Here is a 144,179-nt window from a genome sequence, read left to right as displayed (position 1 = left end):
CCGAGTATTTGGCAAATTCAAATAAAGTGGCTTGATGTTCACATGACATCTCATAAACGTATTCCAACTACAGTACAATAATTCGAACGCAGAATAATGTGTATAAAAGGCCACTAACTATTGTTTATTAGGGCCCGCAATGGCCCATTGCAAAAGGACTCCCACAGGGAGTCCTTTTGCAATGGGACATAAGGACCTATTGTTCTTCTAAGGTTTTATTATTAGGGCCCGCAATGGCCCATTGCAAAAGGACTCCCACAGGGAGTCCTTATGCAATGGGACATAAGGACCTATTGTTCTTCTAAGGTTTTATTATTATTATTATTATTATTATTATTATTCCGCCGCCTCTTCGAGCACTAATTTGACCCACTTAACATGCTTCAAAACTCACCATATTTGACCCACACATCAGGACCTGCGAAAATTGTCTTTTAATAAAAAAAACAAACTGCAAAAATCAAAATTGCGCTCTAGCGCCCCCTAGGAAAAAAAAAACTAGACTGCCTATAACTCCCACTAGGAAGGTCGGAGAGACATGAAACAAAAACCTCTATGTAGGTCTGACTCAGACCTAACTTTCATAATGGTACATTCTCGGGCTAAAATCAACAGGAAGTTGGCAATTCCTCCTTCAAGACAAAAAAGTACTAAAAACAGTCACTTTTGCCTCTTTGAGCTGTAATTTGACCCCCTTAACATGCTTCAAAACTCACCAAACTGAACACACACATCAGGACTGGCTAAAACTGTGATCTAATGAAAAAACCTAACCCCAAATCTAAAAATTGTGCTCTACAGCAATTTTTGAATAAAACTGATAAAAACTGCTCCTCGGAAGAAAAATATTACAAAACTGCCTGTAACTCCCACTGGGAAGGTCGGAGAGACATGAAACAAAAACCTCTATGTAGGTCTTACTTAGACCTACATTTCATAAATTGACAACCCCCAGCAAAAATCAACAGGAAGTTTGCTATTCCCCCTTCAAAACAAATTTTTTGTAAAAACCGGTCACCTTCCTTCAAAAACTATCTCCTCTGAGCGCGTTTGTCGTTTCGGCTTCAAACTCACACAGGTGAGAGATAAAACCCTTGTGATTAAAAGTTTAGATGGGATTTTTAATACCTGCTCCGGTTTTGATTTTATGACCCTTCAAAGACCCGCTGCGCTGATGCTGCTGCACTGCTATTTTTTTAAGATGGCTGCTTAAAAGCAGGAAGCACCAACGTGCCCACACAATGCAGACAAGGTAGGTACACTAGACAAAAGTCTTGGGACACTTCAGACTAAAAGTAGACAAAAGTATTGGGACACTTAGGACTAGCACCTGCCAAATACGCGGGCCCGACCAACGCTGCTTGCAGCTTTAATTGTTTATATTGTTTATCAGCTCACCCCAAAGCTTCCACAAGCTGCAAAACGGTAAAGTCTCCATTTTTCACCCCTGACAAAAAAAACACACACACAAAAAAACAGGACAATTGGTACAAAAACGTGACAGTACGTACAATATTTTCAAATGATCACTGATGGTTACAAAAATATTGGGTAGAGGTATGCAGCTCAAAGTTCATGTGTACATGCTGCTAGCAAGAAACATGCGGTTAAAATTTAGCCACGCTACGCATTAACTATAAGGTAAAAACATTACTCCATGACAGTAGGAATACACGACTGAGTTATAATGATGTTATATGTGAGTGTGTTTATGTGTAAGGGTAACTAAAGAGTGGTGAGAACATGCTAGCAAACAGGATGCTGTAGCGCTAACTAAGTTAGCTAGTTCAACAGCCTGTGGTATGTTTGCTGGCACTTAAAGACACAGTAACCATGAATTATTATAGAAAAGTGTTAAGTCATCAAGACAAAAATGTGTTCACCTGCGGCTGTGTCTTTGGCTTTGCTGTCCTGCAGTCCGGAGACAAATTCCTCCACCAGAGACTTCAGCACGATACTTCCATCAGCCATCGTGCCAGTCCCGCAATGACTGCAGCACAACTGCGCATGCGCAGAAAGTTGGATGGCGATACTACATGTTACATTTAAACGAATACATTTATGGTTCCGGTTTTCATTTATTTCGAGTTACAATATAATATGTCACATATTCCCAGTTTCTCATTACAACATGTCCTAAAAGGAGTAGGAAGAAGCAGAGTTCATTTAATTCTACCCCTTTTCATTTCAAAACACATTTGCTCACTTGCTGCTCTAAATTTATAACACAAATTAAATAAATAAATAATCAATATAATTTTCATGAATACGGAGTTGTTAATAAGTTGTGATTAATACAATGAGATGAATACAATTATGACATTTTTGGGTAAGGTTCAAGATGTTTATCAGGAGTCTTTTTCATTATACTTTGTAAACATTTTCCTAAACACTTTCTTAAACTGCATCATCCATCCATCCATCCATTTTCTACCGCTTATTCCCTTTTGGGGTCGCGGGGGGCGCTGGAGCCTATCTCAGCTACAATCGGGCGGAAGGTTTTAGAATTTAATTTAATTTCTTAATTTAATCTCACAAACTCATATACTAAAAGTTTTAAGTGTTGTACGTGCATACAAAATGTTTTAAGTTAATCTTTTTTTGTTGGGAAGAGTTGTTGAACTTATGGGGTAGCAGGTTATAATTTGCTTTGTCATCATTTTGGCTTCTTGTAAATTCACAAATTAATTTCATTTAAATATTTTTGATTCAATACATAAAGGGTTTGAATGTTATCTATAACCAACATTATGAATATCTACTGACTTTGTTTGTAACACGAATGAAGTGTACTTTTGTAATTATTTCCCCATATTTGTACAAAATTATTTAGATATGTTAACACTAGCGAGCAATAGAGAATATGGAATGATTATTGGTCCAGAACATATTTTGCATTGTTCATTGTTGAAGTGTTTCTCGCTACCTTATATTGTATATTTTTATATTAAATTTCCAGTTTATGTTATAATCTATTATTCCACCTACAAATGTGATTGTTTGGGTTTTTTTTACCTTGTAAATGTCTACTCCACCTATTTGTATTTGTGTTTGATATTCTCTACTACTGTTACTGAATAACATTATTTTAGTTTTACTGAGATTATAAGATAGTCTGTTTTTGTCAAACCATCTCTTTAATTTGTTAATTTATTTTGTAAATATTTGTATTAGCTTCTATGTGTTCTCTCCTGAAGAAAACATAGTTGCGTGTCTGCAAATAAGAATAACTTTAAGTCCTTTGTAACTTTGTATCTTTACAGATGTCGTTTATATAAAAATGGAACAATTTTGGTCACAGGATTGATCTCTGGGGTACGTTGCAGGATATGTTTAGTGTTGTACATGTGTTTGCCAAGCTTTGCGTATTGCTCCATGCTGGTTAAGTAGCTTCTTATCCAGTTCACGACCAACTCTCTGATGTCATACCATTCTATTTTTTTCATTAGGATATTATGATTAATTGTGTCAAATGCTTTAATTAAATCCATAAACACTGCAGCCGAACACTGTTTACCATCTATTGTGTTGGTAAACTCTTCTGTTATTTCGGTTAATGCCATTGATGTTAATGTTAGCTCTCTATTGTATTGGTTGTCCATGAGTGTTCCACTTTTATTCATGAATATGTTCAATCTGTTGTTGAATATTGTTATATATTTTTAATTGTGAAAGTAGGGAAACAGCTATAGTGTTTTTAAATTGGTGCTTATCTCCAGTCTTATAAATCGGTATAACTTTCCTCACGTTCATTTTGTTTGGGAATTTGCTTATTTGAAACAATATACAGTAAATCTTTTGAAATCTGCTTAATAACCTTTTTTTTTACCATTCCTATATTAATTCAGTTGAGGTCTTGGATTTACATAAGTTCTTAATTAACATGGGATCTGGAATCTATTCTTCCAAAATTTGGGCCATTATTTACAAAGTACAGTAGCTATTGAAGCGTATTGTCATTTTTTACCTTTCCTTCTGAGAAATGTTGAGGGTAATCCTTCTTAGCACCATTAACAAAACCCAAAACTAGTGAAGTTGGCACGTTGTGTAAGTCGTAAATAAAAACAGATTACAATGATTTGCAAATCCTTTTTAACCTATATTCAATTGAATACACAGCAAAGACAAGAAACTTAACGTTTGAACTGGTAACAATTTTTTTTTGCAAATATTAGCTCATTTGTACATCAAGCGAGAATGGGAAAGAATTCCACCTGAAAAGTTTAAAAAATTAGTCTCCTCAGTTCCCAAACGTTTACTGAGTGTTGTTAAAAGGAAAGGCCATGTAACACAGTGGTAAAAATGCCCCTGTGCCAACTTTTTTGCAATGTGTTGCTGCCATTAAATTTCTAGTTAATGATTATTTGCAAAAAAAATTAAGTTTCTCAGTTTGAACATTAAATAAATTGTCTTTGCAGTGTATTCAATTTAATATAAGTTGTAAAGGCTTTGCAAATCATTGTATTCTGTTTTTATTTACGATTTACACAACGTACCAACTTCACTTGTTTTGGGTTTTGTACAATGACGCTATTTAGGATGCCCCATGTTGCTCTCTTGTTGTTTTTGTTCCTTGTTCCTGTCCAAACATACATCATTTCACTGTACACATTGTCCCAACTTTGTTCTCTCAGATCATTCCTCAAAGCATTCGTACTTTTCTCCATCAGAAATGTATTTTTGTCTTCCACGTATCTCCTCTGTAATTTTCGTCATAAATTGCGAAAACTGGTGGATGGTCACTGATGATCGGTGATTAACAGACCATTTGTAGTATTATTGTCAAAATCAGTAATAAATATAATATCAATGAGCGTGGCACAGTGGCATGTAATTCTGCCTGGTCTTGTAATTATACCAAAAGGGACAAGCGGTAGAAAATGGATGGATGGATGGAACTCATGCTACACTTTGTATCTATGACGTCAGCAATGGTCTTTATTTTGTTTATTGGGGTTGAAAAAGTCAATTTCGAGGTCTCCACATAGGATTTTTTTTTAATTCAGTAAAATATATGTATATATTTTTTAATGTGTGTATGCGTGAAATACATTTTAAATAATCAACTCATGACATTATTAGACAATTGCCTATGCATTTGATATTTTTTTAACGTACAAAATTAATTTGCTTTGAAATTATAAGTCCAGGTGACTAGCAGATATTAAAACAAACCAAAAAATGTTTTTAACAATATCAATATAATGTTTTTGGCATGATCAGATAATTTAAAAGACATACAGTTGCATGCAGTACATGCACATTTTCTGTCAATATTGAAATAAAACGATTCTTTAGAACAGTGTTTTTCAACCACTGTGCCTCAGTGGTTGAAAATAGTGGTTGAAAAAGCCAGATACAGTCTGGTGTGCCGTGGGAGATTATGTAATTTCACCTAATTGGGTTAAAAATATTTTTTGCAAACCAGTCATTATAATCCGCAAATGTGCCGTTGTTGAGTGTCTGCGCTGTCTAGAGCTCGGCAGAGTAATTGTGTAATACTCTTACGTATCAGTAGGTGGCAGCAGGTAGCTAATTGCTTTGTAGATGTCGGGAACATGGTTTGTCGTGATCACAATATGCGGGGGGCAGCGTGTAGGTAAAAAGGTATCTAACACTTAAACCAAAAATAAACAAAAGGCGAGTGCCGCTAAGAAAAGGCATTGAAGCTTAGGTATGGCTCTGCAAAACGAAACGAAAAATGAACTGGCTACAAAGTAAACAAAAACAGAATGCTGGACGACAGCAAAGACTTACAGTGTGTGGAGCAGACGGCGTCCACAAAGTACATCCGAATATGACATGACAATCAACAATGTCCCCACAAAGAAGGATAAAAACAACTGAAATATTCTTGATTTCTAAAACAAAGTAGATGTGGGAAATATCGCTCAAAGAAAGACATGAAACTGCTACACGAAAATACCAACAAAAGAGGAAAAGCCACCAAAATAGGAGCGCAAGACGATAACTAAAACACTACACATAGGAAAACAGCAAAAAAAACTCAAAATAAATCATGGCGTGATATGACAGGTCGTAACAGTACACCTACTTTGAGACAAGAGCTATTGCGATGCATTGTTAGTTTTGGTTTAAAGTCATATCAAACAATTGCGACAACAACTTTTTACTGTCAACTGAGTTTCGTTTTTTAATGATTTTTGTTGGTGGTGTGCCTCTAGATTTTTTCAACACGAAAAATGTGCCTTGGTTCAAAAAAGGTTGAAAAACACTGGTTTAGAAGATGGAATTTCTTTATTGATGCACATAATTTCTGGGCCTTCGCAGGCCACATACAATGATGTGGCGAGCGAGCTTTGGCCCCCGGGCCTTGAGTTTTAGACAGTTACCCTGTCTAAAACTTTTTCTTTTTCTCAAACATTTCAATAATTTACTTGTGTTCTAGATATACAGTTGACCAGTGGCCAGTAGGCCTAAGTTTTTGCTTTTTTTCACACCATACTTCAATGGTTATACATATCCAAATATTACATAAAACACGTATACATATACAGGTAAAAGCCAGTAAATTAGAATATTTTGAAAAACTTGATTTATTTCAGTAATTGCATTCAAAAGGTGTAACTTGTACATTATATTTATTCATTGCACACAGACTGATGCATTCAAATGTTTATTTCATTTAATTTTGATGATTTGAAGTGGCAACAAATGAAAATCCAAAATTCCGTGTGTCACAAAATTAGAATATTACTTAAGGCTAATACAAAAAAGGGATTTTTAGAAATGTTGGCCAACTGAAAAGTATGAAAATGAAAAATATGAGCATGTACAATACTCAATACTTGGTTGGAGCTCCTTTTGCCTCAATTACTGCGTTAATGCGGCGTGGCATGGAGTCGATGAGTTTCTGGCACTGCTCAGGTGTTATGAGAGCCCAGGTTGCTCTGATAGTGGCCTTCAACTCTTCTGCGTTTTTGGGTCTGGCATTCTGCATCTTCCTTTTCACAATACCCCACAGATTTTCTATGGGGCTAAGGTCAGGGGAGTTGGCGGGCCAATTTAGAACAGAAATACCATGGTCCGTAAACCAGACACGGGTAGATTTTGCGCTGTGTGCAGGCGCCAAGTCCTGTTGGAACTTGAAATCTCCATCTCCATAGAGCAGGTCAGCAGCAGGAAGCATGAAGTGCTATAAAACTTGCTGGTAGACAGCTGCGTTGACCCTGGATCTCAGGAAACAGAGTGGACCGAATGCATCAGTCTGTGTGCAATGAATAAATATAATGTACAAGTTACACCTTTTGAATGCAATTACTGAAATAAATCAAGTTTTTCAAAATATTCTAATTTACTGGCTTTTACCTGTATAAAACTCTTATTTTATGGCATTTCAACAGGAATTAATCGCCAGACAGGAACAGTGATTGAGTATCTCCTGTGTCTGTTCTGAAACGCTGGCATTTTGTGACGCCTTCACGAATAAAACGCAATCGACCTGACATCATTAGACATGTTTCTCCTTCTATTGAAATAGAACATTTACTGTACAGGTTATTGAAAACGAATACAATCCTATGTGTATGGATTACATCGAAATTTAGTTTGGATCCCCATATATTGTCGTCTATTCAAAGTTGGCTTTAATTCCGATTTAAGTGAACTCAACACCTGCGTGTACTCGAATGCGCAGGCGCAAAAAAAAAGTTCAGTGGCGTCTGTAGAGCTCCTCCGTCAGTAACATTTCACAGACAGAGGGCCGATATGTAAGTGTTTAAATTCGGAATTTACAGGAGAAACCGCTTTGGTGTGTCGTGAGAAAACCCACGTCCGCCTCCAAGCTTGAAAGAAACTCGGGATTGTTTGGACAACACTGGCGCGCCGAAGTTTCGTGTTCCTTGACGCGGAAGCTAACTGGCTAACCTGACTAGCTTGGAAAATTGCTTTGGCGACTTGACATCACAAGCAGGCTAACTTTTACTAAGCAGCCAAAAAGAACTAATGCGGTCAAAGATGTCCTGAAACGGAAGAAAACGATTTGCTAGGTGGGCTGTCAAACTCTTTGAAACACAGTTCCTGTGGACCACGAGTTTTGACGCTTGTTTGATCGTGTTTTAACACAACACTTGATCCAGGTAACACGCAGTCGTTCATAACCTGGGGCTTGCAACATTGGATCCGCCGCCCATTCTCCTCCTTGGGCCAGAGTCTGTGATGGGCGCCCTGCTGAGCTCGTAGGGCGGGTGGAAGCACACTAGATCCCCATTAACCATGGGAGGATGTGTGGGGAGATACTGGCAACGATGGGACGACACACAGAGCAGGGGTTCCTCCAGGAACGGTGGCCGGGGAGGTAAGGAGTGACGCATTAACACACACACTTGATGACAAAATTGTATTTCTTCTTAAACGTGATTATTCATCTCATGTGATTGGTTAGCGTCAAGTTACTGAGTCTATTTAGTGTTTGGTGTAGCTAAGGCACTGGTCCCCAACCACCGGTCCGGGGACCGGTACCGGTCCGTGACGCATTTGCTACATGGCCGCAGGGAAACATGAAATAATTTATAAACGACTGCATTTTCTCCGACTTTACTTTCGCCTGTCCCACTAGACACACCAATAAAACTACTGATGTACAATAAAACTACTGATAGGAAGTTGCCATTTGTTATAACTTTGTGACATGATACAATGCACATCAATGAACATATAAAATCTAAATGTGACCGATTGTAGCCAAAGGCTGATTTCCATCTGCATTTCATTGAAAAGAAACAAGCCCAGGGCTCCCACTAATTCAGTGTTATAGTGAGTTGTATTTTTCATGCACTTATTTTTGCTGTATTTATCTGACACTAGTGGAAAGCCGGTCCCTGAAAATAATGCCGGCATTAAACCGGTCCGTGGTGCAAAAAAGGTTGGGGACCACTGCGCTGAGGGATATCCAAACTTTTTTCCACTGCGGGTTCCAATTTGGTACATTTTGTGCATTGAAGATTCAGGTATTTAGGAAGTGCTGGAGCCTACCCCAGCTGACAAGAGGCAAGGTACACCCTTGACTTGTTCCCAGCCAATCACAGGACAGTGGACACATAGGCAAGTATACATACACACCTACATTTAGGTGAGAGCGGCCGTGCCAGAAACCTGAGGGTTGCAGGTTCGCTCCCCGTCTCTTACCATCCAAATCGCTGCCGTTGTGTCCTTGGGCAGGACACTTCACCCTTGCCCCCCAGTGCCGCTCACACTGATGAATGAATGATGAATGATGGTGGTCTGAGGGGCCGTAAGCGCAAACTGGCAGCCACGCTTCTGTCAGTCTACCCCAGGGCAGCTGTGGCTACAAATGTAGCTTACCACCACCAGGTGTGAATGAATGATGGGTTCTCACTTCTCTGTGAAGCGCTTTGAGTGTCTAGAAAAGCGCTATATAAATCTAACCCATCCATCCATCCACCCATTTTCTACCGCTTATTCCTTTTGGGGTAGCAGGGGGCGCTGGAGCCTATCTCAGCTACAATCGGACGGAAGGCGGTGTACACCCTGGACAAGTCGCGACCTCATCGCAGGGCCAACACAGATAGACTGACAACATTCACACTCACATTCACACACTAGGGCCAATTTAGTGTTGCCAATCAACCTATCCCCAGGTGCATGTCTTTGGAGGTGGGAGGAAGCCAGAGTACCCGGAGGGATCCCACGCAGTCACGGGGAGAACATGCAAACTCCACACAGAAAGATCCCGAGCTCGGGATTAAACTCAGGACTTCTCAGGACCTTCGTATTGTGAGGCAGACGCACTAACCCATTATTATTATTTTTATTACATTCACACCTTTGGACATATTAGCACAGTGTTATTCAACTGGGGCCAAATCAGACCCGATAAGGGCGCCTGAGTTCAGTTCAAAAGATTAGGAGGGACTAACGTCTTTGCAGCAGATTACCTAAAACACTAGGAGTTGTCCTCAAACTTGTTTCACCAACTACCACCTCAGAAAACACTTTGCTTTCCAAGTACCACCATAATGACCAACGTTAAGATACAGTAGCATAGTAGGGCTAAGTATTCATCAAAAACAATCTAACCTAATATTTTTGGCCACTGTAACATAACACAGTTTGGACAGTAATACTGTGTTTATAGGAAAATAAAAGACTGTACTTTAATCAAGTGATTCTTTGGCGTACCATTAGATGGCGCCCACATACCACTAGTTTGAGAATCAGTGCACTGGACCACTGTCACACAGAATATATTTGACAGGTTTTTTTGGATAGGTTGATTGGCACACTAAATTGGCCCTAGTGTGTGAATGTGAGTGTGAATGTTGTCTGTCTATCTGTGTTGGCCCTACAATGATGTGGCGACTTGTCCAGGGTGTACCCCGCCTTCCGCCCGAATGCAGCTGAGATAGGCTCCAGCACTCCCCACAAGCCCCAAACGGGACAAGCGGTAGAAAATGGATGGATGGAAGGTTTTTTTGCATAACAGTGCTATTTCTGTTTCAGAATTTGTAAGTCAGACAAAGTAATAGACCAAAAAAAAATGTCCACTACTACTGGTATTCTAGAATATACGAAATAAGAATAATAGTGAAAGGAGAAGTCCGGCCCTTAGCTTTCTGGTAATGTGCCCCCCAGAACAATTTCGTTGCATAAACTTGATTAACAGTCTCTTATCAACCGAACATGGTTTTTTTGGGCGCATGTGGTGAATAGCCGTAGTACCTAGAGAAAAGTCACCCACATGAAGAACATGCAAACTCCACTCAGACTGAAACATTCTAACCAGTCAACCACCGTGCGTTTATTAATGACAGACTAAATTATTGCCAAAATATGCACCGGGCTATCAAAGAAATGAGTTGCCTGCCAAAAATGGCTGTCTGGCTGTCCTTTTTTTTATAGGTATTTTCGTAAGGGCTGCACAACTGTGGAACAAATGTGAATCACGATTTCTTACTAATTAGGATCGTGATTCTCTGGCACAGTATACAGGTGCAACTTCTCAATGCATTTGCATATCTTGTGAAAAAGTCATCGAGTTCACTACAAACCCCGTTTCCATATGAGTTGGGAAATTGTGTTAGATGTAAATATAAACGGAATACAATGATTTGCAAATCATTTTCAACCCATATTCAGTTGAATATGCTACAAAGACAACATATTTGATGTTCAAACTGATAAACATTTTTTTTTTTGCAAATAATCACTAACTTTAGAATTTGATGCCAGCAACACATGACAAAGAAGTTGGGAAAGGTGGCAATAAATACTGATAAAGTTGAGGAATGCTCATCAAACACTTATTTGGAACATCCCACAGGTGAACAGGCAAATTGGGAACAGGTGGGTTCCATGATTGGGTATGAAATTAGATTCCATGAAATGCTCAGTCATTCACAAACAAGGATGGGGCGAGGGTCACCACTTTGTCAACAAATGCGTGAGCAAATTGTTGAACAGTTTAAGAAAAACCTTTCTCAACCAGCTATTGCAAGGAATTTAGGGATTTCACCATCTACGGTCCGTAATATCATCAAATGGTTCAGAGAATCTGGAGAAATCACTGCACGTAAGCAGCTAAGCCTGTGACTTTTGATCCCTCAGGCTGTACTGCATCAACAAGCGACATCAGTGTGTAGAGGATATCACCACATGGGTTCAGGAACACTTCAGAAACCCACTGTCAGTAACTACAGTTGGTCGCTACATCTGTAAGTGCAAGTTAAAACTCTCCTATGCAAGGCGAAAACCGTTTATCAACAACACCCAGAAACGCCGTCGGCTTCGCTGGGCCTGAGCTCATCTAAGATGGACTGATACAAAGTGGAAAAGTGTTCTGTGGTCTGACGAGTCCACATTTCAAATTGTTTTTGGAAACTGTGGACGTCGTGTCCTGTGGACCAAAGAGGAAAAGAACCATCCGGATTGTTATAGGCGCAAAGTTGAAAAGCCAGCATCTGTGATGGTATGGGGGTGTATTAGTGCCAAGACATGGGTAACTTACACATCTGTGAAGGCGCCATTAATGCTGAAAGGTACATACAGGTTTTGGAGCAAAATATGTTGCCATCCAAGCAACGTTACCATGGACGCCCCTGCTTATTTCAGCAAGACAATGCCAAGCCACGTGTTACATCAACGTGGCTTCATAGTAAAAGAGTGTGGGTACTAGACTGGCCTGCCTGTAGTCCAGACCTGTCTCCCATTGAAAATGTGTGGCGCATTATGAAGCCTAAAATACCACAACGGAGACCCCCGGACTGTTGAACAACTTAAGCTGTACATCAAGCAAGAATGGGAAAGAATTCCACCTGAGAAGCTTAAAAAAATGTGTCTCCTCAGTTCCCAAACATTGAGTGTTGTTAAAAGGAAAGACCATGTAACACACTGGTGAACATGCCGTTTCCCAACTACTTTGGCACATGTTGCAGCCATGAAATTCTAAGTTAATTATTATTTGCAAAAAACAAGTTTGAGTTTGAACATCAAATATCTTGTCTTTGTAGTGCATTCAATTGAATATGGGTTGAAAATGATTTGCAAATCAGAGTATTCCGTTTATATTTACATCTAACACAATTTCCCAACTCATATGGAAACGGGGTTTGTAGTTCCAAGTCATAAAAATGAAAGTATCGAGCGCTTCATAAAGCAACAACAGCTGTACAAGGTGCTGTATACCAGGGCAGCTAGACAACTAAAAACTTGACAAACAGGCAGCATTATGCTAAAACATGAATAGGATTAACAAAATAAATAGAAACATTCAACATTCATTAAAAACAATACAAGCAAAATAAAATATTTAGTCTTAATAAAACCAGACACAAATCCAAAAGTAATTTTCTTCTGTGAAGACTTCATTTTTTAACCCTAATAAGTAATATACCCATAGGTATATTGTATAGCTTGAGATTATATTCTACAATTACAAGACCAAGCAGAAGTACACGGCCACTGTGCCATGCTCATTGATATTATATTTACTAATCATTTTGATGATAATACTGTAAGTGGTTTGCTAATAACCAACATCAGTGATCATCTACCAGTTTTCACAATCTCTGGCGGAAACTACAGGAGGAGAGACAGATGACAAAAAGACAATCCGAAGACTGCATTGAGAAAGTTATGAATACTTTGAAGAATGATCTGAGAGAACAAAGTTGGGACAATGTGTACAGTGTAAATAATGTGAATAAAGCATGATTTTTTAAAAAACACTTTCATGATGCTCTATGACAAACATTGTCCATGGAAACATCTTAGTAAGAAGCAAAATAAGAACAATGGATGACAAGGGATTAAAAATGCTTGTAACAGTAAAATACATTACATAGAACATTTATAACACAAAAATCAATAGACGCAAAAACCATGTAGGAAAGAATATTATATGTAACTATTAGACAGGAACAAAAACAACATAAGGGCTACGTGGGGCATCCCAAATAGCATCATTAAAAAGACGCTGAAAAGGCTTACACTCAATACTTCCCAGATGTAAACGTTAAAAATGTAGTAATGAAGTAGTTGAAAGCTTCAATAACAACTTTGTATATAGTGGACCAAATCTGAAAGAAAATGTTCTAGATCCCGTGTCAATTGAGGACTTGAATGATAACATACACCGAAATCGATGTTCCTCACAGACTTGACAGAACAAAAGCGCATCACATTTTTAATAAATGTAAATTCAAGACCTCAACTGACTGTAATGGAACTGATATGGAACCAATAACAAAGTTCCAAACTAAATTTCAGACAGGTGAATTCCCACACAAAATTAAAATACCAAAAGTTGTATCAATTTAAAGGACTAGAGACAAACACCAGTTCACGAAATATAGAACGGTTTCCTTACTTTTACAATTTTCTAAAACCATTGAAAATTATTTACAAAAAATTATTGAAATTTATTTAACAGATTGGACAAATTCATAAATAAAAATGGAAGGTTCACAGACAACATCGATGGCATTGGTCAAAATAACGGAAAAGATTACTAATGCAATAGATGGTCAACAGTGTGCAGCTGCAGTGTTTGTAGACTTAACAAAAGCATTTTGACATAATTAATCATATTAACAATTTAGAATGGCATAGCATCAGAGGGAAAAAAACTGGATAAGAAGTTACTTATCCAGAAAGCAAAACGTGAAGCTAGGCGAACACGGATCATTTCTGGATCATTTCTGGGACCAAAATTGTTTAATCTCTGTACAAACGACATTTGTAAAGCTACAAAAGACTGAAAGCTAGTACTATTAGCTGATGACGCAACTGTGTTTTGTTCAGGAGAGAACAAGCAAAACCTAATGTAATAATAACAGAATAAATTAACACATTAAATAGATGGTTTGACAAAAATGTAATCATCTAATAAAATATAAAAAAAGCCTGAAAAATACTTTTGGTTTGTGAACCCATACAAAAATTCAGTTATTGGTGACATTAGCGAGAATGCCTTTGATACCGTAAGTATTGGGCCGTTCATTATGTCTATTATAACATTCTGGATTGAAGCGCTGCCATGTTTTGGTCTTGTTTGAGGAATTTGGATGGCTGCACCAGCACTTAACAAGAGTAAATATTATATTAGCAACCAGACTAAACAGTGGCACCACAGAAATAGCAGCATTCTGAATGGCTGCACAGTTTCTGCCCCAGACGACAATGTCCCTGAAATTTGGCTCAGTATGAGACAGAGGAGACATTCCTTTTGATTATTTAGTGGCTTGGAGGACTTTGAAGACTTGGTGCTGTTTGCTGTTCAACCAAAACACAGCAGTGCTTGCTATTTTTAGCCCTTATGTTTTAAAAGAAAATCTTCTCAATTACTTATTTTGTGCATTTAGAACAACAAATCTCTGTTTGCTAAACAGGGCTAAACAAACATTTTTAAAACAAATTACAATTCAACATTATAATGGTGTGCGATATTACAATATATATTGTAGTGCAACATAGAATAGAATAGAATGGACTTTATTGTCATTATATTTGCATATAACGAGATTAAGGACTCCAACTTAAGGTGCGGTAGTGGGAACAAATACGGGGTAAAAATAAATTACAAAAGAGGTAATAAAGAAAAAACTAACAATTGAAATAAACAGACTACTATCCAATAAAAAATAATAAGCAATCCTGTACAATATACAAAACACTATAGAAATAAAATACAAAATACTGTACAATATACAGAACAAGACAAGAGTACCGGAGTAATAAATAACAATCAGTGTCGGACGTATTTCACTCGAAGGGTAATATTGCACAGTAGGGTATTAGGGTAGGATATTGTATAGGGGTGAATTATTATTATAAGTTAGACTTCAAGATGGTGACAGCTCTGGGAAAGAAGCTGTCTCTGAGCCTGTTTGTTCTGGCTCTGATGCACCTGTAGCGCCTGCCTGATGGTAGCAGGTTGAATAGGTGGAAGCCAGGGTGTGTGCTGTCCTTGGTGATGCTTTTTGCTCTGTTGAGGCAACGGGAGTTGTGTAAATCCTTCAGGGAGGGGAGGGGGCAGCCGATGATTTTTTGTGCAGACTTTATGACCCTCTGAATCGCCTGTTTGTCTGCTTCAGTGCAGCTGGCGTACCACACTGTTATGCAGTACATCAGCAGGCTCTCGACAGCTGAGTGATAGCTGCCTCTCCAGTCTGTTCTTCCTCAGCACCCTCAGGAAATGGAGTCTCCGCTGGGCCTTCCGGATGACCGCAGTTGTATTTTGGGTCCAGGAGAGGTCAGCAGATATGAGGGTGCCGAGGAACTTGAAGGAGCTGACACTCTCCACCTCCTCGCCGTTGATGTAGAGGGGGGTGGGGTCTGCAGTGTTTTTTTCCTGAAGTCAAAGATGAGTTCCTTGGTTTTTGTTGTGTTCAGTGCCAGGCTATACACTGAACACCGCACTGATAGTTTCAGGACCTCATCTCTGTATGCAGACTCATTCCCCCCTGTAATGGGACCCACCACCGTTGTGTCATCGGCAAATTTGATTATGGTGTTCTCCGGGTGGGCTGGACTACAGTCATGGGTGTAGAGGGAATACAGCAAAGGGCTCAGCACACAGCCCTGTGGAGAGCCGATGATGAGTGTGTGGGAGGAGGAGAGATAGGGGGCAGAGTTTCACAATCTGATGTCGGTTGGTCAGGAAGTCCTTAATCCAAAGACAGGTGGGTGTGGGGAGGCCTAAGTCCAGCAGTTTGGTGACCAGGATGTCTGGAATGATGGTATTGAAGGCGGAGCTATAGTCGATGAAAAGCATCCTGACATAGCTCCCCCGGTGTTCCAGGTGGCTCTGTGCAGAGTGGAGAGCCATGGTTATGGCGTCGTCCGTGGATCTGTTTGCCTGGTAGGCAAACTGCTGTGGGTCTAGGGTGGGGAGGGAGGCAGGCTTGGATGTGGTGTAGGACTAGCCTCTCGAAGCACTTCATGATGATATAAAAATGTCCCGTGCGATATAATTCTCTATTGTTTATGTCGTAATTTCAATGTCTCGGCTGAGGTTCATGTAATTGCAGCAAAGCAGGATTGTGGTACCGTTTTAAGTCACATGAAAGATCTTAACGGCACTAATACATCCATGTGTTCTTCGGTACACTATGGGTCAACTACACGCATGCGCTAAGTTAAAGTTAAAGTACCAATAATTGTCACACACACACTAGGTGTGGCGAAATTATTCTCTGCATTTGACCCATCACCCTTGATCACCTCCTGGGAGGTGAGGGGAGCAGTGGGCAGCAGCGGTGGCCGCGCCCGGGAATCGACTACGTCACTTCCTATCTACTTATTTCATGGCAGTCATACGGTAGTTACTTTCATGCACGCTGTCAGCGTTACACATGGTTTTTATTTGTTTTTATCATCTTTATTTAAATCCCAGTATAATATGAAACATTACATACAAAACAACCATATCAAGGATATAGTCTTTCAAAACAATTAAAGAAATTGACTGTCACTACCTACCCGATCTTTCGGGAAACTGGAAGGCCTCTACATATGCTCGGCAGCCTTAAGTTCAACAAATGACAAAGTGATCGATCTTTTAAAACTTTATTTACATCAAATTCATCATTTCACAATACTGCCAATTGCAAAGTGTATTTTTGTGTTAAAGGGGAACTGAACTTTTTAAAATTTTTGCCTATCGTTCACAATCATTATGAAAGACATGACGACGGATGATTTTTTTATGCATTCTGACTTGAAAATAAAATCAATGGGATGTCCTCTATTCTGCCCATGAGATCCAATAAATAACCATTCAAAAACCGCCAACAATACTCCATTTACATTTTGTGATTTGAATATTAACCAAGTATTAGTGATGTTATAGGCGCCAACGCAGATTATTTGTAGTGGCGCTGTGATCACAAGCTTGTGTACTATTTCGACATAATCGACTGGCGATATGTTTCCTCGCTTCCTTGCTCCCTGGAAGTTTATTGTAGGTCATAAATCATGCATCTCACCTAGACAGAAGAAGTCTGAGCACTTATTTCGACAAGTTGCTACACTTTGATAGCCATTTAGGACCGGAAAATGGCGAGAACGACACTAAAAGACGCTTGGTCCCCCCGCGCCCCAACCCATTTCTTTGTGAGGGTCCATCCATCCATCCATTTTCTACCGCTTGTCCCTTATGGTCATTATTCGTCTAAATAGGAATATACGAACATCTTAGCAGTCGGCGTCCTAATGACAGCAGACATTGCACAGTAAGTGATGTTTTATTATGGTTGTTGGCTCTCATCATAGTAAGAGACGAAAAGCACAATAGAAGCTAAACCAACAGAGTCTAAAGAGGAATAAATGCTAAAAAGAGGGAAGAGGAACACCTTTGTTTGGCTTTGGTTTGTATTGAAAAAGTCAGACACTGACTTATCAGCGGTAGGCTATTCTGTAAAACATGCCGACAACAGGTGTCATCTTTTCTATCACCGCATGAAGGACAGTACAGAGACAGTGTTAAAATGCGACAAAGTACTACAAACCACAAAATATAGAAAATAAAAAAAACATAACATGAGCTTGACATAGATGTTGTCCTTAAGCACAGTCTATGATAAGCAGACATTCCTAAATTCACGTGTTGTCCTTAGTATACACGGTTTAAAAGAAAGCCTGGCAATAAAAATACTTTTTATTGTTTTTTAATAATCTTGTCCTTTTATGTATAAAATGTGTTATAAATAAAAACAGAAAATATAAGCGACATTGACATTCTTTTCATGTGTGTAAATATAATTTTAACAAAAATACTGGAGCGTGATATACAAAACCCAAAACCAGTGAAGTTGGCACGTTGTGTAAATTGCAAATAAAAACAGAATACAATGATTTCAACAATTTATTTAACTCATCCATTCTTTCATTTTTTCACTCACAAAATAATCTTACTTATCTCAACATATGAAATGTAACTTACTTCACCAATTATTATTTATTTACTTATTTTTATTGTGATTACTTATGGAGTATATTGTGAATAAATTGAGAACAGGAAGTGAACAAAAGTTTTAGCAACTGTTATGTAAAAGAAAAGGGGTAGGATTAAATAAGCTCTGCTTCTTCCTACTCCTTTTCGAACATGTTGAAAAGAGAAACTGGAGATTGTGATGTATCATGTTGTATGCTTGCATGTTCGAAATAAACTCAAACTCAACTCAACTCAACCCATATTCAATTGAATACACTGCAAAGACAAGATACTTAACGTTTGAACTGGTAAACTTTGTCATTTTTAGCAAATATTAGCTCTTTTGGAATTTGATGCCTGCAACATGTTTAAAGAAACCTGGCACAAGTGGCATAAATCACTGCACGCTAGCAGCAAGGCTGAAAACCAACATTGAATGCCCGTGACCTTCGATCCCTCAGGCGATACTGCATCAAAAAGCGACATCAGTGTGTAAAGGATATCACCACATGGGCTCAGGAACACTTCAGACTGTCACTGTCAGTAACTACAGTTTGTCACTACATCTGTAGGTGCAAGTTAAAACTGTACTATGCAAAGCGAAAGCCATTTATCAACAACACCCAGAAACGCCGCCAGCTTCACTGGGCCCCAAGTTCATCTCAGATGGGCTGATGCAAAGTGAAAAAGGGTTCTGTGGTCTGACGAGTCCACATTTCAAATTTGTTTTTGGAAACTGTAGACGTTGTGCCCTACGAACCAAAGAGGAAAAGAACCAGCCAGAATGTTATAGGCGCAAACTTTAAAAGCCAGCATCTGTGATGGTATGGGGATGTATTAGTGCCCAAGGCATGAGCAACTTACACATCTGTGAAGGCACCATTAATGCTGAAAGGTACATACAGGTTTTGGAGCAACATATGTTGTCATCCAAGCAACGTCTTTTTCATGGACGCCCCTGCTTATTTCAGCAAGACAATGCCAAGTCACATTCTGCACGTGTTACAACAGTGTGGCTTCGTAGTAAAAGAGTGTAGATACTAGACTGGCCTGCCTGTAGTCCAGACCTGTCTCCCATTGAAAATGTGTGGTGCATTATGAAGCGTAAAACACGACAACAAAGACCCCGGACTGTTGAACAACTTAAGATGTACATCAAGCAAGAATGGGAATTAATTCCACCTGAAAAGCTTCAAAAATTGGTATCCGCAGTTCCCAAACGTTTACTGAGTGTTGTTAAGAGGAAAGGACATGTAACACAGTGGTAAAACTGCCCCTGTGCCAACTTTTTTGCAATGTGTTGCTGCCATTAAATTCTAAGAATCAGAATCAGAAGTACTTTATTAATCCCCGAGGGCAAATTAAGAATTTCAGCACAATCCCATTCAAGAGCAGACAAACATTACAGGGAGACAGAACAGGATTGCTAATGGGCTTGCCAACTTCCGGCACCCCTTACAAAAAGGGTGAGAAACAGGTAAACGCTAACTTAATGATTATTTGCAAAACAAATTCTGTTTCTCAGTTCAAACATTAAATATTTTGTCTTTGCAGTCTATTCAATTGAATATAGGTTGAAAAGGATTTGCAAATCATTGTATTCTGTTTTTATTTACGGTTTACACAATGTGCCAATTTCACTGGTTTTGGGTTTTGTATATCGTAATCAAGACATAAAATTACCGACAGTCTGTGTATTGGGATATATATTTTTGTCCATATTGCACAGCAGTACACAAGAATATCAAAATACAAGAATGAAAACAAAATAATACATTTATGCCCCATATTCCAATCAATGTATTGCGTACAATTGGTTAAGCAAGATAAAGTAAACAGTGCAAAATAGGTTTAAAAAAAAAAAAGAAGCAAAAACCTTTTGCTTTCATTTAAATCCTTTTGGCTTTTTGACCCCAAAATTCCTCTTGTGTTCAAAGACTGCTTCCATGAGTTTGTAAACAATATATACAATTTATTTGAACAACACAACAAAAAACGCAAATATTTGTTTACTTAAACATAGAAAGAATTGAAAAATATCGATATCATGCTAGTCTCAAACTATTGATTTTTGGCTCAATCTGCCCTCTTGTTAATTAAAACATACTTTTTGTCCTAACTATTTGCACGTGTTTCACTGGAGGCCTGCATCAGACTATATATATTATATATGAAGAATGATCATCGAGTGCTTGCAAGGAAGCTATGTCCACTAATCCTACACCGTGACACTACCCACCTTAAGCTGCCTGCCCCATAAATAATTAGTTTAAAAGAAAGGTGACCTTTTCAATGCGACTTTTTTTCACTCCTCATTTTCCATGGCTCCACCTCTGAGTCACCGGGCACCTGATTATTACCTCCGCGAGGAGGTATATACAATCGCCAGGGTTCGTTGTCAGTTCGTTAATTAGCATAGCAACATACAGCAACTCAAAAAGTTATGGGTGGATTTTGATGACACCTTCAGGAAATGTAAGAAATGGGATATAGAACAAGTGATTCTATTTTGGGGCTATTCTGGATTATTTCTACTTCAATACCTTATGTTTACTTCACAAGGCTGAACCACTGCATGTGTGTACGCCTCCACCCACAGAGACAAAGAGAGTGGTTGACTGACAAGAGGGTTTACTCCGTTGAATTAATTCCGCTACAAAACTAAAGCATCCAAATGCTGAGACCTCAAAAAGTGAACCATCTTACATGCTGTTTGGAAGCAACAGATGAATACAACAATTGTGCACTGACTTTTTTTTACTTTTGGGAGATAGTTTGGCGCAGGTCTGTGCTCTCCGAGTGCTTTTTTGGTTTTAGTATATAAATGCAAAATGCTAATGAGATTGCCATTGCTTGATTGTAAGCAAAAATGTGTGTCTGCGAGCGTGTGCCACATTCCCCCAACGTAGATAAGAGTCCTTGAGTTAATATTCAATGATGGGAAACGCAAGTAAAGTTTCATAGATAACACGTGCTTGCACGCATGCTGCACACTCTGAATGATGTCCTGCATTGTTTGTTTGACTTGCCCGGGTGTTCTCTCTGCCGATGACAGCTTTGTGTGTCAGAGTTGACAAAGCAAATGCTGGTGTGTACTTAGAGAGAGCATCTTATTCGGAAATAACCTTCACCCTGTTTACAAGGACGTCACATTATGTTAATTAGGGTCAGGCTTATTTCCTAAAAGTTTGCAACTATTACCAATAGTAATTGCTTTGCTCCATGCAAAACACTCAATTCAACAAGTTTGCTTTTCAATAGAATCATCACCCTGGAGGAGGGGTCCCTACATCAGCGGTCCCTTCTCAAGATTTCTTCTTTTTCGGCAGTTTTGTCTCGTTGGCCTTTTCATCAATTAGGGTTGAATCATTTCGAGTGCAAATGTAGCATCAAATAGTGCTAAATTTACATTAAATTATTGTATGAACACATGCAACATATTTTTTTAAATTACTTATAATTCATAATACTTTATATACAACTTGGAGAAGGCTTGGACTTGGAGAAGGCATTCGACCGTGTACCCCGGGAAGTCCTGTGGGGAGTGCTCAGAGAGTATGGGGTATCGGACTGTCTTATTGTGGCAGTTCGCTCCCTATATAATCAGTGCCAGAGCTTGGTCCGCATTGCCGGCAGTAAGTCGGACACGTTTCCAGTGAGGGTTGGACTCCGCCAAGGCTGCCCTTTGTCACCGATTCTGTTCATAACCTTTATGGACAGAATTTCTAGGCGCAGTCTGGGCGTTGAGGGGATCTGGTTTGGTGGCTGCAGGATTAGGTCTCTGCTATTTGCAGATGATGTGGTCCTGATGGCTTCTTCTGGCCAAGATCTTCAGCTCTCGCTGGATCGGTTCGCAGCCGAGTGTGAAGCGACTGGGATGGGAATCAGCACCTCCAAGTCCGAGTCCATGGTTCTCTCCCGGAAAAGGGTGGAGTGCCATCTCCGGGTTGGGGAGGAGATCTTGCCCCAAGTGGAGGAGTTCAAGTACCTCGGAGTCTTGTTCACGAGTGGGGGAAGAGTGGATCGTGAGATCGACAGGCGGATCGGTGCGGCATCTTCAGTAATGCGGACGCTGTATCGATCCGTTGTGGTGAAGAAGGAGCTGAGCCGGAAGGCAAAGCTCTCGATTTACCGGTCGATCTACGTTCCCATCCTCACCTATGGTCATGAGCTTTGGGTCATGACCGAAAGGACAAGATCACGGGTACAAGCGGCCGAAATGAGTTTCCTCCGCCGAGTGGCGGGGCTCTCCCTTAGAGATAGGGTGAGAAGCTCTGTCATTCGGGGGGAGCTCAAAGTAAAGCCGCTGCTCCTCCACATCGAGAGGAGCCAGATGAGGTGGTTCGGGCATCTGGTCAGAATGCCACCCGAACGCCTCCCTAGGAAGGTGTTTCGGGCACGTCCGACCGGTAGGAGGCCACGGGAAGACCCAGGACACGCTGGGAAGACTATCTCTCCCGGCTGGCCTGGGAACGCCTCGGGATCCCCCGGGAGGAGCTGGACGAAGTGGCTGGGGAGAGGGAAGTCTGGGCTTCCCTGCTTAAGCTGCTGCCCCCGCGACCCGACCTCGGATAAGCGGAAGAAGATGGATGGATGGATGGACTTTATATACATATGTATATTTATTATTACACTTTCGTGCAGCTGGGATAGGCTCCAGCACCCCCGCGATCCCGTAAGGGACAGGCGGTAGAAAATGGATGGATGGATGGACTATTAGTATAGTCCAAAATACTGTGGAACCTAAACTTTAGAATTTAATTGGTTCTTGAACATGGTTCGTAAACCGAAAAGTTGGTATAGTGAAGCAGAGTTACCCGTAAGAATCATTGGGTGAATGCTCCAAAGCATTCACACACATGGTTTTTAATAATTGTTTTTTTCCTTGACAAATGATCCCATTTTAGTAAAAAAGTGCACACTTTGAAGGTGTGTGTGTGTTTATACATATTTATATAATATATTAATATCTATAATATTTAATCATATTTAATAATTATAATTAAATATGATGTATATATATTATGTGTATACCTGTGTATATATGCTGTATGTGTATAAGTGTGTATATATGCTGTATGTGTATATACTTGTGTATATATGTATTTATATATATAAGTGTATATATATATGTGTGTATGTATGTATGTATATATGTATTTATATATATAAGTGTATATATATATGTGTGTATGTATGTATGTATGTATGTATGTATGTATATATATATATATATATATATATATATATATATATATATATGTATGTATGTATGTATGTATGTATGTGTGTATATATATATGTGTATGTATGTGTGTGTGTATAGATATATATATATATATATACACACATGTACATATATATACATATACATAAACATATATATATATATATATATATATATATATATATATATATATATACATACATATTTACGCATGTAAATACACATATACATATATACTTTTTGATGCAGTACCGCCTGAGGGATCGAAGGTCTGTAATATCATCGCTTACGTGCAGTGATTTCTCCAGATTCTCTGAACCTTTTGATGATATTACAGACCGTAGATGGGGAAATCCCTAAATTCCTTGCAATAGCTCCTTGAGAAATGTTGTTCTTAAACAATTTGCTCATGCATTTGTTCACAAAGTGGTGACCCTCGCCCCATCTTTGTTTGTGAATGACTGGGCATTTCATGGAAGCTGCTTTTACACCCAATCATGGCACCCACCTGTTCCCAATGAGCCTGTTTACCTGTGGGATGTCCCAAAATAAGTGTTTGATGAGCATTCCTCAACTTTCTCAGTCTTTTTTGCCACTTGCGCCAGCTTTTTTGACCCATCTTGCAGGCATCAAATTCCAAAAGAGCTAATATTTGCAAAAAATAACAAAAGTTTTCCAGTTCGACTGTTAAGTATCTTGTCTTTGCATCGGCTTGTGTCCCGGTAGTAGCTTCTCCTTCGCTGTAATATAGGTCCGTTGTGGCATCGTTTTTGATCTCATCTCAATTAAAGACTTGCTGCAGAACCAAGTCCCCTTCACTGTTAAAATTCTCAAACTGAAGGACCATAAGCCGTAGGCTACCTAGCTAAAACGCTAGCTCAAAGCCCAAACCCAAAGCTATACATCGACACTGTGAGAGTTTGGACACATTTAAAGCATTTCTGATTACACAAAGTGATCACTAAGACAGGCTGATACAGTTCTGACCGGCGCAAGGTATGACAGATGTGGAAATAAACATGTCAGAAGGGGCAATCACTTTGAAGCTCTTTGTAATGGCTGTGCCCGTGTGTACAGGATGTAAAAAGGATGTGACATAGGGGGCCCCGCCTCTTCAAAGTGGGTGTGCCCGAGTGTACAGGAAGCGATGTCATCAAAATGGCAGCACCCGATGATTTCAGGCAAAATGAATGAATGAAACATTCGTACGCCGAGATGTGTGTGTGTGTATATTTGTTATTTTTTTGTTTAATTATGTATATATTTGTTGTTGGCAGGACGTAATGAGCCGCTAAAAAAAGATCGACCCAAGTGGAAGTGCGACTATCCCATGACCGAGGGCCAGCTGCGGAGCAAGCGGGATGAATTCTGGGACACGGCGCCCGCTTTTGATGGCCGCAGAGAGATCTGGGATGCCTTGAAAGCCGCCGCTGTGGCTCTGGAGTGTAACGACCATGAGCTGGCCCAAGCGATAGTAGATGGTGCCAGTATCACCCTACCACACGGTGGGCACCACAGAGCATAATGCAATGAAAACCTGTCAATGCAGTTGAAACAATCTGACAACTCATTTTTCCAGGTACTCTGAGGGAGTGTTATGACGAACTTGGCAACCGCTACCAGCTGCCCGTCTACTGCCTCGCTCCGCCGGTCAACCTGATCTCAGAGCGCAGCGACGAGGACAACAGCGACAGTCCCCAGCTTCCTGCAGCACATAAGAAAGAATTTCAGCTGAAGGTACAGAAGCAAATTCCTAAATGACAGACTACTCCCAATGTATTATTTTCATTTCAATAAAAGTTATTACCTCTATTAAGGAGAAGCAGGCTGCATGTGGTGTCCTGTCTTGCAAGGGCCGCACCTCTCCCTGCATGTTCTCTTGTTTATTGTGGCAGTTTAGAACATTCATTCAGCATGACAGCTGACACAGCTGTTGGAAGAGTTGCATAAAAACTTGTTCAGATTATCTCCCAGGTGTAATTTTAAATGTAAGTAACGCTGAAAGTCTTTTTTTTTTTTTTTTTTAATATTCAGGTTATTTTGAAATCCACTGATACAGCCTGATTTAAACATGACTTCCACCTCCATTTTGTATTTTACGGTTTTCTGTTATGCAAAATTGAATTTTTTTATGAAGTTCTAACAGAAATATATATATATATATATATATATATATATATATATATATATATATATATATAGCCATAATTTTGCCATTGTCTTGGTACGTTATTTATTTTGAACTGTCATAATTCCAGCAACAAGGCTAGCTTTTAGGCAACATACTTCTAATACACTCCTGTGGAGCCTCCTAAGTAGAGGGGTGCAACGATTTTTAGACAGATATCGCCGATAAAATTTGTTGGTGACGTAATTTCTCGTGTTCTTCTGCAAAGGAGCTAGTCAGCACGGCCACTCGCAACAACATCGCAAGTGAAAACATATAATGTGTGAAAACGTTTCTTGCTCATTTTGCAAAGCGGACCTTGTTTTTTTATGGCAGTATATCTGTGATACGGGAGCATTTAAAGCAGAGGCATGATGTTGGACATCTCGAGCACCGCTTCTCAAACTTTTTTCCCCAAGTACCACCTCAGAAAACACTTGGCTCTCCAAGTACCACCATAATGACCAACATTAAAATACAGTAGCGTAGTAGGTCTAAATATGAAATAAAAAGAGGTCGGAGGTTTTATTTAACAAGTATATTTCATATTTTTGGACACCGTGACATTGCACAGAGTTTGAACAGTAGATGGAGCCCACGTTACACTACAGTCAAGAGTCGTGTATAAAGAGTACGGTTAACTCGGGGTCAGGCAATCTCCTCAATGATTGGTCAAAAGGCACTCACATGACTACAGGGTGCCATGACTGCTACCAACTTGGAGCTGGTACTGTGTGTTTGCGGCGCTTCCACGTTAGTTTTTCGACGTGTATAAATGCCCTGTTGTGCAGCATGGGGCTACTCCATTCCTAAGAATTGTGGTAAGCTTTTACATCGCTTTCCCCACAACCCGGATTGAAGACAAGTATGGGAAGTGAAGGTTCGAGAACAACACTGGAGAGCCACCGATTACAGCGTCTTTTGTGAGGAAAACCACTCGACACGTCTGCGTTTGGTTAAGGAGAGAACACACAGAAGTTAATACAAATAATAACAGAGGAAATTAATTCGTTTAAGAGTTGTTTTGAAAAAAAACAGACTATTTTTAAATCTCAATGAAACTAAAATAATGCACTACGGTAACAATAAAAGAGAAAGTCAAACACAAATACAAATTGAAAGTAAAATAAGCCAAATTTTGGGTGTAATAATAGATGAGAAAATTAAAATAAAATCTCATTAAAAATATACAACATAAAGCGGCAAGAAACACGTCAATAAATATTTACAGGACTAAAAATCGCTCCATATTCTATACTGCTCACTATTTTCCCCATATCTGAGTTGTGCAGGTATGGGGAAATGATTACAAAAGTACACCTATTCACTTAGCATATTACAAAAAAGAAAGATCAGTTGGAATAATAAATAATGAGTGATACATACAGTGATTACAAATACATTGGAGGCAGCCACCACAGTTGACATACTTCACACAAAAGTCACAATTTCTCTGTGATTGTTGGTCCAAAGCCAAAGAAGATTTTGGCAAAATGAGGGTAACAAGTAAATTTTTGGTTCTGTGTATTTTTTTAATGCTTACTGCATTGTCTGGTGCGTGTTTAAAGCCTGCTGGTCATGAAACATTGCAGTAATGCAGCAGCAGAGTGTGTCAAATACGACCGGAAAATTATACTTTCACGAAATAAAAGCATGTTTTATTGTAACTTTATGAGCTGGAGTATGTTTAGAACTATACGTAGTTGTTTTATTTTGGTTTATTTCGTCTGAAAATATAACGTCAAAACAGAAATTGCATGCATCCAAGCACAACCGCACATGTCCTTGGTAGCAGTCATGGCGCCTGTTTAGTTGGCCATACTCTTTGTACACGACTCGGATTACTGTTTAAGAATCACTGATCTCGGGGATGCAATCTCAATTCTCTTAAGATAGTTAGCTTGTTACATTGCTGGTCTCTTCATCTCACTAGCTAAGTGAGATGAAGTTATGTGAAAAATATATTCAACTGTCATTTTACCCAAAGTTTGCCAGCTAAACTTTGTCTATATCAATTCAAGTACTTTTTTTATTTGTCAGAAACTTCAGTTGTGAAGCATTGTCAATATGCAGTGCAAAGAAGAAAGGTCAATAAACGTAAATAACACACTCACACGTACACGCACGGATATTTAAATCTATAAAACCTATTTAGATAGCTAAACTGTTCAGACTTAATCATGTCTATTAGATTGCTAAAAATGCCAGGACCTAATCAATAATCAATATTATATCTGTGTGCAGATTTTTAAACACATCACCACAAAATGCTGGTTCCTTTTTGAGCAAGTTTTAGCTTTGGTGTTTTTTATTGCTGCTATTTTTACTGTCCTTTGTTTTCATAAAAAATGATACTTTGTTTTTGTCAGCATGGAGACTCTTTGCTTTTCTATAGACAGGGTTAATAGTTATTTTGTTTTTGAAACATCCAAATGAGCAGCACAGTTACAGTCTAAATAAATATTTTTGAATTAGTCATTTTTCTCAGGTAGCACATGCCAAGAATATATTTTAAAATGTAAAATCAGATGGCTAAATTAGAGCCACTAAATCAGTTTATTCTTCATAATCCGAGTAGTTGACTAATCATTAAGATAATCGATGACTAGTCAACTATCAAAATAGTCGTTAGTTCCGAGGCTGGAAAATACAGTCATAACAATGTTTTAAAATGCCATCATCACGTTTCTGCCATAACCAGATTTGCCATTGCGTATGTATTTTCATCCCAAAGTATGTTGGTACAATTTGAAGCGAGTGTGAACAATGTTGTTAGCATATTGTTACATATTTAGCAAGCTAACTCTGCTAATTTAAGTTTTAAGTTTTTAATTGAAGTATCGACACCGCAATGTGTGAGTGCACAATATTCCCATTGCAAGGTCCTGCAATATTGGAGACAAATTAACTCGACGTGTGCACCTTTTAACACACATGGGCAGATAATAAAAACTTTTGTTTTCTTAATTCCATTTCAAGATAAAGTACACGTCACTATATATGGAATAACTCACTAGTATTTGCTGCAGCGATCCGGCGGAGATGTACTGTTTTGCTGTTCCCTGTATCTGCATGGTGTCTTTTGCAAGTGACCACACGCGCTCTGTGTGACCTGCAATGTGACTCCACGCACCTCATTGCGGATTCCGGCAGGCGATAGCAATCGGGGTAATCAATCGCAGCTACTGGCAGACAAAGACTGTTTAAAAGCAGCGCAGCAGTTATTTTGGCTGTTGAGCAACAAAACTGGATGAAGAGGACATATACTCTGAAGCCACGAAACAAAAAGTTATAATTAATGTTAGACTGCCTCTTCACCATTCTTTTAAGGGCCGGGCAATAACTCCAGTATTTTATATGAACTTTAAATATCGTTACATCCCTACCGTGTATCAAAAGTAATGCTCGACTGTCCGGTTTGTTGAGTCAGGACTCGACCAAACACATACAAACACGTCAAACAGCGTCTGCAACATCTCAATGTTTTAATGGACATTCTGAGGGTTGAAGGATTGGCTTGTCAATCTCTGAGCGGCGCTTAAACATGTACTTCAACTTTCTAATCAAAACGTCTGTTTGTTTCTTATGTAGAAGCAGGAACAACAACGTGTAACAATATATCAACTCTTTGGCACAACCCTATTACAAATATTACTTCAACCGGCAGTAAAAAGGCTTGTAATTCAAGGTATGCTTACAACTAAAAGAATAACAAAAAGCTGAGAGACAGCTCGTATATAAAAATTGCTCCTTAGTTGGGGTACTCACAAATTGAGGTACCACCGTATCATTTTTTTCCAATATCGTGCAGCTCGACCGTGTGTCTCAGAGCAGTCCTTGTGGTTTTTCATAGTGCTTCATGAGACTTCGGCAACAAAGCACGCTCTCGTGCCATTGTGGAGAAGTTTTAGTGTATAGTAACTCATTTACCTCTCCCTCTTTGCTGCAGGTTCGCCTTTCCACGGGTAAAGACCTTCGCCTCAGCGCCAGCATGACGGACACTATTGGTCAGCTGAAGAAGCAGTTGCAGGCCCAGGAGGACATAGACACCGTCCACCAGCGCTGGTTCTTCTCAGGCAAACTTCTCACGGACAAGACGCGGCTGCAAGACACAAAGATCCAGAAGGACTTTGTGATTCAGGTCATTGTCAATCCTCAGGCTCTCCCCAAGATGTCTTCCGCCAGCAGCAGCCAGCAGCAGCCCTGCATCGGAATAGCTGAGGTCAGAGAGGAGGTAGAAGCTGACTGTGGAGGTATGACGCCACATTAGGGAAACATTTGATTCTATCATGGATCCAGACTACCACAACTACACATGCATCTGCCTTTTTATCTGATCTAAAGCCTACCAGGTGCCAATGGAAAACACAAGGAAGTGTTTTTGTGGACATATTGACACCACAATCTTCCTTTGCAAGGGAACAGCAACAATATCTTTATCCTTTTCTTTCATTGTCGTGGAAATAATGTTAATGGCGCTTTTTTTTTTTTTTTTTTTTTTTTTTTTTTTTGCACATTTGAAAATGTTTTACTTGTTGACGTCGCTACTTCTACTGGACAAGACAACAAAATATAGTCCCTCCAGGAATTTGCGATGTCGCAATTGCACCAATTCACGCAAATTATGTGCAGCTTGTGAATTACGCACATTTTTGTCAGTCATCTGCCTTTTTGTCGATTTCAGTAGCGCCACATCATTTTATGCATCTCGCTAAACCTAGAAATGTGTCAGTAGGGCGTTTTGTCATTTTTGCTAAATGTGTTTTAGTTATGTCCGAAAAATTTGTCGCATTTAACTGCAGTTTTTTGTAGCCCAATATTATTTGATGCAGAAACTTATTCTAAATATTTGTTTTGTCATTGAAACCCATTTTTTAAACCTGCTTGTCACCTTGACTTATGATTGCAAAGCAATTTTTCCATTAGTTTGTTGGCATACAATACGATAATAATCGAATGAAAGGGGCAATTGCATAATAATATAATTATTATATATTTATATGGGGGCCTTTTGAGGTCAGCCCACGATGAAAATGAGTTGACACCCCTTGTCTAACCTATCACATGTGACCCAGCGTCCATTGTTTTCTTGTGTAGACAGACCAGGAGCAGCCACGTGTAATATCTCAACTCTTTATTTTCGTTACTCGCAGCTCAGACTCACTGCGCTAAGCCTTTTGGGTAATGTAATATATAAACATTTAGCATAATCAATCACATCTTCATTTCTATGTTTTCATTGACAGAAATATTGACATGTGATGATTGCTAATTGCCCTTTATTTACCAATAAACATCTCAGCAGTAAATTGTTTGCCAATGTTCTCAATGAAAGCATTGTGTCGGAACATAAATGAAAGCACTTTGGACTATAAAATATACAGTACATGGACGACAGAGCAGACAGAAGACAATAAAGCAACCTTTGGTAAGGGTTGTTTTTGTAACCGTTATTTGACAATGGGTTTCGAGATATGTGCTTTACTGCCATCTCGTGTCTAACGTCAGTATTTGTTTTCCAAACGGTGCTCACACCTGTGAGCTTAAGGTTACAAACTTACAAGAACTCAGAAAACTTTGATAACAAATTCATTAAATCACAAGCTGATGCTAAGTGTAAGCCTCAAACTAGCAACTTTAGCTGCTAAATATGGCATTATAGGTCGCAACAGACGCAAAAAAAATAAATAAAAAATCATGCAAAATCCGGGAGGGACTGAAAAAGATTTGAGAAAGATGGGTTGATTTCTCGACTAACCTTATCTCTTAGATCAGTCTAAGCTATGCTGCCTTTGTCATGATTTCTTGCTATGAAATCATTGTATGTGTGGAGGAATCTATAATATTGCATATCTTATTCAGGAACTGTAGTAGCTTATTCAGCAAATCAACTATACCTATCTATATAGTGTTAACAGCTGCTGAGTCAGTTGCTGATGCTACCAAGGGCCATTAAAAAATATTTAATTTTTTTCTCTCAAGTCCAGTAATGAATCCCTTTAATCCATCTCCAGTGTAGAAAGTATTTCCATTATATTATATTCATTACACAGAAGCCTTACAGGAACGTTTTATATAAGATCGGATTCAGAATTTGACTACATTTTCTAGATCTGTTAATCCGTTTTATTCTCAATGGGTATGGAGAATCTCTCAATGTTCTGAACTCCTATTTCGATTGATGCAATTTACTGTCAAGCTGTCATGCTAGCAATATGTTAGAAGCACGCATGGCCTCATTATAGGGACTCCAGACAAATGCGGACAGCTACAAATAAATTTGGATGGCCACAAATAGATTGTGTGCTTCCAATTCACCCAACCTCACATTCTAACACATGTGGTCTGCCAGAGAATAAAGACAGAACCGTAGGGGTAATACTCATCTAAAAGCACTCATACAGTAGGTGGCTGCGTCTTGTTTAGCGACCTGAGAAAAATGTATTTGTATTCCTAAATGTGGTTTTTTTTCTTCTTATTTTTTACTCCCTTTTTGCAAATGCATCAAAGCCGATTATGCAAATGTGACGATGGCGTCGCCGCGTCACCCAAATAGATTGCAGTCCTGTGGGAAACCCTGAGATGAAATTGATGCTTTAGTTCTGCTTCCTGTTAGCAGATGACAGTGGAACTTTCTTAAAGTGACTTTAACTGGAAGGCAACATTTTTTTACCACCTCTCCCCTGTTTGCTACAGTAGCTGTATCAACACTAAAGAGAATGAAAGGAAGAGCTTTATTGCTATCAAATAGCTATCAGGTCAATTCTTCAAGCTGGAAAAAAAGCCCTCATGTGACCACACTTGAACTTCAGAGTCAGTGCAATGCAAGTGTCGGACTCAATTTTCTACTTTTTTGCTGTGCAACATATAATGTAATGAATAATCTACCATTAACATGTCAACTAGTACAATCTTGGCCACATCATGACTGTTTGTTTCTATTTGTGTCCTATTCAGCTATGCAGTGTTTCTGGGTATGTCTAGTTCTTACTCTGCTAACTTGAACACACATGTTCTCTCTATGTGCAATACATTATAGACATAGGCCTCATATTTTGGTTTTTGATCCTGATTGTGGATTATATAGAACACTGTCTGTTAATGTGATTTATCCTTAATGCAGGAACAACAACTCTTCTATATGTTAATCATCCTGCCTGTTTGACATTTTGTATATTGTCCACCAGGCCTCTTGTCCTTGCTCTTTTATCTTTTACAAATTAAATATCAGAATTACTAACATGTCTAACTTTTTTTTGTTTTGAGTTTTTGTGTACCAACACTTAATGTTTTTTTTTTTTTTTAAAGCCCTTTTGATATAATTTAAAATACTGGTAATTTATTACTCATTATCTGCAAAAAATAGGACTTTAACCCGCTTTTCCACCTTACTTTGGATTAAATTTCACCAAAATTAACAATATCCGTATAACGTGACAAAAGTATTTAAAATCTTTTTTAGCTAATATAATTCAAAATCCATCCATCCATCCATTTTCTACCGCTTATTCCCTTTGGGATCGCGGGGGGCGCTGGAGCCTATCTCAGCTACAATCGGGCGGAAGGCGGTGTACACCCTGGACAAGTCGCCACCTCATCGCAGGGCCAACACAGATAGACAGACAACATTCACACTCACATTCACACACTAGGGCCAATTTAGTGTTGCCAATCAACTTATCCCCAGGTGCATGTCTTTGGAGGTGGGAGGAAGCCGGAGTACCCGGAGGGAACCCACGCAGTCACGGGGAGGACATGCAAACTCCACACAGAAAGATTCCGAGCCCGGGATTGAACCCAAGACTACTCAGGACCTTCGTAATTCAAAATACTGGCAGTTTATTCAAATCACATGCAAAAATTGTAGTTTAAATGTATATTCAAACAAGAAAGGTTTTTTTTTTCCTTTGTTACATTATTTTCATTTTTTGTTTGTATTTTTTTTTACTTGTATTTATTTTTCTTTTTTCTTGGGGGTGTCTGTTTCTCAGTACCTGTATTATTTTTTTCCCAATCAAATGAATACAGAAATATTTAAAAAAATAAATGTATATTCAAACATTTTGTTTGACCTTTTTTGTTACCTTGATCACCAACAAAACATTAAGCCTTTTAATCAAATAGATTAATTGTGTGTGTGTGTGTATATATATATATATATATATATATATATATATATATAATATGATTCTAAAGACTGGTAATGTATTATATGAAAAAATAGGCTTTTAACCATTTTTGCCTCCTTGATTTGAACTACTTTTCACCATATATAAACCTAATATCAGTCTAATTTGAGTTAAAATAATACTAAACTATTGAATTTTTACCTAACATTGTAATTTCTGGTAAGTTTTACTTCTCAATATAATTTTAACTGCTAATTGAATTTTTCATTCAAAAAGTTTTGATTTGGACGGAATGTCACCAAAAATAAACCTAATCTTAGTTTGATAACATGACTTTTTACATAAAATTTTAAATACTAGTAGTTTACTAGTTATATATGAAAAAGAAAACCCACCATGGTATAGACTATATCGTCGGTGTTGTGGCAAACAAGATGGTGGGTGGCAGTGTGTTGGGAGAAAACACTCCTTGCCCTAATGCCAATCCTGAAGTTTTCAAAAACCTTGGTAAAAATAATTGTGGATGAGTTCTTGAACTTCATTTCTGACAAAATAAGGACTCTTGTCTCATAATGAAATCGTTCTGTTGTACCCCGCCTTCCGCCCGAATGCAGCTGAGATAGGCTCCAGCGACCTCCCGCTACCCCAAAAGGGACAAGCGGTAGAAAATGGATGGATGGAAAATGCAAAAAAAGGGTTTTAACCAGTTTTGTCTCCTTGATTTGGACTAGACTTAACCAAATATTAACCTCATCTGAGTATGATTAAAGTCTCCAAATAATATTATTTATTTAATTTTATCCATCCCATCCATTTTCTACCGCTTATTCCCTTTGGGGTCGCGGGGGGCGCTGTAGCCTATCTCAGCTACAATCGGGCGGAAGGCGAGGTACGCCCTGGACAAGTCGCCACCTCATCGCAGGGCCAACACAGATAGACAGACAACATTCACACTCACATCCACACACTAGGGCCAATTTAGTGTTGCCAATCAACCTATCCCCAGGTGCATGTCTTTGGAGGTGGGAGGAAGCCGGAGTACCCGGAGAGAACCCACGCAGTCACGGGGAGAACATGCAAACTCCACACAGAAAGATCCCGAGCCCGGGATTGAACCCAAGACTACTCAGGACCTTCGTATTGTGAGGCAGATGCACTAACCCCTGTACCACTGCGCTGCCCTATTTAATTTTATTAATAATATAATTCAAAGTAATGGTAATTTAAATTAATATTCCCTCCGTGTACTCCGGATAATATATAAATATATAAAAAATGACTTTTTAACCTAATATTTTGAATAGTGGTAATTTATTACATGTCATATATGAAACCTCTTTTGCCTCCTAGATTCTGAATTTTTTTTTCACCAATACTAAATCTAATCTTAAGTATGATAATGTGACAAAATATATGATCCTTAACAAACTACTAATTGAAAAATACCATTACTAGGAAATAGATATCCCAGGAGAGCCCAACTTTGAAGCAATGGATGGAAACAACAATGGACATATATAAAATGGAGAAGATAACTGCCTTTATTAATTATAAATTAGAGAAATTTACTTCATACTGGGAAAACTGGGTCAACTATGTCACGCCCCATAAGCCTGACTTTAATTTTTCGAATTAGTGATTGTACTGCTTAAAAAAATAAGGTTACACCATATATTTGTATATATTTGGACCGACACCAGCAGATGACATGGCACCCCAAACCATCACTGATGGTGGAAACTTTACACTAGACTTCAGGCAACGTGGATCCTGTGCCTCTCCTGTCTTCCTCCAGACTCTGGGACCTCGATTTCCAAAGGAAATGCAAAATTTGCTTGGTTGGGTGATGGTTTGGGGTGCCATGTCATCTGCTGGTGTCGGTCCACTCTGTTTCCTGAGATCCAGGGTCAACGCAGCCGTCTACCCGCAAGTTTTAGAGCACTTCATGCTTCCTGCTGCTGACCTGCTCTATGGAGATGGAGATTTCAAGTTCCAACAGGACTTGGCGCCTGCACACAGCGCAAAATCTACCCGTGCCTGGTTTACGGACCATTGGTATTTCTGTTCTAAATTGGCCCGCCAACTCCCCTGACCTTAGCCCCATAGAAAATCTGTGGGGTATTGTGAAAAGGAAGATGCAGAATGCCAGACCCAAAAACGCAGAAGAGTTGAAGGCCACTATCAGAGCAACCTGGGCTCTCATAACACCTGAGCAGTGCCAGAAACTCATCGACTCCATGCCACGCCGCATTAACGCAGTAATTGAGGCAAAAGGAGCTCCAACCAAGTATTGAGTATTGTACATGCTCATATTTTTCATTTTCATACTTTTCAGTCGGCCAACATTTCTAAAAATCCCTTTTTTGTATTAGCCTTAAGTAATATTCTAATTTTGTGACACACGGAATTTTGGATTTTCATTTGTTGCCACTTCAAATCATCAAAATTAAATGAAATAAACATTTGAATGCATCAGTCTGTGTGCAATGAATAAATATAATGTACAAGTTACACCTTTTGAATGCAATTACTGAAATAAATCAAGTTTTTCAAAATATTCTAATTTACTGGCTTTTACCTGTATACGTTTATATTTTTAATTTTATTTCTGATTATTATTATTAATGTATTATTTCTTTTTTGTTTATTTAATTGATGTATTTGTAGATATTACTTTGTTTGTTTTTTGCTGTTTCTTTTTTGGGGGGGGGGGGGTGGTATGGTTTGGATACAAACAAAAAATATTTTGACATTTAGGGCAGACAACAGATATATGATGTATGTGAATATGGTGTAATGGATTGGAATGTCTGATGCTGGATGTCAATAAAAAAAAAAAAGAAGAAAAAGAAAAATACTACAGGGAAAAAAAAGATGCGTCTGGTGTAATGTGCCACAAGAGGACGCTCCTCACTTGTATAATAATCTCAAACGACTTAATGAAAGGAAAAAAATAACTACATTTACATTTACAATTTGTTTTTCACGTAAAAGTTTTAAAAAATGTCACCAAACACTACTATTGTAATTTTGAATGATATATTTAGACGGGGAACTTAAATCAAAGCAGTGCTTCACCCACTTCCCTCCCCCTCTGCAAACAGCAGTGAGTGTGCGGAGGATTGTGGTCCACCAGGCAGGCTGAAAAGCCCCTATTGACTGTGGAATTTCACTGGTCACTCTTGCTACTCTCAGCTCTTTCTACATTCAAGCTGTCAGCCCCAGCATGACCCAGCTAAGAACTGTGAGCTTTAAACACAAGGTCCTGGACCGTGAAGGTATGCATTTGTTTTAACATCAACACTAACAGTTAGCATGTGTCACATACAAAGTTATATGACTCTGGGATAAGCGGTTGCAAAATTAGCAAAACAATCTAAAATGCTAATGTTGGCATGCTTACAGTTAGCATGTTTCACATACCAGGTATGTGACTTTGGGGTAAACCGTTGCAAAATGAGCAAACATTTTTTAGCATGTTCATGTTAGCATGCTAACACTTAGCATGTGTCACATACCAAGTTATACACAAAAGGTTGTAAAATGAGCTAAGAAAAAGTTGGCATGCTAGCCAACATTGTCATGCTAACACTTAGCATGTGTCACGTACCAAGTTATGTGACTCCGGGATAAACAGTTGCAAAATGAGCTAAATAAGTTAGCATGCTAACAGTTAGCATGTGTCACATACTAAGTTATATGATTTTGGGGTAAACGGTTGCAATATTAGATTAAAAAAGTTAGCATGCTAACGTTGGAATGCTAACAGCATGTGTCACATACCAAGTTATATGACTACGCTAAACGGTCGCAAATGAGCTAAAAATGTTAGCACGCTGATTTAGCATGCTAATGTTAGCATGCTTACAATTAGCATCGGTCACATACCAAGATATATGACTCTGGGGTAAATCGTTGCAAAATGAGCAAACATTTTTTTAGCATGTTTATGTTAGCATGCTAACACTTAGCATGTGTCACATACCAAGTTATGTGACTCCGGGATAAACAGTTGCAAAATTAGCTAAACAAGTTGGCACGTAAATGCTAACAGTTAGCATACCAAGTCATATGACTCTGGGGTCAACGGTTGCAAAATGAGCTAAAAAAGTTAGCATGCTGATTTTGGCATGCTAGCAAGCGAACGTTAGCATGCTTACAATTAGCATGTGTCACATACCAAGTTGTATGACTCCCAACATGTATGGCTGCGGAATTAGAGAAAAAAGTGTTAAATTAGCTGAAAAAATTAGTATGCTAATGTTCGCATATTGATTGCAAATGTATGAATTTTGGTGTAGAACAATATCTGATGCTAATATGTGGTCATAGTGCACACGTCACCATACGGTCTTTAACAGAGCCACAGTGTGTAGTCAAGCACAGCTGGAAGAGTTTGGTGTGGAAGAATCCATTAAACACATTTTACTTTGGCCAAGAAAGGTCACAACAAATACAACAACATTAAGCAACAATGGCAGTGAAATGGATCACTAGTCAGTCTTCAGCTTTTCTCCTCAATCACTTGGTCTTCAATCACTTGGTGCTTCTATCGCTGCTGTTGTGTGCGTCACTTTATTGACAACTTGTCGCTTACATTTATTGTGTTGTGGTTTAATGTCGTTGTGTTGTGCCCTTATGGTGTTGTGTTGTGGCTTTATGTGTTTGTCTCATGACTTAAAGTTGTTGTGTTGTGACTTAAAGCTGTTGTGTTGTGGCTTCATGTTATTGTGTTGTGGCTTTATGCTCTTATGGTATGGCTTTGTGTTGTTGTAGTGTGGTTTTATGTTGTTGTTTTGTGCCCTTATGGTGTTGTGTTGTGGCTTAATGTTTTTGTGTTGTGACTTAAAGTTCTTGTGTTGTGGCTTCATGTTGTTGTGTTGTGGCTTAATGTTTTTGTGTTGTGGCTTAATGTTTTTGTGTTGTGACTTAAAGTTCTTGTGTTGTGGCTTAAAGTTCTTGTGTTGTGGCTTCATGTTGTTGTTTTGTGGCTATATGTTTTTGTCTTGTGATAAAGTTGTGTTGTGGCTTAAAGTTGTTGTGTTGTGGCGTCATGTTGCTGTTTTGTGGCGTCATGTTTTTGTCTCGTGACTCAAAGTTGTTGTGTTGTGGTTTTATGTTTTTGTGTTGTGACTTAGTTATTGTGTTGAGTTTTTTTTCCTTCTTTTTCCTGTGACTCACAATTGCTGTGGCTTCATGTTGTTGTGTTGTGACTTTATGTTGTTGTGGTGTGGTTTTATGTTATTGTGTTGTGCCCTATGGTGTTGTGTTTTTGTCTTGTGACTCAAAGTTTTTGTGTTGTGCTTCATGTTGTTGTGTTGCGACTTAAGTTGTTGTGTTGTGACTTTATTATTGTGTTGTAGCTTTATGTTATTTTGTTGTGGCTTCATGTTGTTATGATGTGCCTTTATGTTGTGTTGTGACTTAAAAATTGTTGTGATGTGGCTTTATGTTATTGTGTTGTGGCTTCATGTTCTTGTGTTGGGGTTTTATGATTTTGTCTCGTGACTCAAAGTTGTTGTGTTGTGGCTTTATTACGTGTTGGGGTTTAATGTTTTTGTCTTGTGACTCAAAATTGTTGCATTGTCACTTAAAGATGGTTTGTTGTGGTTTTATTTTATTGTTTTGTGGCTTTATTTTCTTGTGGTGTGGCTTTATATTGTTGTGTTGTGGCTTCATGTTGTTGTGTTGTGGATTTTTGTTATTGTGTTGTGGCTTTATGTTATTTTATTGTTGCTTCATGTTGTTATGTGGCTTCATGGTGTGTTGAGACTTAAAATTGTTGTTTTGTGGCTTTATGTTGTTGTGGTGTGGTGTATGTTGTTGTTTTGCAGTTGGGTTGGGTTGTGGCTTTTTTATTGTGTTGTGGCTTTATGTTCTTGTGTTGTAGTTTTATGTTTTTGTTTCGTGACTCAAACCTGTTGTGTTGTGGCTTTATGTTATTTTGTTGTGGCTTCATGTTGTGATGGGGCTTTATGTTGTAATGTGACAAAGTTGTTGTGTTGTGGCTTTATGCTGTTGTGGTGTAGTTTTACGTTTGTAAGTTGTGCCCTTTTCTTGTTGTACAATGGCTTCATGTTGTGTTGTGACAAAGTTGTTGTGTTGTGGCTTTATGCTGTTGTGGTGTAGTTTTACGTTTGTAAGTTGTGCCCTTTTCTTGTTGTGCAATGGCTTCATGTTGTTGTGCTGTGACTTACAGTAAAGTGGTTGTGTTGTGGCTTTATGTTGCATCTGCCTCACAATACGAAGGTCCTGAGTAGTCTTGGGTTCAATCCCGGGCTCGGGATCTTTCTGTGTGGAGTTTGCATGTTCTCCCCGTGACTGCGTGGGTTCCCTCCGGGTACTCCGGCATCCTCCCACCTCCAAAGACATGCACCTGGGGATAGGTTGATTGGCAACACTAAATTGGCCCTAGTGTGTGGATGTGAGTGTGAATGTTGTCTGTCTATCTGTGTTGGCCCTGCGATGAGGTGGCGACTTGTCCAGGGTGTACCCCGCCTTCCGCCCGATTGTAGCTGAGATAGGCTCCAGCGCCTCCCGCGACCCCAAAAGGGAATAAGCGGTAGAAAATGGATGGATGGATGGACTTAAAGTTGTTGTGTTGTGGTTTTATGTTGTGACAAAGTTGTTGTGTTGTGGTTTTATGTTTTTCTGTTGTGACTTAAAGTTGTTGTGTTGTGGCTTTATGTTGTTGCGGTGTAGTTTTATTTTGGTGAGTGGTGCCCTTACCTTGTTGTGTTGTGGTTTTGTGTTGTTGTGCTGTGACTTACAGTGAAGTTGTTGTGTTGTGGCTTTATGTTGTTGTTTTGTGGTTTTATGTTTTTGTTTTGTGACTTAAAGTTGTTGTTGTGGTTTTATATTTTCCTGTTGTGACTTAAAGTTGTTGTGTTGCAGTTTTATGTTTTGTGTTGTTACTGAAAGTTGCTGTGTTGTGTGTTTTCTTATTTTTGTGTTGTCACTTAAAGTTGTTGTGTTGTGGCTTTATGTCGTTGCAGTGTAGTTTTATGTTGGTGTGTTGTGTCCTTACCTTGTTGTGGTGTGGTTTCATGTTGTTGTGCTGTGACTTACAGTAAAGTTGTTGTGTTGTGACTTTATGTTATTCTGTTGTGGCTTTATGTTGTTCTTTTGTGACTTAAAGTTGTTGTGTTTTTTTTTTTATGTTGTAACTTGAAGTTGTTGTGTTGTGGTTTTATGTTTTTGTGTTGTTACTGAAAGTTGTTGTGTTGTGTTTTTTTTGTGTTGTGACTTAAAATTGTTGTATTGTGGTTTTTGTGTTGTGACTTAAAGTTGTTGTGGTTTTATTTGTTTGTGTTGTGACTTAAAGTTGTTGTGTTGTGGTTTTATGTTTTTGTGTTGTGACTAAAAGTTGTTGTTGTGATTTTATATTTTTGTGTGGTGACTTAAAGTTGTTGCTATTTTATGTTTTTGTGTTGTGACTTAGTTGTTGTGTTGTGGTTTTATTTTAATTTTGAGTTGTGCCTCAAAGTTGTGGTGTTTTGGGTTTATGTTTTTGTTTTGTGACTCAGCCACCCAGGACAAGCGGTAGAAAATGGATGGATGGATGGACTAAAAGTTGTTGCGTTGTGCCTTTACAGTGTTGTGTTGTAGCTTTTGCATTTGTTGTGACCTTGTTGGCCACCATACATTTGGGATAAGGTGATATTTGAATTTAAAAAAAATAAAAATAAAAGCAGAAGTTATCGATACTATTAATATTTGGATACCCCTCAATATTATTTTAAAATCAGTATCATAATAACTCTTTCTATATTGTGGGCTAACTTTGTAAAAAAACAAAACAGAATGTCTCTGTTTCTCTGAATATTTCCAGGATGTGAGTGACAGGAAGAAAAGCTCTGACCTGCTTTGGGACAAGTCTATTGGTTTGCATGAATACGTCTCTCGATAGTGAGTACAAGACTAAAAATATGTTAGTACACTTAACCCAGCAACACCTATAAATCACCACTAGATGACAGTATTGCCAGTTAACAAATGTAACGTCATGAATGTTTCATAATGGATGACGATGACATGCCGATACCAAATAGAAACAAATAATTGATTCACATACGGAATGTTCATTTTCACACTCCCTGCTTTAAATATGTATTTTTATTTTTATATATTGTCCATGTTGGTAAACAAACAGGAAGTGGAGTTCCTCCATAAGACAACGGGGTTGTTTATGTTTATTCATACATCAGCTTTATTACCAGAATAGCAGAAGACTGGAACCAAAATAAACACAAAGGAGTCCAATCCTCTCAATGACTGAATTATTTGTAACCGCTAATCCTCCGGACCCACTCTCACCCCACACTTTTATCCTCTTAGCTTACTAATGCTCACCTGGATCCTACCTCACACTCACCTATTGCCATGGTGTGTGCGTTTGTGTGTGTCCATGCGTGTGTGTGTACATGTATGTGCCTACGTGTCGGGATCACAGCCAATCAAGACACCAAAGTTCATGGAGAGTTCATATTTCTATTAGTTAGCAAACTACTTCCTTGTTCATAGAGAATAGAGCAGAGCTGTCATCATTCAGTTTCAGGGGTGCTCATTACGTCGATCGCGATCTACCGGTCGATCTCGGAGGGTGTGTCAGTCGATCACCAGCCAGGCATTAAAAAAATAGTCCTAAAAATGAGCGATCATAAATCTTCACTATGACGTCACTTTCGTCACTTGATTGACATTCACGGCACCCGAGGGTCTTCTGAGATGACGCTGGCTGCTGCCAGCTCTTTAAAATTATCGACTGGAAGGCGAGAAACACTTTATTTCAACAGACTCTGGCGCCGTACCTGTCGTCAAAACTCCAAAGACCGACTGCACAGTTGCACAATAAAAGCTCTGCTTCATCCTGCCTGCGCTACCAAAATAAGAGTCTCAGAAAGCTAGCGTGCACAAGCTAGCAAGCTACGGAGTTTGCCGACAATGTATTTCTTGTAAAGTGTATACAAAGGAGTACGGAAGCTGGACAAATAAGATGCCAAAAACCAACCACTTTCATGTGGTATTGGACAGAAAGGAGGACTTTTTTTTCTCCTCCATTCGAAAATCAGAATCAGAATCAGAATCAGCTTTATTGTCATTACGCAAGGTAACGAGATTGAGGCCATTCCATACAGTGCGATGTGTGCATGCTAGAAAAAACAAAAAACAAACAAAAAAAACAAAAAAAAACAATGTGCAAATATATAAAAATATAAAAAATGTAGAAGTGCAATGAATATGGTGTGAAATGAATATATACATGAAAAAAAACAAAAAAAAACAGGGTGGTTGGTGGAATGGGTTATTGCACCGAAGAGAAGGCAGTTATGAGGGACAATGGGGCAGTTATGTCAAATGCGGACGTTATCAGCACTACTGTCTGATTCCAATCAATGCAAGTCATCAGAATAAGGTAATACACCAACTTATATTGTATTCTTGTCTTCATGAAAGAAAGCAATCTATATGTGTTAAACATGCTTGTATTATCTTTAACCACCTTTAACTTGTTAACAATATTAACTATATGTGTTAAACATGCTTGTATTATCTTTAACCACCTTTAAGTTGTTAACAATATTAACTATATGTGTTAAACATGCTTGTTTTATCTTTAACCACCTTTAAGTTGTTAACAATATTAACTATTTGTGTTAAACATGCTTGTATTATTTTTAACCACCTTTAACTTGTTAACAATATTAACTATATGTGTTAAACATGCTTACATTATCTTTAAACACCTTTAACTTGTTAACAATATTAACTATATGTATTAAACATACTTGTATTATCATTAAACACCTTTAATGTATTAACAATATTAACTATATGTGTTGCATTATCATTAAACACCTTTAACTTGTTAACAAAAACATATATTTCATAAATAAGTAAATATAAATTATATATATGAATGAGGTAGATCCCCACGACTTGATCAATTGAAAAGTAGCTCGCCTGCAGAAAAAGTGTGAGCACCCCTGGTATATATCCTATAAAGCCCCCTAAAAAACATCCAAAAACCTTGCAAGCAGTTTTTCACTATTTATAATGCACAGAAAAAGACATACGTGTGTGTTCTTGTCTCACATAAATATAATGGATGTTGGGCAACATTTAAAAAAAAAAAGTGCAGAGTCCCATCGAAGACCTTTTTTTTTTTTTTTTTTAAATGATAACTTTTTTATAGAGATGATAAATGCTTTAAAATGTAATATCGGAAATTATCGGTATCGGTTTCAACCTCCCGATTTTCCCGGGAGACTCCCGAATTTCAGTGCCCCTCCCGAAAATCTTGCAGGGCAACCATTATCCCGATTTCCACCCGGACAACATTATTGAGGGCGTGCTTTAAAGGCACTGCCTTTAGCGTCCTTTACAACCTGTCGTCACGTCCGCTTTTCCTCCATACAAACAGTGTGCCGGCCCAGTCACATAATATATGCGGCTTTTACACACACATAAGTGAATGCATGCATACTTGATCAACAGCCATACAGGTCACACTGAGGGTGGCCGTATAAACAACTTTAACACTGTTACAAATATGCGCCACACTGTGAACCCACACCAAACAAGAATGACAAACACATTTCGGGAGAACATCCGCACCGTAACACAACATAAACACAACAGAACAAATACCCAGAACCCCTTGCAGCTCTAACTCTTCCAGGACGCTACAATATACACCCCCGCTACCACCAAACCCAACCCCCCCATCTCCCGAATTCGGAGGTCTTAAGGTTGGCAAGTATGCTCTAGTATACTCTGGACTGAAGCTGTGTGCCTTCATGTTTTTGTAGCTGTTGTTTTGAGGCATGTTTAAAAAAAATAAAAAAAATAATGCACTTTGTGAAAGTCAAAGTATAGTATTTCCCATAGTTGTAGTGGGTATCAGGATTATCTCAGGGAGAGCATGTCCCAAATTCCAAGCTGCTGTTTTGAGGCATGTTAAAAAAAAGAATGCACTTTGTGACTTCAATAATAAATATGGCAGTGCCATGTTGGCACTTTTTTCCATAACTGGAGTTGAAGTTGTTCTTTTATTTTGGAAAACCTTGTTTTTGATTGATTGATTGAAACTTTTATTAGTAGATTGCACAGGACAGTAAATATTCCGTACAATTGACCACTAAATGGTAACACCCAAATAAGTTTTTCAACTTGTTTTAAGTCGGGGTCCACGTTAATAAATTCATGGTAAAGTTACATTGTTTAATGCATCCAGCGGGGCATCACAACAAAATTAGGCATAATAATGTGTTAATTCCACGACTGTATATATCGGTATCGGAATCGGTAATCAAGAGTTGGACAATATCGGAATATCGGATATCGGCAATCGGCAAAAAAGCCCTTATCGGACATCTCTACATTTTTATGTTTCATTTTTTTCATAAAGTATTTGGACTTTACTATAGTTAAATTATGAGGGTCATTGTAGTTTTAGGCCAATGCTTTGTAGGCCTGTTAGGTATTAAACATGATCATATGAGCTCCCTCTAAGACTCACTTTCCTACAGTCGAGGAGAAAAGTGAATCTTTGAAGGCTTGAAGGCTAGTAAAAAAAAAATAATTTAAAAATAAAAGGAGGAGGAAAGGGAGTTTGACCGGAAAATTGCAGGTTTTAGTTGAACAATCCCCAGACTATTTTTCTCCTAAGTTCCTGGAAAGCTGCGCATTCCGTTTTAATGTGCAAAACAACTCAGTGCATGCACGCGTTTGAAGGATGGGACAGTGGAGAATAGAATCAAATCCATCTTTATTGTCCACTGAGGTGGAAAATTGTCTTTTGTCTAAAAAAAAGATACCAGCTGTTACAGCCACACTTAAAAAAAACCTAAAAATCACAAGAAAAATTATGACAATTGAGCCAGTTTGTACTGTTTCATAAAAATATTGTAACAGAACTGAAATGACTCATCATTTTCTAACTCTTAAATATTTTGTTATTTTCAGAATATTTTGACTTCATTCTCACGATATTGCAAATTTCTTCCCTCCCTCCCGAAAAACCTGACCATATCATCTGAATATTTTGACTTTATTCACATAATATAAATCATTTTAGATCATCATCCTAGATTTTTTCCCCCTAAAATGATGATACCATCGTCATATTTCATATTTTCTCTTAATAATTGACTTTTTTGTCCAAAAATCAAGACTTTGTTCTTAATTCTTACATTTTTGTTTCCTCCTAAAATTATGACATCATGGTTATAATAGGTCACATTTTTGTCAAAATAAAACAGTCAATAAAGTCATGACTTTATTCTTGGAATATTTTCAGCTAATTCTTCATTTTTTAACGGTGATATAATGATGCGTTTTTGCTCATTTAGTGAATTCCTGCCACCCCCTAAAATTATGATGTAATTGTCATAATATTTCACATTTTTCTCACAGTAATAGACTGTTGTTGTCCAAAAATCATGATTTTATTTTTGGAATATTTTCTCTTAATTTTTGAGATTTTTTCCAGTGATATGACATGTTGTTTTCTCATATATTAAACTGTTTCCCCCATAATATTTCACATTTTTGTCATAATAACAGACTTTTGTTCTTCCAAAAAGCATGTCTTTATTCTTAAAATATTTTCACTTATTTTTTCAAAATTTTTCCCAGTGATATGACATCTTTTTGCTCATATTGACATTTTTTTCATACGTAAAATTATGACATTGTGGAGGTGTATGATTGATGAGGCAGGAGTCGAACATAAAGTGCATCAATCCTTTCCACTTAGCCAATAACAGCAGGAACAGCTCAACAGCACGACTAGTGACTTCCTGGTCTCCTCTCTTGGTGAATAGCTCTCTCTCTCTCTCTCTCTCTCTATATATATATATACAGTATATACACCTATTGTGATCACCACATCATCATCATAATATATATTTTTTTCTTGTAATAATAATATGCATGTTTTTGTGCATGATGATTTTATAATTTGAATATCTTGACTTAATTCTTCAATTATTTTTCCAGTGATATGCATCTAATTTGTTTCATATATTGAATATTTCCCCCTAAAATTATGTCATTTTTTGGTAACATTTTAATATTTGTACTTTATTATCATAATAATGTAATAGTGTCAAATTGAAAAGTTATTGTAATATTATACATTTTTCCGTATAATATTTGACATTTCTCCCCTCATGAAATTATATGTTCTCAGAATATCCCTATTGGTCTTCTTTTAGTATTTTTACTAAAATTATTACAGTAGTTTGTCTGAACATTGACCTAATATTCATAATATTACAAACATTTTTTTAACATATTACACTTTTTTTTTAAATCCTCTTAAAATTATGACTTTACTCCTGTAATTAAATTATTCTGATGATATAACTATTGTCAGAATATGACTTTTTTTTTTCTTGTGTTTTATCAACTTTTTTGAGTTTCAAATTGATTTGATATTACGGTACTGACCTGAATACACTACATTTATTATTTCAAAAAGGTTGAATTGTACATCAACACATTTTTCCTGTAATAATATTTCCTCATTTGTGCCATTTTGTCTGCCAGCTTCAAACAGCCGCTAACTCATCTTAATATCTACCATCAAGTTCATTTGTGGTTTGATTGCGTCAAAGTCAGCCAGACAGCAGCAGTTGCATGAATGTTTCACAAGAAAGCATTGAAATCCTAAGTGAATGACAGCAGAGAGTACATTCCTGACAGAAAACCCAAAGTTGGCCTATATAATTCTGTCCAAGCCGCATGGCAAAGTAGCACAGTGGAAAATGACAATTTGTGTCAGTCTCTCTTGTGCTATCATGTTGCACTGCTGAGGTTTCCGTCGCTTCTCTCGCTGTGCAAGACGCATTCATCATTTTTTTTTGGCCAAAGCAGCGCAGTAACGTCTTTGGACTAAAATGGAAAGGCCCTTGGTTCGCTTCCTGGACTCCTGCTGCTTGAGCATAAAGCAAACATTAACAAGCAACACTAAAGGAAGATGTATTTTACAAAAAACAACTTTAGGCTTATTTTTATTAACAATACCACAACATTTTCTATACTATTTCTTTACTGTATGGTTTGGATTATTGTGCTGTGTCAATTTTACCCATTTGTGGGTAAAATTTCAGATTAGGGGCATTGGCAAAACAAAGTATCTTAACATTGTTGTAGCGTCATTTGGCTAAATCCTGTTGAAAAATGCCTGATTTCTGTTTTTGTTCTTTAAAGCAGGACATTTTATTTCTTTAATTACCTGCGAACCATAAGTCCGAGTGTTAAAGTTAAAGTTCTAATGATTGTCACAAACGCACTGGGTGTGGTGAAATGTGTCCTCTGCGTTTGACTCATCCCCATGTTCACCCCCTGGGAGGTGAGGGGAGCAGCGAGCAGCAGCGTGCGCCACGCTCGGGAATCATTTGGTGGTTTAACCCCCAATTCCAACCCTTGATGCTGAGTGCCAAGCAGGGAGGTAATGGGTCCCATTTTTTGTGGTCTTTGGTATGACTTGGCCGGGGTTTGAACTCACAACCTCCCAGTCTCAGGGCGGACACTCTAACCACAAAGCCACTGAACTGGTGTTTGTGTGTGTGTGTGTGTGTGTGTGTGTGTGTGTGTGTGTGTGTGTTAGTTAGTTAATGTAGTGTATCCGGAAAGTATTCACATCGCTTCACTTTTTCCATATTTTGTTATGTTACAGCCTTATTCCAAAATTCAAATTCTTTAACATGTTTAAAATTCTACAGACAATACCCTATAATGACAATGTGAAAACATTAAAAAAAAAAAAACATGCACATAAGTATTCATAGCCTTTACTCAATACTTTGTTTATGCACCTTTGGAAGCAATTACAGCCTTGAGTCTTTTTGAATACGATGCCATAAGCTTGGCACACCTATCTATCAATGTTCATTCTGTCAGAGCTACAGCATTCCTCTGTGGAGAGAGGAGAACCTGCCAGAAGGACAACCATCTCTGGAGCAATCCACCAGTTAGGCCTGTTTTGTAGAGTGGCCAGACGAAAGCCATTTCTTAGTAAAAAGTTTGCCAAAATGCACCTGAAAGACTCTCAGACCATGAGAAAATCAAATTTCCAGCAGCAGTGTACAGAATTGAGATCGAATTTAAAAAGTAAAAAGTGAATAATGGGGCTATAAATGGAAATAAAATAGAAATAAAAAGAAACAATAAGAATAAAAATATAACAGTAAAAATAAGAATATAACAAGAGAAACTAGGCAGTAGTGACCATGTTATGAAAAACTATTGCACTGTTATTGTTTTGCATCACCTGTCATCCTAGTACACCCCTCCCCCACCCTTTCCCCCCAGAGAGGAGTTGTACAGTCTGATGGCATGTGGGACAAAGGAGTTTTTTAGTCCTGCGCTTGGGATGAAGCATTCTAGCACTGAATGAAGCAGTCTCGCACTGAAAGGTCCAGGATCTTGCAATCATTGTTGTCCATAGTGCATAATAAAAGCAAGAGAGCTAAAAATTAAATTTTTTGCCGGGTGGGGGCGAATGCTCACTGAACGTGAGGGGGCATGGTGAGGAGAAGTTAATTTGCATCTAACAACTTCGCCTCTCAAAACAAACCGTTTTGAAAGGGAGCAAAAAGTGGCTTGAAAATAGGTACGTAAAACCAAATCTCTGAACATTTTTCACCAAAGAACCATCAATATATGTCATGTAGACCAGTGGTCCCCAACCCCGGTATCGGTCCGTGGATCAAATCAAATCAAATCAACTTTATTTATAAAGCACATTTAAAATTTACCACAGGGGTAGCCAAAGTGCTGTACAATGAGCAGGTTAAAAGATAAAACGAGTACCGAGCAAACACAACACAACACAAACAGAACATGATAAAAAATAAATAATTAAAATAGAATTAATAAAAACATAAAAACATAAAAACAGGATCACAGCAGGTGTATTATGGGGCGCCATTGCAGGATGGATATCACTCAGTGTTAAAAGCCATGGAATAAAAGTATGTTTTTAAGAGAGATTTAAAAACAGGAAGAGAGGAGGCTTGTCTAACACTCAGGGGTAGGTCGTTCCAGAGCTTGGGAGCAGCAACGGCGAAAGCTCTGTCACCTCTAAGCTTCAGCCTTGTGTCAGGGACCGTCAACAGCAGCTGATCGGCTGATCTTAAGGATCGGGTGGGGCAGTAAGGCTGAAGGAGGTCGGAGAGATAGGTTGGCGCGAGGTTGTTTAGACATTTAAAAACAAATAAAAGGAGTTTAAAATGTATTCGGTAACGCACAGGGAGCCAGTGAAGGGACGCTAAAATAGGGGTGATGTGCTCACGTCTGCGGGTCTGTGTTAGCAGACGAGCAGCAGAGTTCTGCACGAGCTGCAGGCGGGCGAGGGAGGCCTGGCTAATGCCAACATACAGGGCATTACAGTAATCAAGACGAGTCGAGATAAAAGCGTGGATTAATCGATCGATTGGTACCAGGCTGCACAAGAAATTAAAAAAAATAAATAAAAGAAATTATTATTTTCTTTTCTTATTTTTTACATTTTTATTAAATCAACATAAAAAAACAAAAGATACACTTACAATTTAGTGCACCAACCCAAAAAACCTCCCTCCCCCATTTACACTCATTCACACAAAAGGGTTGTTTCTTTCTGTTATTAATATTCTGGTTCCTACATTATATATCAATATATATCAATACAGTCTGCAGGGATACAGTCCGTAAGCACACATGATTGTATTTTTTTATGACGAAAAAAATAAAATAAAAATACCATACTGGCTCTACCCAGAATTTTATTTGGAAGGCCTGGTAACAGGACAGAGTTTTAACTTAACTGTTTGGATTTTGTTTTTTATAATAAAATAAAATTAAAGTTAAGATAAGGAGTAACACAAATGTGTGAAGTAGAGATCCCCAAACTTTTTGACTCGGGGGGCCGCATTGGGTTAAAAAAATTTGGCCGGGGGCCGGTTCTTTATATATATATTCCGAGCGCGATGATGTCACGTTATCGTTGGGAAAATGCATTTTTAGACAATATGATTTGCCTGAGTGGCTAGGAGACACAGAGAGTAACAAGCGATAGAAAATGGATTAGAAAGGACACATTTTAAAAAAATTAAAAATTTAAAAAATGTATTTTTATTTTTACTTTTATCGGCCCGTGGGCCGTAGTTTGGGAACCCCTGGTGTAAAGGATATCTGAAGGATTTAAACTACTATATTTCTAATTTCAGGAAGCAGGGCCAGGCAACAAATGCCATAGTTTTGTGTTTAAGGTAGTTTATTAAATAAATATTTAAAATTGTAGTGACAGTGGTACTTCAACTTAATAGTGACCCGACTTAAGAGATCAACTTGAGATAGCTAATTGTTCTCCTTTTAGTTGCAAGCACAAATTTTAGTTACAAGAATTCCCGCCATTAGTTTGTGTAGCTAATGTTAAAGTAAGATCCGACTAAACATCTGGTAATACTTTCTAGCATTAGCTTAAAACTAGAGATTGACATATCTGTGTTTTTACACCATGGGAAGGAAGAAAGTGAGTGTGAAGGACAGCGCTGAGAATAAGTAGATCAGGGGTGTCAAACTCATTTTAGATTGGGGGCCACATGGAGAAAAATCTACTCCCAAGTGAGCCGGACTGGTAAAATCATGGCATGATAACTTAAAAATAAAGACAACTTCAGATGGTTTTCTTTGTTTAAAAATAGAACAAGCACATTCTGAAAATGTACAAATCATAATGTTGTTTTTTTTTTTTTTACACTTACATGTTGCGGTTAATAGTATTCTATCTTTATTTGTCGTGATTTAAACTTTCTGAAATAAATTATGTGATAATGTTCATCAGTCAAGTCATTGGTGTTAATTTTCAATCCATCAAGATAAAAAATAATATCAAAATCAAATTACAGGATGTTATTTATGTAGTTTGCTCATTTTCCTCGACTGGTGCACTAACATCGTGTGGTTTATTTTTTTTAACATATGAAGCGTCATCTACAAAGATACAAAGATTTGTTATTGTGACATCTAGTGGACACATTTAGAACAGAAGTTTCTTTCATTAAAACATTTTGGCTCATTTTTATACTTAGCAAACTCATCCCGCGGGCCGGGTATAACCTGTTTGCGGGCTTGATCCGGCCCTCGGCCCGTACGTTTGATACCCCTGAAGTAGATGATATTGAATTAACCCAAAAAAAATCATCAAAAACATGACAGAGTGTGTATTTGAGCAATTTGAGCGTATCACTAATATACTGCACCATACTGAAACAGAACAAGTCTAATGTTTGCTAAAAATGTTTAAAATGCGACGTCAAATGTCACATTTGTTGATGGCTGTACATTAGGGGTTAAACATGCAAGGGGAGGGAATGGTGTCAGTGGGAGTGGGTAGTGGATTCTTTGCTACACCAGTTGGCCTGTTTGGTTGCAGGAAAGTAGAGGAAGAGAGGAGGTGTGTGTGTGAGTGTGTGTGTGCCACGTTTGCATCCCTCCATTAAAATTTCCAATCAGAGCAACATTATGAATGATTGACACTTGCCATGTTTATTATTGTGTTTTGCAGTCCCATTGTGGTCATGCTATCTAGTTGTCAGCTGGAGTTAATAATACACCAGTCAAAACTCAAAATCCTCCCTTGCAACAGTGCATACCGTTGCCATGGTTACTGAGCCACTCGGACACAACACCATGACACATCGCGCCATCGTCCCTCAATGTGTTTGCGTGTCAAGTCAGTGCCTCGCAATCTGGCGGTAACGTGAGAGCGAGATGAAACATCAGCGCATTCCGAGGCGCTTCGTCTTGTCTGAGTCGCTGAGGAGGAGCCAGAGAGGCGAAAGCAAGCAGCAGTAAACATGTCGTCAATGAAATCAGACACAAAAGAGCTCATTTTCCCTCCTCACTTTCTCCATCCTCCATGTTTGGGATGGTGTCCATGCCTTTCAACGTCCATCAAATTACTTTCCTCAACATGCCGATGGGAAAAACACACCAAGTATTCCGCTGGAATTGCCAGTATGGACTATTCTGCTGCCTGGGTTCGATTCCCGGGCTCGGGGTCTTTCCGTGTGGAGTTTGCATGTTCTCCCAGTGACTGCGTGGGTTTTTTCCGGTTAGTCTGGCTTCCTCCCACCTCCAAAGACATGCACCTGGGGATAGGTTGATTGGCAACACTAAACCCTGGAGAGGTACCAGTCTGGATGAGATGCTAGCTGTTCTAAGTCGTGACCCGGTGTGAACCACTTCTCTGTTCCACAGGGATGAAGACCTCCAACGACCCTCTGCTTGCCCCCAATGGACTGGATTCTCACATTATTAGGAATCAGAATCAGAAATACTTTAATAATCCTCGAGGGGAAATTAAGATTTTCAGCCAAATCCCATTCAAGAGCGGACAAACATTATAGGGAGACAGAACAGGATCGCTGACGAGTCTGCCAACTTCTGGCGCCCCTTACAAAAAAGGTGAGAAACAGGTAAACGCTGGGGGAGGAGAGAGGGTGAGAAAAAAAAATTCAGTCTAAGCCTGGGTCCCTGGAGAGGGGGTCCAGACTGAGGCCAAGGAAAAAAAACTCATAGCCATAGCACACAAACATGTGTGTAAGAGGGAAACATCAAAGGACATTAAAAGAGCAGAGCTGATGCAACCAGCCACTTCTACACACAGCCACAAAAGTAAAACAACAAAAAATAAGAAAACATATACATTGTGGTGGCCTCTGCGGTGTTCCATGCCATCGTCTGCTGGGGTGGGGGGAGCATGGCCAGAGACAGGAGCAGACCCTACAAAGCAACCAAGAGAGCCGACTCCACCCTCGGCCGCCCACCAACTCTCCGCCAGTGTCCAGTCCGCATGGCTGAGCGAGGATACGTCCAAGGAGACAGAGGTGTCCTTGGTGTCCGAATAATGCAATAACTGTACCCACTTGGCATCCATTACAGGAGGAGGGGTCCCCACATCTGCTGCCCCTTCCCAAGGTTTCTTCTTCTTTCCATTGTGGACTTTTGGAGTTTTTTCCTTGCCCGGATGTGGGTTCAGAACAAGGGATGTTGTTCAGGTTTGTAAAGTAATTTGAAGCACTTTTAATTAAGGGCTATATAAATAAACTTTGATTGATTGATTGATTGCGTACTTCGTTGTTGATTTTGCATAATCTGTGTCATGTCCTCACATGGTTGCTGGCAGCGTGACCCCAAACTGTAGAGACGGCAGACGACGTGCAAGTAACCCCTTTTAATTAGGGACAGGAAAAAAAAGTTGAAGGAGCACACAAATAGCCACAATGAGGGGTCAAAGTGGAACTAAATAGTACTAATTAACAATGAGGAACAGGTGTGCTGGTAGGACAAGGAACAGAAAGTAAAGGTGCTACAAAACAGAAAGTACAACCAATACCACACACAGGAAATGAACAAAGTGTGTGATCATGACACACGGCACATTATTGGCTGGGGCCAAACATAACTGCGATGTAGCACCCAGTGAAAACTACTTTGATTAGCATTCATTACATCATCTATTCATTTATTATGTCATATTTTAACCCCACTCCAAGTAAAACATGTCAGAGACTTCTGTCACAATTTAAAATATAATAGAGAAACATTTAGATAGAAGCTTGGAAGTCAACCTTTATTGATACGGTTCAAAAGATCAGACCAGTAAAAAACAAACAAACATGTATATCTGCTGTTTATGCATACAATATCATGTACTTACATTTCAACCACTGCAATAATGGCTGTTCATTGTCTTGAGGCCAAGACCATACAGTATATGAGTCTTGGGAGTATGTAATAATGACACCTTCACAACATAATGTGAGAAAAAGAGTGCTACCAAGTGCATTCAAAAAGATATACAGTATATTGTATGACGTGAAAAAGAGGACAACTCCTTCCTTCCTTCTGGCAGCAGAAGAACAATTGTTGCTGAAAAATAGTTGCATACTTGATAGACAGACACAGTGACGTATAAATGCATTGTCATCCAAATACTTTTTTTATGGCAACATTGGTAATTGTTTGGAATGTATATTGGAACACCATTGGTACACCATTGGTACATGTTGAATAACTGAATGCAAGACAAAAACAAAACAAGAACAAAATGTAAGGCGATGAGTATTAAAGGAATACTGTACCAACTTTTTAAAAAACCCCTTCAATATACATTCAGGACACTTCATTAGGCACTCCTACAGACCCTCATGGCATACAAATGACTAAGCATCCAACGCGTGTGCAAAATTCTAAATTTGGCTTTACAATTCAATGAATTTGAACAATTTGAATTGAATAGGCTCCGCCCCACAGGATGTTCAATTGGGATTACAGGAAGTGGAATTAAATTAATTGCAATTCAAAGACATTCCATATAGCCAAGTAATTGTAATAATATTTCACGTTCAACAAAAGTTTTGGCTTAACTACAAAAAATACTTTACAACACTAAAATTACAAAAAAATTCTCTTCATTTTTAATACTCTGGGAATGGAAGTATTTATCCACCATTTTTCCTCATTTGAAAGCTATAATACATTCAACTAAATAAAACTAAGTAATATGTTTTATAGATGATGCAGTCAGTAAAACTATTTTCTGTAAATAAAATATGTGTACATGAAAATGTAAATATGAAATATGTATTGGATACAGTTATAATTGTGTTCAACTGATAAATAAATAATAAAAAACAAAATACAAATAATAATTAATACAAATTGTCTAGAATTTCAATTATACTTCCTTCAATTGGAATTTTACTTGCAATTCTACTTTTTGTGGTATTGCAAATTCAATTTGGATTTTTGCATAGGCCTGTCCTGCGCCCAATAAAACAAGCCACTTTAAATAATATCATATCCATCCATCCATCTATCCATCCGTTTTCTACTGCTTGTCCCTCTCTGGGTGCCGGAGCCTATTCCAGCTGCACTCGGACGGAAGGAGGGGGTACTTTCTTTTAGAAAAATATTTTTTAAGACAAATTTGACATTAAAAATATATAGGTAATCAATTTTCAATATCAGCGAATAAACAACCGGTACATTGGACTTGGAATTTTTTTTTCGGAACAGGTCTGTGTGTTGCAGGTCAATTGGCGCCACCTGCTGGTTTGCACATAAATATCTCCGGACTTTAAATATAAGACGACCCCATCTTCTCGGGGAAAAAGAGCACCATATATTCTGGTAAATATGGTAATCATATCCAGTGAAACGGTTCACTCTTTTTAGAATGTAGACTTGGATATAATAATATTTTATTTACTTCTTGCAATGCTGATGCAGGTGTACCTAATGTTGTGTCCAGTAAGTTCATATTTTATTCAAACATCATCAAATGCAGAAAGATAAACAATGCACTGAGGTGATAAAAAACTGGTAGGCCTTGTTTGAGTTTTTAGCTGTTTCTAGACTGCGCACAGTGTCCATGTCGGTGCTTGTCGATATTCAAGTACTCGCCTCTATTTCTCTCGGGAAGGCTGTAATAAATTAGATGCTCTGTGAACTGCCCTGCAGTTGCAATGTGACCGCTGAGGATAAAACTGTAGACATAACATATAAACTTATAAAATATCAGAATTGTGTCAAAATATTAGAAAAACAAACAAACAAGTAAAAGATGAGGAGAGATAACCTGATTTATGGCAGCTTTGAAGTCATGACTTTTCCATTCCATGCATGCTAACAAAAAACATCCAGCCGTCTATTATGTGCGCAGATACATAACCAAAGACATACTGCTGTGCTCTAAATCAAATTACGAAATCCAAAGCCTCTAATTAACCATTAAAAAAATGCATCATGAAAAAAGAATGTAAAAACAAAAACAAAACCCAAACCATCCTAAAAAAACAACTTCTGTACACTTCCCTGTTATTGCATGTTGCAAAACCATGTTGCTTTAAACTCATACCTTTCCTGAAGAACAAATGTGCTGATTTAGCATGTTAGCAAAATTAGCACCAACATTTGTGAGCAAACGATCCAATCAATTCTGAAAAAACTGCTCGGGTTCTAATTACTTTTCACTTGAATTATCGATGGCAAAGGCATCACTCAGTAGTTGATCAAACAAATCAAAAAATCGTATTGCGTGTGTTGACTTTGGTCCGTAGAGGCTTTTGCTGTCCTGCAACAATCATCCTGTTTAGGTTCCCCTGCATCACCTCGTTCACTTTGTATCAGACTAGACATACACAAAAAAAGTGTACAAAATAAAAAGTCATCGTACTAGCGTATTTTTCGGACTATAAGGCGCACTTAAAATCCTTTAATTTTCTCAAAAATGGACAGTTTGCCTTATAACCGGGTGCGCCTAATATACGGATTCATTGTGGTTGTGCTTACCGACCATCGAAGCAATTTTATTTAATAAATGGTGTAATTAGTGTGACCAGTGGATGGCAGTCACACAAAAAGTATGTGTGTACTGTTAAATAAATGACGCTAGCAAGTACCCGTAAGCAAGCAACACACGGCGCTCAAAAATCTGTCAATATGTTTTAGTATGACTTTGGTAAGCTACAAAGCTGCACCCCCTGATGGATTGATGGAGCATCACGGCTACTGTAGTCAGACGTACTGTGCTTCAACATACGGGTATTATTATAGTGTGTGTATAAAGAATCCAAAATGGCACCTATTAGGAGACATTATCTGGTGTTTTGTTTCGCAACAAAATGCAAAACCAACTTTTCCTACCTATTGGTACCTGCTGATGTGTATTTGGGATCTGCATAAGTCCCGAAAATGTGCGTGCGTCCGCCATTGTAGTCCGCGTGTTGTCAATAAGCTCCTTCTTTTTCTCTATGCTGTTGTTGTGGGGCATTCATCCTCGATATTGCCATTTGTAATTTAAAATAGGGTACAGTTCTAACTTGTATTTGTCAATAGACTTGCTATGAAAGCGCTCAAAACTAACGGTACGACAAAGATGACGGGGAGAAGACGCTGTCAAAGTGGAGCCACGTAAATAAGACCGTCCACAAAAAGGTGCATCCTGAAGAGATGGCCAGAAAGCGACTTGAAGATGGTCTGCTAGTCAACATTTTGACCAAAGAACCACCATTACATGTTATGTAGACCACAAGGAAGTGTTTTAAATCATAATATGACCCCTTTTAAGGTGCCTTTTGTATGAAAATAGACCTGAATAGACCCGCTTAACGGCAGTGGGCCATTATAATCTGTTGCGCCTTATGGTCCGAAAAAAACAAAACGTAATTCTGAAGTTTATTTCTAGGGTGGCCAACAGAGGGAAAACTGATCCAAAAATAAAAAAAAACGCCACAAAACAACAGGAAACATGCACAACAAACACAAACCTGAAAACAACTAGTTAACCTCCATTTTGTTCATTAAACTTTCAGCAATTCTCATTTGCAGCTGTTTTTGGGGGCTTGAGTGCAATTTTTTTTTTTATTTTGCTGTGTTTTTTGTGATTGCAGCATTTCCTCACTGTATGTGTTTCATAGTGTTTGTGTGTTTTTGGATCATTTCTGTCGACGGGGCGTTATGTTATTTTTTTTTTTTAATGGAAAACATGGTCTTTAAGTTCTCAGGAAAGAACGCAAACAAAACTTAACATGTGACTCAAATGAGTGCATAGTGTTGAAGGTGTAACACTCCTGGTGTTAGTTGCATAGAAACTGCAAGCATACAAAGTCATTGAAGGCCTCACTGATTATGTTAAGAATCTTTCATCTTGACAGCCGTACGAGAGAGAGCAAAATAAGCCGTAATTGATCAGGTGATGATGATCTTCAGGGAATAGCAGAAGAACCTGCGTCTGGAGGACTGACGTCAGACCGAGGGTCAACAGAGTGGTCAGTCAGCGAATGGGGGCGGGCTTATTACCTGGCTCATTCATGGTCGCAGGCTGGGTGGTGGACGCGACGGCGGTGGACAGGGAAGCCCGGGGGGTGTGCGGGACGGAGGCGGCCCTGGTGGTAGGTTGGCCACAGGGGGGGCTTTGGCGGGAGGGCTGGAGATTGTAGGGGACTCGGCGCGGTGGTAGTCAGGCACAGGTGGTGAGGGCGTGTGGATTGGGGAGCGAGGCGCCGACTTGGCTGGATGGGAGCCTTCTTTCACTCTTGTGAAGTTGATGCATCGACCCTGAAGTTGAAGAGAAATACATCAGAGAACTGGTTGTGATCTAACATAGGACAGCTAGGTGTGTCAAAAGGGGCCATTTTTAAACCTGCACCTCATTTTGGTACCTCAACTTAAACTGTTTTGAGATGAGAGCTGTCTCTCAGCTAATTGTTTTGGTTTAAGTCAGGGGTGCCAAACTCATTTTCATTGAGGGCTCATCACAGTTATGGCTGCCCTCAGAGGGCTCCATATAACAGCAAATAATATATGCAGCTCAGTGGCCTTGTGGTTAGAGTCTCCGCCCTGAGACCGGAAGGTTGTGAGTTCAAACCCCGGCCGAGTCATACCAAAGACTATAAAAATGGGACCCATTACCTCCCTGCTTGGCACTCAGCATCAAGGGTTGGAATTGTGGGTTAAATCACCAAATGATTCCCGAGCGCGGCCACTGCTGCTGCTCACTGCTCTCCTCACCTCTCAGGGGGTGAACAAGGGGATGGGTCAAATGCAGAGGATCATTTCACCACACCTAGTGTGTGTGACTATTGTTGGGACTTTAACTTTAATTTGCCTCTACTTTTGATTATGTTATATACTTTATTTTTGACGTAGACTATAAAAAAAACCCTGCAGATTTTACAGTGAAAAACTGGCAATGAAGTTACCAGAATTTAACTGTAAAATATACACTGTTTTTACAACATATTACGGTAAATGGGAAAAAGTCAGAATTTTACTGTAAAATGTATAGGTTTTTTTAACATCATATTACTGGAAATGAAAAAAGAATACCACGTTTTTTCCATTTCCAGTAATATGTTGTCAAAAAAAAAAGTATACATTTTAAAGTAAAATGTGTTTAATATCTGCAACTGGTATCGTTTTTCCATTTACAGTAATACACCGTAAATACAACTGTAGATTTTACAGTAAAAAAACTGTCAGCTCAGTTGACAGAATTTTACCATAAAAACTTTCTTAGAGTTTTTTTCAATTAAGAGTAATGTGCTGTGAAATCACCGTAAATGTTACTGTTAAATTATTTTTACAGTGTATAATGTAATGGATAACTTGCTCTGAAATCAAAAGTCAAGCAGATATTAGAGAATCTAATTTTAATTAAAAATATAATAATATAATATTTGTTGGAATATTGGATAATATTACAGTCTAAAAGGTATATGCAATTTCATGTAATACATACATTTGTTTCTGTCAAAATGGAAAGAAGGAATACATTTAGTAAGAAGAGATAAGGTACTTTATAGAGACATGCCATTTCCAGGCGTTCGCGGCCCACATAAAATGATGTGGCGGACCAGATCTGGTCCCTGGGCCTTGAGTTTGCTTTGAGTGGTACCTCAACTTAAGAGTTTCTTGAGATAAGAGCTGTGGTTGTTATGCTTTAAGTAGCAAACAAACATTTGAATTACAAACTGTAAGATCCGACCACAACATCTGGTCTTACTTGCTAGCATTAGCTTATTGCTAGATATCAACATACGTTTGTTTTCCATACACGAGTAGGAAGAAAGTGGGTTTAAAGGGTAGTGCTGTGAAGAAGTGGATGATTAAAATCATACATCATCAAAAACATGACCGAGTGTGTCAGCAACTTTATTGACAATTGGAGCGTATCACTGCTAGTCTGCACCCTACTGAAGCAGAATGAGTCTAACCTCAGCCAACGACATTAGGATGATAGCTAAACAAAGTGGCAGCCGACACAAAAACACAGACAAAATATTCTCTCTATCGATTGTCTGTCTTTACAGCGCAGTCTCCTTTTTCACAGCCATTTGTGCATAAATGTGCTAGTTTGCACCCAGATTTTAGGCCAAACAAAACCCATGCAAAAAAGCGGCTACGGAACAGTTTTAATCTTGATAAATCACATTGTGAGTGCTAAATGTTTATATTTGCATCTCCTCCACACGGTATTGTGGGCATTCTGATAATCAGCATATATTCTGCATGTCCATGAAGACAGACACTTAATGGTTGCACTCCTTATTCTGCTCACTTAAGAGACACAATCCTCTGCACACAAGCGTAGTAGTTCAGATTTGTTTCATTGTTCCTTGTGTTAAACATTGGCTCATAGTATCTAATTGAGTCTTTGTTTATTCTCTATAATGTGTCTCATTTGGGATTTGCTTTTTCTTTGTCTATAATTGCCATTTCGTGCCTTCGAATTTGTGACTCACTTGACTTTTTTTGTTCTATTGAACCGCTTGTCTGAGTCCATCAGTTAAGTTGCATTAAGGACACACACAAGCATACTTTAAGGGTATATAGACACAGGTGTCCAATCAGAAGTACATATGGGCAGAGGTGGCGGCAGTGACATTAGTCTAACTTTGTGTGTGTGTGTGTGTGTGTGTGTGTATTTTTTTTATGCCTGTGTGAGAGCATGTCTAGCCAGCTGGTACTCCAGATGACTCTTAAATCCTGACTTTGGCACCCTAGCTCCAAAGGATCCTGGCAAGTAGTCATTTACCAGAGTACAATGTTTTAAAAATTCTCCATAGGAGAACAAAATTGCAATGAATGTAAAGGGTATAATATGAAAAAAAAAGAGTCTCTCTCGAGCACAGGTGTCAAACTCAAGGCCCGGCGGCCAAATCTGGCCCGCCACGTGATTTTATGTGGCCTGGAAATAATATGTGTTAATAAAATGCTTCATCTTTTCTTACTGAATATATTTGTTCTTTCCCTTTTGACATTAAAAATCATGGACTGCATGCAACTGCATATCTTTTAAAATTCAATATTCTCAAAATCAAAATATTGTATTATCATGTATTCCCAAAATATTTTTTGTTAAAATAAAGATAAATACCATACTCATATATCTGCTTGACTTATGATTTCAAAACAAATGATCAATCAAATTGTATACTGTAAAATTGACAATAGATTTTACGGTTAAATTCCGCCGACTGAGGTTTTTACCGTAAAATCAACTTTGGTACTGTTTTTTTCCATAAACAGTAAGACACTAAAACATTAAAAAACAAAGAAAAAAAACATTAAAACAACAAGATTTTACGGTAAAAAACCAACAAATTGGCAGCTGTGTTGCTTGAATTTAACCGCTAAAAACAGTTTTATTGTTTCTCCATCCATCCATCCATTTTCTACCGCTTATTCCCTTTTGGGGTCGCGGGGGGCGCTGGAGTCTATCTCAGCTACAATCGGGCGGAAGGCGGGGTCTCCATTCCATTCCATTTATTAATTTTTTTTATATTCTGTAAAAAAAACACTGCTTTTACCTATAAAATTCTGGTGACTAAGCTGCCAGTTTTTAAAGTAAAATTTAAATACTTTTTTTGCAGATTAAGTAAAAAAATATATTGTTAATCAAATCAAATCAAATCAACTTTATTTATAATGTATTATATATATATACATGTATATTCATATATTACTCATTGTTAAACGCGGCCCTCTGAGGGCAACCGTAACTGCGATGTGGCCCTCAATGAAAACCAGTTTGACACCCCTGCTCTAGAGTCTCATCAATGTCATATAATTAAGCATGTTGTGTGCTATTACCTCATTTTTAGACAGCTAAATGCCCCCATGAGGAGGCTTATGTTAAGTGAATAAATTATTTATAAGAACTAGTAAGTTATTTTGACTGTGTGTGTTTCTTTAGTGAGCAAGCAACTCAAGCTCATGTGCGCTGACGTCAATATAAATGATGTGGTTTGGAGCAGAGGTTACTGGGTTCGTTGCAGGGAGAGCGGAAAGGACTGTGTGCCTCATTTGATATCTGCATTTTTCATAAATCTTTAAGAACTCCAGGCATGTAAATTAGCCGACCATAAACCACTAATTATAAACAGCTTCTTACTGCACAGTGCATCTCCTCCTTCACAGCTAAGTGGCCTATTGAGAGACTTTAAATGACAACTTATTGCCCTCGTATTTGAATAAACTGTTTGAGAATTATTCATGTACTTTGGACTTGATAAGTTACATGACAACATCTACAGAAACTGACAATATAAGAACATATGTACACCTTTTGCTGCCATACTAGCTTCTGTTCTTCAAGAAACTGGGGGTTCTCGTATCGACGGTATCGATACCAAACCTGATATCAGCGTTGGATCGATATTAACATAATAAGATCTATAGTTTTTGGTTCCCTTCTGTTTAGTTTCAGAAATATCTGTGTTTTTGACGCTTTCATATTGTTACATTACTGATATTTAAATACATTTATGTATTCTTTACAAACTCAGGGAATAAGTTTTAGACACAGAAGTGCTTTGGGAAAAAACTAAATAATTTACTGTGTTAATTTACTTTATTATGGTGCTCAAATAATTGTATGTAACAACAAAAGAAACATACATTTTGTCGGTATTGTCACAAACATGCACATATATATATATATATATATATATATATATATATATATATATATATATATATATATATATATATATATATATATATATATATACATGTATGTATGTATGTATATATGTATATATATACACACACATATATATATCCATATATATATATATATAGTTGGTATTGTCACATATATACATGTATATATACATATATATATATACATATGTATGTATGTATGTGTATGTATATATATATATATATATATATATATATATATATATACATATATATATATATGTTAATATATACATCTATTTCGTTATTTTATACACTATTCATGTTCGATAACATCTTTCATGTGAAAGATATTTATATTAACCGATCGAAGAATAAAAACATTGTATACAGTATTTTAGAACATTTGGCATTTATCTGAACCCAATAGATTGGAGTGTGCCATATGATATGCATATACATAAATTTAATTTAAAACATTTGTATGCACATACAACACTTAAAACCTTCAGTATACCAGTGTGTGGAATTAAATTATGGAATGGATTAAGCAAATAAATCAAACAATGTACTAATATGATCCACTTCAAGAAACTCTTCAAACTTGAAGTGTTTACAAAGTACAAAGAAGAAAAACCATGATAAACAATCAGAATTTATTTCATCCAGCCATTAATTTTCTAGATAATCTTATGTATCTCACCATATGAAATATGGTAAATGGTAAATGGGTCGTACTTGTATAGCGCTTTTCTACCTCTTTAAAGGAACTCAAAGCGCTTTGATACTATTTTCCACATTCACCCATTCACACACACACTCACACATTCACACACTGATGGCAGGAGCTGCCATGCATGGCGCTAACCAGTCCCATCAGGAGCAAGGGTGAAGTGTCTTGCTCAAGGACACAACGGACGTGACTAGGAAGGTAGAAGGTGGGGATTGAACCAGTAACGCTCAGATTGCTGGCACGGCCACTCTCCCAACTTCGCCACGCCGTCCCCTATAACTTAGTTAACTTAGTTCAGTAATTATTATCCATCCATTTTCTACAGATTATTCCCTTCGGGGTGGCGGGGGGCGCTGGAGCCTATCTCAGCTACAATCGGGCGGAAGGCGGGGTACACCCTGGACAAGTCGCCACCTCATCGCAGGGCCAACACGGATAGACAGACGACATTCACACTCACATTCACACACTAGGGCCAATTTTAGTGTTGCCAATCAACTTATCCCAGTAATTATTATTAATTTAATTATTTTTAATGTTATTACTTATGGAGTATATTGTGAATAAATTGAGAACAGGAAGTGAACATAAGTTTTAGCAACTGCTGTGTAAAGGAAAAGGGGTAGGATTAAATAAGCTCTGCTTCTTCCTACTTCTTTTCGAACATGTTGAATAGAGAAACTGGAAATTGTGATGTATCATGTTGTATGCATGCATGTACCAAATAAACACAAACTCAATTCTACTCAACTCATCTGACAAGGAAAAAACTCTACTATTTCGTCGCCAAACCCCTCCCAAGAGTGTCATATCTGAAACTATTAAAGAACTGTGATTGAATATATTCTGAACTTGTCCCACCCATCAACTCGATGACTTTAGTGGCTAATTAGATTAAATATAATTAGATTTCGGTTATGTCAACATTTTCATTGACACTGGTCTACTGAGGGCTGAGGGGAGGGGTGTGTGTGTCCGAGTGCGCGTATTGCGGAGCGCTGACACTGACAACCGAGGGACAGCAATGAGGAAAGATGATACTTGTGTATCGTGTCCTTTTTTCAGCGGATTTATCAGTTACTGCCAATCATTTTATCATCCCCGCTCTTGCTTGTGCTTCTTTAAACCAAACTGTAGTAAGGTGCCACTTCACATTCTCAGTAACGGCAACGGCAATGGGAACAATAATTACCGTATTTATCGGACTATAAGTCACAGTTTTTTTATACTCAGGAGCGACTTATGTGTGAAATTATTAACATATTACCGTAAAATATCAAATAATATTATTATTTAGCTCATTCACGTAAGAGACTAGACGTATAAGATTTCATTGGATTTAGCGATTAGGAGTGACAGATTGTTTGGTAAACGTATAGCATGTTCTATATGTTATAGTTATTTGAATGACTCTTACCATAATATGTTACGTTAACATACCAGGCACGTTCTCAGTTGGTTATTTATGCGTCATATAAAGTACACTTATTCAGCCTGTTGTTTATTTTAAATTGCCTTTCAAATGTCTATTCTTGGTGTTGGGTTTTATCAAATAAATTTCCCCAAAACATGCGACTTATGTATGTTTTTTTCCTTTTTTATTATGCATTTTCGGCAGGTGCGATTTATACTCCGGTGCGACTTATACTCCGAAAAATACGGTAAATAGATTAGTCGTTACTGAAAAAAATAACGGTGTTATACTCCAACATCGTTAATATCAACACTGCTAGTGCTTGCATTGGATAGGTGAAACAGAGTCATGTGATCGCGCCCGCTGAAAGAAGGCTCTCTGACAATCCCAAACATTTTTTGTTTGCAAGCAGTAATCAATAAATTACCAATCATCTCCCGCAACAACGCGCTTCAAAGATTGCGGCTTCACTATATCGCGTATTATGTGTTGTTTAAGCTTTTTATCAGTGGCATGTCTCGGGGGTGGCCTGGGGTGGCATGCGCAACTCTGAGAGTCCGACAGGCTACCCCAAGTGTCACCCCACTCAGAGGTGGAACGATTTGAAGCATACAAACCCGTATCCTGCAAGTGGTAGTAGTGTACTTAATCCAGTGATGTGACGAGATGTGTGAGGTTCTGAGGCGTGTGTCGAGTAATGGAGGGGGCCTTTCCGCGAAGCATGTATCGAGGCTTGCTTCACGTAGAGGAAGAGCCGGAAATGATGGCGTGTGAAGCCTCGCTGCCCGGCTGTACCACGTGACCGCTTAGGTACGCGAGGAGAGATTCGACAACTCATGCTCCGAAGCTCCATTGAAAATGTGGGCTTTTGAGAGTTGCTGTCTGTTTAGAATTTAGATACAGAATAATTATTTTATTTTAAATGCCGATAGGATAAAAGAATAAATACATTTGACGGAAAACTTAATCCAAGTTTACCGCTCCATGAGCAGTATGAATAACAAAACATTTAAACATTATATGTATATACTGTATATATATATATACAGTACAGGCCAAAAGTTTGGACACAACTTCTCCTCATTCAATGCGTTTTCTTTATTTTCATTTCTATTTACATTGTAGATTGTCACTGAAGGCATCAGAACTATGAATGAATGTGGAGTTATGTACTTAACAAAAAAAGGTGAAAATATGTTTTATATTCTAGTTTCTTCAAAATAGCCACCCTTTCCTCTGATTACTTTCTCGCACACTCTTGGCATTCTCTGCATGAGCTTTAAGAGGTACTCACCTGAAATGGTTTTCACTTCACAGGTGTGCTTGAAGCTCATGGAGAGAATGCCAAGTGTGTGCAAAGCAGTAATCAGAGCAACGGGTGGCTATTTTGAAGAAACTAGAATATAAAACATGTTTTTAATTATTTCACCTTTTTTTGTTAAGTACCGGTACATAACTCCTCATGTGTTCATTCATACGTTTGATGCCTTCAGTGACAAGCTACAATGTAAATAGTCATGAAAATAAAGAAAACTCATTGAATGAGGGGAAGGTGTGTCCAAACTTTTGGCCTGTACTTTATATATAAAATATACCGTATTTTTCGGAGTATAAGTCGCACCTGCCGAAAATGCATAATAAAGAAGGAAAAAAACATATATAAGTTGCACTGGAGCCCGGCCAAACTATGAAAAAAACTGCGACTTATAGTCCGAAAAATACGGTATATACATTTTTCAGACAAAAGGAGGGATAGTGTGAGTTTATGTAAAAAAAAAAAAAAAACTGTCATTGTTCCAAAATTAATACTGCATGAAAATCAGTGTTATTATAAATTATTGACCTATTAAAGGATGTAATTATCTCATCTAAAGTATTCCACTTCGCAACTCATTTTTAAAAATGATCCATATTTTGTGTTTTTTCCATCATAAAAGTAATTTTTAATGTTTTTTTGTTTTGTTTGTTTTTTTACAAAAAAGAGCAAATAACATAAAAAACCCTATATATCTATGGATAGGTCTCAAGCTGTTAAAGTGTTGAAAGTTAAAAACATATATATATGACTTACTTATAACCCTTTTTAATCTTGTCTGTTTTTCGTCGCTTAGTTTTTGAGAAACTCTGCTCTAGTGTTTGCAGTCTGGAAAAAAAAAAACGTTTACTCATTCCGTCTTCCTTCCGTCTGTCTGTCTGGGTCATTGTCACACACTTTTATAGACACATCAACACCTGCTTCACATTACAGGCCTGAAATGTGCTCTAGAACCTGCACGAGGGCCGGCTCACTCTTATCCTTGTACTTTGATACCTGGGAGACTTACTGCTTTATTTCCAAATCTCAGAAATCCACAGATAAGAGTTGAGAGGTAATATGTGTAGATTACTGCAAGTTTTTATACTATCATTTGTTTTTCATCCTCTAATCTTAATCTCTCCCTTTCAGCCATGAGGCCTTGGTCCAAACACCAGTCAAAAAATCATGCCTTTCTTGCAGAAAAGGTTCCAATAATTCTTTTAACAGGAATTCCTCGCTTAAGAGTGTTTTCTTGGCAAAGCAAAGGAGTACAGCCTTTTCTGCCCTCAAGAGACTAAATTTCGCCCTGATTCTGCGTCTTCACCAGCGCAACCTGGAGAATTATGGAGTCAATTTTCGTCACTTTTGTGTCTCTCCTGCCCAGCGAGGCCAACTTTCGTTGGTTCTCCATGACGCAATTTTCATCGCTAAGAAGAAATCATGCCTTTTTCCACTGAAGCAATATGCGGTTTGTGATGAAGCCTCAAAAATATCTCCAGGCCAGCTCATTTCCAGGCAGTGGAATGTTGTATGTTCACCATGAGTGGAAACAAGCATCTTTTAATGTAATCTTTCAATTTAAATAAGTGTTACCTGAGCTTTATTTGGAAAATACACTTACCAAAACGCACAACCTAGGCTTGTTTTGTTACCGTGAATTGCATGTTCTTGACGTACCAATTGCTGTGTCATCAATCCTGTACATAATATTACACTAACTGCACTATAAATCAGTCTAAACGTACCTTCATAAAGTTCATACAGTATTATACAAAATAATATGCAGGCTTAGGTAGGTAGTACATGCTACATTTACACCCTTATATTTACTTAGAGTATCAGTAGAATGGAAAAACAAGTTGCCCCTTTATTGAAGCTATTATCATATACTTTATATCTTATTTATGACACCAAAATACTTACCATGTTTGCGAGTAAATACATATGATCAAAATAGTATTAATCTCACAGAGATTCCCGAGCCATTTCGAGAGACAATGACCAAACCAATCACATGATCTGTGACGTAGCGTTAGGAACCACAGATTCCTTCCCCATCAACAACAATGCTAATCAAGCAGACTTTGTGAGAGCCAACAACGATTACTTTTGGAAAAAATTATGATGCAGAGCCTCAGATTTTCGAGCTCGAACACATACATTTTAGAAGCCGAGTGCATTGCTAGGTGCTAAACATACAAACTAAGCATAATAAACTAAACTAAAACAAACACTTGCTGATACACTTACAATTTCCACACTTACTGGAATGTCAACAGACGAGATGCTCACATAATCCTGTTTAGATTAAGAATCAATTACAAACAAAAGTAGCTTTTTTTGCCATCTCGGGGGATGTCAAAGTAGACGAGCCTCTCGGTCCATGGCCACATTTGTCTACTACCAGGTGAGAGATGCATGAATTATAATATAGAATTTACTTTTACTAAGTTTTAGGCAAAGCAGAAGCGTGTCAACAATAGCAGCGTATGCTACCATCAACTCACTGCTATCAATGCGTCGCTAAAATAGGCCGTCTGCGTTAGCGTTTATAATAACAATATTGCTCATACTTGGTTAAAATTCAGATCACAACATGTAAATGAAAGCGGTTTCTGGATGTTTTTTAGAGGGTTTTATGATAAAGGACCCTTGATCTGTTGACTCAACTGTTAGCTATTTATTTCCGATTTTGAACGCATAACAAAAAATATGTGTTCTTGTCTTACATAAGGATTGTGAATGATAAACAGTACAACTATCTCCAATTTTTGCGCATTCCAGTATGACTGATCTGATGATATGGTCAGAGTGCAGAAGCGTTCCCATTATGACGTCATCCGATCTCGAATCTACGGAAATCGCCGAAGATATTCGGAGAGGAATATTCAAAATGACCATCTAAAATTGTGGCATTTTGTGATGTTTAGTATTTTCACATTCTTTGTGGATTGTACATGCAATTGGATATGGTTCAATGGATATAATGAAACACAATTAAGCGTATAAAGTAAACTGGTATTTTAAATAACTTTTTGGAAAAATTGTATTGTCAGAGTCATACTTCATCGTATTTAGTATTTTTATGAAGAAGAAACACTACTTTTACCCCGTTACACTGAGTTTAATTTCGATCGCTACATTTATTTTACGCTATTGATTACAGCGGTGGCGTGGCTCAGTTGGTAGAGTGGCCGTGCCAGCAACCTGAGGGTTCAATGTTCGATTCCCGCTTCCGCTCAAAGCGCTTTGAGTCACTAAAGAAAAGCGCTATATAAATATAATTCACTTCACTTCACTTCAATACTGCTTGCGAAGACGTAATGTTCTGGCTTGTGAGAAAAACGTGTTCCTGCAGGTGCTATCACATGACTCTGATTCAACAATCCAACATAAACACCAGTGATGTTTGATTCCATTCTGCCAATCAAACGGAGCCTGGCAGTCACATGACCGTACTCAAACTTTCAAAGTGACATATTTAGTATGTCGTGAGGCAGTCCACCTCTTCAATCAATGTTTACCTTAAAAAGTAGGAAAAATAACAGCTGTATTTAGCGCTGTCCTATGTGTCAGTATAGAAATGTTCACAGTTCAGCCTACAAGAATTGCGCTTCCAACTAGGAAAGAAAGGTTGCGGTAAGTAGTAGATCATTTTTTGTTTTTAGATGCGCGTACGCTAACATTAGCCCTTTAATAATGTCATGCAGACTGTAAAATGTGCATCTATTGTGGTACATGCTGTAGTACTGTAACTCTCACTCACTCACTCACTCACTCACTCACTCACTCACACACTACAGCTGTAGTGCAATCAGAAATGATAGGCTTTTTTGAGTATTCTTTTTCACGGAATACTTTCCATTATGATAACTACTTTTTTACTTTTACTTGAGTCATATTACCCTTACTTGAGTACTATTTTTGACTACTTTACCTACCTCTGTACGCAAGGTATGCATAAGCACTATATGCATAAATGATTTGGGACAAAGCTCTTATGTCACCTCGAGTGCAAAACCCAACATGAGGAGTGAAGTAGAAAAATACAATGATGGCCAAATGATGGACGATATGATTATGATGGATTAAGACAGTAGTTCCATTGTGCATTGCCACTTACATGATCACCGGGCTGGGGTCTCATCAAAGACACTTGGTCATAACCCCGGCGAAACAGTGCCCAGATAGCATCCAGTTTACCCTAAACGAAACAGAGGAGAACAAAATGGAAGTTTAGTAGCTGGACCTGCTTTAAAAAGGATATTGGAGACTTGTTTGTATTGAGTCAATCTCAGGCTTTAAATCTATTTGAGATCATTGTTTATAGTCAACTACAATAAGGCCTAAAACATCAAAGCAATTATATTTAGTGCCATATGCCTCCTGTTGTTTGCTAAGGCTCTATTAATATTTGTGTTTCGGTAATGAGGTCTCAGGTCCCACGGACCAGAAATAAAAAATAAGAGTGTGCATAATAAAAGAAATTCATAAAGCAAGGATGAGATTGGGTAGCTTTCCAGCTTTCCTGGCTTATAATGTAATGAAACTCAAATATTCCAATATAAAATGTTGTCTGCTTGGTGGAATACATTGGTTCATTTTCATATGATTTCACCAAAAACCTGTAAAAAAAATATCCTTTTTAAAGAGAGTTGTTGCCGTGCTCAGTTGGGAACGCTCCATGCACCAAAGACACTGGCCAGCAATACAATTACAACAAAAAGCATGAAGAAGTAACAACTATGTAAGAAAAAATGTGTCTGCGAACATGTGCACTAGCCTACACCCTGATTACGAGTACAATAGATTCAAATGCCCCAGCTTATGAGGTTTTTGAGATAAAAGCTGTCTCTCGGCTAATTATTATGCTGTTAGTTGGCGTGGCAAATGCCACAGTGAACTGTAAGATTGGACCAAGACATCAGGTGTCTGACTCGCATGGCATTAACTTTTGGCTCAAGTTCAACATAACCAGCACTGCTACTATGCACCATACCGGAGCAGAATGAGTCCAACACTAGCCAAGGGTCAAAATAATCTTCAAACGGCGGACATTTGACCATGAAAATATTGAGAAGCTGCTGATTGTGTGTTTGACGATATCTACTTTGAGTAGATATCGTAGAAGTCTACTCTCCAAAGGAAATTGCCTTCACATTACTTCATAAAACTACTGTAGTTGTTAGTAATACATATAAATTGTATTGTTTTTATACAATATTTATTATCTAAAAGTTTGTTTTCTTTTTTAAAAGTCATGTTAAATGTTAATATTGTGGTGTTTTGTGGGAGGGGCAAGTAAGGATTTAAATTATTTCAATTAATTGAAATGTTTTGCAATATAGGTTTTTAAAGATACAAGCTGCGTCACAGAAGCAATTAAACCTGAGGTACTAGAAATTAAGACAACCCATCGTTCTTGACGGTTTACAAGGTAAATAACTACTTCCTTATATTCCAGTCAATACAGTATATTTTTTTTCTGGCACTGAATGGGTGCATGGTGTTAGAGTTGAGGCCACTATTTGAGGAAATACGTTCATACTATCATAGCAATAACTGGGACTGTTGCATTTGAAAGAAATCTCTTGAAAATATGCTAAAGCATAAGTATAATATTTGTGCATATCCTTGTGGCATTCTTAGATGAACAGGGGAAATTTTCTTTCCTTACATAAGTGTGTACAGTCAGCATGCATAGTGACTGGCCTTTTTCCTACCACTGACTGTGAGGAGTGTAGAGTTTCACCATGAATCACAGCAGAACCGGGGCCTGATGTGCTGCCTCATACAAAATACACAGGCTGTACAGTTCCACCAGCAGTGTGTAGAGATAACCGTAAGCACTGCACTACCCAATGAATGGCCGGTGTTGTTACACAGAGCGCTGTTCGCTTGCTATAACACAATTATAACTGGCGCCTAATCTAATAATGCTGCAGTGTTTGGAGTAGATGTTAGTATATTTCTTTAGATGTGTCAAAGTCTTGTGTTGAGAAAAAATGCTGATTTCAGTCGAACTGGCTGGCAAGCGCTCAAAAATGCACTGGGGAAAAAGCTGTAACATGGCAGACTTGTAAGCTCCAGGGAAGCTGTTATTTTGTTTGTGGAAAGTATACATGCTTGTAGAGAGAATATCATGGTCATGCAGTTGTATACATAAACACTTAAAATAAGTCAATAAACGGCTATTTGTAGAAAAATACGCTTTCCAACATAAGGCACGTGCAGATACTGACTGCTGACTACACTGTAACCTTTTTCTACATTGCTCAGTGTGCTGGGATTATCCTGAGGCTAGCCTAACAGTATGAAGAAAAGCAGAGTTGTGGACACTGAAGGCATTCTTTACCCGGATGGGTGTGTACCACTTCCGGTTCTGAGGCGCCTTTTTGGGAGATTTCTTGGGTTTTGGCTCGAAGGGTTCGTATTCCTGTTCTGGCATTTTCACCACGGCATTCTTCGGTTTCTCCAACTTTGCCCCTTCTTCAGTGGAGCCCTTACCGCCCCATCGCACCTTTTGAAACACATATATTTTTTATCAGGCTATGTTCATATAGTCTGTTATTATGCATTTGTCATCTTGTCACCTCCATTCTTTTAATGCCTCCGATTCCTCTTCCTCCATAATATGAAGCATCTACAGTGGGCCACTTCTTCTTTGGTAGACCATCTTCATCATCTGATTCCTATAAGATAAGTAGATATACATTTTTGCATAACATATACAATTACATGTGCATTTTTATACATACTTTTTAGAAAAGTGGTGCATTGGCCATGGAAGAATCCATTACATTTTAAAGAATGTATTTTACATTTTACTATGTGACTCTGGTACAGTAAAATGGGGATTCATATAGCCCCATTTGTCACGCTTTACCCGACACATGAAACGTGACGAATTGGGAGATGCACTATCCACTTTAGCCGCCAGATGGCAGTAGGGTGTTGAATATCTTAAAATGTGTTTTGTGGCAATTCCAACCTTGACCACAACGTCAGTTGCTATGTAGATTGGCGCTATCCATCAATTTCAGCAGACTGCATTGCAAAGTGATTAACCCCCCACCTTCCTCTTACGTGAGATCCATCCAGGAATGGGGCCATATGAACCCCCTCCCTGCTGTACAGTTTGGCAAGCAGTACGTCAATCTCCATGAACTGTACCAGGATGTTGATGTATATATCTTGAAGTCATCAACGCTATTTTTTGTCGACAATACACTTCATTAACATGTAGATTTACCCGGTCACAACATTATGTCACACGTCAGTGTTATTATGCACGTGCCATGATTAGATGAAAATAATACTTTATCAATATTTTTTTTCTTTCATCTTGGCCTGAAGCAGAGGGGGGAGGTGCTCCTCCGCCGACTGAGAGCTTGACTTAAAGGGGTGGTACAGGGTGATTCAAAAAGAATACGCCAAAATCTTTACACATTTGTTCAGTTCTATACCATTGTAATAGACTGAATCAATGGTCATTTCGTACAGGAGATATCCAAGTTTTATTGTGCTACAATTTCACCGTTGTGGTCATGTACAGTACTTTTCGGAGTATAAGTCGCACCGGAGTATAAGTCGCACCTGCCGAAAATGCATAATAAAAAAGGAAAAAAACATATATAAATCGCACTGGAGCCCGGCCAAACTATGAAAAAAATTGCGACTTATAGTCCGAAAAATACGGTAATCCTTTTGGCTCCGTTCAATTGTAGGAAGACCTCGTGGTCATTTACCCTCAAAATGGCGACTACTCAACAGAACAGTTTAAAGAGTCTGGCTGCTTGTGTCAAGGAAAGAGTCCTGGAAGACCTCGATGACATGAAAGATGGGAATAACAGCAGCAATCGGTGGATCGCGACATCCTGGGGCGCGTTTGGGAGGAATTCTCATATCGTCTTGATGTTGTCCGTGTTGCCGGTGGTGGCCATATTGAGCACTTGTAATGCATGAAATAAATACTCAAAGTTATATACAACAAATGTGTTCAAGCTAGGTTTTCTATTGTTTTTCATTTATGAAATATCGAGGGATAATTTTGACGTATTGTTTTTGAATCACCCTGTACCGTATTATGATTTTTTTTCTCCATTGAAAACACTTCCTTGCAGTCTACAAAACATGTAATGGTGGTGCTTTGGTCAAACATTTGCATGAATTTTGTTTTACAGATCATTTTCAAGCTGCTCTCTGACTGTCTCTTTAGAATGCGCCTTATTTACATCCAAAAGTCGTCCTCCGGGCCAAACCACCTTTGACTGCGTCAACACCCCGTCAGCCATGTTGTAGTTTTAGCGCTTTCATATCGAGTCTGCTGACAGCTGTAAGTACCCTACTTTTTAATAGAAATGACAACAGCGAAGGATTTTAGCATGTCAGTCTGCCCCACAACAAGAAGTTAGACCATCAGATAGAGTTGTAATGGCTTCAACTTTGGAATACAAGTAAAGAAAAATGGCGGACGAGCACAGATACCCGCTGACGTTACTAAAGCAAAATACGTCACTTAAGTCTCAAGTTCCAAACGGCTAGTTTGGAGCATTTTTGGAAGAATTGATTGATTGATTGAGACTTTTATTAGTAGGTTGCACAGTGAAGTACATATTCCGTACAATTGAGCACTAAATGGTAACACCCGAATACGTTTTTCAACTTGTTTAAGTCGGGGTCCACTTAAATTGATTCATGATACAGATATATACTATCATATATATACTAACATCATAATACAGTCATCACACAAGATAATCATCAGGGTGTATACATTAAATTATTTACATTATTTACAATTCGGGGTGTGGAGGGGGGTGGGGGGGTTAGGTTTGGTTGTTATCATCAGTCATCAACAATTGAGAACAGAGAAATGGATATTGAAACAGTGTAGGTCTGACTTGGTAGGATGTGTACAGCAAGTAGTGGACATAGAGAGAGAGAGAGAGATCAGAAGGCAAGATTGTTTATAAATATCTCCCTGCCATGACTCTATGGTTTGATTTCAAATTTTTGTGACATATGGGGATCCCAAATACACAAAAACAGGTTCCAAGAGGTGAATTAAAATGTATTTTGCATAATAGGGCCTCTTTAATATCTTAATACAGTGTAAGTACGTAGCCAGACCGCTAAACCCTGCAAACAGATACATCCACAACTGCATGCAAGCTCACCCCAAAATGCATGAACTTCATGATTTGACGCATTGGCATTGTTTACTGTGTGTATCCAACATTGTTACAAGTAAAACAAAAACTAAATTCATCACAGATACATTTTTATTTTTACAAACGCTGAATATTTCCTTCAACTTGATTCTTGTCATATCGTACAATATACCTAATTTATTCCACATTTTCCATCGCTATATAATCTATCTGTGGTGTTGGGTTGTGTTGTTTTTTGTTGGCAATGAGCGAATAACAGCAAACATGAATTACGGGAAATTCGTACATATCTTCCTCTGCACCGATTGAAAACGGCGATTGTTACATGAAACATACTTCACATTCAAAGCTAAAGGGTGCAGAATAAGCAACAAGGCAGAAATGTCCATAAATATGAATCATTATTAACAGGTAGAAACACTGTTATTACTGAGCAAAACACCCATTATATCCACAATATCCAAGTAGAAAGTATTAGGGGTGATACTGTATTCTGTTTTTAGTGAGTTTTCCAACTTACAGGCTCAGGAGGAGGTGGAGGAGGAGGTTCTTTGATCACCTAGAAAAAAGCACCAGAAATGACAGGTTCATAGAGGTAGAAACAACAGGATTCAACAGGATCAAAGATTTGGTGTTTTGAAATTTTTTAGAACAACCTTTTAATGTTCTTACCACTGTGCAGCAGAGAGGCCAGAACCACCACATGAGAAGCAAGGCTAACAGGAGAAACAACACCAGCAGGGTGATGAGGAGAATAGTGCCATCAAACTGTGAAGACATAGGGCAGTGTATAAAACATTAATACAAACCACAACACTATCAGTGATAATTAAAGTTACTCAGAGGTCTGATGTTTGGACTCCAAGCTGTGACTTATTAGAGTTAGACCAAGAAGGTGGAGGTATGTTTGCAAGTCATAAGAGTCAAGGGTACAAAAGCATAACTTTAATGATAAGCCACTTTAACCTTAAAGCAGGGGTCAGCAACCCAAAATGTTGAAAGGGCCATATTGGACCGAAAATACAAAAATAAAATCTGTCTGCAGCCGCAAAAAATTAAAAGCCTTGTATAAGTGTTATAATGAAGACAACACATGATGTTAGTGTCTATATTAGCTATATTAGCCTACTATCAAAATGACTGTGTCATAGGCTGACGCAAATCTTTGTTGACAGAAATGTTAAAATATAATATTTATTCTACACATTATTACAACATTCGAAATCATTATTAAAATGGAGGCTTCTCAGAGGGTGAGATAACTCCTGGAAATGACTGACTTAGGAATGCCAAAGTTATAGATGTGTGTCCAAGTTAAAGGAAACGGCAGACTGTCTTCTTCTAATGGATTTATTACAATTTTTGCAAGCTGGGTAACGTTTGCTGTGGTCTGGAACAACATGGCACACAAACAACTTTCAAAAATGCAGCCAATATTACATATAGATAATGTGTCAGGAGACATGCAAATATAAATTGAGTTAAGAGGAATTAAAGGAAATTAAATTAGCTCAAATATACCTACACACAAGGCACAATGATGCAATATAAACATACAGCTAGCCTAAATAGAATGTTAGCATCGATTAGCTTGCAGTCATTCAGTGACCAAATATGCCTGATGATCACTCCACACAAGTCAATAACATCAACAATGCTCACCTTTGTGCATTCACGCACAGCATAAAACGTTTGGTGGACAAAAATAGACAAAAAAGGGGTGGCATAAAACATGTCTTAGAAAGTCGGAGAAAGTTATACATGTAAATAAACTACGGTGTGTTCAAGGACCGCCAAAATTATTAGGACAAAACAGTGCTCGCCAAACAGTCTCTAATTACTGAAGTATGTTTAATATAAACAGTGTGATTTCTAACAATTAGGGAGGTTTGTGTCATATTTTCCCCTCATCTTTTTCCATTTTTCATACAATTTTGAAAAAGCTCCAGAGAGCCACTACGCCGGCGCTAGAGAGCCGCATTCGGCTCTAGAGCCGCGGGTTGCCGACCCCCGCCTTAAAGGTAGGATCCCACACAATGACTACATAAAACTTCAATTAATCAGGAATTGGAAAGAAGCAAAAATCGAACTTTCATAAAAATAACAGGTCATTTGTGTCTTTCAACATTTAGTTTTTTTTCCTCGATGACAGTCTCGAAGGCGGGCTTCCAAAACGAATCCATCACTACATTTGGGGTGAATGTCCACAAGCTAAATATGGTTCTCATTACGGACCGCAGATTTGGATCAGATGTGGTTTGACTTAAGCCTATGAATCTTGCGGCAAAAGGACACGGGCTATTTATCTGAAATCAGGGGTAAGTCCGTCATTGAGAGTCAGACGTCGAGATCTAATGACAGTTTCCTAGAAGGCCTTCAAATTAGTCAGTGAGTTTCATGAAAACAGTTGATTAGTTGGCAAAGGGATGAGGTAATGGTGTAAAATGACTCTGTTGCCTTCACATCAGGTAATTTGTATATTCCATGACCTTGTTACCTGCGTTATAGACCTACAGCGGGTGATTCATTGTTGCCATGGCAGTGGCAAATTCACTTTAATTTGATGAATGAAGGACTAAGTGCACAAACACCAAACACGCATTCGCATGCATGCACGCACGAACACACACACACACACACACACACACACACACACACACACACACACACACACACACACACACACACACACACACACACACACACACACACACACACACACACACACACACACACACACACACACACACACACACAGTCCCATGTAGTAGCAATGGTCGGTACCCCAAATTATACATTGATAAATTGCAATATTCAGCCAAAATATTTGGTTTTGGAATAAATGAATACACAATAGAACACAGTAATGACCAATAATTATGATAAATGTAAAGTTAACTTTTTTTTTTTTTTACTGATAATATATGCAGATATGCCCAGGATAAAATGGGGCCCTAAGCAGAATTTTATTTGGGGCCCCTCTGTGTTAACATTTTGTAATACTTTGTTAATCAAACTTGAATTCGATTTGATGCATGCATAGCACTAAAACTTATTGTTTAATATTTTTTGTTGTTGTTTTGCAAAATAACAATTCTAACCATCATAAAACATACTTTTATAAACCTTCCTATCCCAACTCTGACCAGGATGTCATGACCCTCCATGACAGTTGTTGGACAAGTATTGGTTTTCTTGTGTGGTGTTATTTCCGTTCCAGCACTCTTGTTTTCACTTCCTGTTTGTCTTTCATTTCCTGCCACTTTTATGACCTGAGCACTGCCTCTTTTACCTGTCTCTGATTGGCAATCAGGATACACCTATTCCTGGTTGCCAACACATATGATGTTTGATGTTTGGTGTGTGCTATGGCTATGAGTTGTTTTTTTCCCATGGCCTCAGTCTGGACCCCCTCTCCAGGGGCCCAGGCTTAGACCAATTTTTTTTTTCCTCTCACCCCCCCTCATTGTTTACCTGTTTCTCACCTTTTTTGTAAGGGGCACCGGAAGTTGGCAGACCCGTCAGCGATCCGGTTCTGTCTCCCTGTAATGTTTGTCTAATCTTGAATAGGATTGTGCTGAAAATGTTAATTTTCCCTCAGGGATTAATAAAGTATTTCTGATTCTGATTCTGATATACTAGCCTTATCCTCTGGATCATTGTCCTGTTCGGTGTTGAGCACTTCCTCGCTACAATAGCTTTTCATTTTTAGTCATTATATATACATATACTTATTTTCCAGCATTCCGCCTGCCGTCTCTACATCTTGGGTTCACACCAAAACCATGTTATGCTGTACACAGGATTTAAACCCAGTACCACTGCCTTTCAAGACAAGCACTAACTCTGTGTGCCCCGGTAGCCAGTGGGACGAGGAGGGGGAATTTTCCATTATATTCTTATCAGTGATGGAGCAGGAGGCAGTTTGGAATATGTTTGCGGTAAGATTTAAAATGAAGCACCCCATTAATTGACATTTATATGGACTTCACGGATCACAGGGCCATAAGCACAGCGTGTGATTTGTGTATAGGAAGGGAAAGCCTTGTAGGTATGCAAAAAATTAAAAATAAATACAATTTAGTCAACAAGTGTACAAACATACAGTATTTAAATATACCGTATTTGACCTATAATTTTACTTTAATATAAGTTTACTGTACTCACACCTCCAATATATTGATCGACAATACCTGTTGTGATGTTGACAAGTTATAGTATACACACTGTTAGCTACATTATTATGAATTAAAAAGTGGACCTATTTTGTCTGAGGAAGGACTAACAAGAGACTTACAATGAGAAGAAATGAGAAAGAAAAGCATTTTCTGTCAACATAATATTTGTAACACTCTGTAACCATTATAAAGTTGTATATCTTATAAACACGGCTTAGTTAAAATTAAGATAATATTGCAATATTTATTCCAGCTGCTTCTCTCAAACTCTTTTCCCTCAAAATTATCGGGAATCTTTGTAATTATATCAACCATTACTATCCTGCCTTCACCTCTCGGGCTGGCAAAAAAAAAAAGTCAGATCAAACTAAACGGAATCCCTTGGTTAACACAAAGATGACTCTGAACCGTATGCTGCAAATAAAAGATATCAAAAACATCCGAAATTATTCCTCCAAATGAATTAGAAAAAGAAGCTTCCACTTACACACTCTGTGGTGGTGATGTGCACATTGCTGCTGATGAAAGACAGACCGTCGTTCATGCTCACTTGAAGATAAATCACCCTGAAACAAAACAACAAGGACAAAGCAGGGACTTTAATTTGCGCATTAGAACATGAGGGTCCACGCCAAGCATTTTATTTTGTCTGATGTATTTTGGAATGAAGTCACTTGGTAGCAAATCATGTCATTGAGCCGTCTGACGCTGGTGGTTTTTTACTAAGGCTGTAACTGACAAAGTAAGCTAGAACTCAGCAATTTATAAAAAAGTTCAGTCCAACCAAATTATTACTATAGAGAATGTTCAGTTGTGTGTTGCAATACAAATAAAGAGAGGAAAATGAGTCCAACTGAACAAAATGTAGGGGCAATTTTCAGAAGATAGCAGATGAATTTCTGTTAAAAGCGCTTTCATACTTTTGCCAAAGCACGCTGATAATAAATAGTCAACGTCAAGACAATTTTTGCAAAAAACAAATAGAGATGATTAAGTTTCTTTCCACTTTTTAAGGATTATCGAGGCTCCTTGTTTTTTTTCTTGTCTACAAGTCAACTAAGCCCTCTTGATGGCCTAAATCCTTTCATTCTTCAAAGGTAGAAAAACAATTCTATGAAATCCTAGTAACCTAAGGTGACCTCTTTGCAGTGGATTTCTAAAAACATGTGCCGCCTGAAAGGCACCCTTGAGGACCAACCGCAGTCCAAATCCCTCGGTTGAGGACTAGGTGAATGTAAAAAAAGAGGTCTGGAAGATGGAAAGCGGAGCTCATGACTGATAAACCTGTCTTAACCTTGACACTTAAAAAACTGTCTGGCTTTAAAAAGGGGGTTGAGTCTGTCGGTGGGTGAAGTTAATGAACATCAGTATGTTTACATCATTGACAGCCAAGCACAATAAGCGAAAGATCTTTACTAACAAAAAGTCCAAATAGAATTAAATACACACAATCGAAACAGGGGGTCGACGCAACCATATGTGGCTTCGTTATATAGCAGTGCCATTCAACTGGTGGACCGCGGGCCAAATTTGGCCTGGTAATGACGTCATGCCAGCCCCCGAGTTGAGTTCAACACTTGGGAGACAAAACATTTTTGCATCAAATTCCGAATAACACGAGAGTGATCCTGTTGTATAGAGGAACTTGGAGCACTTTAAGCACATTGGCAGATCCTTGCATTGGCATTTGAACCTTTCTAGCAAACATAGAACACTGGGGTCCAAACTTGTGATTTACATAACTAAAGCTTTTTTCATGCACCCCTTTTAGTTCACTCATTTTTGGCTGTTGCAAATGTTATTCTTAATGTGATTTATGTAACTAAGCTGTTGCTGTAGCTTGTTTACTACAGATGAAGTCAGTAGTCATTTGTTAAACTTTAGTTATATTAGTGGTGTTCCTCAAGTTTATATTTTAGGTCCTCTCTTGTTAATCATTTCGGTTATTCAACTGATGGACTGCGATTCAGCAGATTCTTAAAAACAATAGAGTGCTGTCGTATAGATGATCCTTAAGTTGCTTTTTGGCTGAGGGTCCTTAAAAACAGCAGAGCGCTCCTGTAAAGCCTGGTGTATACTCTTGTGTCGCGTGGCTCGCGTAGGCGACGCCGTCGTCCTCCCTCCCCCTGCATAGTCTCCTGTGTAGCCTACATGCACCTCCCAAAAATCCTACGTTCGAGTTGCCGGCGACGCAGAATGCAGAGCTGTGATTGGTCAGTTTTGGCCAGGGAGGGTCCCTGAGCACAGGCGAGTAGAGTTTTTGCTTGAAATGCACACATTATTGTATGAAATGAAACAACAGTGATTAAAAATTTGCATTAACACTGATATTGTGTACTTAATATCTCGGTGTGGTCTGAAAATAATTACTGAATGTGTGTGTTTTCAGCTTATTGTGTTGTTGTTGCGTCCAGAAGAAGTCACAAAGTGAAAGTACGACACTTAACTTTTATTACGAATCTTGTGCTAACAAGTTCAATTCCGACACATTCTTTCTCATGCTCACGCGTCTTTTTCTCTCACACACAACACTTCTCATTCTACGTCAATACTCTTTCAGGCACGGTATATTTACAAACATTTGTGAACTCTGAACATAACCATGGATATAACCGCCAGCATGTTATTTAACAGTTTTGTTTATTACAATTACATGTTGAATATCGGACGAATATTGTTGCAAATAATAATGCCCTCTGCTGCGACTCGTTCAGAAGATGCACAGTCCATCTTCACAAAAGTTAATAAGTAAAACGTCCATTTAAAGTAACCTGGTTATTGTGAATGATTAGTTCCAGTGTAGAAAAAGTTGTTGATGTTGTGGTTCAGGAAGGAAATACACAGTATCTAGTCTGCAGTTTCTCCTTCTGGAGATACTACCCCTTAGTGTTTTGGAAGAGAATTAGAAGTTTGGTGCCACCCCTCAAGGAAGAACTACAAATCAAACAAGACGCCGTCGGAGGGGACACAAGCTACACGACGCAAGAGTATATACCAGCCTTAACTCTGACCAAATACACAGACCAAAATCAAATGTTGGTTCTCTGGAATATGCAAAATAAGAATAATAGTAAAGGGAGAAGTCCGCCACCCCAGTCCTTCGCTTTCCATTTTCTACAGCTTGTCCCTTAGGGGGTCGCGGGGGGTGCTGGAGCCTATCTCAGCTGCATTCGCGCGGAAAGCAGGGTACACCATGGACAAGTCGCCACCTCATCACAGGGCCAACACAGATAGACAGACAACATTCACACTCACATTCACACACTAGGGCCAATTTAGTGTTACCAATCAACCTATCCCCAGGTGCATGTCAATGTGGTCCCCAAAGCAATTTAGTTGAATTTCCCTGTCATAAACTGACTGCAATAAGCAACAAATAGACCAAGTATGTTAACTGACGGACAAATTAGAACGGCACTCTGTAAAGGGAAATCCTTGTTTGTTCGTTGGTATGACAACCTGCTCCCTCTTGGTATACAGAGACCGCGTTAGACAATGGAACAATATCTTTTTTTGTCAGACAGAACTGGAAAAATAGGCAAGCGCTATTTTAGTTTGATTCAGAAGCAATATGCTAGCAGGCCACGGTCTGGTTCACAAAAGTCGATGTAAGACAAAGGGAATGTACCATTTTTGGAACTATTCTATTGTGCCACAAACCTCAAATAAGTAAGATAAAGGTCCTGTATGATTGTTATCCTTGTTTGTTCCTCTAATAATGAGCTAGTGGCTATTTCCTGGTTCACAGAGGATGACTGGTGATGATATTAGACACACCGGATTTAAGTTTTTATATTCTTTTGAGAAATTAATAGTTTCAATGTGAAATGAGAAAGAAAGTTTAAGAAAATATACATACAGGACTGTACTATTTGCTTTCAGGATAAGGCGATACAATTTCCTTCCAAATTCACATGTTGACATGTATTGACCAAGAATAATATTTATTTGTGTAGCCTTTACACAATAGGGATACAACGATTACCGATATAATAAAGCACGGTTAGCATTACCGTGTCAAAAACAATTTTCGCCAAACTATGATTTAAGACCGCAATTTCAAAAAACCCTGCCCAATACTTGTGGCAGAAATTAGCCTGCTAATTGTTAGCTATCTTAAATGCTAACATTAACACATTTACATCTTTAAGATTAGATTTCAGTGTTTGTATTACTACTTTTTAAGCAAATTCAACAATGCCGTGATAATAATGGTAATCATGCTAATTTTGGTGACAATAACCGTGATATTACATTTTCATATCCTTACATTCCTAGTACCGTACATGGTAAATGTTGTCCGTTTTGGTATGTTGCAAGTCATAATATGATTTGTTCACATGGTTTTTGGGTTTTGGACTTACTGCATTTAATAATTTTATTTTCTTGTTTTGTTTTCTTCTTTGAAGTTTTTGTAGTTTTTAAGTAAATATGTTTTCTACCGTTGTGCTTTGTCGTACAATTAGTTTCACTTGAAAATGTATCACTAATTGAACACAATCATATAATATAGCCATCCAATCGTACAGTATACAGGTGTTTTTGTCTATAATCCTTAAAACTGCAGTAAATATTTGTCTTTGGTTAAGTTCTTCTGTCAGTTATAGATTTTGGTCAAAAATATGTCAAAGCTGTTGTGCAAAACTTCAATGTCTATGCAGTGGAGGCTTGCTCTTTGGGAGTTCAGCATATTTTACGATTTTGGCTATTTGTAACACTTCAAACACAAAGTATGTGACAAAAAATCTAAGTAATGGTGGAGTCAGTCTATAGTTTTTTTTAAAGGAAGCATTTCTTGACTGTACAGATATATGTGTAAAAATATTTGCAAAAAGATCATGCACAGTTATTTTAGTCTAAATACTGTGAAATGGCATAAAATAGTGTGAAAATGACTCGATTATGGCCTTGATTTCTCTGTCGTAAAATCATTTCTAATGTGTGCTGAAAAGTTGAGAGGCAAGACATGTACAAGCACACACATGTGCCGCACATTTGGAAGACCTTGCTTGCTGTTACGCGGCTTTGATCAGGTCAACTAGACGGGAAAAGTTGGGAGCTGACACAGACAAATGCAAAAACAAAAAAGGGACATGCATGCAGACAGACAGAGGGTTTGTGGGCTGCGAAGCCACAGTAGCACCAAAAGTAAAGTGGGTGGGGAGCGAGATGATTTGAGTGTCAGATGGTTAGGTGTTGATGCATTAAGTGATGGAAAGTTACAGAGAATTTCAGATGAGAAGCTCTCTTCTGTGAGTTCAAGGCAGGGAATCAGAAGATTTAACGACCTCTCTGCCAATGCATCAATAATAAAAGCTTTAGAGTGTAAGTCATGACTCCAGGTTGTTGAGATGTCGTCACATTGCTGTCACATTATTGCCTTTGCAAAAAAGAATGTTTCGATCAGGGTTTTGATCAGAGTTTTGGTTACCGATCATCCAATACAGATACCGATCACATTTATTAACTGTAAAAATATATATAAATCAATTGTGAATGTAATACCAGTTTAACAATATCAACACAATAATTTAACTAAATCCTTATACTTTTCTATCACATATAATTTTTGAGCAAAACAAAGTAAATAGTACACAATTAAGGACCTGCTCAGTGGCCTTGTGATTAGAGTGTCCGCCCTGAGACTGGAAGGTTGTGAGTTCAAACCCCGGTTGAGTCATACCAAAGACTATAAAAATGGGACACATTGCCTCCCTGCTTGGTACTCAGCATCAAGGGTTGGAAATAGGGGTTAAATCACCAAAATAAAGGGACAAGCGGTAGAAAATGGATGGATTCACCCTCCCAGGGGGTGAACATGGGGATGGGTCAAATTCAGAGGATAATTTCACCACATCTAGTGTGTGTGCGACTATCGTTGGGACTTTACTTAACTTTAAACAAAAGCAAAACCTAATCTTCTACACTTTTAAATCCTTTGATTTTTGCCCTTGAAGTCCTCCTGTATACAGGGAATTAATCCCTGACTGTGTAAACATAAAAAAACAGACAACTTTTTTTTTTTTTATTATTTTTTTTTTTTATGAAATAAAAATGTCAACCTAATTACTTAAGTATTAATCATATACTGAAACAACCCTTGATATTGACACCACCAATTTATGGATCGATTTGGATCACCTCACATGTCGTGTACTGTTATATTATCCTCTCTCTAAATTCTAATTAGTCTACTTGTTGATTTTATGATAGTAGCTGCTTACTTCATGCTGTACTGTGGGTCCATCTACACTTTATGAAACATTTCTTGGTGTTGTTTGAGCAGGGCTGCCAAGTTTTAAAACTGGCACGTGTGATACTTTAGCGGCTTGATAGATTTGAAAAAAACTTGGCCTTTTTAAACATCGATTTGGCCTGTTTTAATGTTGATTTATTTTTAAGACTAATGTCGTCACCTCCAACAGCTCTCCCTGCACTGTGGCCTCCTAATGCTCGTCTTAATGAACCAGAAATTAGCATCTGTGTTCTCAATTTGTATCTCATCTACATCTCCATCCTCACTGTCCTCAATCTCTCTTCATCTTCCAGTGTTGCCAAGACTTCAGTAAGGAAAGTAGCTATAGACTGTCATAAACTTTGCTTGAAGTGGATTGATGACATCATTCCCTTATTTGCATAATTTATTACAATGGACGCTGTAGGAGAATTAGAGGATAAAAAGTTAAAAAGTTAAAAAAAATGCAAATTATGATTAAAACTGTGTATGAATTTTCTTCTGTTGATTCTTTAGTTGTATTTTTCTTTGTTCTACATCATTCAATGTATCAAATGTATTCAAAAGACTGAACGGTTGTGATATTCACAAACGTACAAAATATGTTGATTGGCTCATTAACATGAACAATTGGTTTGTTTTTAAATGATTGTTTTATATACAATTGGTATGTTTTATTTGAAGCGTGACAGTGATGATATACTTTTTCACTAGGGCCGTATCATAGCATATCATCCACATTAATACCGGTATAACTTGCAATACAAAAATCCAATATAGAGTTACTATTTTAAATCTATAGCACTTGGCATCGTAGTTTGTGGTCACAAGGACGCATTACAACATGACAGAGAAAGGAAATACACATTTTACAGCTTGTTTCATGACAGGTCATGGATAACATTCAATGCATGAATGAGATGTGCGTGAAATAATGATAAATTATGAAATCTAGCCATAAATATTTAAATTTCAAGTCTTGATTTACCAGTTTAGCTTTATTGTAAATCATGGCAGAATAAATGGATAAAAGCTTTACATGCATTTGCAGAGCTGCTTATATTTTACAGGGAAAATAATATAATGTAAAAAAAACTTACTTCCCGACTTCATCAATGACAGGAGCTGGACACAGCAAGAACGTATTCTCTACACCGGCAGGCTTCTCATCTAAAAGGCACATGAAGTAAAATATAATTTTGCATTTAGGAGTACAGTTCCTTGAAGAGTCTACTTACTGATTGTAATGGTGTCGTTGATTTTAAAGCTGCAGAGCACCTGGTCGATGTTCCTGGCGTGGAGGAACCCGTTGCCCCTCACCACCACTTGGAAAGATTCTGGTTACATGCCAAGAGACACATTTTCACAAGACAAATTACTGTATTTTTCGGAGTATAAGTCGCACCGGAGTATAAGTCGCACCTGCCGAAAATGCATAATAAAGAAGGAAAAAAACATATATAAATCGCACTGGAGCCCGGCCAAACTATGAAAAAAACTGCGACTTATAGTCTGAAAACTACGGTACATTCGATATCGGTTGATCATGTTCAACTCTAAAGGTTGCAGGAGATGTAGCTGACCCTCAGGTGTATGGTGTAGTTTGTTTCTTCAGGTAAGTACAATGAGTCTGGGATCACTCAGCATATTGGCCAAAAATGTTTAAATTTCCAGGTTTTAATCAATAAGGAACAGGCCAAATTGAAACTGAAAGTGCTCGACTGAAAACTATACTTACAGTATAGTTGTTCTAGTCATATTTTCATGTCATGACAGTCAATATATCTTGGCAGGATACAAAAGAATGTTGTCTGGTACTATATAGCAGTTACTTGTAACCTGGATGTCCATTTACGTATTGGTTTTCAGTCTGGGTTTGTCATTAGGAAGCCAAGTATCCTGTAATGGCATTAACTGAGTGTGTGCGTGTGTGTGTGTGTGTGTGTGTGTGTGTAGCAGCCCCCACCTCCTGCACACACACTGGAGGGCTCCGCTGCCAAAATTTCAATGCAAGATTTCTTGATGATCTGAAGGAAGGGGAAAAAGGGAGAAATATACACAGTATGTAAAATGTGCATGGTTATTTCATTGGCATTCCATAATTTCAATCAATAAGCATATCATTAACATCATGTCTGAAGCAGTTCACTGTAAATATAATAATTCTACACATGCTTTTCTTGCACAGAGAAGACTTTATTTACCGAATCAATAACACCCCTAAGGGAGTGGAAGCCGCCCATAACAGGAAACACATGTTCAATGGTGTCTGCAATAGTCGCCAGCTATAGACATAAGGGGAGAGACATTGGCTGTGAGTACAAAGGAGGAATAAATAATGCATTGTTTACAGAAAATCTTTCAAAAACAGTTCGGTAAAATGAGGTCAACACAATGTTGGACATCACTCCAGATTCCCTTTGTCGGTTCCAAGAGTCAAACCAGACTTATGTACTGTAAATGTTCCAAATATGAGCAAAATAGGTTACAGTATGTTGGCTGCACAGTTTGCTAGCAGTATCACGTTTTACAGAACATCACAGTTTTATATATTTCCTTACATGTTTAGTAGATAATGTATGTATCATAATGAGAAGATATACTGCAAATGATTTTCCACATTTCAAGATTTAAAATGTTATTTATAGAAATGTCACTAGTTTTAAGAGCCCCATCCATCCATCCATCCATCCATTTTCTACCGCTTGTCCCTTTTGGGGTCGCGGGGGGGTGCTGGAGCCTATCTCAGCTGCATTCGGGCGGAAGGCGGGGTACACCCTGGACAAGTCACCATCTCATCGCAGGGCCAACACAGATAGACAGACAACATTCACACTCACATTCACACACTAGGGACCATTTAGTGTTGCCAATCAACCTATCCCCAGGTGAATGTCTTTGGAGTTTTAAGAGCTATTTATTTATTTTAGTCAGTGACTAATCTTAATTTTAGCATTAATAATTACAGTTATTTTTTTCTATTCTATTTAAAAACTATTATAATTGAGAAAATAACTTTTCAAATTAGATACCAAAGGTTTTTCCCAACGTAAAATATCTTGTTTAAAGATTCTGCAACATCTCGAAGATGCTTAATAATAATTAAAATTAAAAAATAATAAGTCTTGCTAATTTCTCGATATACAAATATTAATTTAGGATGTCTTATCAAGTAAAATTATCTGTCCATGCAACTAGTTAATTTCACTAGTTTTTAGTATTTTAACCCCTGAAATCTAGTCTTTTTATCTCAGCACTTTTTTGCATTGCTAACCAACTTAATGTTCGTTCCCTACTTGGAAAACAGGGGAAAGTATTATATTTGCTGTTAAGATTTTGAAAAGTTTTACAAAGGCTGTTAAAATAATCTCCATTTCCACTGAAACAAAATGGTGCGTGCATCAAAGCGCGCTATATAAATACAGACCATTCATCATTTTACATACCGGGATTGTGCAAAATTAGTTTTTATACCTCTGTCAACATTTAGCATGCTAGCACAAATTAACAATATCCATACACTTAGTTTTATACTTTCAAAATGGACTAAAATGGTAAAATGCCAACAGTTAGCATACTAGCAATATAGCGCCAAGTAACAATATCCATTGCTCTTAGTTTTAATTATACAATATTGTCTAAAAATGTCATACTTGCCAACCTTGAGACCTCCGATTTCGGGAGGTGGGGGTGGGCGTGCTTGGGGGGTGTGGTTAAGAGGGGAGGAGTATATTGACAGCTAGAATTCACCAAGTATTTCATACATATATATATATATATATATATATATATATATATATATATATATATATATATATATATATATATATATATAAATAAACATCCTAAAAATATAAAGTTGTTGATAAACAAGCAATTATTTTAATAATTAAATATGGTCATTTTAGATGAATTATTATGATAATTTAAAATTAATTATTTCAAATATGTTTATTTTAATGTATAATTCTATGGCTGGATGTAATAAGGAGTCAGAAAAAATACAAATAAAAATATAATTAATTTTGATGTTTTTAGCAAAATATAGTGAACATTTATTTTTATTTTTATTAATAAATATATGTATTTTTAGGTAAGATAAACATAATAATACAATTTATCTCTAGTCTGGATGATTTAGTTCTTGTCACCCTGTTGTCCTCCCGTCGTGAAAAAAGGCTGTCCTCACCCAGGTCCGCATGGAGCTGGAGGGGGCGTGGCCTCCAGCTGAAAATCGGGAGATTTTCGGGAGAATATTTGTCCCGGGAGGGTTTCGGGAGGGGCGCTGAATTTCGGGAGTCTCCCGGAAAATTCGGGAGGGTTGGCAAGTATGAAAAATGTTAACATGCTGACTGTTATCCTGCAAACTGTTAGCATGTAAGCACCTAGCATGACAACACTAAGTACAAAGAGTTGTTCAAAATTTCATGGAGTTCAATTTTATACTTGTCCCTTTCGGGGTCGCGGGGGGGTATATATCGAATTGAAATTGCATTTTTAGCTCCTGTTTGCCAACTTCAAATTCCAGTGAATGCAATTGGAATTTGGGTGACATTTTAAATTAAATTCAGGATTTTGGACAAGTTGGTACATGCCAGGCCGGTGGTTGTCGATGTTTTTTTTCTAGCTGCGTGTATTGTGTGGGTTTTACATTTTCACTTATTTATTCTCTGCAAACTTTGTTGGGAAAACGTTCTATAATCCAACTAATTTTCCTGGGAAACAAAATAGTTCAGTGTTCCACCATTTTAGTTGCAGATAACTGCGTTCAGCCTATACTCTCACTTATGTTTAGTTTTTCAGGCTACAAAACTCTGTTGTTGTGTAAACAAATGGCCAAAACAACTCAGTTTTAATCCGTTTTCCGTTCTCCATGTGAAACGGCCCTAATGGATTGTTCAACTTTTTCATCTAGAGTATTAGATCTGTGCTCTCTTGCACATTAGTATACCTGTGTCTCATTGAAGTCTTTGACGCCAACACAGTACACGATAGCTCCGAGAGACCTGGCTCGCTCGGCCTGTTGGAAAACAATCTGTGTCAGGATTATTTCCAGAAAACCATGAAACCAAACGCTGGGTGTTCCCTGCCTCCAGAAAGTGCAACGTGTAAAAACCATAGCAATGTGCCTCAGGCACAACTTTATGGTGTGGTTGCTACAGTACCTGTTGCTGCGCTTTGATAAGTTGATCTTCCTGCAGCTCTCCGTCTGTCAGTGCTATAATCACGCTGGCCTTGCCTGGGAAATACAAACAAGCGAGGCTATAGTCTCAACCAAAGTCAATGGAACCCCAAAACATTTGACTGTGCTAGCAGAAACATTTCATTTGCTATTTCTCTGTTTAGCAGTTCTTGCCAGTTCTGTGGCATCACTTTTAATTTCATGTTACTATAAATACGTTTATCATCAATTAAGCCAACAGCTGCATAACATTTTTGAGACATCCTTTTACAGTTTTTTCCAATTGCTGACACACTAAATTTGACATTTTCACACAGCTAACAAAAGTCTACACACAGTAAACAAAACCACTGTGCAGATTTGCCTAATATTAGGAATAGACTATGCTTCACAGTTTTTGCGAAATATTACACACACCTTCCCATCTTGCACATGTTATGTGGATGAAATACTATGGTCTGATCCAGCTAGACGGGCAGGTGATGATTACAATCAGTAACTGAGGTTTTTGAGTATGTTCTTTCATAGAGTTGCTATTGCCTAAGTCTGCACATGCAACCTATACTTTTTGCCGTCATTTTTATTTATCTCCAGATTTTTTTATTTGTCTCAGATTTTAATTTGTACTGCTTGTCATTGTTGACAACTGTGATATGTTACTTTACCCGACTGTAGTAAAAATACATATTTTCAGTTTGCAGCATCATTGTTGAGCACTTCTTGAAAAGATTACAGGATATTATTACTTTCTCTTTAGGTCCTTACATATAGGCCCACTTCAAAGTAAACAATGACGATTGCTATGGATTTGCCAATATATTTGGTCAAGTTACAGTAATCATTCATGACATATGCTAAAAAGATCAGGCACAATGCCCCAAACATGTGATTTCTTATAGTAAAATAGGTTTTTTTACAAATGTGTTTTGTAATTATCACTGTTCTGGGTAACTCACTCCAATAGTGTCTTATCATTTGAAGTCTGTGTGAGTGAGATAACAATAAAACTGCATTTTTACAAATGCTTGCTTTATTTTGATGAACGGGCATATGTTTTGATCGAAGTGTGTCATTTTGCGAATAATCTAGGAATTAAGAAAATTGAATGTTGTGTTTGGAAAAGTGTGTATATCCTTTTGAAAAAAAGACACACAGTTAGTAAGATTGTGTGTAAGCAAATGGAAAAAACTGTATTAATAAGTCAATATGTGCTTACCAAAGTTCTCCTGGTAAATCTGCTGATTTGCCTTTAAAAACAAGACAGTGTAGGTAAGAAAGTGCCAAAAACAACCACGTTGTGCAATCATGTGCTGTTTTATATGCAATGCAGAGTTGTGTTTGAATTGCATAAATGGTGTGTGTAAACAAGCTTCTCTGATACTCCTTTCAGTGTTTTTTTTGTTGTCATTCTAAAAACCAGTGTGGGTGAGTAACCAACAATTGTGGTCAGGAGTTTACACACTCATCATGGGCATGGATGCCATATTCATCTTGGGATTTTAGTGTGTATACAGCATAAATCAGGATAAAAAAAAAGATGAAAATTCCAAATTAAAATGACTATGCATCAATAACCTACATATTGTCTTGTACATATATAAAAACGGCAGTAGCCTACCATTTGTAGTCCAAGATCCATGAACGTGTCTCCACCTGGAATCTCTCTTTTAAGCGCATTCAGCCCCTTTTTGATGTTCACTCTGCAAAGATGATTGCAATGATAATTTCACGCATACGCATGCAAAGCCTGTATTCAATTAAGTTTTTTTATTTTTTTTATCAAGTCTATAAAAAGCTAAACTGCTTCATGCAGTAACAGTAACATAGTCACATGGGTTCATTTTCAGCTGGGTGTCAGTTTGTGCGGGGAACATCTGCTTTCACTCTGGTGCCATGCTTTGAATTCAAGTTTGCCGACGATTGCTTCCTCTCGCGTGAGAGCAAACGGCGCTGCAGTGTCATCCATTTCTGTAGTTATTTGTGCCTGATGAGATTATTAGTCAAAGGACTTCTATCGCTTACCTGTTCTCAGTAAGATTGAGGATGGTAGATGCTCTGGATGAGAAAGTAATGAATGACATCCTAAGCATGGGACTGGAAAAGGAGAAAAACAAACAAACAAACAATTATCACATTAATTACTGCATTGAAAGGGACACATTATTAAAAGAGGACATTCACTTGTATTTGTATACACATATTTTGATCATTGGTACAGTAATTTACAACTGTTTATTATTATTAGTATTATTAATATGGCTTATCATACTCAATAACGAAACAGCTTGCATTTTAATTTTCAAACGGCAATGGCGGGTGTGTAGTTCTAATGTGCCGGTGTGATCCTTTGTGTGTATATTTTCCTCCGACTACGCTGGCTTCATCCGACTTCCTAAAAACACGCTTGTTAAGTCAATTGGAGTCTCTAAATCAGGGGTGTCGAACTCATTTTAGATGGGGGGCCAAATGGAAAAAAATCTACTCCCAAAGTGGGCCGGACTGGTAAAATCACAGCACGATAACTTAAAAATAAAGACAACTTCAGATTGTTTTCTTTGTTTAAAAAATAGAACAAGCACATTCTGAAAATGTACAAATCATAATGTTGTTGGTTTCTTTTACACTTACATGTTGCGGTTAATCATTTATTTGTCCTTATTTATATTTTCTGAATAAATTATGTAATAATGTTCATCAGTCAACTCTTTGGTGTTAATTTTCAATCACGCAAGATAAAACAATTATATCAAAATCAAATTAAAAGATGTTTAACATGTCATCAAAGAGTAAACATGCATTTCTTTCAATATGCATAATAACAAAAAGGATAATATTAAAAAAATGGATAGATGTTGATAGTCCAACTCATACTGACTGGTATACACAAGCTATGGAAATGATATCAGTAGAAAACACTGCATTTAGTTTAGATAATAATGAGTCATATATTGGAATATGGGATCCATTATTTAAATTGGTTTTAACTATTAAATGAACCAAAAATATGACTTATTGTATCTTTGTTGAAAATATTGGACACAATGTGTTGTCAAGCTTATGAGATGCGAGGCAAGTGTAAGCCACTGTGACACTATTGTTCATTTTTTAAATGTTTTTATTTTTATAAATGGCTGTAATGATAATGTCAATGAGGGATTTCTAATCACTGCTATGTTGGAATTGTTATTAATATTGATACTGTTGTTGATAATATTCTTTTTTGTTTGACTGCTTTTTGGATTGTTTTGTGTCATATTTGTGTGACCTCTCAATTGCTCTCTTTATTGGCATTCTGAATGTTGCTGGGTCGGGTTTGGTTTTGGAAATGGAATTGCATTATTATTGTATTGTTTTGTTGGATTGATTAATACAAAAAAATTCAAAAAATAAATAAATTACAAGATGTTATTTATGTAGTTTGATCATTTTCCTCGACTGATGTACTAACATCATGTGGTTTATTTTGTACGTATGTAGCATCATCTACAAGATACAAAGAATTGCTATTGGGACATCCAGTGGAAACATTTAGAACAGCTATTTCTTTTGATTGATTGATTGATTGAGACTTTTATTAGTAGGTTGCACAGTGAAGTACATATTCCGTACAATTGACCACTAAATGGTAACACCCGAATAAGTTTTTCAACTTGTTTAAGCCGGGGTCTTTCATTCAAATGTTTCTGGTTAATTTTTATACTTAGTAAACTCATCCCGCGGGCCGGATAAAACCTGTTCGCGGACCTGATCCGGCCCTCAGGCCGTACGTTTGACACCCATGCTCTAAATTGTCTATCAAAACCACTCTTTGGACCAGAAACTAAGCACAGCTGCAGTGTGGTTGGTTGCACACTTACTTTAATCGGTGAAAAAAATGGCATAGAACAGTACCATCATTTCCGCTACTTTTTCCCCAAGCTTTGAACCCTGCGCTTTTAAAAAAAAACAGTGGCTAATTAATGGATATTTCTAGGTTACAAGCTTCACATGCCGGCAATAAATTTAGACCCATCATCCATCCATCCATCCATTTTCTACCGCTTATTCCCTTCGGGGTCGCGGGGGGCGCTGGCGCCTATCTCAGCTACAATCGGGTGGAAGGTGGGGTACACCCTGGACAAGTCGCCACTTCATCGCAGGGCCAACACAGATAGACAGACAACATTCACACTCACATTCACACACTAGGGCCAATTTAGTGTTGCCAATCAACCTATCCCCAGGTGCATGTCTATGGAGGTGGGAGGAAGCCGGAGTACCCGGAGAGAACCCACACAGTCACGGACGGGGAGGACATGCAAACTCCACACAGAAAGATCCCGAGCCCGGGATTGAACCCAGGACTACTCAGGACCTTCGTATTGTGAGGCAGATGCACTAACCCCTCTTCCACCGTGCTGCCCTAGACCCATCATATCAAACCAATACAAATTTCCCAATGGGTCACATTTGCAGTGAGAAATTGTTCACATTAAATCAAACACACTCACACAATCGTTGAGTCAGCAATGTAGCGCGGGATGGACTCATCCCCGTCATGAAAAAGACACAACAAAATACGCACAACGTTGCCCATAAGCTGAGGACGATCGACACAGCCATTGAAAAAGGAAACAGACGCCGCACGGATCGGAAATCCACCGCCACAAACTAGTCCCGAAAGGTCGGAGCGCCACGCGCTGAACAAGACAAGTTCAAGAAGGACTTCTCCTGTAGATGACTGTATGCCGTGTTACACGCACCGTCTTTTGGTACATTTGTGAATGAACACAATCGCCTGTGTAAATATTTCATGTTTTAATGTTTACACCTGTGGCTTTTAGACTTATGTGGCAAACATATGCACAAATGAAATTTGTCCAAAATTTAGGTAGGTGCGGCTTAAATTTTTAGGTGCGATCTATGGCCCGGAGATTACGGTATGTCTCATTTAAGAATGCAAAATTTAGGTGAAATGTTCTGTAATGGCTGGTTATGAGAACGTTTTGGCCTGCGATGTCAAAACAGAAAACTGGGGGCAAACTAGAACTAGGCCCTCACTAGTAAACAGACTTTCACCAAATTGTGTTTCTTAAAAACAAATGATATTTGCTGTCCATCTGTCAAGTTAAAAGTCCCAACGATTGTCACACACACACTAGGTGTGGTGAAATGTGTCCTCTGCATTTGACCCATCCCAATGTTCACCCCCTGGGAGATGAGGGGAGCAGTGAGCAGCAGCGGTGGCCACGCTCGGGAATCATTTGGTGATTTAACCTCCAATTCCAACCCTTGATGCTGAGTGCCAAGCAGGCAAGTAATGGGTCCCATTTTTATAGTCTTTGGTATGACTCGGCTGGGGTTTGAACTCACGACCTACCGATCTTAAGGCGGACACGCTATCCACAAGGTCACTGAGCTGAGCTTAGTATGTCAAATGATAGGACTTATTCTGTCCAATAATGACTCTGTTGTTTTTCGCGTAATCCTAATAGCTAACTGTATACTAACTATAAGCCACTAATATAGGGACAAACAAATGAGGTGGGAGAATATGTACAGTATGAGCCATGGGTTTTCGTAAAAAGCACTACAAATCAATGTAATACACACATTTGCACGTTACTTATATTCGATTTTTTGTGGTTCCTTCTAAGGTGCGCATAGCAAATCTATGCTGCGCACACCTGCTCAGTGGCCTTGTGGTTAGAGTGTCCGCCCTGAGACTGGAAGGTCGTGAGTTCAAACCCCGGCCGAGTCATACCAAAGACTATAAAAATGGGACCCATTGCCTCCCTGCTTGGCACTCAGCATCAAGGGTTGGAATTGGGGGTTAAATCACCAAAATGATTCTCGGGCGCTGCCACCGCTGCTGCTCACTGCTCCCCTCACCTCCCAGGGGGTGAACATGGAGATGGGTCAAATGCAGAGGATAATTTCACCACACCTGTGTGTGTGTGTGTGTGTGTGTGTGTGTGACTATCGTTGGAACTTTAACATTATATCAAATCAAATCTGAACTAAAAACAAAATAAACAGATCATTTGTTCTGTATGATTTTGCAACACAACTGTGAGTAACAGTTGGTGGCAAGCGGCCACAACAGAGAAAACAATGTTCGTCGACACTGTTAAATTATTACGTCTGTAGAGACGCTTTCAGGAGGGCAGGAATTCCATCCATCACTTTATTGAGCAAAATGTTTGTCGGCCATAACTACAACAAAAACATAGTAAAAACAAAGTACAAAAAAAACTTCTATCGAGCAAAACTTGTCATTGTCTGCCGTACAAACCAGGCTTAAACCAACTCTTTGCCATATCATTACACTATGACTCCCCAAACAGATGTGCTTATTATACTGTCTTTTGTTAAGAATGTTAATTTGTCGTATGAATAGTAATCATGGAATGCTGTTACCAGATTACAGAAATGCTAATAAGAAGATATATTAAGCGGAACTAAATGTGATCTCTGAAAGGAGTACAAATTATTTCCAAAGCTGGACTCATACCTAGACATAAAACACTATAGCACACAGCTCAAGAAAAACAAGAATATATTTGTTATATTAATTTAAGTGGGCCAAATCACTTATATTAGAAAAAAAATGTAATGAAAATGACTGCCGTCATTTGATTATTAAAATACAACATTTAACTTGTTATTAAATTATTACCTTCTGTTTGGCAGTTTACTTCAGGGTCAAAAAAGGAAAGGAATTGATTTAGGCATTTTGTGGATAACATGGATGCTTTCCTTTCATACAAAGACAGACCATTGAGGGCCGCAGTCATAAATGATTATTGATACATCATCGTGCAAAGTGTTTTAACATATGCTGGGATGTAGTAGTCCAAGGGACACATTTAGTTTTATTGCACTGCTATTTAAGTTTCTCTTTGGAGACCTTTATTGTGGGGCTCCAGGAAGTCCAGTGCGGATGAAAGACATTACTTGAGGGTTTAGTTATAAAAAAATATATACTTTTTCTACTTTATACTTTGCCTTTCAACTGTTGGAATCTCACAGGAAATATTCCTTTCAGCTTGAAAAATATGGAGCCAAAACACTTCCAGTAAGCTTTGGTATTGGAAAAAAATTGACATTGTAGAAAAAAATGTATTGGCACGGAAACAATTTTTGGCAACAAATAAATACAAACATTGAAAAAATACAACAATATTTTTAGTAGATATTTTTTTGTATCATGACATGTTTTCGATGCCTATATTCATATTTCTGTAAACTTTTATTGTTTTGTGTGTTTTAGAGGTTTTCATATTCAACTTTTTTTTTTCACATTCCCTTCTCTTTTTTATGGTTTTGTTTCTTTTTTTTACGGTTTCAAATTAATGGTGGTGTTTTGCGTGCGGGGCTGTTTTACCGGAACACAGTTTTATCCGACTTGGGCTCGCAGGTAAAACACCATAGAACAGGGCTATTCAACTACATAATGAAGAGGGCCACAGTTTTAAGAGCCCGGGGGCTCAGGGGCCGGACGACGAAATGTGGATGTTTTGTCAGAAAGTGCCTCAGCAGGTTATATTCCTTTGAGACTGCGTTTACTTAATTGCAAAGTTCAGCTTTCACACTGCACTGTCAATAAATTCATTATTCTGCCCTCGCTACTCGTTTCCAGCGTGTGCAGCTAGTTAACAATATGTTGAGGATTGATGTTCCTTCTTTTGAATTATTTTCCTTCCTTAGTTTTATTTCTTTACACTTCTTCCTTCATTTAGGTTTGTTAGACTGAAAATATAAACCTAAAATAAACATAATAAAAGTATAACGTTCATTGTGTATTTTACATAAATAAAATAGAAGGTTTAGTGTTAATATATTCACACAATAAACATATAGAAATTACACAACATTCACACACTGCAATCTACTAATAAAAGTTTCAATCAATCAATCAATATACATTGTGTGACTTATCACAATTAGCGTTGTCGCCCTCTAACGGTCAAATTTAGCACTACATGTATTAGAGGGTTGATTGTTACTTTCAGGCAAAAACAAAAACCCACGACCACGAATACAAAAGACATCACGAAGTCAGCAATTTCAAAACAAAACAAACTAAATATCTTTATGCACAAATTTCATCTACTTACAAATGTTTGACCAAGTTTGGTGATGAGGCTTACACGCTGGAATTTCTACCATTGTTGCTGCTTGTCTGGATCAATATGTCCGTTGCTTAAAAGGTCCGCCAGAAAACAACGACTGGAGCACATGCTCGGGGCAAAACATTCATATCTTGTTGTCCAGTCTTTGTTAAAAGTCCGATTTTTGCCATTTATTTTGATATTTTTCCCAGGGCTGAATGAGTAGTCTTCTTCTGCTCACCCCACTGCTGCTTTACTGTGACACACATGCTTCGCTGTTGCCCCCTGCTGGGTGGCGGGTTTACTGCATACATGATCAACCCTAGTTTTAATCAAATCAAATCAAATCAACTTTATTTATAAAGCACATTTAAAATTTACCACAGGGGTAGCCAAAGTGCTGTACAATGAACAGGTTAACAGATAAAACGAGTACCGAGCAAACACAACACAACACAAACAGAACACGATAAAAAATAAATAATTAAAATAGAATTAATAAAAACATAAAAACAGGATCACAGCAGGTGTATTATGGGGCGCCATTGCAGGATGGATATCACTCAGTGTTAAAAGCCATGGAATAAAAGTATGTTTTTAAGAGAGATTTAAAAACAGGAAGAGAGGAGGCTTGTCTAACACTCAGGGGTAGGTCGTTCCAGAGCTTGGGAGCAGCAACGGCGAAAGCTCTGTCACCTCTAAGCTTCAGCCTTGTGTCAGGGACCGTCAACAGCAGCTGATCGGCTGATCTTAAGGATCGGGTGGGGCAGTAAGGCTGAAGGAGGTCGGAGAGATAGGTTGGCGCGAGGTTGTTTAGACATTTAAAAACAAATAAAAGGAGTTTGAAATTGATTCGGTAACGCACAGGGAGCCAGGGAGCCTATTGGATGATGTTCGGCGGGCCAAATGAAAAGCTTTGGTGGGCCGGATGTGGCTCGTGGGCCGCCAGTTGATTAGGCCAGTTGTAGAAGAAGACAGGAGGAACAGGAGGGCGTGTAAATCCAGTTTAAGTTATATGATATATTTGTGTAAACTAGCCGTACCTTAAGTATGTAGTATAAGTGGTACATAAATTGAATATGCATTTTTAAAAAGATGTTTGTCTAGATCAGGGGTCAGCAACCCGCGGTTCTCGAGCCGCATGCAGCTCTTTAGCACCGCCCTAGTGGCTCCCTAGTTTTTTGTCTTAATATGGATTCTGTAAGAGGATAAACATAACACAAATCTTCCTAATTGTTAGAAAGCCCGCTGTTTAATATGTTTGTGTTTATGCTTCACTGATGACAGTATTTGGCCAGCGCCGTTTTGTCCTACTAATTTTGGCGGTCCTTGAACTCACCGTAGTTGGTTTACATGTACAACTTTCTCCGACGCTGCCACAGAAAGACATGTTTTATGCCACTCCTTCTTTGTCTCATTTTGTCTACGGAACGTTTTATGCTGTGCATGAATGCACGAAGGTGAGCTTTGTTGATGTTATTGACTTGCGTGGAGTACTGATAATCCATGCTAACATGCTATTTAGCCTAGCTGTATGTACATATTGCATCATTATGCCTCGTTTGTAGGTATATTTGAGTTCATTTAATTTCCTTTACTCATCTGCTCTGTGTATTTAATTTATCTTTGCATGTCTCATGACATATTGACTGCATTTCTGATTGTGGGCCATGTTGTTCCAGACCACAGTAAACGTTACCATGTTGTTCCAGACCACAGCAAACGTTACCCAGCTTGCACAGATTGTATTAAATCCATTAGAAGAAGACAGCCTGTCCTTTCCTTTAACTTGGGCACACACATCTATACCTTTGGCAGTTTTAAGACAGTAATTTCCAGGAGTTATCTCACCCTTTGAGACACTTACTTAATGTGTTGTCTTCATTATAACACTTACATAAAGCTTTTAACTTTTTGCGGCTCCAGACATATTTATTATTTTTTGTATTTTTGGTCCATTTTGGGTTACCGACAAGCCGTGATATTTGGCGAAACTGTATTTTACATTTATAACATTTAACACCAGACACGTCAAGCTTGGCGTGACATGAGTAATCTAAATTTGTGTTAAAATATGAGACTTGCACTATCATTATGTTGAGCGAGCTCCATGCGGTTCTTCCTCTTGTTTTCCTGAGAAAGAGCCTCAAACCCCGGCTGCGCAGACAACTTAATGCACAGAGCTTTTTTCAGCATCTGTAAATTATACTGTCAAATATTATTTTGACTCGTATACATTTATAAACAATGTGCGGAAACTACCGTTGTTGTGATTAATTTTCTTGCCTGAATTGAAAATATTGCAAAATAGGGGAATACATTCAACTATCTTAAATGACATTTCACATAATATTTACAACCTTTTACAACAGAATAAAAAAATAAAAAAATCATCATCTGCTATATTGGAGAGTTGAGGGATTATTTAAAATGAATAAAACAGAAATAGGCTGGACTTATAGAAAATACATTTCTATTCACAATTACATTAAAACATATTTGAAAATAAAATATGAGTAGTAATTTGTGATATTGCTGTCTTTAAGGGAAGGCAAGTTTATTCATAGAGCACAATGTGTACACATGGCAATTCAAAGTGCTGTACAAAAAATTCCAAGAAGGTAAAATTAAGAATAACATAATTATAATTAAAAACATATAATACAATCTTCGTACTAACTAATGCAATTCAAATAAAATCAAAGAGTGTAGATGAAATATTTTAATACTTTAACTTAACAAGAAAGACCAACAAGACGTCTGCCTTTCTGGAACATAATCTGGATTTTGTCCGGCGTGTTTCAGAGGGGACATACAGTATGTCCAACTACACAACATCAACTGAGCAAAGCTGATGGTTGACTGCCATATTACATTTTATTAAATAAACTGAACTAATAAAACAATCATATACTAAATCCTCCATAAACTGTTTAATAACTATTAAATAGGAATAATAGCTTTAAAATCATGTTACTTGCGTTGTCCCCCTTCAATGAAATAATGCATAATGATAAATTACACATTTTATAAATAACTAAGACTACATTTACACTGCACACCAAATCAGATTTTTTTGCCCTCAAGTGACACAGATCTGATTTTTTTTTTGCCAGTCTAAACGCTCCAAAGTGATTCAAATCTGATCTTTTGGCATCAGATTCAGGCCACATCAGGAAGTAGTCTGAATCCGATTGGAATCTGATCTTTTCAAATGTGACTTCAGTCTAAACGCAATGCGACCTGAATATGACCTGAGTGGGATTTGGAAAGACGCAGTCACCAGTGGATGTGGATACTTCATCACAATATCCGGTTTAGTTTTTTATTTAAGATGACCACATTTTTGGTGCATCACTTGTCAGTAGTGCGCAAATAATAGGCTGTATGTGATATTTAAATATATATTTTGATATAGAAGAAATAGTGATTGTTGAAAGACCGGAATTGACGCTGTGTTCCATTTGCTTGCATGTGAGTCGAAAAATAAAGCTCCAGTAGATCCACACTGATGTCCGTGTCTCCTCTACTTAACAGCCATTAAAAGATTACAACTCTCCCAAATATACTACACAATATACATCCATTCATACATTATATTACTTTAATTTACTTTCATGTAAAAAACACCTTATTTTTGATTTTTTAGTAGTAGCGACTTCCTCTCGGTCAACTTCCTTTGTTTTTTTACTTTATCAAAGTGCGCATGCAACTGACGTCGAAGCCACATTGGGGACACATGCGCAATGTTTAATAAAAATCATATTTTACTTGCAGTGCAAACAGTCAGCTGGAACAATCAAATCTAAAAAAAAAAATCCAATTTGGGCCACTATGGCCTGCAGTGTATGCAGTCAAGGTTGCCCAAATCTGATTTTTTTCAATCTGATTTTTTTCCATCTGACTGTTTACACTGCAAGTAAAATGTTTTTTTTTTTATCAGATCCAAGTGTAAACGCGCATGTAGCCCCACTCAATGTGGCCTTCACGTTACTTGCATGCACACTTCGATTAAGTGAAAAACAAAGCAAGTTGACCGGGAGGAAGTCGTTACTACTACGAAATAAAATAAAGGTTGCCACCATAGATATGATAGCCACGCCTTAAAAATGTGTTGTTTTTTATTACGTGAAAATAAGTTAAAGTAATATGATGTATGAATGGATGTTTATAGTGTAATATAATTGGGAGGGTTCTAATCTTTTAATGGCTGTACCTCAAAGAACTACTCACCCCCAAATCCTCCACACGACACCTACGCTTCGGACAGGCTAACCTCCTCCAACCTCCGAGGACAAAGCTACGAACAATGGGAGACCGGGCTTTCTGCTCCTTTTTAAAAAAGTCTTTTTTTTAGATGTGCATACTAGCTGTAGCTATTTGGCTGTTCTAGTTTTTATTTGTATTTATTTCTTTATTATCTTTTTTATTTTTATTTTTATTTTTTTAATACACTCTAGCACTTTGAGATTGTTTACTAAATATAAAGTGCTTTTTTATAAATAAAATATATTATTATTATTATTATTATTATTAAGTAGAGGAGACACGGACATCAGTGTGGATCTACGGGAGCTTTTATTTTTCAACTCACATGTAAGCAAATGTGCCACAGCGTCAATTCCGATCTTTCAACCATCGCTATTTCTTCAGAATCAAAATATGCATTCATATTTTACATACAGCCTATTATTTGCGCACTACTGACAAGTGATGCACTGAAAATTTGGTCGTCTTAAATGGACTTTGCTCAACGAAACCGGATGTTGTGAAGAAATATCCACTTCCAATGGCGACTGCGTCTTTCCCGGCACACACAAGTGACGTAGCTCACCCTAAGCTGACGAAAAGATCACATACGGGTCGCTTTCAGGTCGCATTGCGTTTAGACTGAAGTCACATTTGAAAAGGCCAAATTCCAATCGGAATCAGACTACCTTCTGATGTGGCCTGAATCTGATGCCAAAAGATCAGATTTGAAGCACTTTGGAGCGTTTCGACTGGCAAAAAATCTGATATGTGTGCAGTGTAAACAACCGCTTAGTGCTGAAATCTACTGCATATATAAAACCAATTTTGTTAGTAACAAAGTTGACCAGAGTACTTTACCAATTAGGTAAGTCGTCAAAAAGTAATAAAAAAAAACCTATATTACTATATATTACTAAACAATAATATCACTATATTATGTTTATAAAATTACAAAATTTCTCTCTGAGCAGGAGATAAATCTGCCAACAGCAACACACATAGGCCTACTCAAGATAAATGTAAAAAACAACTTTTGCTTCACAATTTTCATATTTAGATATTTTTTTCAACTTGATTTAGTCGCCCTCTGTCCTCATTTTCTACGTTGTTTTACCTGCAAGCCCATGTCTAGTAAAACTGCTTCTGGGTAAACTTGTTATAAGACCCGCCCCAGCATGCTAAAACACTGCCATTATTTTGAAACCGAGAAAAAAAGAAACAAAACCGTAAAAAAGAACAGTGAATCTATAAAAAAAAAGTTGAAAATAAAAACCTGTAAAACACACAAAAACAATAAGTGTGTTTGTATTTATTTGTTGCCAAAACTTGTTTTGGTGCCAATACAACCTTTTCTACAATGTGAGTTTGTTTGAACCAAATCTTACTGGCAGTTTCTTGGCAGCATAGAAAACGTGCTTACCTTTTGAACTTCTCTGCTAAATTTTCCACAAAGTAGTAGATTTCATCCCAGTGATTCTTCACACTGCCGGACCTGAGACACGAAAGCAAAAAAAAAAAACGTAATTACACATTCAGTCTTTTGTTAGGTCACATCAACTTCTACAAAAGACTTTACTAGAACAGACATTTGAAACAAAATGCAACCATTCTTTAAACATACAACTCAACCGATAACTACGCAATAAAAATAGCACAATGCTGGTAAAAAGTTCCTTGTTTGTATTATTCGCATGGTTGGAATTAGCTTGTAGCATTTACTGAATGTCCTGTAGCTGACATTGATTGCTAAGGGGTTAGCGTTCTTTCAAGAGCTATTGTTGGGGTAATTAGATTGAAAAACTGAATTTGTAAAAATGTAATGTTTCATTATGAGAAATATAATTATTATGAACATTTGCCAACGTATTATAGTTGGACAGCTTTTTGTAGAGCTAGCTATAATGCTATAATCTTACTAATCATATTTATTTACAGCAGTGTTTCTTAACCAAAGGGCCGGGGCCGCCTAAAAAATATCTGTTTTTCAGTTGTGGTTTGTATGGGTTGCAGCGGTACTCAGTTGTGATACACTTTTCCACCACTTGTGGCAGTAAAGACAATATCAGACAATATAGCTAAAATCACAAAGAAGTTTCTTTAGCGCAAAAATTATGACTAAAATGGTGAAAGCTGTATTTTCATTTGCAATTTAATTTTATTCACAGTTTAGTTAAGAAAAAATGTCATTATTAATTAAGTTTATTTAATTTAGCACAACATCATTGTATATTAATGTATTTTACGTCAGTTATTTATGAGCATGCAACATGTTTGGTTAGTACCTTTGTTTTCTAATCAGCCTGACAGAAGCCTACAGTTTGTGTGTTAAATAAATAATAATCTTTGTGATTAACACATGGTTCTATATCACTTGACAAGCTTGTAAACAGTAAGTTGAAGTACCAATGATTGTCACACACACACTAGGTGTGGTGAAATTTGTACTCTGCATTTGACCCACCCCCTTGTTCGCCTCCTGGGAGGTGAGGGGAGCAGTGGGCAGCAGCGGTGGCCGCGCCCGGGAATAATTTTTCGTGATTTAACCCCCAATTCCAACCCTTGATGCTGAGTGCCAAGCAGGGAGGTAATAGGTCCCATTTTTATATTCTTTGGTATGATTTGGCCGGGGTTTGAACTCACAACCTACCGATCTCAGGGCGGACACTCTAACCACGAGGCCACTGAGTAGGTCAAAGTTGGTTAGATATAATCTTTAAGTATGAATAAAATTAAGAGTAAGATTACTAACTCAGTTTTAATATTTGAGTGGGGCCCAGACACCTCTGTAGTGGAAAAGTTGGCCCTCGAGGTCAAAAAGATTAAGAGCCACTGATTTAGAGTATGTTGCCATGAATGGTACTCTGTTATGAAAATGAATTGAGACTATCATGAACACTCAGAAGAAAAAAGAAAAAGATAATGCAAAATGATTAGTCAGCTCAATTCATTAGTGGCAAGCGTGTGTGATTTGGAACCATGCTCATGCCGTGAATAGGTGCCAGGAGGCTGATATTATAAGAGCCTGTCTCCCAGGGGGAAGGCCATAAAACTGGTCTATAAATGAAGAAAGAAGCAACATATGGAGCAAGCCAAGTGTTTGTGTTGGTGTGTGTTGTTTGCTAATTGGTCATAGGACCAACAGTCTAAGCAATACAGAAGGCGTCTTCCGGCACAAATGTGAAGAGTCAGCAGTTAAAAGCAAGATGACACATGGGAAATGAGCTAATGGACTGCGGTTGAAACTGAAGGCCCATTCAAAAGATGACGCCTACTCGGTATACAGTTCAAGGGAGACAGAATGTTATTTTAGGTGCCGAAAGACTGATGTAACAATATTAGACAGGAACTTGCTAACGAGTATTTTGTTGTTTCTATTTATGAAGTGGCAGAAGGTCAACACTGTTTTCCCACAGTGCTCAAATTATTTTTTTGTCATCTAACTACCTCTATCTAATTGGTGCTTCTATCATGGATGTTCCCTAACTTTAAGTATGTATGAAGGGTCCTGTTACAAGTCTATTGCTTTGATGTTAGTGTAGGTTAGGTAGAACAAATGCATTTTTCATGATTTATCAGCAACAATTTGAAATCTGCTAGGACCCCTATTGGACTTTAAGGAACAACAGCGACCTAAAGTTGGTCTGCACCAACTTATTAGCGATGAAAAAACGTAAATAATTGTAGAGAGTGACAGTGGTTTTGCAGCAGCTTCCAGCTCATGGCAGGCTTGAGGTTTGGTGGTTCATAGCTTGTTCCCAAACATCCTAATCGTTTTCTTGTCTTCTGAGTGTAGGTCTTGCCCCAGACCTTAGCAAAGTGTCGGCTCAACTGATGACAGAAAAATGATTCGCCTGGGTCTATGAACATACAATTATTTCAACTTTGGACTTGGATTTTGGACTTTCCCAGAGTATAGGTTGTATCCACTCACGTGACTTTTGAACAGAGGTAAACAAAGTGGTGGGCCACCAAACCAATATGGCTACTGTGCAGCAAACAGAGTGCAACGTTCTGAGTACGCAAGGGGCCTAGATCTTACCACTAAAAGCAGATACAAGCAAAAAATCTAACTATTCAATGGAATCTATTCCTATGCGTTATTTAAAAAAATATAACTTGTTGAGTGATATAAAGGATTATCCGTTGGTCACATTCCCAGACATGTCGAACTATCCGGTGCTCCAGACATCATTCTACATAAAAAAACAGATGGAAACTTGGAAAAGCATGAAGGTCTACAACTTCTTTGTGTGTGGCTGGGTCAAAGAAATTAGTAGCAAGACTCTCCCGGATAAATATGCATCGTTTTTTGCTCGGGTAAGGTTCCATTTGAATGATTTAACTTCACGTCTACATCCGTGTTTGTTGTCTTGGTGTTGTTGCACGCATCGATACGAGTACGTGTGTTTTACCCCGTCTTTATAAAAATATAGCTATAGATGTCAACATTTTGTATGTCCAGAAAGCTTCATATACCATTGCTGCCTTTGGTCAAAACGTTTCGCTCACATTTGTTTTATTTTATTGAGACTCACCGATTTGGTGCTTTGTGAAACACTAGTGGCAAAAATGTGTTTTAAGAACTCCGAAGCAAGATCAAATCCTAATAATATCAAGATAATACTTAAATGGGAAATATTAAACATTAAAAGTCCATCAAACAAACCTTTAATAAAGTGATCACTGCAAACTCATGCATTATTCGACTCTGCTCCCTTGGACTGGAGCGTGTGACACATTTCTTGTCTTCTTTTGTAAAAATATTGCACTTTTTTGCCCTTCTTGATTACCTCTCCAGGATCCCTGAAGAAATGTTTAGCCTTTTCGCAATTTGAACGGTTCCAGCAGCCTAAAACAACACAAGCATAGGGCATTTTTCTTGGAGAGAGGCAAAATCCCGCCTAGAACAATACAACAACAGACTCTCGCTGGCCCACCACTTCAAACCGTGCATAGTTAAAGAGCCGGACGTTTCGTCAGGTGAACACAACCTATTGGTCCATCCAGTGAGTGCTGTCAAACAAAACTTTTAATGCTCCTAAAGGGACACTGCCAGGGCTTAATAGGTCTTAGCCCTGTCAAGTTAGAATCATTCTGGTACATTTAGCACCGCTGACTATAATATTTAGGTGACTAAATAATTATGTTGCTGCATAAACTGCAGAACATTCTTTTAAAACCTTTGAAAAAGTTTGGAGGAGGACTTTTAGTGTTAGTATCTTCTCTAATGCTTGAACAATACACAAGCCTGCAGCTAGGTGGCAGCAGTGCTCAAACCAATCGACGGCTGCCTGTTCAACCCAGAAGAAGAAGTATAGAGGATTGTTGGTGTATGGAATTGATGGAGGAAGCGACATAGAGAACTTTCTCAGAGGAATGAAAAGAAAAACGGAGGAGGCGTCAGAGGGAAGGAAAATAAACGACGATAATCGGAATAAAAGACTAGCAAATGCGACGAAGAATACAGTACATATGGCTTCACCATGACTGTATTTTGATAATCAGGTGATTTAATGCAGAATGCTGGTGCCAGCAACTTATTATCAGGTTCTTGATCGTATTTTAATTCAGGGGGTGTGTGAAAAAATATCTGTCCCTTGGGGCGGACAGAAAATACAATGGAACCTTGATTTACGAACCTCTCATTGTACAAACTTTTTGATTTACAAACCACAGAAGGAATAAAAATATGCTTTGGTGTGTTAGTGGTATGCTTTTTATGTGTTTTTAGCCGTTTTTTTGCAGCATTTTTCTAGTTTTGCTAGCTGAACAGGAGTTCAAAGAAAGCAATGGAAAAGCGATGTGTAGTTTGAAACAGTCAGGAAGTATCTCGTCGGCGATCACTCGAAACGAGTATGATTGTCCTCCTGTTGGTGGGATTGCCTTCAGGAGAACGCCTGTGCGGGAAATCTTTTAAAGTGGGGAGACTGGTGCACAGACAGCCACCACAATGTCCTTGGTAAAGAGAAGGCCAGGGTCCAATGGCATGGAGACCAAGACAATTAGGGGCCCATCTTTGCTGCAGCCTTCTACCGCCTTTGTGACCGTTGTGGAACTTCTATGCAACCATCATCCGCCCACTCCGCCGTTGAGGTCTTTTTCGACGAGGGAGACGCGCAGACTCCAACGTCACTTCTTCACTGTGGGGAGCTGTTTCCGGTAGCAAGGGAAACCCAGGCATACTTGCCAACCTTGAGACCTCCGATTTCGGGAGGTGGTGGGGGGGCGTGGTTGGGGGTGGGGGCGGGGGCGTGGTTAAGAGGGGAGGAGTATATTTACAGCTAGAATTCACCAAGTCAAGTATTTCATATATATATATATATATATATATATATATATATATATATATATATATATATATATAAGAAATACTTGACTTGACTATTTCTTATATATATATTCACCAAGTCAAGTATTTCATATATATATATATATATATATATATATATATATATATATATATATATATATATATATATACAAGAAATACTTGACTTGACTATTTCTTATATATATATATATATATATATATATATATATATACATACAAGAAATACTTGACTTGACTATTTCTTATATATATATATATATATATATATATATATATATATATATATATATATATATATATATATATATGTATATATATATATATATATATATATATATGTATATATATATATATATATGTATATATATATATATATATATATATATATATATATATATATATATATATATATATATATATATATATATATATATATTCACCAAGTCAAGTATTTCATATATTCACCAAGTCAAGTATTTCTTGTATATATATATATATATATATATATATATATATATATATATATATATATATATATAAGAAATACTTGACTTTTAGTGAATTATAGCTATATATATATATATATATATATATATATATGTATGTATGTATATGTATATATATATATATAATGTATGTATATATGAGAAATACTTGAATTTCAGTGTTCATTTATTTACACATAACACTCATCTACTCATTGTTGAGTTAAGGGTTGAATTGTTCATCCTTGTTCTATTCTCTGTCACTATTTTTCTAACCATGCTGAACACCCTCTCTGATGATGCATTCTGCTTCGTCTCTTTGTTGTGTGCGCAGTTGTGCACTGCACTCTCTAAAAGACCTAGATGTTATTGTCACATATGCATGTACAGTAGATGGCAGTATTGTCCTGTTTAAGAGTGTCACAACATTGCTGTTTACGGCAGACCAACTGCTTTACGGTAGACGAAAACGTGACTGCTGTTGTTGTGTGTTGTTACCATGCTGGGAGGACGTTAATGAAACTGCCTAACAATAAACCCACATAAGAAACCAAGAACTCGCCCTCGATCATTCTACAGTTATAACGTGATTGGGCAGGCACGCTGTTTATATTGTGGGAAAGCGGACGTGAAAACAGGCTGTCGACACGTCACTCAGGTCGCATGGAGCTGGAGGGGGCGTGGCCTCCAGCTCCGCCTGAATTTCGGGAGATTTTCGGGAGAAAATTTGTCCTGGGAGTTTTTCGGGAGAGGCGCTGAATTTCGGGAGTCTCCCGGAAAATCCGGGAGGGTTGGCAAGTATGAACCCAGGACGACCTGCACCTCCTCCCAGCTGCAGAAGGCTGCCGGAGCTCCGGTCTGTCGGAGGACCGCCTATGGTGCGCCTACCAGCACTTGCTTTTCTCTCAGGGTGTGCTCCCCTAGTCTTTTGTCTTCCCAGACTAACCCACAAGGCAGCAGGAAGTATCTACAGCGTTGTCAACACTGCCTTCCTCTCCCTCTCTTCTGCTGCACGCCAAAAAGATTAACCGACCAGTAAAGTAGGTTTATTTTGTATTCCTAATCATTGTAAGGGCCCTCATGTAACAACAGTTGTGTGGCTTTCCTACTAAAAATGGACATGCGTTCAAATCCAGAACAAGTAAAAACTAGGGATGTCCGATAATGGCTTTTTGCAGATATCCGATATTCCGATATTGTCCAACTCTTGTCCAAGACAAATATATTAAAAACATTTTCTTGAATAAAAAAGAAAATAAAACAATATAAAAACAGTTACATAGAAACTAGTAATTAATGAAAATGAGTAAAATTAACTGTTAAAGGTTAGTACTATTAGTGGACCAGCAGCACGCACAATCATGTGTGCTTACGGACTGTATTGATATATTGATATATAATGTAGGAACCAGAATATTAATAACAGAAAGAAACAACCCTTTTGTGTGAATGAGTGTAAATGGGGGAGGGAGGTTTTTTTTGGGTTGGTGCACTAATTGTAAGTGTATCTTGTGTATTTTATGTTGATTTAATAAAAACAAAACAAAAAACAAAAAAAACGATACCGATAAAAAAACAACAACGATAACGATAATTTCCGATATTACATTTTAACAGAGGTGTGGACTCGAGTCACATGACTTGGACTCGAGTCAGACTCGAGTCATGAATTTGATGACTTTAGACTCGACTTGACAAAATGTGAAGAGACTTGCAACTCGACTTAGACTTTAACATCAATGACTTGTGACTTCACTTGGACTTGAGCCTTTTGACTTGACATGACTTGACATGACTTGCCACTTTCCCCAAAATTCAAAGCTTAAAAAGTTATTTGGGAGCGCTCCATATTTTTCATTTTCTTCGTCTGTCTATCAGCGTGTTATTCCTGTCAGCTGGTGTGCTGTCAGTACAACAGCCAATCAAATTAGATCTACGTTGTTTTCATCACGCAGCATTCATCCAATCAAATTGCAGGAGAACCAATGAAGAATAGTTGTCCAACAACGTGCCAGTGATAAACAATTATGCCAAAGTTGGTTTCGTTCGGGTATAAAAACTACAACTTGGTCAACAAAAAACGAATTGCCGTATGCAAATCACGCAGTTCGAATATTACAGACGGAGACGCAACAACTTCCAACTTCGTTCGACATTTGAAGATGCACAAAGAAGGGTACGTTTTGAATGTAAGATAACGTTTATTGGCTAAGTAACGTGACTTTTATTTGCTGTGTAGTTAAATCAGTGAGGCTGCAAACTCACTGCTAACGTTATAACCATAGACATCTTATAAGTAGACGCAGCATGGAGCGCTACTGCCTACTGGCGCAGACGAGGCGCGGGGCCGCCATCTTGGAGTGGTGATCCGCTCCACTCAGTGCAATTCATTTGGCAGGAGTAATGAACTGTCAGCGCATTTAATTCATTTTACCACACTGAATACCACTGATTTTCACCCCCTTTTTTTTGTCATACGTGTAGCTATGATAACAGACACATGTTTTATTATTCATAGTTTGCTTAACAGTAATATAATATTCTTGTATGCTATAAGTGACCAGACGTCCGAGATCAAAACTGGGAATATAATCCCAGAGAAGGGGAAAAAAAACGGTAAACTATTTTTAAGTTGAAAAAACAATATGATTAGGTTATATATACATATGCGTGTACCCTACATACACAATGTATGAATACATTAGATATCTATATATCTTAAGGACCTATAGACTGTATCTCTGTTGCTGCAGCAGCAGAGAGTTTATTCTGTCTTGACACTTTGTATTGATATTTTCTATTACATTCTTCCCTTAAATGATAATGTTTGCAGTGATTGTTTTATATGTATTATTTTATGTAAGTCGCTTTGGATAAAAGCGTCTGCCAAATACTTAAACATATATAAACACCTGAAAGTCTTTATATCAGCTAAAACCACCAATCTGTTTCACTGGATTCAGAATAAAACCAAATTCTGTTTAACCCAACAATGTTAGTGTTTGAATATTGTTACTAGAAGACTTATTCCTGGTTACAATTATACTGTTAAGAAAGTATTGTCTTATACTTTGCCTAAAATAAGAATGCATCATAATCAGTGGCGGCTGGTGAATTTTGTTTTAGGTGGGGCTGAAAGTTAGTAAACCAAACCCCTGTAGGGCGTCATCCTCCCCCAGAAGATTTATTTGTGATTTTCACATACAAATATTGAAGATCTTTGCTCCTTCTCAACTCTGTGGTAATATTATTTTCATAAAATACAACCAATAGTACGTTAATGTTAAATCTTACTTGTGAGAAGTAATCCCCCGATTCCTATTTTCAACAGTCCGCTCATTTGAGCAGGAAAACGCTGAACTTGTTTTCTACCTTTCAACTGTCAGTTTAGGCTGCTCGCCGGCTCCCCATCAGCACTTCAAGATGGCGACCAAATTGCTCACGTCACAGCAACCAATGCTGCGTCTACTTATAAGATGTCTATGGTTATAACGTCATTGCAAACACGGCAATCTGTTGCGTCCACTGTAGTTTGCTACCTTATTCATACTTTTTGTCAAGTGATTTTTTTTTAAGCAGGGTTGCATGAAGTACCAACACAGTAACGTAACATTAGTCAATGTATCACACACAGTAACATTACGTTAGTCAATGTATCACACACAGTAACATTACGTTAGTCAATGTATCACACACAATAACGTAACGTTAGATGGCGGTCAGCAGCATCGCGTATTTTAGCCACCTACAAAAATGTATACTATATTAAGAATATGTGTACATATTGCATAGGGTCCTGACATCTAAAAGTACAACTCTGTTCATTGTTATGTTCATATATTTGTTATGTTTTTAATGTGTACGCACACATCAACACACATACAGTATGAAATGAGATCAATGAGATAAGGTAAGAACAGGATAGAAACTGCTGTGGAACTAGTTACAATGCAATATGCCATGGAAATACAATGTTAGCACTTTGGTGCAAATAAGTACAGTTGCACTTGTTTTTTCAAATGTGTTTATTCTGTAAAGGAATGAGTTACATGTTTAAAATGACTGGTTAATAGTGCTATTTTGAAGTGCAATGTCACCACTATCTTTTTCCCTGCAATTTCAAATGCACTTGTTTTAATAAATAAATACAGCGTATTAAAAGCATACACAATCTGTGTAAATATATTAGTCTGTGGTTAAACGACTTGAAAGGACTCGAAACTCAAAATGCAGGACTTGGGACTTGTCTTGAGACTTTCCAGTCTTGACTTTGGACTTGACTCGAGACTTGAGGGCAACGACTTGAGACTTGTGACTTGCAAAGCAATGACTTGGTCCCACCTCTGCATTTTAACGCATTTATCGGCCGATAATATCGGCCTGCCGATATTATCGGACATGTCTAGTAAAAACTGATGTATTAAAGTGTTCGGACGCACAAATCCAAGCACATTCCTTTGTCACATCGCAATCTACTTGGAATCCGTGGCAGACGTGCGCCCCCTTAAACATTTGCAAATCTTATTAAAAGTAGCCACGGGCTTGAGCTATGCAAGGTCTGACCAATCACGAGTCAGCAGGAGGTGCTTTTATCTGGGGTTTCGAGCAAAGACAGAACGACTGCCAGCCTGAAATTGCTTTGTCAACGAGAACTGAACGCAAAAAAAAGAAATGGACGAGTCAGGAAGAAGGTGAAGAAGAAGAAAGATGTGCGTGGGGAGATTAGTGCTGCACCTTATTTGAAAAGATAGTCGCTACAACGATACATACAACTTCAGAATGGGTGGGTAACTCTGATTTCCCCTAATATCAATATAATTGGTGTAACTCTCAACAAGCCTGCTTACTTGAACCAGATGAGTTTCATACTTGCCAACCTTGACACCTCAGAATTAGTGAGGCTGGAACCCGTTACTCATGTTTACATTTTTAATGGAGAAATCTGTTTAAATATATCCACTTTTTTGATTTACTAACCCTGTTCAAGAACCAGTTAGGTTCGTAAAACGAGGCTCCACTGTAACTGAGAACCACAAGTCACATGACAGATACAAATAAGCCTAATTGAAATATGTTATCAATGAGTTTTAGAATTCCCCCTGCAGACCACACATGCGGAAAATATCTGGTCCCAAATACAAAGAGGGCTTCCACAATAACAAAGACTCCATAAACTCTGGCGTCTGCTTCTGCGCAGAAACAAATGGTGGCCAATGTTCTATGTCAGCATTTTCTCCCTCTTGTTCTGATACATTTGCTCCCCCACATCAAGACTTTTCCTGTAATGCTGACTGAGCTGAGAGAGAGGACAAGACCTTAGAAGATAAACAATGTTTAACATGGTGCAGCACACATAGAAGGATTAGGAATGTTCCATTACACCAAAATATACACCAAAAAAAGCAAATACAAAGTCTTGGGAATGTTTTGTCTTTTTTCTGCAGCAAAAAAGTCACATAAAAATGTCATGGGACTATTTATTTGACGCCAGGGTGTGGGTAAAGACTGGTGATTTCACAATGCCTTTTGTTTTGCTTGGATCACTTTGATTGTCTGAGGTGGCTGCCGTCGTGGGACCGAGGCCTAGCTTGCAGTTTCACTCACCTGTTCAAACACCACTGGGGAAAGGATGTGCGCATGACTATTATTTTATCTGGAGTGCACTCCGCCACTCGTTTTCAAAAAAATCTAATTTAGTGGTCTGGGGTATTCAAAGGTGGGAGTAGAATGTGCAAACTAAGTGATTGAGGCCAAGATCAACTCAAAGTTACATCATCGCCAACCATCAAACTGCAACTTTTTCCCCTCAGAATGAATAATAGGTTTCCTGGGGTGACCCGGGGAATTACATGTGTGGTCGCCCACAGCTGACAAGTCACTCGAGAGCGAAAGGAACAAAAGCTTTTAGCACCTCTTTTACGAGATGATTTCATGCGGAACTGTTACATTATCATGCTTTTTCATGATGGAATAATCATGCCTTTTTTTGTTGTTGCTTAACTGCTTGTTTTTGCACCTCTGCTTTGTTATTGAACATTATCTTTAATTGTCAACATAACTCCTCTTCTGTAGTTTTCTAACTTGCCCAGGTTTTTGACTACTTTTTTTTGAGTGGGTCTCAGGCCCAGGTCAGTAATGTGTGTGAGTGACAGGAAGAAAAGCTCTGACTCCCATGCAGAGAAGTCGTTTGGCCTGTTGGTTTACCTACTGTCTGCATCTCCAGAGCCCAAACTGTAGATTTTTTCAAGGGAAAAAAATCATGGTCTTGTCAAAAGCATATTTTTTATCGCTCTGCATTTCGGAAAGTTTTTACATGGAGGGGTTCCTGAATCGAGGTCCCACTGTAATTGGTTCAGTTGTTTACCTCTAAAGCAGTGGTTCTTAACCTGGGTTCGATGGAACCCTAGGGGTTCGGTGAGTCGGGCTCAGGGGTTCGGCGGAGGTCGAGACACACCCGACTCATCATTTAAATAAAAACGTCTCCCTATCTGCGTATTACGGATACGGCAACAGCAGTATCACACTGATTTGCAGGTGTTTAATTTGTTGTGAGTTTATGCACTGTGTTGGTTTTGTTGTTTGAACAAAGTGATGTTCATGCACGGTTCATTTTGTGCACCAGTAAAAAACATGGTAACACTTTAGTATGGGGAACATATTCACCATTAATTTGTTGCTTATTAACATGGAAATTAGTAACATATTGGCTCTTAACTAGTCATTATTAAGTACTTATTAATGCCTTATTCGGCATGGCCTTATTATAACCCTAAATCTCTAACCCAAACCCTAACCAAATAACTCTAAATTAAGTCTTTGTTACTTATAATATGTTCCCAATACTAAAGTGTTACCAAAATCATATAACTTTGTCTTGAATTTGGAAAAAAAATATATATACTGTATATATTTTTCACTAAAGAAGGGTTCGGTGAATGCGCATATGAAACTGGTGGGGTTCGGTACCTCCAGCAAGGTTAAGAATCACTGCTCTAAAGTCAAAGACACAATTCGGAAGCATTTAAAAAAGCTTGTAATTCATGTATAGTCATGTACAGTATGAAGTCACACAAAAACTTTGACCACCTGTACATATTGCTTGTACTACACTATATTGCCAAAAGTATTTGACCACCCATACAAATGATCAGAACCAGGTGTCCTAATCACTTGGCCCGGCCACAGGTGTATACAATTAAGCACTTAGGCATGGAGACTGTTTCTATACAAACATTTGTGAAAGAATGGGTCGCTCTCAGGAGCTCAGTGATTTCCAGCGTGGAACTGTCATAGGATGCCACCTGTGCAACAAATCCAGTCGTGAAATTTCCTCGCTCCTAAATATTCCAAAGTCAACTGTCGGCTTTATTATAAGAAAATGGATAAACTGACAGAGTGAGGTCAGCGGATGCTGAAGCGCATGGTGCAAAGAGGTCGCAGACTTTCTGCACAGTCAGTTGCTACAGAGCTCCAAACTTCATGTGACCTTCCAATTAGCCCACGTACAGTATGCAGAGAGCTTCATGGAATGGGTTTCCAATGGCCGGGCAGCTGCATCTAAGAAAACATCACCAAGTCCAATGGAAAGCGTGGGATGTAGTGGTGTAAAGCACGTCGCCACTGGACTCTAGAGACGCCTTCTCTGGAGTGATGAATCACGCTTTTCTATCTGGCAATCTGATGGACGAGTCTGGGTTTGGAGGTTGCCAGGAGAACGGTACATTTCGGACTGCATTTCGCCGAGTGTGAAATTTGGTGGAGGAGGAATTATGGTGTGGGGTTGTTTTTCAGGAGTTGGACTTGGCCCCTTAGTTCCAGTGAAAGGAACTTTGAATGCTCCAGGATACAAAAACATTTTTGACAATTCCATGCTCCTAACCTTTTGGGAACAATTTGGAGCGGGCCCCTTTCCCCTTCCAACATGACTGTGCACTAGTGCACAAAGAAAGGTCCATAAAGACATGGATGACAGAGTCTAGTGTGGATGAACTTGACTGGCCTGCACAGAGTCCTGACCTGAACCTGGCAGAACACCTTTGGGATGAATTAGAACAGAGACTGAGAGCCAGGCCTTCTCGACCAACATCAGTCGAGAAGGCTTGGCTCTCCCTCACCAATACGCTTTTGAAAGAATGGTCGAAAATTCCTATAAACACACTCTGCAACCTTGTGGACAGCCTTCCCAGACGAGTTGAAGCTGTAATAGCTGCAAAAGGTGGACTGACATCATATTGAACCCTATGGGTTAGGAATGGGATGGCACTTCAAGTTCATATGTGAGTCCACTGCTCCCCTCACCTCCCAGGGGGTGATCAAGGGTGATGGGTCAAATGCAGAGAATAATTTCGCCACACCTAATGTGTGTGTGACAATCATTGGTACTTTTTTCAAGGCAGGTGGCCAAATACTTTTGGCAACATAGTGTATTTCTGAATCTTTTATGGCGTTGGTAGCCCGGAACAGATTTGTACTATTCGCCTTACTTCCTACTAAACTATTGATTCAAACTGTTGCCCAAATTACTGGCTGACCAGTAGTGACAGGTAAATAACTCCGTGAATGTATGGCACACTCACTAGCTGTATTTTTTTAACGAATAGTTGCGCCTAAAGCAGGGGTCCCCAAACTACGGCCCGCAGGCCGGATATGGCCCCCCAGCGTCCAAAATCCGGCCCACGGGAAGTCCCAAGTTAATTATTTATTTATTTGTCCTTACTAGTCCATTTTCTACCGTCTCCTAGCCACTCAGGCAAATCATATTGTCTAAAAATGCATTTTACCATCGATATTGTGACATGCAGCAAGTGCGCTCTTTAAGTCAATTTGTGCGCGAGGAATATATATGTATGAATACATATATATATATATATATATATATATATATATATATATATATATATATATATAGACACATATACATATATACACATATACATATATATACATATATACATATATATACATATATGCATATATATATATATATATATATATATATATATATATATATATATATATATATAGACACATATACATATATACACATATACATATATATACATATATACACATATACATATATATACATATATGCATATATATATATATATATATATACATGTATGCATATATATATATATATATATATATATATATATATATACATGGACATATACATAGACATATACATTTATACAGACACATATATACACATTTACATGTAATATATATATATATATATATGTTTATATATATATATATATATATATATATATATATATATATATATATATATATATATATATATATAGCGCGGCCCCCAGCCAAATTGTTTTACCCCAATGCGGCCCCGGAATCAAAAAGTTTGGGGACCCCTGGCCTAAAGGAATATGAAATGCACAACTCTGGTCTATGAGCCAAATCGTACACAAGAAAAGAAGAACGTTTCTCTTAGCGCTGTGAGATCAAAATGATCCCACACTTCAGAATTTTTCCTATTTCTTAGTTCCACTTAGATCGATGATGGTGACGAAAACTGATCATCACGTCACTCCTCCGATTTTATTTAGTACAAACTGTCACTCGTCAGCCTACAGAAGCGCTTTCTGATAAAAACAGTTTGGCGCTTCGCGGTCAACCGTTACAGCAACTGTATTAGTCACATGTTTTTTTTTTTTAATTTAAAGTGACACACACATCGAGGCTTCGAGGGACACAGTATCAATCCTTGTGTTTCATAAGGCATTGATGCTTCAGAGTCATCCTAACTGATCAGCACCCAGACAGCTCAAACATGTCTGGTCAGTGCAAAAAGGAAAATGACTTCAATATCTAGCAAACATAAACTTGTCCGCAAAGGATGTGTCATTTAATTGTTCTTGTTTTGCATTTTACTAGTGCCTGTTATCATTGCCAGTCAACAGAAGTCATGTACTTTAATAAAAACTTTGTAAAATTTTAGTGGTTTTGATCATAATAAATTCAAAGCATATATTTTTAACATGGTTTGTTTGTGGAGCGGGTTGTGCAAAGTTAACATTTCAGTGCCCAAAATTTAAGTAACTTCCCATGAGCTCATATTGTGTGTTTTAGTGTGGGAACTCTCCTAGTCATGGAGTATTATTCTTATTCTATTGTGGACAAGGTAGATGTCATGTCAACGAGAACCCTCTGATGGGAATACAAATGTCGTACATCATTTTTCCCCACACGTTAAAACGTTTTCTTTTAGTGTGAAGGACTTACAGGCAGAAGGGGAGTGAGGTAATGTGAAAAATCTGCAGGCTGTTTTGCCTGCCAGATAAAGTGTGGCAATGATTTTGCTGAAAACTTCCATCTGAGAGCCAGGTTTGTGTGAGTGTGTGTGTGTGTGTGTGTGTAACCCGCTTCTTTCAACACAGCTGCCAAACAAGTCAAAACAGTTCAGGGGTGCAAACAAGTAAGAGACATGCTGATATTGCCGATTGACTATACGCTGATTGCCAGCTAGACATTTACAGAAATGTCACAATCCTAACTTTATCCTGCTGAGTAGGGAAGAAACAAACACAGTAAGCCAAATGGTTGTGTTATGGAGACCTAAAGGAGGCTGACATACAAAATTGGACACCAAAAAGATGAGATAGCAAGAAAATACACTAAGGCAAATGAATTTACCAACAGTTGATACTTTTACCTTAAGTTTGCAAACATATTGTCTTCCTTCCACCACCACAGTAGCAATATCAACAAAGGCTGTTATCGATAATTAATATTCTTAATGCTGTTTAGTAGGGATCTTATTTGGATTTCAAAATTGAGGGTGTGGGTGTGGGGGGCACAGAAAGCCAATCAATGAGCTAGTGGAACAAGATTCAACCTGAGCGGCCGTTTTCCGCCTGGTACTAGTGTTTGACTTGTCTCCATTCAATACCGTTTATTATTTTTGGATGTTAAAAAGTTTAGGGGACATGTCCTCCCGTGCCCCTCTCAATAATACATCCACGCTTAGAACAACTCACGATTCAAGTCGATCAGATTCTTGAGGTGTTGATTCGTTTCTGGATTCAAACAAATTCTTGCAACATAGTATTTGCTTTATAATTTATAATAAAACTTTTTCAAAAAGATTACAAAAACTCATCTTGGCTTTCAACGTATAAAGGCCTAAAAATGTATTTTAAAAAATTGATAGTTAAACATTTTGAATCGATTCAGACTCATAAATTAAAAAAACACATTTTCGGATGTGAATCGAATTGTTAGCACCTATACTATTCAAGACAAATTTTTTAAATTGTGTGCTACACTTTAGTCCAGACTAACTGGTTAAAGACTGACCAACCATCAAAATATGCCTCTGGTGCTTCTAAAATGTTAGATCAGAATTTTTGGACGGATGTACTCTTCATGGTTTAACTCACGGGTGTCCAAACTTTTTCCACCAAGGGTTACATATTGAAAAATGAAAGAATGCGGGGGATACTTTGATACATTTTGTACATTAAAGATGCTAAAACCAATTCAATGTACATCTCTCTACGCTTAACTATTTGTACTCCCCCTTGTTATCTTGAATTAATCTAAATAAAATTTCGACATCTTGTTTTGGTAATATTTGGGTTCATACTTTCTCTTTTTATACTGCTTACATCCAATCAACTCAATACGTCCTCCAAATTCCTGGTCAATGATTAGATTAGCAATTATTTCATTTATTTGAATTATCACTTCTATTTTCTTTGCAATAATCTTTGTATGTTGTCACTAGTGTTTTTTTGAGTGGAATAATGTCATTCCGTGGACGCAACTTGACATAAATGATATCACATTGTTTTTGCTCTTTAAAATGGAAATCTAGCTCAGCGGTGCCTCTGCTGGCGGCAGCAAAGTAGTGCACTCTATAATGCCTCAGTTGCTCAGGACATGCCAAAATTAATTGAGGGAAAATGATCTAATTACGCCCATCGTCACTTATTGTCGACTGCTTCTAAAATTCTGTATTTCCAGTGAGGCGTTTTAGAGCTCAATTGATGCCAAGCCTGTGACAATAAGATGTCGGAAAAGGCAGATGACAGCATGTGGGAAAAAGATCGGTTGGTCGACAAGCTTCGAGGCGTGAGAATGAAGCCCAAAGCCACAAAGTGTGCAAAATGGAAAAATAAAAATTCAAAAATCCCTACAGCGACCAAGACGGCCGTCTACCATTCCAGCTGGGCTTATCCAGACCACCCCGGCCATGTAGCCAATGATGGTGCTTCAATTTAAATGACTGGGCACAAAGAATTGTTTGTTTAAAACCACTAACCTACTTTTACAGTACGGCCATTGCTGCAGCCCCGGTCTTTACTGCACAACTGCTGAGCTAATGCGGCACATCTACACTGAACTGAAAGGAAATGTTGGGAGCGAAATCATATCAAAAGCCTCTTGTTTTCTCTTTCCTTGGCTTTAAAAAATACATTAACCTGAGTGGAAGTAATACAATCATTAGCTGTGAGATACTCCATTATAGCATGTGCAATAATACTAGTGTTACTAGTGCATCTTCCTGTCTCAACTTGTTTCATTCCTTTTCTTTAGCATTTATTTGATTTGGTTAACTATTTTTTACAACACCAACTCCTATCTTATCTTAACTTATCTTATATTTCCGTTTTTCACATTCCGACATGATCAGTTTTGATAAATGCAGTTAAGTCAATGTGTTTACCTGTTAGCGCACTGGTTCTCAAATGGAGGTACGCGTACCCCTGGGGGTACTTGAAAGTATGCCAAGGGGTACGTGAGATTTTTAAAAAAATATTCTAAAAATAGCAACAATTCAAAAATCCTTTATAAATATATTTATTGAATAATACTTCAACAAAATATGAATGTAAGTTCATAAACTGAACATCAAATCAAGTAAGCTATTCCATTCATTACCATAAACCCAGAGTTTCCTCCATGCCATGATGGTTTGACCCTCACTAAAATATCTGTCAAAAAGAACTGTGAAAAGAAATGCAACAATGCAATATTCAGTGTTGACAGCTAGATTTTTTTGTGGACATGTTCCATAAATATTGATGTTAAAGATTTCTTTTTTTGTGAAGAAATGTTTAGAATTAAGTTCATGAATCCAGATGGATCTCTATTACAATCCCCAAAGAGGGCACTTTAAGTTGATGATTACTTCTATGTGTAGAAATCTTTATTTATAATTGAATCACCTGTTTATATTTCAACAAGCTTTTAGTTGTTTTATATATTTTTTCCAAATAGTTCAAGAAAGACCACTACAAATGAGCAATATTTTGCACTGTTATACAATTTAATAAATCAAAAAACTGATGACATATTGCTGTATTTTACTTCTTTATCTCTTTTTTTCAACCAAAAATGCTTTGCTCTGATTAGGGGGTACTTGAATTACGGTAAAAAAAATGTTCACAGGGGGTACATCACTGAAAAAAGGTTGAGAACCACTGTGGTAGCGTACCAACTTTAGCATTTCCTTGCAAGCAATGCTATGCTAAGCACAGTTGAAATTAATTTGATTAATCTTGAAACTATTGCTTTTACAAAACTGGAACAATACTTGTAATTACCCCATATTGTTTGATATTTTGTTTTATTATCCTCTGAGCAAAAGCAAAGTATTGCTAAATACAGTCAACTTAAAGAGGTCTCATTGTATTATCTTCTTAGCGTTTAGCACCAGCGAAACAATGCTGAGTGTAGGTAAGTTATTTTGATTCACTACTTGTAATATAAAATACTCTCATTTTCCATCCATCCATTTTCTACCGTTTGTCCCGTTCGGGGTTTAATTTATATTATTGGCTTTTTAGCAGGCTTATATGAGTATTCAACTCCAAGCGACGCTATGCTAGGTTAATGTTAGCCTGAACAAATTGTGTAACTACAGGGTGTTTGTTTACACTTTGGATATAACTCTTAATTATGCTAGTTCAGCATCTCAATTTCAGAAAAGCTCTCTCTAAAGAATATAATTTATAGTCTCATTAAGCAATTCTCTGATCCAGCGTTGGTCTGAAAGAGCTCTGGCACGTTCCCTTCATGGTGTCATCCTTCCCAGTTTGCTAATAAATGCCTTTTCAGAAGACTTTATGACCTTATGTGGTGCGTTTACTAGCGTGTACAGAGGCGTAGCACTAAATTCTGGGCCCCCATACACAATACCCCTGAAGGGCCCCCTACTCCATCCTAAGCCTTGCCTTTAAAACCAAGTGACGCCTCTGTTTCTAACTTTAATCAATAATCCTTCAATGCACCACAGTTATGTACAATGAGATGCAAAAGTGAAACTTGAACATAACTTGTCTTTCTTTTACCTTTCTTCTATTACTTCATCCGTGTTCCAAAATATTGGTGTTGTGTGTGAATGGTCAAAGGTGAGCTTTTGATGTCCGTGTTGAGGAAAATGTATGCTAGGTTTGCCTATTTCCAGGTAGAATAAACCAGTGTTTTTCAACCTTTTTTGAGACAAGGCACATTTTTTGCATTGAAAAAATCTGGAGGCACACCACCAGAAGAAATAATTAAAAAACGAAACTCAGTTGACAGTAAAAAGTCGTTGTCGCAATTGTTTGATATGACTTTAATCCATAACCAACCATGCATTACTATAGCTCTTGTCTCAAAGTAGGTGTACTGTCACGACCTGTCACATCACGCCCTGACTTATTTTGAGTTTTTTGCTGTTTTCCTGCGTGTAGTGTTTTAGTTCTTGTCTTGCGCTCCTATTTTGTTGGCTTTTTCTCTTTTTTTGGTATTTTCCTGTAGCAGTTTCATGTCTTCCTTTGAGCGATATTTCCCGGATCTACTTTGTTTTAGCAATCAACAATATTTCAGTTGTTTTTATCCTTCTTTGTGGGGACATTGTTGATTGTCATGTCATGTTCGGATGTACATTATGGACGCCGTCTTTGCTCCATAGTAAGTCTTTGCTGTCGTCCAGCATTCTGTTTTTGTTTACTTTGTAGCCAGTTCAGTTTTATTTTGTTCTGCATGGCCTTCCCTAACTGTCAATGCCTTTTCTTAGAGGCACTCACCTTTTGTTTATTTTTGGTTTAAGTATTAGACACCTTTTTACCTGCACCCTGCCTCCCGCTGTTTCCGACATCTACAAAGCAATTCGCTGATATGGAAGAGTATTACACGGTTACTCTGCTGAGCTTGAGACATCAATGACACTCAACAACAACACATCATTTGCAGAATATAATTACTGGTTTGCAAAAAATATTTTTAACCCAAATAAGTGAAATTAGATAATCTCCCACGGCACACCAGACTGTATCTCATAGTGGTTGAAAAACACTGGAATTCATCATTTTTAGACATTCGTAATTTGATTCAAACCTTATTGTTGAGCTTTCAAGGAAATATGTCTTTAACTTTAACATTTATGACATTGTAGTTTTATAATTGACATATTTAAATGACAGAAGAAAAAATCGTCACATGCATAATTTATACCAACTTCCCATTAGACGGAACATTCAATCCAACAGTTTTTTTGATCATTAAGCACTGCAAAACTACATTAAAAAAAATAGAAGGTTTGCGTCGTAGATAAACATTGTTGTCAAATCAAGTTGATTGTGTTCACACTGTAGCAGCTAGTATACAACAGTGGGTCTTAACAAGAACAGCTGCAGTGGTTAGAGGCTAGAACATCTTTTAACGATTGGTTTCAATGCACATGGAAACATTTTATGGTTACATTACTCCATGCTATATAAATCATGAATCCTATGTACTTTATACTCCACCCATCACACTATGACCAATTTGAAGATGTATGAAGTCATTCATTTTCCTTACAGCAAATTAAATGGTAGATTACTGGCTCTTTTGGCCTCAATGCCAGTGGACTGTGACAGCTTTAGTCTTGAATTCATACATTTACTGTATCCAGGTATGCTTTAAAATGTAATAGGTTCTTTCTTGTCCCAAATGGTGTATTTTTTGCATAAACCTGCTAAATAATTGATTAATTTTTGCACACTTTAAGCTTGTTGAAGGTATCGAAGCTGCTCTAGTTGTGTTAAGCTTTACAATATAAACAAACATGAGACAATTGGTGGTAGGAGGAGTACATGCTGCCACATTACGACACCTCAGACTGAGCCATAAAAGAGCTTTGCACATCAGGGACAAAATATACCTTAACAATTATTTGAATAATAATTTTGTTCATGGTTTACACTTAATGGGCTTAAATGCAAGTTCTTCTTCCAGGACGCAAAGAACATCCAATGTACATCTTTAATGATTTGTATTGGGTGGATTTCTTTTAGATTTGTATTATGGATTTTGGATTGACAACGCCAATCCTTATTAACATCTACAAAACCCAAAACCAGTGAAGTTGGCACGTTGTGTAAATCGTAAATAAAAACAGAATACAATGATTTGCAAATATTTTTTAACCTATATTCAATTGAACACAATGCAAAGACAAGATACTTAATGTTCAAACTGGTAAACTTTGTTATTTTTTGCAAATGTTGGCTCATTTAGAATTCGATCCCTGCAACATGTTTCAAAAAAGTGGCAAAAAAGACTGAGAAAGTCGAGGAATGCTCATGAAACACTTATTTGGAACATCCCACAGGTGAACAGGCTAATTGAGAACAGGTGGGTGCCATGATTAGGTATAAAAGCTTCCATGAAATGCTTAGCCATTCACAAACAAGGATGGGGCGAGGGTCACCACTTTGTGAGCAAATGCATGAGCAAACTGTCGAACAGTTTAACAACATTTCTCAACGAGCTATTGCAAGGAATTTAGGGATTTCACCATCTACGATTCGTGATAACATTAAAAGGTTCAGAGAATCTGGAGAAATCACTGCACGTAAGCGGCAAGGCCGAAAACCAACATTGAGCCCATGACCTTCGATCCCTCAGGCGGTACTGCATCAAAAACCGACATCAGTATCCTCACGTGGCCTCAGGAAGACTTCAGAAAACCACTGTCAGTAACTACAGTTCGTCGCTACATCTGTTAGTGCAAGTTAAAACTTTACTATGCAAAGCGAAAGCCATTTATCAACAACACCCAGAAACGCCGCCGGCTTTGCTGGGCCCGAGCTCATCTAAGATGGACTGCTGCAAAGTGGAAAAGTGTTCTGTGGTCTGACTAGTCCACATTTCAAATTGTTTTTGGAAACTGTGGATGTCGTGTCCTCTGGACCAAAGAGGAAAAGAACCATCCGGATTGTTATAGGTGCAAAGTTGAAAAGCCAGCATCTGTGATGGTATGGGGGTGTATTAGTGCCAAAGACATGGGTAACTTACACATCTGTGAAGGCGCCATTAATGCTGAAAGGTACATACAGGTTTTGGAGCAACGTATGTTGCCATCCAAGCAACGTTACCATGGACGCCCCTGCTTATTTCAGCAATACAATGTTACATCAACGTGACTTCATAGTAAAAGAGTGCGGGTACTAGACTGGCCTGCCTGTAGTTCAGACCTGTCTCCCATTGAAAATGTGTGGCGCATTATGAAGCGTAAAATACCACAACGTAGACCCCCGGACTGTTGAACAACTTAAGCTGTACATCAAGCAAGAATGGGAAAGAATTCAGAAATTGGTCCTCTCAGTTCCCAAACGTTTACTGAGTGTTGTTAAAAGGAAAGACCATGTAACACAGTGGTAAAATTGTCCAACTTTTTTGCAATGTGTTGCTGCCAATAAATTCTAAGTTAATGATTATTTGCAAAAAAAATGTAGTTTCTGAGTTCAAACAATACATATCTTGTCTTTGCAGTCCATTCAATTAAATATAAATTGAAAAGGATTTGCAAATCATTGTGTTCTATTTTCATTTACAATTTACACAACGTGCCAACTTCACTGGTTTTGGGTTTAGTAATTAGTGATCCTAATTGAGTGCAGCAATTAGTGTCTTTTTAGCAGAATACAGTTAACACCCATTGGAGCAAAGTGATACTCAAAATGATACAACTTTTTCACTTTGGATATGATAGCTATATTGGAGCCTTGAGTATTGGTCGATACCGATATTTACCCGATACCCCGCGACCCCGAAAGGGACAAGTGGTAGAGAATGGATGGATGGACGATATCAGTACAAATCTAAGTACTGTACATCCATCCATTCATTTTCTACCGCTTGTCCCGTTCGGGGTCGCGGGGGTGCTGGAGCCTATCTCAGCTGCATTCGGGCGGACTTTTACTATTTTGTAATGTTGGTTTTATCAATTGAAATTACTCAATGGTAGGTATTGTTACAGGCACAGCCTAGGACAGCTGTGTTGGGGGTCCTGGGTGAACTCTGACCTGACCGATAGAGCTGGAAAATGAGAGAGGAAGTTGGTGGCATTAGAGGAGTAGTGTGTGTGTAGCAGTGGAGTGGGAAGGAGTTGCTGTGAAAGTTCCCGGTGTCTGAAATTGTCGTGTTTTCAACCAAAGGAAAATAAAGTGTCCGTCCTGCAAGGCAAAGTTTTGTTGTCTTTTCCACGAATGAAGACCGTGCACTCGCTGAGATGGTTACCGACTCACCAAGCTAACACAAGGGGTCAGTTTGTCCCTAACTACAGTTCAAGTCTGAAGATACTGCCTAGAAAGACAAGGTAAGAGTATGAAAAACACCACCCTATAACAGACTTCTGGAGTGTTTGTTTTTTTGGTGACACCTAGTGGTCACTATAATTCATTCACTCAATTCTCAAATTATTTGGGATAGACCCTTGAGATGGAGCATCTCATTTTCAATTTAATGACGCAGCAAGTGGAATGATGCGGACACATTTCTTACTAGATACTTTCTAATACGCTTCTGACTTGGAGACTATGTATCTGTAATAATAAACAACTATATATTTTTGATAACTATGTATATATACAATTGTGGTGTTTTAGACTGCAATATTACACGTCTGGCTTGTGTGTTATTGTTTGCTTAACTGTTGTGTATCTGCAAGCTCCCAATAGCCTACAGTCTACCATGTATATAACCTGCTCAGTGGCCTTGTGTCCGCCCTGAGATCGGTAGGTCGTGAGACATACCGAGATATACCAAAGACTATAAAAATGGGACCCATTACCTCCCTGCTTGACACTCAGCCTCAAGGGTTGGAATTTGGGGTTAAATCACCAAAATCATTCCCGGGCGTGGCCACCGCTGCTGCTCACTGCTCCCCTCACCTCCCAGTGGGTGAACAATGGGATGGGTCAAATGCAGAGGACAAATTTCACCACACCTAGTGTGTGTGTGACAATCATTGGTACTTTAACTTTAACTTCAATGTTTACCTGCTGTAAATGACTTCACTAAAATACAAGGAAATAACAAACTTTTTGTGCTTTTTGGAAGACATTTTGATGTTAACTGGCATTGCACAAGTAAACGCGCAGCAGGACTGCTTGTATTGGAGGCTCTAAAATTTCCGATTTAAGCTCCAATTTGGAGCTTAAATCGGAAATTTTAGATGCAAGCCGATATCATCCTGTACCTGTGTTTTTTGGTTTTTTTTTTACCGCTTCTCAAAATTCTTGAAAAATTCAAGGAACTCAAGATCTAAAAATAATTGGATATTTACAAGTCTTTTAGAGGTATTTCTGAAAGTTCCTAAATCATCAGTTTTTAGAAGTGTACCTAAGTACAAGTTATTTGGGTGTGTCAGCACATTGCTATGGTCTGGAAGAAGAAGTCCAACATTGTTGCCATTAGATGAAAGGGAATTGTTGAGGATATTTAGGAACCACTCTGGATCCACCAAAGTTAAAGCCTGCCATGAACTGGAAACTGCTAGAACACTACTGTACTTGTACTGTCCACCATGATGCCAGTTTTTCATCACAGTGGACTGAGAGGGTAACGACCAAGGAAGACGCCCCTGCTTTGAGAATGTGTCCAGTGATCACATGGATAAGACAGATGGCTTCTATATAGGGCTGCAACTAACGATTAATTTGATAATCGATTAATCTGTCAATTATTACTTCGATTAATCGATTAATAATCGGATAAAAGAGACAAACTACATTTCTATCTTTTCCAGTATTTTATTGGGAAAAAAAACCCAGCATTCTGGCACTATTTTCTTTCAACTTGCCAAATAAAACAAGGAAAATGTTACAAAAATGCAAATTTTTGACACCCCTGCTATAAATAATAAAAAATTAAATTTGATAAATGTATCGATAAAAAGCAGAACCTGACGACGCATGCACGTTTATCACAACTCTCTCGCTCTCTCTGTCTCTCCCCCTCCCTCACCGATGCTGCTGCACGCACAATTTGTTGTGTTTTTTACCTTCTTAACCCTGAACGTATATTGAAAATACACGCAACCCTAACTCAAAATGCCAGACATTTGAGGCATTTAAGAAACACCGCCTGACAGCCCCGCAAAAGAGGACTAGCAGCGATCGGTTTCACGTCCTGTGAAACTGATCGCTGCTAGTCCTCTTTTGCTAGCATGCTAGAAGCTAACGGGCTAGGATAGACTGACCATGCGTCCTCTTTTGCGGAGCTGTCAGGGCGGGGTTTCATAAACGCCTCAAATGTCCGGCATTTTGAGTATTGTTTACACAACGTGCAGTACGCTACTTAATATGTCCGTGTGGAAACTCGTTCGGTACACTTCCGCACCGAAACGAAACCCCCGTACCGAAACGGTTCGATACAAATACACGTACTGTTACACCCCTAGTATTTTGATTATTGTTTCTCAGCTGTTTGTAAATGTTGCAGTTTATAAATAAAGGTTAAAAAAACAAAAACAAAACGTAGCCTCTGCGCATGCGCATAGCATAGATCCAACGAATCGATGACTAAATTAATCGCCAACTATTTTTATAATCGATTTTAATCGATTTAATCGATTAGCTGTTGCAGCCCTACTTCTATACAAAAGTTGTATGATCAGACGAGGAATAGATTGAGCTATTTGACCACAATGACAGAGACGTATGTTTGGAGTCGAGGTGAGCTGAGCTAAACAGTTGAAACTCGGACACAATTGGGTATTCCAACACAACAGTGCATCGATACAGTGACTTTAGTAGGCTGAATGAACAACCTCAATGAACTTGCGGAAAACCAACAAATTAAAATCAGCTCTACCGATCCTGCCAAGAAGACTGGGAAAATATCTGGACAGAATTAGGCCAAAAGCTTGCTGGTGACTACAAAAAAAGTGTGGTTAAGATAAAACTTGGGGAACCAAAAATTACTTGGGTCCTATGTCCTCAACTTAAGAGTGTTTTAAGATAAGAGCTGTCTCTCGGCTAATTGTTATGCTTTAAGTTGCTAGCAAACATTTGAGTTACAAGCATCCTCGCTATTAGTTGGTGTAGCAAATGTCACAGTGAACCCTGTCTAAACATCTGGTCTTCTTCACTAGCACTAGATTATAGCTAGGGATCAACATAACTTTGTTTTTCCAACCATGGGAAAGCAGAAAGTGAGTGGGAAGGACAGTGCTGAGAAGAAGAAGCGGATGATATTTGTTGAATTAAGGATCGAAATAAACAAAAACATGCCTGAGCGTGGGCAGCATGGTGACAGAGAGGTTAGTGCATCTGCCTCACAATACGAAGGTCCTGAGTAGTCCAGGGTTCAATTCCAGGCTCGGGATCTTTCTGTGTGGAGTTTGCATGTTCTCCCCGTGACTGCGTGGGTTCCCTCCGGGTACTCCGGCTTCCTCCCACCTCCAAAGACATGCACCTGGGGATAGGTTGATTGGTAACACTAAATTGGCCCTAGTGTGTGAATGTGAGTGTGAATGTTGTCTGTCTATCTGTGTTGGCCCTGCGATGAGGTGGCGACTTGTCCAGGGTGTACCCCGCCTTCCGCCCGATTGTAGCTGAGATAGGCTCCAGCGCCCATCGCGACCCCGAAGGGAATAAGCGGTAGAAAATGGATGGATGGATGGATGCCTGAGCGTGTCGTGCATTTCGAGTGTATCATTGCTAGTCTGCACCATACTGAAGCAGAATGAGTCTAACACCAGTCAAACCTGATCAAATTAATTTCAATTAAACCAATTAGCTTGTTCGTTAAGATACTATTGTATTACACCCTGTTTATTTTTGACCTTGTGTACATTAAAAATTCAAACTCGTCTGTAACCAATTCTTGCTTTTAAAAATTGAGATGTACTATGTCTAATCAATTCATAAAAGAAAAATAATGGTTTGTATGAATCACTAAATGCCTACAATTGATTAGACATTATTTCCCCTGATGTGTACGCTATGTAAAATTTCGACCAGAACTGTACATCTTGTTTTAAATGTATGGATTTATTTGAAACCAGCTGTGTCAGTTTGCCCGACTGAATTCCACAATATGTTTCGGTAAATCATGAAACCGTAAATGTGCTCAGCATTCTCTGTTCCATATGAATACAACTTTGTTAATGCTTCGTAGGCTAAAAAAAAGCAGCACAGACCGAAGGAAAGGGGCTGAGCATTGCTGTAGGAAGATTACTAATGAGCTTCCTCCTGTTTGAAGTTGACAAGTCATGTCAAAGTCTTCTTTAGAGCGGCCATTGAAGTTGGCACCACAGCCAACAATAGCGGCGACTTACAGTATAATCGCATTATTGTCAGCATGTGTCTGTGTTTAGGGAACAAAGGCAGTCAACAATGGCCTCCACATCTGGACAGCAGTCACATGTTTTGGATTTAATTCTAGTCTTGTGTGCAGCTCGTCAAACATAAATCCATGTGGTTTGAAGATTCCTGATGAAGCCATCGACCCGACGCCCTGAGACAATAGATCCCTTTTTAAATGTCATCTACAAGTTTTTGTATTTCCAGTAGTGTTTTACCTCTTGGATGGATTGAGATTGGGATAAAAAGAAGGCCGAGTAGATGAGCAGATAGATGGATAAATAAATTGATTGGTAGTCAAATTGATTAATAGTTGGATGGATGAACAGAAAGATACAACAAAGGAAGTATGGATGAAGAGACGAGCGATAGATGGACAGACGGTTGGAAGAATAGACTGATCTTTGTATGAATGGACACATGGATAGACAGATGGCTAGAATGAAGGATGGGTAGTTTTATGGTGATACTATTGAACGGTTGGCTGAGTGGGCAGATGGTTACGGTTTGGATTTATTTCTAACATGCATCTACAGTTACAATGTAGTTAATCACCTATTACCAGTTTCTCATTACAACATGTCCAAAAAGGAGTAAGAAAAAGCACACCTCATTTTACCCGTTATCTACCCCTTTTCCATTCCATAACAATTTCCAACACATTTGTTTACTTCCTAAAATGTGTAACACATACAAATTGAATAAATAAATATGTTTATTATTTTTTTCATGTATTCATTTATTTCAGGCAATGACACAGAAAAGTGCAAGGTAGACAACGTATAATAATATTAATAATGTAATGGAAAATTGAATGTACAATATGTAAACATGATGATCCAGTTTTGCCTGAAAAGGGAGTGGTTAGAAGATAACTTATTACCTCTAAAATATTATCCATCCATCCATCCATCCATTTTCTACCGCTTATTCCCTTCGGGGTCGGGGGGGGGGCGCTGGAGCCTATCTCAGCTACAATCGGGCGGAAGGCGGGGTACACCCTGGACAAGTCGCCACCTCATCGCAGGGCCAACACAGATAGACAGACAACATTCACACTTACATTCACACACTAGGGACCATTTTAGTGTTGCTAATCAACCTATCCCCAGTTGCATGTCTTTGGATGTGGGAGGAAGCCGGAGTACCCGGAGGGAACCCACGCAGTCACGGGGAGGACATGCAAACTCCACACAGAAAGATCCCGAGGTCGGGATTGAACTCACGACTACTCAGGACCTTCGTATTGTGAGGCAGACGCACTAACCCCTCTTCCACCGTGCTGCCCATATATATATATTATATTAATATATATTGTATACTTATTACTAACTTACGGCCACACTACCCTTGGCGCGAATAAGTTATAAATTGTGATAATAAAATGAGATAAATAAGATTATTTCCATTTTCAATAAGGTTTCAGGTGTTTATTAGGATTATTCTTCCTTGTACTTTGTAAACACTCTGGGTTTGAACAGTTTCTTAAAGTGGCTTAAATTAGTACTTTGTTTTATTTATTTGCTTAATCCATTCCATAATGTGGGTTTTAAGTGTTGTACGTTTCTACAATTGTTTTAAGTTGAATTTTATATTTCTCCTATTTTGTTGAGAAAAAAATGGTTATAGTTTGCTTTGTGAATAACTTAAGCTGCTGCTCCAAATCATTGAATTCCGATATTGTTGATTACAAAAATAAAGAGTTTGAATGTTCTCTATGACCATCATTGTGTATTGTCCTAACTGACTTCTTTTGTAACACGGTTAGCAAATGAAGTGTACTTTTGTAGTTATTCCTACATATTTCTACACAATAGCTTAGTTATGGTAATACTAGTGAGCAGGAGAGAATATGAAGTGAATTTTGGTCCATTTTTCTTTGTTTATTATTGATGTATTTCTTTCCACCCTATGTTGTATATTTTTTTGTATGAGATTTCGAGTTCATTTTATTATCTATTACAGTAATACATCCAAAAATTGTATTTATTTTACCCTTTCAACATATTTTCAATCTATTTCTATTTGTATTTGACTTTCTTTTCTACTGTTACCAAAAAGCATTATTTTAGTTTTACTAAGATTCAAGGATAGTCTGTTTTTGTCAAACCATCTCTTTATTTTGTTAATTTCTTCTGTTATTATATGTAATAGCTTCTGTGTGTTCTCTTCTTAAGAAATTCAAATGATACTAACTTTAGGTTTTTTTGTAACTTTACAGATGTCATTTATATAAAAATTTAACAATTTTGGTCACTGTATTGATCCCTGTGGTACACCCCAAAATATATTTAGAGCTGTAGACGTGTCTTTGCCTAGCTTCACGTATTACGTCTTCCAGGTTAAGTAGCTTCTATCAGATAGATAGTTGGGCAGATGCACACTGTAGATGCACAAAAGATTGTTGGACCGACAAATTGGTGGACAGAGAGATCGTGGTGTCCAAACTACGGACTGCGGGCCAAATGTGGTCCACCGGCAGCCTCAATTTGGCCCGCGAAACAGCACGATAAACAATTTGATCAGGAGCAGTGTATCCATATCATATATAATTATCCGGTGGTCTAATTGCTGCCATTAAGCCACCATCTGGTGGCCAATAACAATAAATATGCCATTAACTGTAACAACAAGTCGACAAAGTACAGCATTTAGTTATATGACCCAATCCAAACAACCTTTTCAAGTCACGGTGCAGAAAAAAAAAATCAACCAGTACAAAAATTCAACAAAAGTGGTCCCACATAACACAACCTGCTCATTGAACTTTTTGGATATTATAAAAAAAAATGTCCAATCAACAAAAAATCAAATCAAAATGAGACCCATTTAAATCCATTACAAGGGATGATGGAAAAAATGCAAAACATTCTTTCCACCCTTATCCATGTTTTGGTGCTTAACCCTGGCTGCTTGATATACACATATATGTATAGGCTTTATATATATATATATATATATATATATATATATATATATATATATATATATATATATATATACAATCGCGATCAAAAGTTTACATACACTTGTAAAGAACATAATGTCATGGCTGTCTTAAGTTTCCAATAAGTTCTACAGCTCTTATTTTTTTGTGATAGAGTGATTGGAGCACATATTGTTGGTCACAAAAAAACATTCATGAAGTTTGGTTCTTTTATACATTTATTATGGGTCTACTGAAAATGTGACCAAATCTGCTGGGTCAAAAGTATACATACAGCAATGTTAATATTTCCGATCTAACAAAGGTCTTAACTCATTCTCCTTCTATGCCACATCAATATGGAATGCACTCCCAACAGGTGTAAAAGAAAGGGCATCTCTATCCTCCTTCAAAACCGCACTAAAAGAACGCCTCCAGGCAACTTCAACCCTAAACTAACACCCTCCCTTCCACATCCTACCTCGCCGGATTGTAAATAATCAAATGTAAATAATCAAATACTTATTCTTATGCTTTCTGATCTCTCTCTCTCTCTCTCTCTCTCTCTCTCTCTCTCTCTCTCTCTCTCTCTCTCTCTCTCTCTCTCTCTCTCTCTCTCTCTCTCTCTCTCTCTCTCTCTCTCTATGTCCACTACTTGCTGTACATATCCTAACAAGTCAGTCCTACACTGTTCCAATGTCCATTTCTCTGATGATGCAATTGTTGATGACTGAAGTGTTGATATCAACCAAACCTAACACCCCCTCCATATCCCACACCCTGGATTGTAAATAATGTAAATCATTCAATGTATATACTCTGATGATTATCTTGTGTGATGACTGTATTATGATGATAGTATATATCTGTATCATGACTTAAACAAGTTGAAAAACTTATTTGGGTGTTACCATTTAGTGGTCAATTGTACGGAATATAGTACTGTGCAATCTACTAATAAAAGTTTCAATCAATCAATCAATGGTTACATGTCCCTTGGCAAGTTTCACTGCAACAAGGCACTTTTGGTAGCCATCCACAAGCTTCTGGCAAGCTTTTGGTTGAATTTTTGACCACTCCTCTTGACAAAATTGGTGCAGTTCATCTACATCTGTTGGTTTTCTGACATGGACTTGTTTCTTCACAAAAAAAATAAGAGTTGTAGAAATTATTGGAAACTAAAGACAGCCATGACATTATGTTCTTTACAAATGTATGTAAACTTTTGACCACGACTGTATATATATATACAGGTAAAAGCCAGTAAATTAGAAAAACTTGATTTATTTCAGTAATTGCATTCAAAAGGTGTAACTTGTACATTATATTTATTCATTGCACACAGACTGATGCATTCAAATGTTTATTTCATTTAATTTTGATGATTTGAAGTGGCAACAAATGAAAATCCAAAATTCCGTGTGTCACAAAATTAGAATATTACTTAAGGCTAATACAAAAAAGGGATTTTTAGAAATGTTGGCCAACTGAAAAGTATGAAAATGAAAAATATGAACATGTACAATACTCAATACTTGGTTGGAGCTCCTTTTGCCTCAATTACTGCGTTAATGCGGCGTGGCATGGAGTCGATGAGTTTCTGGCACTGCTCAGGTGTTATGAGAGCCCAGGTTGCTCTGATAGTGGCCTTCAACTCTTCTGCGTTTTTGGGTCTGGCATTCTGCATCTTCCTTTTCACAATACCCCACAGATTTTCTATGGGGCTAAGGTCAGGGGAGTTGGCGGGCCAATTTAGAACAGAAATACCATGGTCCGTAAACCAGGCACGGGTAGATTTTGCGCTGTGTGCAGGCGCCAAGTCCTGTTGGAACTTGAAATCTCCATCTCCATAGAGCAGGTCAGCAGCAGGAAGCATGAAGTGCTCTAAAACTTGCTGGTAGACGGCTGCGTTGACCCTGGATCTCAGGAAACAGAGTGGACCGACACCAGCAGATGACATGGCACCCCAAACCATCACTGATGGTGTAAACTTTACACTAGACTTCAGGCAACGTGGATCCTGTGCCTCTCCTGTCTTCCTCCAGACTCTGGGACCTCGATTTCCAAAGGAAATGCAAAATTTGCATGGTTGGGTGATGGTTTGGGGTGCCATGTCATCTGCTGGTGTCGGTCCACTCTGTTTCCTGAGATCCAGGGTCAACGCAGCCGTCTACCAGCAAGTTTTAGAGCACTTCATGCTTCCTGCTGCTGACCTGCTCTATGGAGATGGAGATTTCAAGTTCCAACAGGACTTGGCGCCTGCACACAGCGCAAAATCTACCCGTGCCTGGTTTACGGACCATGGTATTTCTGTTCTAAATTGGCCCGCCAACTCTCCTGACCTTAGCCCCATAGAAAATCTGTGGGGTATTGTGAAAAGGAAGATGCAGAATGCCAGACCAAAAAACGCAGAAGAGTTGAAGGCCACTATCAGAGCAACCTGGGCTCTCATAACACCTGAGCAGTGCCAGAAACTCATCGACTCCATGCCACGCCGCATTAACGCAGTAATTGAGGCAAAAGGAGCTCCAACCAAGTATTGAGTATTGTACATGCTCATATTTTTCATTTTCTTACTTTTCAGTTGGCCAACATTTCTAAAAATCCCTTTTTTGTATTAGCCTTAAGTAATATTCTAATTTTGTGACACACGGAATTTTGGATTTTCATTTGTTGCCACTTCAAATCATCAAAATTAAATGAAATAAACATTTGAATGCATCAGTCTGTGTGCAATGAATAAATATAATGTACAAGTTACACCTTTTGAATGCAATTACTGAAATAAATCAAGTTTTTCAAAATATTCTAATTTACTGGCTTTTACCTGTATATAGTTACTTTGCATGCAGTCCGCTTTCGGCCCCGGCGTAATTTTTTAAGCCCAATGTGGCCCCCCAGTCAAAAAGTTTGGACAACCCTAGAGATAGATAGGTAAGAATGGAAGGAGGTGGAAAGATGGATAAATTGTTGAATTGTATAAAAGTATTGACAAAACGATACAGTGTAGAATAATGTTGAAGTTTTCATTGACGCATGTACTAGACAAGACCTCTTTTGAGCAGTGGAAACCTTCTTCCCTGGCAGAGTGATCTATGCAGTGCTGAGATGTCCCTAAACCGCAGCATTTTTCCAGTGTGGGAGTACCAAGATTGGTAATGACAGAGCGATGGCAGGGCAATCTCAAAAAAAAAGAAAAAGAGGGAGGTATACATGTGGCTATAAAATGAGAGACCCTTCTCCCATGTATAATTTCTTTGTTTTTGAAGGGGGAGTGGGTGGATTCTAACTTGGGGTCGAGAGAAAAACATGATTGTATCATCCAAACAGTCCCCTCTCTTTCTGCTGATTCAGCAGACCACAAGTCCGCCTCCTCTGCTGCGTCACCCCACGCGCTCGGATGCAGAGATGCTCACTTTAACACATACTGTAGGCCTATAAACAATCATGTTGATCTTTAAAATCACTTTTATGACACCCATGAAGGAGTAATGATGTTTTTTCCCCACTTAGTATACCAGTTGGATAATTCATGACTTACTTATCAAGCACAAAATAGAGGTCAAAAGCGCCTTGACAAGAACTTTCCTCCTCCTCCTCTTCATCCCTGAGCTCTGGTTCGCCTCTGGCAGATGAAGAAGTGAGCAAAAATAATCCAAACAACACCAGAACAAGAGACATGTTCCACAACAATCGTGGCACCATTTCTTCTTCTTAAAAAAAAGTAGTCCCTTAGTAGCTTGGATGAAAAACACACCGACACAAGCGTGCTCACATCCCAGAGTCGGCTTTAAAATGAGAGGGATGCAGGAAAGACAAAAGAAAAACTGCAGTTAGAGTCTTTGTAAAATCAATTAAAAATGAAAAAACATGTTTGAGCAGCGGTATAAAATAATAAAAAATTAGGTTAAGAAGAAGCGGAGCGTTGTTGGCACTGGGAGCCCGTGGGACAAGCTGGACTCAAATGGTCCAGGTTTCATGTTTCAGGCATGAGAAGGAGAGAAAAAGAGAGAGAGAGGAAAAAATTGGGTCAACATCCCTTTTTGCCCCGCCCACATCAGACTGGGAATAAGAGCAAGGCAGGAAAGATTCAGCATCTTCAAGTTTGACCCCCGGAACTTTACCACAGACTTCACTGTGTTTCCTGATCGTCACTTTTCATCCTCCTGGATCAAGTTTGCCTGCTTAGACTTGTTTAAAAAGTTCAAAGGAACACTCTTGCTATATTGCATGGTATGGAGAGACTGGGTTAGGCACAAGAAGGCACTTTGGCGAAAAAGTTTGGTCGTCTTCCTCATTTCTATATTTAATGAATATTCTCTACAGTAGTAATTCATTTATAGTAGTGTTGTAACAATACCAATATTGGGTATGGGTCCTGGTACAAAAATTATTTCGATACTTTTCGGTACTTTTCTAAATAAAGGGACTACAAAAAAATTGCATTATTGGCTTTATATTAACAAAAAATCTTAGGGTACATTAAACATGTTTCTTATTGCAAGTTAAGTCCTTAAATAAAATAGTGAACATACTAGACAACTTGTCTTTTAGTAGTAAGTAAACAAACAAAGGCTCATAATTAGTCTGCTGACGTATGCAGTAACATATTGTATCATTTATCATTCTATTATTTTGTCAACATTATTAAGGACAAGTGGTAGAAAATTAATTGTTAATCTACTTGTTCATTTACTGTTGATATCTGCTTACTTTCTCTTTTAACATGTTCTGTCTACACTTCTGTTAAAATGTAATAATCCCTTATTCTTCTGTTGTTTGATACTTTACATTAGTTTTGGATGATACCACAAATGTGGGCATCAATCCGATACCAAGTAGTTACAGGATCATACATTGGTCATATTCAAAGTCCTCATGTGTCCAGGAACATATTTCCTGAGTTTATAAACATAATATACATTTTAAAAAAAACGAAAGAAGATGTTGTGATGCCAAAAAATATTGATGTAATCTTAGTAGTATCGACTAGATACGTGCCTGTACTTGGTATCATTACAGTGGATGTTAGGTGTAGATCCACCAATGGTGTTTGTTTGCATTTTGATGCCAGTGAGCTACGGTGTGTAGTGAAGCATATTTAGCTATTCCACGTCCTGCAGGGATGATACTTGTAAGAAACTTACTTTATTTGTCGCCATGGAGACCAGGATTAGTGATTTAGAAGTAGCTAAAACACTGCCGACTGCGGCTGGACGTTAGCCACTAGCTAGCTAGCCATGTCTTAAAGCACCTCTTCCTGAGGACGTTTCAGTGTTATAACTTCACCTTTATCTTCAGTTTTTAAGCCAAAATGCGTCCGTTCTCCCTTTTCTGTCTACACAATGTGTCTGTTTGTAAGTACTCCGTGATTGTGTGCTGCCGAACATGCTCGTCTGCTCGAAAAACCAGCAATGTCACGACGTGACTTTGACCCGGGCGAGGGCGAATGCAGGACCGGTACGTTTCAGAGGCGGTATAGTACCGAAAATGATTCATTAGTATTGCGGTACTATACTAATACCGGTATACCGTACAACCCTAATTTATAGTAAATAAAGTATTGTATTTCTCCAAATTGTAAGTGACCGGTGGCAATTATTCACTGAAATGCAGATGGAGAAGGTAATATTTGCAATGATTCGGAACAAGTATGTCACAATTTACATGGCTTTTTAAAGGAATGTAGCCCAGTTACAATGCGGCAAAAAGGCAAAATCCAAGGCAGACTGGCACACAACTAGAGATGTAATGATAAGCGGTAATAATGACAACGGCGGTTATATTAAATGAAAGAATATCAAAACCCATGTTTGAAAACTTTGATAAACTCACGGACTGATTGCCGCTTTGCCTAAATGCTAACATGAATATAAAACACATCAACGCCTTTCCCGATCCAAACTTACATAAACACAGGTCCGATTCCATTTTCAATTCTGCTCAACGATTTGGTTCCTCAACGGTTCTCTTATTGATTCTTATTTGGAAAATCCAGGGAAAAAAAGGTGGATTAACATCAATTGTGTTTAGTTTAGAGCAGGGGTGTCAAAGTCAAGGCCTGCGGGCCAGATTCGGCCCGCAAATGAATGATCTATGGTCCCCAGGATGATATTTGATTAGTATTAGAACCGGCCCGCAGGCCACAGCCACCTGCTGCTGTTTTGCAAACACCAATGCACCATCAGTGTTTGCGCTAGGAATTTTCAAAATGGGGTCCCAGGGACCCTATCAATTCATAAAAATGGGGTCACACAGTACATTTTTGGGGTCCCACTTTTTTGTAACCGTTTTGAAAACAAATGATAAATGTATGCATTATCCTGTTACATCTCACATTCTATATTGTGTTTTGGAAAAAGGTTGTCATAAATGTTACTTAATTATTTAAAAAAATAAATAAATAAAAAAATAAAAAATTGATCCATCCATCCATTTTTTTACTGCGTATTCCCTTCGGGGTCGCCGGGGGCGCTGGAGCCTATCTCAGCTACAATTGGGCGGAAAGCGGCGTACACCCTGGACAAGTCACCACCTCATCGCAGGCCAACACAGATAGATTGATGCATATGTAAATTTATTCAGTTATAAACATTCATTCACTTTCTTCTTTCCTTCATGGATCTAAACTTTACCGCTACAGAGTTTCCCCTAGATTGCCAAAATACCTGTGGTGGTGTGGGTGTGGTTATGGGTGTGGTGTGGGTGCGGTCACATGATGTCATTGCTAAATTTGCATAATTTGCTATACTATGATTTTCTTTTAAAAAGGCTAAAACAACGTACACATACGTTTGAAAACAAATACTTTTTAATTTATATCGTTTTGCTCCATTTTTAAATCCTGCTGCTAATTGTACCATGTACTTTGTTGAGAATTGTTCAAATGTCTAGAGACTTTAGTGACCTTTTCTTTATTTAGAACGACTAGCTACAAATCTAGCATCTTTTTCTGGTGTTAATAGAGACTGTACTCATGTTTAGAGACTCTACTTCTGTCCCTCAATGTCCGCGACGAAAGAGGCTAGCTGCAGCAAGCATGACATCACACTTGCTTTGCGCTGCTGCGCCAGTTGGATGTTCTCTCCTCAAAAACCATCACTGTCCTCTTAATATTTGCACATTTTGTAGATCGCAGACCGCGGATATATCTGGGATACATTTAAGTATGTCCACATTGCAATTATGCTGCCCCAACTGTGGACAATCCCCTGCGTCTTGCTTATATCCTGCTTCTGCAGCGTTGTTCTGGTGGTCAGTTTTTTTACTGCGGCCAAATTTTTGGTGCATCACTTATCCATAGTGCGCATGTATTAAGCTAATCATATATATATCCGCTTATGCTGTAACAACCTGAAAGTGGTCATGTTTTATGTTTGTGTGGTTTTGATTTGATGTTCATTGTTCCCATGATCTAAACACACCATCCGGTGGATTTGTGGACAATGACATATACGTGTTGGTAATATGTGTTGCAATTGGGCCGGTTGTCAGCATAAGTTTGGCATTAAACATTCTAAATAGCGTCAGACTTTCTATGACTTCTTCTGGAGGCATTATATTACTTAACATTTGTTTTTGTAAAAACCCTCATTTTAAGGTGTGATGGCTATAACTGTAATCAGTACGGTCAGTTACATTAATAAGAAACTTTGATATATATGGACATATGAATATATAAATGATAAATGATAAATGGGTTATACTTGTATAGCGCTTTTCTACCTTCAAGGTACTCAAAGCGCTTTGACAGTATTACCACATTCACCCATTCACACACATTCACACACTGATGGCGGGAGCTGCCATGCAAGGCTAACCAGCAGCCATCAGGAGCAAGGGGTGAAGTGTCTTGCCCAAGGACACAGCGGAC

At 38.1% G+C, this 144,179-nt stretch overlaps 3 protein-coding genes across 8 annotated transcripts in view; 1 reads left to right on the top strand and 2 right to left on the bottom strand.

The window, feature by feature from the left end:
- The window catches only part of mms19 (MMS19 homolog, cytosolic iron-sulfur assembly component), a 27,273-nt gene extending 25,294 nt beyond the window's left edge, over window positions 1–1,979 (bottom strand). For all 4 annotated transcript variants that reach the window (XM_061967377.1, XM_061967378.1, XM_061967379.1 and 1 more), the window contains exons 1-2: window positions 1,884–1,979; window positions 1,399–1,447 (exon numbers count right to left, since the gene is read on the bottom strand). In XM_061967377.1, the coding sequence (XP_061823361.1) occupies window positions 1,399–1,447; window positions 1,884–1,971 (137 nt within the window). In that variant the 5' untranslated portion in view covers window positions 1,972–1,979. The remainder of the gene's footprint in view (window positions 1–1,398; window positions 1,448–1,883) is intronic.
- A 5,671-nt stretch (window positions 1,980–7,650) lies between these two features.
- On the top strand, window positions 7,651–30,435 carry ubtd1b (ubiquitin domain containing 1b). Of its 2 annotated transcripts, XM_061967388.1 has the most exons (5): window positions 7,651–8,009; window positions 8,100–8,317; window positions 24,917–25,144; window positions 25,219–25,376; window positions 29,756–30,435. In XM_061967388.1, the coding sequence occupies exons 2-5, from the start codon at window positions 8,236–8,238 to the stop codon at window positions 30,074–30,076; spliced, it is 789 nt and encodes a 262-aa protein (XP_061823372.1). In that variant the 5' UTR covers window positions 7,651–8,009; window positions 8,100–8,235; the 3' UTR covers window positions 30,077–30,435. The 2 variants fall into 2 exon arrangements, with proteins under 2 accessions (XP_061823372.1, XP_072770178.1); XM_072914077.1 differs by lacking the exons at window positions 7,651–8,009; window positions 8,100–8,317 and adding an exon at window positions 11,614–11,693.
- A 24,122-nt stretch (window positions 30,436–54,557) lies between these two features.
- antxr1c (ANTXR cell adhesion molecule 1c) lies at window positions 54,558–140,245 on the bottom strand. 2 transcript variants are annotated; one of them, XM_061967389.2, is made up of 18 exons: window positions 139,848–140,245; window positions 105,399–105,470; window positions 93,657–93,728; window positions 93,253–93,334; window positions 92,851–92,881; window positions 91,618–91,691; window positions 91,404–91,472; window positions 88,657–88,737; window positions 88,419–88,479; window positions 87,691–87,789; window positions 87,553–87,622; window positions 80,705–80,783; window positions 76,712–76,807; window positions 76,560–76,598; window positions 73,460–73,558; window positions 73,222–73,386; window positions 70,990–71,070; window positions 54,558–59,054 (listed from the first exon to the last, which is right to left on the bottom strand). In XM_061967389.2, exons 1-18 carry the CDS (start codon window positions 140,009–140,011, stop codon window positions 58,806–58,808), a joined length of 1,683 nt encoding a protein of 560 aa, XP_061823373.1. In that variant the 5' UTR covers window positions 140,012–140,245; the 3' UTR covers window positions 54,558–58,805. The 2 variants fall into 2 exon arrangements, with proteins under 2 accessions (XP_061823373.1, XP_061823374.1); XM_061967390.1 differs by lacking the exons at window positions 105,399–105,470; window positions 139,848–140,245 and adding an exon at window positions 99,734–99,958.
- Window positions 140,246–144,179: the final 3,934 nt, after the last annotated feature.

This window comes from Nerophis lumbriciformis, linkage group LG11 (assembly GCF_033978685.3).
Source record: "Nerophis lumbriciformis linkage group LG11, RoL_Nlum_v2.1, whole genome shotgun sequence".
Taxonomy (NCBI): domain Eukaryota; kingdom Metazoa; phylum Chordata; class Actinopteri; order Syngnathiformes; family Syngnathidae; genus Nerophis; species Nerophis lumbriciformis.
This window is presented reverse-complemented; position numbering and strand designations above follow the sequence as displayed.

Coding starts and splice junctions, on each gene's coding strand:
- ubtd1b (XM_061967388.1), top strand. CDS start 8,236: ATGGGAGGATGTGTGGGGAGATACTGGCAACGATGGGACGACACACAG. Junction 25,145..25,218: donor CAGTATCACCCTACCACACG/GTGGGCACCACA, acceptor TCATTTTTCCAG/GTACTCTGAGGGAGTGTTAT. Junction 25,377..29,755: donor AGAAAGAATTTCAGCTGAAG/GTACAGAAGCAA, acceptor TCTTTGCTGCAG/GTTCGCCTTTCCACGGGTAA.
- antxr1c (XM_061967389.2), bottom strand. CDS start 140,011: ATGGTGCCACGATTGTTGTGGAACATGTCTCTTGTTCTGGTGTTGTTT. Junction 93,729..105,398: donor TTAGCAGAGAAGTTCAAAAG/GTAAGCACGTTT, acceptor CTCCTTTTCCAG/TCCCATGCTTAGGATGTCAT. Junction 92,882..93,252: donor TGGATCTTGGACTACAAATG/GTAGGCTACTGC, acceptor TTGTTTTTAAAG/GCAAATCAGCAGATTTACCA.